Below are 129196 nucleotides of genomic sequence, written 5' to 3'. Positions count from 1 at the left end.
AACCAACAACGGATCTCTCGCTTTACTCCGAATTTAAGCGTTTTACCGTCGTTTATTTCATTTTATATTACTTCGACTTGAGCACTGTTAACGGATCTCTCGCTTTACTCCGAATTTAAGCGTTTTACCGTCGTTTATTTCATTTTATATTACTTCGACTTGAGCACTGTTACTTGTGTTTGGATCTTAGTTATAATGCTGGTAATAGGTTTGGCAGCATGTAGTGTATTGCAAATGGGCCGGACGGTCCGGACCGGGTAAAGCCCATGGCGGGTAATGGGCGGGCACGGGCACGGACGACATGGATCACAGTCGACACGGGTAGGGTAGCATGGGTTTTTTCTTTTAAAAACCCTACCCGGCCCGGCTCAACCTCCGGGTAGGCGGATTGTACGGTCTGGTCTGGTCCGAACCGATTTTTTATTTGTTGTTGTTGTTTTTTTTTTCTTTTTATGTTTTTTTTTTTTTTAAATCAATAAAATATAAATCAAAATTCATTTGACATGATTGCATATTTGAACTTAATAATTTTTGTTATAATAAAATATAAATAAAAAATACGAATTATTTTAAAACAATGTTGCTTAAATCAATTACTTATACATAACACCTAATAGATGTACAAAAACACATATGAAAAAATTTCAGAAAAAATAGTTCTATTTTTTTTTACATCTTATATAGTCAAATAATACTTTTACATATCATTTTTATAGACTTTCATTATTATATGCCCCTTCAAATATATAAAATATTTTCGGACCGTTCATTTTCATGCGGGAAATCAATGGTCGATCTGCAATAAAATCTTTCCAAATCTGTTTTAAAATGATTAAGGAAGAATATTGAACGTAACCAACATAAAAGTTCGGAAGTTGTATATATTATGTATGGGCTTCGATCCAACACGAAGTGTTTATGACCATACGATACTTCAATTTTCAATCAACTAGATGGATAGATAAATAAAAATAAAATTTGATCAAACTTGGATACAAAGACAGTAAATATAGTGTTTTTTAATTTAAACGGTTCCAATCGACCAACAGATGATATATTCTTGTGCTTCTTCATTAACTCACCAAACAAGAATTTATGTTTCATGTTCATGTATAGAAGATGTGAGTAATGTAAGCAACATACATGTAATACTATTTAATTTAATGTGTCAAAATTATTTAATTAAGCAATAAATACGTTATAACATTAATTATTGCATAAATTTAATTAATATATGTATAATATAATATATGTATATGTATTATATAATATAATTACATAATTATATATAATTTAGGTTCTTTTACAATTATATAATATAATATAATTATACAAAAAACTAAATTACTCTGTATGCAAACTAAAAAATTCTACAATTAATAATTACACTACAAAAACCTAAATTATACTAAACAAAATACCAAAGATTTAAATAGCGTTTATCGTGTCATAGCGGCATGGTTAAAAAAATGGCGCTATGGCCATATAGCGTCGCTATAGCGCTGATAGCGCCATAGCTTTTATGGTCTGAAATCTCTATAGCGGCGCTATAGCGCCACTATTTAGAACCTTGCAAAATACCGATTGTTGCACGTCTACCGTTGAACGAAAACTTAAAATGAATTTTTGAGGCACTAAACGACGTCTTTTTTATTTTTGATGCTTCGGATTCTTAGGGGCGACCTTGGAAAAGATATTCGGATCCGTCTCGTCTCCCCCTTTCAGAAAAGTGGTCATACGTGCAAATCCGACTTTCTAGCCAAAGTTATGGTTGTTTAAAGTTTTTTCGAAAGCTGAACTTTGAAAACTCATAACTAACTGTAGAAAAATTCAAATAAATTGAAATTTGTGTCAATTCTTTGTATTTTTGAATGCTCTACATGTTGGTGTAATCATTTTTACAGTTTGGTTCTTAGCCACAAGTTGAGACATAATCAAATATTTCTAAGTTGGACTTTGTTCGGACAAAGATTTTGTTTATTGTTAGCACATGAAATAGAGGCTGTTGAGTTCAAAATTATTTCTAATGACATGTATTTAGCATCGAACATGAGATCTCTTAAATGAAAAATAATGTCATAGCAAATGTGATATAGCGGCCATTTTTATTAATATCCCTAAAAAAAATAAAATTTTTAAAAATGCCCCTCTGTAAAATTTTTTTTTATAGATGCCCTGACCGCCTGGGCCTGGGGCGGCCCAAAACAGCCAGTGAGGCGCCCCAGAGCCCGGCGGCCCATACCCCAAGTGAGGCGCCACCCCCTGGGGCGCCCCACTAGTAATTTTTTTTTTTTTTTTTTTTTTTTTTTTTTTTGAGAAATCTTAGTATTTTGATTTGAATAATTTTGTTGAAAAAAAGTGTTGAGTTTATGTATATGTGTATGTAAAAAATTAAAATATTATGTATATGTGTATGTGTATGCCAAAAAATATAATATTTGATATATTTACGAAGTGATGTCGTAAATTTGTATAACTCACATACACACATGCACATACACATATACACATATACACATATACACATACATATATACACATATACATACAAAAAAACTCACATATACATATACACATACATATACACATACACATACACATACACATACACATACACATACACATACATACACATACATATACATACACACATACACATACACATATACCAAATAAATCAATTCGCATAAGCAAAATAGCAAGTTTATCTGCCACCACGTCTGAATAAACCTAACAAACGACTAGTTCTTCTGGTACTAGTGGCAGGTGCGGCATTACTTGTAGAGGCTTGGCTACTAGATGATTGGCTTACAGGAGGAGGGGGTTGTGTTCCACCGGTAGCTTCAGCAACAACTCTGGCATTTTCTCTTTCGTTGTGTTCGTTTATTGCATCTAAATGTAACAATGCAATTCAGTTAGTAATATAATTAAAGCGTAAATAAATTTTGTACAATTCTACGTACCTGCCCTGCGCCTGTCGGAAACAGAACGGCGAGCCCGATTTCCCGACGGTCGCCTACCACCCATCTCGTCCATGGTCATTACAATACGCTTGTGTCTCCTCCTTCCCTTTCTTATCCATCCTTCCGAAGGTAATATTCTATCTCCGACATATCCAGGCCACTCATGCTGATCAGGATAAGAATGGAAAGATCCAGCCCAAGTGGAAGCAAGGTAATCGGTACGGTACATGTCAGCAACATAGTGATCCTCACAGTAGTTCCTCACTCGGCATACCGCCATCACGTGACTGCAGGGTATGTGACTTAGCTGGGGTCCTTGGCATGTACAGGTTACCGCCCTGGCATCTCCGAATTTAACCACGTACTTGCAAGCCCTCTTGACAAACGCCATAGTGCCGTCTGGTTTACGGGTGGTAGGAACGTACTCATTTGGATTTTGCACTTCGAATTCTGTTCCATCGTTACCCATCGGGATCACGGTCATGGTTGCACCTTTGTCTCTGTGTCGTCTTAGTTTCTCCTCCACCCATGCTATGCCCTTGAATTGTTTAGCTCCCTCTATTAGTACACCGTCTTTATCAAAAAAAGGGCCATGCCATCGCTCATATACGGTGCCGACATTTGTACTTGCCATGGCCTGGAGCAATGGTGCCAGATAGCCATATGAGTCCTTCCAACTACCAAATATCCTGCAAATCGCAAGTTCACGACCTCTCCACAGCCTGTTGTATTTTGGGATTACATATTTGTATTTGTGTCTGACGGTCATAGCCACCGCCTTGATGCTTATCGATGGATCCAACTTAATGTCCTCCTCAATTGCATCGGCAATTAGTGATGCTGTCAGATTTGAATGGTCTGTCCTTGTGGACGCAGACTTGCATGTATGAGGTGGTTCGCACTTCTTAATCATCCATGCTTCCCCTGAACCCGCAGGGGTTGCAAAAAGGCGGAACTCGCAGTGCAGGTGAGTTGAACAAAGCACAACTAACCTTGTTCGGTCCCTTTTGTGTATTATACATTCCCAGTTGCCGTGAACATGAGTCTCATATATTTTCTTTACAAGCTCGTCTACGCTGGTATAAACTTGCCCTGCGGCAAGTTCTTTGTTGTATACAACACGAGGACCAAAGAAACTAATGTCTGCCTCTTCGAAAGCTGTGGTGTCGTTGAATGTGGCAACCGGATGCTTATTCCCCCGACCTCTAATCGGGAATTTTTCTGCCCTGGACAACCCTGCTACATTTGCATCACCATCTGATAAGTCATCATCTTCCCAAACCCCTTGGTATTCATCCCCCGTTTCCATTTCTCTTTCTGGTACGGCATCAATAGCATCAACATCAACATCAACATCATTTCGATTAACGGGTACCGGTCCTGACTCTGGCATAGTTGGAAATCTAGGGATAATGGGTGTCTGTCTGGGTGGTAGTGGTAACTCTTCAGTATTTTCTGGGGAGTTGTGGTACCCTTATGACAACCAGGGATATCACCAGCACTCCCCTTATGACAGCCAGAGGTATCACAGCCCCGGTAATGACAACCAGGGGTACCACAACTCCCCAGAAAATACTGAAGAGTTACCACTACCACCCAGACAGACACCCATAATCCCTAGATTTCCAACTATGTTGCTGTGAGGATCCCTAGAAAATACTGTGAGGATCACTATGTTGCTGACATGTACCGTACCGATTACCTTGCTTCCACTTGGGCTGGATCTTTCCATTCTTATCCTGATCAGCATGAGTGGCCTGGATATGTCGGAGATAGAATATTACCTTCGGAAGGATGGATAAGAAAGGGAAGGAGGAGACACAAGCGTATTGTAATGACCATGGACGAGATGGGTGGTAGGCGACCGTCGGGAAATCGGGCTCGCCGTTCTGTTTCCGACAGGCGCAGGGCAGGTACGTAGAATTGTACAAAATTTATTTACGCTTTAATTATATTACTAACTGAATTGCATTGTTACATTTAGATGCAATAAACGAACACAACGAAAGAGAAAATGCCAGAGTTGTTGCTGAAGCTACCGGTGGAACACAACCCCCTCCTCCTGTAAGCCAATCATCTAGTAGCCAAGCCTCTACAAGTAATGCCGCACCTGCCACTAGTACCAGAAGAACTAGTCGTTTGTTAGGTTTATTCAGACGTGGTGGCAGATAAACTTGCTATTTTGCTTATGCGAATTGATTTATTTGGTATATGTGTATGTGTATGTGTGTATGTATATGTATGTGTATGTATGTGTATGTGTATGTGTATGTGTATGTGTATGTGTATGTGTATGTGTATGTGTATGTGTATATGTATGTGTATATGTATATGTGAGTTTTTTTGTATGTATATGTGTATATATGTATGTGTATATGTGTATATGTGTATATGTGTATATGTGTATGTGCATGTGTGTATGTGAGTTATACAAATTTACGACATCACTTCGTAAATATATCAAATATTATATTTTTTGGCATACACATACACATATACATAATATTTTAATTTTTTACATACACATATACATAAACTCAACACTTTTTTTCAACAAAATTATTCAAATCAAAATACTAAGATTTCTCAAAAAAAAAAAAAAAAAAAAAAAAAAAAACAAATTACTAGTGGGGCGCCCCAGGGGGTGGCGCCTCACTTGGGGTATGGGCCGCCGGGCTCTGGGGCGCCTCACTGGCTGTTTTGGGCCGCCCAGGCCCAGGCGGTCAGGGCATCTATAAAAAAAAATTTTACAGAGGGGCATTTTTAAAAAATTTTTTTTTTTTAGGGATATTAATAAAAATGGCCGGTGATATAGTGTTGAAATCTAAATAAATAAATAAAAAAAAAAAACTTGTCTATACCATCCGTAAAATTGTACTACAATTGAAACAATTATGTTTGAGGACCTCTATTATGTATGAGAGAAGTGATTATTGCAATTCATTCATTTGCATCCAGCATCCCTAACATGAAATTCAGATATTTTTATATTTTTTTTCAAAAAGTATTTAATTTGATGATAAAAAATTTATGGGTTATATTATTAGAATTAAAAACTCTGAAAATTATAAGTTCACTTGTTTTATATAGTGTATAACTTGAGCATATTTTTACTATTGAAAAAAATGATGAACACTTTACATTATATTATGGTCCTTTAATTTATTTAATTGATTATATTATAATTAAGATTGAGAGACGCACTGTGAGAGGATGTGCTGAAATTGGTACTATAAATTAATAATTTAATATTACCAACATTTTTTTTTCTTAAATATTACCAACCATTTAAAAAAATGATGAAAATAATATTTCACCAAAAAAAATTAAAATCACCAACCATTTAAAAAGAAAATCCCCGAAAAAATTCATCTGTCTATGAGTGAAGTGGTCCTGAAAAAATGGGTTGTGCTGTTCATGTTTTATATGGTGATATGGATAATGGAAATATGTTGAGATAATCAATAAATGATTATTTCAGATTTTCAGCAAGCTTGCAACTATCATAAATGTACTTTTTCTAGCGCGCTGGGAACAATTTTTTTTGATAAACCATAATTAACGAACCAATTCTTAGGAAACCAGCATTATTGATTTTGTTTTTTGAAAAACCATAAGGACCGAGTGGAGATTTCGGTCTCCACTTTTCCCTTTCCTCCAGACTGAATGCTCAACTCGGTCTCAATCCATTTTTCACCTTTTCCCTGTAGACAGCACAGAAGATCCAGAAATGGCCAGACCGAGTAGGCCATTTGGTCTTATGAGATTTATTAACCTGGCGCATCTGTCTCTGCGTTCTCCCATTCTCCCAATTTCTTGTTCCTCTATTCCTTCTCTGTCTCTGCGTGGTTCTGCCATTTTTTTTTAACTCTCTCATTGTTAGTTTAATTTTAATTCTAATTACATAGGTTTGTGTATTTTTGAAAGAAGAACAAGAAAAGCTTCAGATCTACAAGTATTGTTAGGTATGTGTTTAATTCTCTTATTTTTGATAAATAATTCGAAATTATGAATAAATAGTTAGAATAAATGGTTTAGTAGCATAAATGGTTTATGTAGTAATTGTAGTATAAATAAATAGTTTTTGTGTAATTTTTTATTTTTGTAGTATAAATGTGCAGGTTGGTGCGTCTGAAACAGGAAATGTGCAGGTCGGTGCGTCTGAAATTTTGCGTCTATGATAAACATTTATTACCACTTTAGACATTATCTGAAAAAAAAAATTCACAATCAATCGTCGATATCATTTTTAATTTTACAACCTAAATTATTTATATTAAAAAAAATAATACATGGATAATGAGGTATGATTTATATGTTATATTTATATATGAATAATGAGGTTTGATGTATATTTCATTATTTATTGAATCACGGTATTTTTTTTTGTTAAAAATTGCCTAATTTTTTATGGTAAACATTAAAGGATATTTGATTAAATAGTGAAATTATGCAAAAATTGGAGTCTGCATCGGCTGCCAGTTTGGCAGGAATGCTCGATGAAGAGCAGCATAATTATAGGTGGATCAAACAATTTCAATCACAATCAATCGTCGACATCATTTTTAATTTTACAACCTAAAATATGACCGTAATTGAAAAAAAAAACTTACTATAATCTTTAGATGAAAGCTATCAACACAATGAAGAGGCCGATCTGTAGAAACACAATATTTCCTTGGAGCTTGATTCTCAGCTAAAAATGGAAGAAGAAATGTCTGAGTTTCTGTTGGACATCGGGAGAGAAGAATATTTATATTTTTTAAAAAAAATATTCCAGACCGAATTGCAATTTCGGTCTGGAGGAAAAAAATCCCCAGAGCGAATGGTCATTTCGGTCTGGAGGTAAAATTTATTACACAATCGGCCACATGCCAAATAAAATAAAAAAGCTGAAAAAACATTGAGACCGAGAGCTCTATTCGGTCTGGAGAAAAGCAAAATGGGGAGACCGAATGAAGCATTCGGTCTTTGTGGTTTTTCAAAAAAAAAAGACAATCATGCTGGTTCCTAAGAATTGGTTTGTTAATAATGGTTTATCAAAAAAATTCGCCGGGGACACCTGCTGTCAGCAGGGATATTATATGGAGCATTTACTTCAGGATGTTTATCATTTCTCTTCCATGTGTCAACCCATCAAAATAATCCTGCACTCCCCAAAGTTTATCAACTCCAATAAGAAAATCGGATGAAATATAACAAATCAGCAAAAAGTTAGCACGTCTTTAGGGGACTAAACAAATAATTGGCAATTCTTAATTACGTAATGAAATTAAATTTTAATTATTGAGACGACAATTGGAAGGAGCAATGATATATATATTTGACAAGAAATAAGGCCGATTCTATATGCTTTGTACTTTACAAATTTTATAAAATGCCCTCTTTTAAAAAACCATCAAACAAAATACCACTCTTATAAAATTATTAACAAATTGTTTCTGTGAGTCTCAATTTCCCCTCCCTCCCCTTTTTCTTCTCCTCCCTTCTAATTACTCACTCCTCTAGCTTTCTTAATTTTATGAACTAACAGAACTGCTAATTCAATACCTCACCGACGTCCCCAAACCATTTTTACCCTATTTAGTAAATTACATGATGAAAATATTCTAAAAGCAGAAAGTAAGATGGTCGAACGCTATTAATAGGACTGGCAAAAAAGCTCGTGGCTCATGGCCTGCTTGGTATTCGCCCGTGACTCGATCGATAACAGCTCATTCGTTAGTGGATCGAGTTAAAATTAGCTCGCTCGCTACATACTCGAGCCAGAATTAATGAGTTTGAGTTTGGCCTGGCTTGGCACGAGCCAGCTCGGTCGTTAACGAGCTATTTAATATACATAGTTTAATAGTTTAATTGGATCCGTTCACTTCAGATTGGGGATATTATGGTGTATGGATGTTATAGTCAATGTTATGTCAATTGCACTTTGGACTGTGTTTAAGTTGATTAGTAATATTGTATGGAATATGTGTGAATTAATTATAAGCAATTAAATTAATTTGTATGAATTTGTTTGATTTGGTATGCATTAATTTATTCTGTGAATATGTTTGTATGAATTTAGGATTTTGATATATTTGTATGTATGAATTTAGCTGTAAAGTTAATTTATAGTAGTTGATTTGCTTAATTATAATTGAATTAAGAGTATTCCTCAGTAATTAGTTATATAAATATTATTTTGTTTTAGCCATAATTGATAATATGTGTTCTGAAAATTTAAAATATAGCAGGAAAGAAAATATACAAAATTATAAATATGCCAAGCTAGTAACGAGCTAGCTTGGCTTGCTCGAACAAGCCACGAGTCGGTCTTGAGCAATAATTTTAGCTCGGAACCTAAAATTCAAACTCGCTCGCTCAGCTTGATACCCCAACAAGCCGAATACGAGTGTGACCTAGCTCGCTCTTTAACAGCTCGTTGCCACCCCTAGCTATTAAGCATGACTTGCGCCTATGAAGGAGAAGATTTGAGTTTGACTGGGTATATATCAAACAACTATGTAAACAAGGCATTAAGAATCACTCCAGAAATGTTGTTTCAATTTTATTCAACTGAAGAAAAATGATTTGAAGAAAATGACTTGGCAGAGGTCTTTGCAACAGTCAACAGTATACGCAATTTTTATCAAAAAGAAAATTTGGCCCAAATACAAGAAATGATAGTTGGCTACATTAAAAAACTGATTTTTATTTTCAGAAATAACATATTATTTTAGTGCATTGTGGTGATTAGGATGCTAGTTTGAATATAACAAAGGCAATAAATTGTTTCCTATTTTCAAAGATTAGAGTGATATATTAAATATATATTGTCCATTGCATATTGTTGATTCCAGTGCAACAACAATTTTATTCATATATATGCTTTCTTCTTTTCTTATTTGATTTGTTACTAAATTATTTGTACGATGAAGAATGATACATAAGTTACTTTCTTTTACTTAATTTTTTAAAGCCATAGGTGATGTTTCTAAATAAGTTACTAAATTTTTAAGGCCATAGTTAATTTGAGAAAAGGAATTCCAATCCATAGATATATACAACAATTTTTTTAGCAAGTTTTGTAATTAGAGAAGGCGGCAACAAAAAAGAATCTGTGATCACCCATTTGATGCGCTCATCAGTGCATAACTCTGGACATACATATCCCTGTTAGTGCGTTATTAACTGATACTCTATAACATAATGGACATACATATATATGCAGCTAAAACATCCCATATCAACTGATACATACTGATATACCTCCAGCGTACAACAAATCCAACAAAAAAAAAAAAAATTTAGCCACTTTCAGCATATGTTATTATTTATACCAAATGAAGTGCCTTAAAAAAAGAGATTCAACAAATTTAATTTTATTGAGACAACTACTTGTGTTATCTTTGATTTGCATACCTGACATTTAAAAATTGCTGTGTCACCAAAATTTTACAATCTGTAGCTATTTCGTTCGTACGCTAACGTAGATGGTATTGGCATGACCATAATTTTGAAATCGTAATTTCTATTGAATCATTTCTTTGGTAATTTTTTGTTATGTCTTGAGCATCTAAAAGTTATCAAAACACAACTGAGAGAGGAGAAAGGATAAAAAGTTACCGGGAGTGAGGAGGTGGGAGAGGGAAGAATGGAGAAAATTTGAGCTTACAAGGTCATTTTGTTAATAATTTTAGAAGAATGATATTTTGATTGATGTTTTTGGAGATGAGGGCATTTTATAAAATTTTCCCTTTGAAAACCAATGCATCAACTTAATTGGACGGAGAAATTTCGATAGATTTGCCAAAAATGCAATATTGATCATCCATTTGAGAAGTGAATATCGACATCATGTTAACGTAATTAATGACTAAATATTACTGGACTTTATTTTGTTTTTATTTTCTTTCATTGCTTGCTTCTTCAACGAAGAATATGGAATATTGCTCTAAAGCTTCAAAGTTTGACAATCAGCCCAAAATAAAGATATATTAGGTGGCCTAAGGTAATATTTTACTTTATAAAGATGAGACATTGACATTAAGAAAATTAAAATATAGCCTCTTATAATTTATTGTTAGAAATACTTTTCTACAAAATCGTTAAAGATTACATATATATATTTTAGAGTAGAACTAGGGTGCTCTTAAGCTCACCAAAGTTTTGGTAAGCTTAACTCTAAAACTCATCAAATCGATTTCAAATGACGAATCTGAACCGTTGAAACCCGCCTACCTTACATGTGATGCATCTATATGTGAAATTTTTAAACATTCGAATTAATTTAGTATAAAGTCAAGTGGTCAAAATTAGAAGGTTAATAAATTAATTTTAGTGCATTCATTTTTGAACGTTTTTTGACCGCTTGACTTTATACTAAATTAATTCGAATGTTTAAAAATTTCACATGTAGATGCATCACACGTAAGGTAGGCGGATTTCAAAGGTTCGGATTCGTCATTTGAAATCGATTTAATGAGTTTTAGAGTTAAGCTCACCAAAACTTTGGTGAGCTTAAGAGCACCCTAGTTCTACTCTATATTTTAAATCAGATCATTAAATATACATTGCTGTTTCTTATAAGAGAAAGGGCAAAGCTAAATATATATACAAAATCCCAATCGCAAATGAAAATGTCCTCAAATTAAAAAAAGAAAACACAAAACAAACCTTATCTTGTACTATTTCGTAAAGATATGAACAAACCATTTTCTTTTTAGTTGACTTATGTCATTTAACCAATACACCACACCACATATATATAAACTAACAATCGAAAATCAAATTAAAACCCCATTATCATTGGAACTTATCAGCAATGTTGAATTCCATGTTCCAATTCTCCCAACGGCGTGCCGGGAGGTCTTCATGCCTAAATGGAGGCATTTGTGTCACCATTTGCTTTTTTACAATTTCAATTCTTTCCTGTTTTTTCCTTTTGCTTTTCTTTGCTGGTATTGGTTGGGCCCTCATATATCTCTGCGCTACTGCTTTTCTATCTTTTTTGTACATTTACTGGTTAAGGCGATCGAGGCAAATATCAAACATGATACCAGTTAGTGCCTTCTTTTTAGCTGTCGAGGCAGATACAGGGCTTGATGCATCAGCCATTGCAGCGCTGCCATCGTTTCAGTACCAGAGGTTTTCCAAGGATAGCAGCAATGGAATTGATGGCAATGGATGGTTGCAATGTGCGATTTGTATTGGGAATGTGCAGATAGGGGAGATGGTGAGAAACTTACCGGCTTGTAAACACTTGTTTCATGTTGATTGTGTAGACATGTGGCTAAGCTCGCACTCGACCTGTCCGATGTGCCGCACAATGGTCGTGTCGGATATTGAGGCGCAACCTCCAGTCTAGATTGAAGAACTTTGAATAGCTTTTGATTTTTATTCATTAAATTAAGTCTTCATGTTATAATGTTGTATAGAGATTGAAATTTGATGTTTTGTACATAGTACATACAACGTATTGTCACTTCTTTAGATTTCATTTTCATTTGTTTCCCTACTGACAATTGCAAATATATCCGTTGTTGAGGAACAAAAGCAATCGTTGGTCATTGGGCAATCAGATATGCATTTTTTTTTTTAAGTTGAAAAGATTTTTTTTTTCTTTTTATTTACTAAGGGCCGGCTATGTCAGTTTCCGTTAGTACAAGACAGAAACTGATGATGTTGGTATTTACAAATTTAACTAATATTTAAAAAGATGTTATGATTTTAGTGTTGTCTTGCCAATAGGTTTTTCTTTGTCCCTCCAATTTAATTTTGAGCTGTTCAAAGGTCACATCCATTATAGGCATCAGTCAAGTTTTTTTGGCAAAAAGAAAATGAGAGACAAAAGAGAATTAGGAGAAGTAACAGAGAAAAATACGGAATTTCAAAAGATCGAGAGATTCACTCAAATACAGAGGTTGAAGAAGAGAATATCGGCCAGTTCAAGTTAAAGAAATGTAAAAATAATTATCCATTAAATTGATGAAATTCAGTTAGATAATCTGGTAGATATATTTGTCAGATAGATATTCTGATCCTACGATGATCTCCATGAGATTAGATACCTTTCTTTCATGGATGCAGACTGATTGCTGTCAGTACTCAAGAGCAACCGTTCCTTTGGTTTTTGGATACTGGTAAATACTAATACACGCTCAATTTAGTTTCTATGTAGGTCAACCCCTGGTTCGGTGGAAACCGTGGAATGCTTGAATGACCTCCACGTTATCACTCCCCGTGGGGTCTATAGAAAAGGATATCAACTATTCATATCAGCTTCTTTTCTCCACCCTGTTTGTCTCTAATTATCCGAAACCTTATAAACAGCTCACTTATTTATTTATATTTTAAAATTTAAATTTATATGTGAAATTCAAACTATTGATCTTGTTTATTTTTATAAGAGATAGATACAGAAGAAATTTATGAATGATTTTTAGAATTCATTTAAAACTAAATCAAGTAATAAAAAATAAATGCATTATAATAACTGATGAATCATAGTACGTTTACTAGATTTGTTCATTTTCTACCACTTGATACATTATTAATAAATAAACTTAAAAATTTTAAATTTGTGTACATATATCTCTCATGGATATTAAACATGATTACAAGTTTGAAATCGACATTTAAAATTTTTGAATTAAAAAAAATTAAAAAATAAGTTTATAATATTTTGTAACAACAATTATTTATTTACAGATAACAAACTGCAACAGCCAATCTTTTTTTTTTAAAGAAAAAAAATACAAACAGCTAGCTTCCGTTCCGTATAGGGATGGCAACGAACCGAACCGAACCGAACTTACCTTAGGTTTGAGTTTGGTTTGAATTAATTTCGAACTGGACCTAGTTTGATTCATTTCGAACCAAACCGAATTAATTGCGAACTACACATTTTTCGAATCGAACCTGAATCGAATCACGAACTAAATTATTTTTTCTCACGGGACAAAATTCACATGGCTTCCTTTTACCTGTATGAACTATGAAATAAGTGTTTTTAAGTTGAAAAATTGTTCATGAAAAAATACATCAAAGACAGCTTTCCTGGTATGAACTATGAGAGACGACCGAAGAGAGAGGAGAGACAGTCATCTAGGCCGGAGAGAGGAGTGACAACCAGAGAGACAGTCAGTCGCCGAGAGCGTCGGCTAGATTTTAGAGCTAGAAGGAGAGTGAGTTAGGGAGAGGTGGAGAGAGAACTAAGTTATTGAGATTTGAGAGCGATGGAGTGTCGGCTAAGTTAAATTATGACTCTCTATCTTGGATTTTAATTTCATCAGGTAAATGGATGGCCGGTGATTTTATGAGATTCGAACCACAAAAAAATCACGAACCTTTTTCGATCGAACCAGGCTAGGTTTGAGTTTGGTTTGAATTAATTCTGAACCGAACCTGATTTGGTTTGTTTCAATTCGAACCCATTTCGAATCGAATTAAACTCGAATCAAACCCGAATCGAATCACGAACATCGAATTTTTTTGCCAGCCCTAGTTCCGTAGCTTGCTAAGCTTTTAACGATAGAGGAATTAGAGTAAAACTAGGGTGCTCTTAAGCTCACCAAAGTTTTGGTGAGCTTAAATCTAAAACTCATCAAATCGATTTCAAATGACGAATCCGGACCGTTGAAACCCGCCTACCTTACGTGTGATGCATCTACATGTGAAATTTTTAAACATTCCAATTAATTTAGTATAAAGTCAAGCGGTCAAAAAAGGTTCAAAAAATGAATGCACTAAAATTAATTTATTAACTTTCTAATTTTGACCGCTTGACTTTATACTAAATTAATTTGAATATTTAAAAATTTCACATGTAGATGCATCACACGTAAGGTAGGCGGGTTTCAACGGTTCGGATTCGTCATTTGAAATCGATTTGATGAATTTTAGAGTTAAGCTTACCAAAATTTTGGTGAGCTTAAGAGCACCCTAGTTCTACTCGAGGAATTATATATGCCGAAATTTTTAATGATATGAAATCATAAAAACTAATAATTAGAAATGAGAACAGTATAAAAAAATTTCCTTAAAAATCGGAAAACAGCCGTAAGCGTCCCTAAGGGACGTCATATGAATACTCATTCACGGAGAAAAGGAAAAAGTAAATTAAATATCCGTTGTTGTTGATCAGAAACTTTTAGTGAATTAAGTAATGAATGTTTTTAATAATAATATGCTTGATTTTAGCAAATAAATATTTAGCTTTTAGTTAATTAAATTAAATTAGTACTCATTTTTATTTTTAATTGCTTGTTAATCGTGTAGAAATTTTAATGTGTTAGCACAGTACGGCATGACACGTGTTTCAGACACATCAAAACACGTGTGTCGTGTTTCGGACATGTTGTGTCATGTTTTGAACATGTGAAAACACGACACATGTTTGAAGCACGACATGTGTTCCCAACACACATGACGTGTATCTTGTTTTGAATGTGTCGTGTGTCGTGTTTTGAATGTTAACAGACAATTTTTTTTTTCTTTTTCTCCATGGATAGGTATTTGCTATGACGTGACGTCATGGTCTAGAACTGTTTTCTTATTTTTAAAATAATATTTTTACTAATATTATTTTTAATTTTTTTTTTTTATGATTTCTTATTAATAAAAAAATCGAGAAATTATGTATATGTACCTAGGGGTGAAAACGGATCGGATACATGTTAGATAGTGGTAAAATTATTTTTGTATCTGTGCTCTTTTTGGGGGGGTACGAATCAGATATTAGATGAATAAGGATTGGATATTGGATATCTACATAAATATTTTTATAATATATATTAAATTATATGATATATATCTATTATTTGAATACGGATAATTAAAATTCAAAATCTTATCCGTACTACTATCTGCATGGATATCAATATCTAATTTTCAAGTATAAATTCAGATTCAGTCGGATAATATCTGACTCATATTCACCCTATTGTACCCCCATATCGATCTGTGATGCGAATCAAAAGTTGGACGATGCTTAAAGCCAAACGATCTTGGTTACTGAAAAACCCGAGCCAACAACAGTTGTTCGATTCATCTAGCGCCTCTTTGTTTTTCTGTACATTTTTCTGAAATTACTTGTTGCGTGACATACATGGCCTACAACATAGCGCTGCATCAATATTCGTACAAATCAAGTGTGTACGGATTATTTGGACTGTTCCAAAATAACATCGAACCGATTTAGAGCATCTATATCCCTGAAACTCTTTGAGTTTCTAATCTGATGTGGCAGTTTCTAAACCAGTTTCAGGGATGCAGATGAGTTTCTTATTTAGCAACTTTGCTCCAAAGTTTCTTAATAAGAAACCGTTTATAAACTCTGACGTGGCCAAATAATTCGCTGAAATTCTTTTCTCTTGTAATTTATTTGCTGATGTGGCAATTAAAAAACTCTAATTTTGAGTTTCAGGGATGTGAGGGTTTATAAACTTTCAGAGATAAAGTTTCTAAAAATTAGTTAACAGTTATTTAGAAACTCCAAGAGTTTCAGGGATGTAGATGCTCTTAGATTCGATATTTATCGGGTGCGTCCCGTTTTCAATTATTGTTGCTAGGATTAGCTACGTGCAGTGCAGTGACTTGTTCCAATCATAATTACAAAATTCCTAAATAATTTGTTTTTTGGTGATGGCTGACCAAACTTTCACGGAATATTTGCAAATTTTATAAAAAATTTTCCGAATTTTATGAATTATTTGATAACTTTTTCCGAACTTTTTTTTTTCTTTGGACTTTCTTATGAAACTAAGATTTCCGGTCTGTATAATTTCAAATTATTTTTGAATTATTTTCAAATTACAAACTTTTAATCTAGCTGAACCAAATTCTAATAATTTATTTACCTCCCATTTGTACTGACCAATAATTATTCATAAAAAATCAATAGGCTCAAAATTTGAGGCAGATCTCAAGACAGAGATCTTCATTTGAAATTCTGAATAATCCACAAAAGTCATGTGAGACGGGAATTTGGGTCTCCTGAAGTAACTAAAATTTTGAATTTGTATCCGGACTATTAAAATTTATAATTTTTTTATGCATTAATATTTTTTTTACTTTTTATAAAATAAAATTACACTGCTCAATTGAGCTTCTTAATTTCAAATTTTCAACTTTGCTCCTGCTGCTCCTCTCGACCGGATTCACCTACTAGTCTCATGGTCCTACTCATTTTTTGTTTGTCAACTTGCCACTAGTTTCACCGAAAAAAAAAAAAAATTGCCACCAGGCACCAGCAACGTGAAAATAAATTTGTTGCGATTTCAAAATCCCTGCAATTTCTGCGATTTCAAATCCCTTTATTTGTTTAGAGATTTGTACATAAAAAATAACTCCTTGGGTCGTTCGGCAACAAAGGATTAAGAGTGAAGGATTAAGAGCTTAAGGAGCGCCAAGAAACCGATGTTCGATTAAGATCTGTGAATTTGGTAAAGAAGCTAAAGGAAGGGATGCGAGTGCCTTAAAGTCCGGGCAGAGGATTAAGATCCGGACAAAAGGAAGCTAAATGAGGTGTTCTTAATCCGCGCTAAAGAACCGGTGTTCGGTAGGATTAAGCGGCTAAGAAAGTTAAAATAAGCGGATTAAGTTTTAAGGAGGTTTAGTCCTTTGTTACCGAACGGTCCCCTTGAGATCCGTACATTTTAAAATGTAAAAGAAAGAATTTGAAATCGCAGGAATTGCAGAAAATTTGAAATCGCAGCAGATTTATTACCTCACCATCTAGCATACAGTACGAGTATGACTCACACAATGGAATCAGTGGGACACGATCCTTATTTCCTATGTCTGAAATATCAGAAAGGTGAAAAATCGTAGAATCTTCATGTCAGCTTAATTATAAATCAGCTAGCTCGGTGGCACAGTTGTTTTTTGTTTTCTTCTTTTTCATCTAAATTTAATCCTTGTAAATACTATTATTTTCTTTTTTTTTGTAAATAAAATTATTAAAGAGATATAGCCTTCTTTTTAGTCAAGAAAAAAAAATCTGGCTGAACAACATATAACGTCGAATGTGCTGTACCTTTCGATGAAAATATCGGTACAATTAATTTTCTATTTATATTATACGTATAATGCATTTTAAAAATACTCATATATTGACGTATCTAGGCTTACTGCGCACCAGATTTATTTTAACAAATTATGTTTAATAATTCTACTTGTAATGTACTGAAAGCGTCAGCATTTCATTTCGAGCAAGTTATATATAGTTGATTTTTCTTTGTTATATATGTTGACTACGTTACGTGCAATTCTTTATTTGTGTTCTACAATAATTTGTTTACAGTCATTTTCTCTTTACTTTGTAGACAACAACTTATTAACTTCTGCATAAATGAGTTAGTTGAGGTCTTTGACGGGAGATCGAATCACCTGCACTTCTGGGACAGGAAATTTCTATCCCTAAAGTTACTGTTGGTGAATCCGAACTGGATCTCAGATCAAATATTTAAATGTTAAAAGTAATTCCGGTCCCATCTGGCAGTGGCTCTAGAAGCAGGCGGAACAAAATTTCTTGAATTTTGTGCCTCGTTGGTTTTATCATTCTGTGTTCAAACAAAATCCCAATCACCAAATTACAACAAAATCGAAAAGGACACGTGAATCTGGCTTCCAGAAACCACCCCGAAATCAAATAAATTGCCATGAATTTAATGGGGTTATTTATTTATTTCACACGGTACCCTGCTATTAATTTTTTTGTAAATATTTAAAGCAAAATGATTAGTCTCTATCTTTTATTTTAAAACAAAAATATGTAGAGTATTATACGTACGAACATTCTTGAGACGTTGACAGAACACTAGAAGTACTTTAGAAATAATAACTAATTAATTTAAGGATATAATTATAATTAATTGTACCTTAAGCATTAGACACTTCTAAAAATTACATTAAAAATGGTGACTAACTTGCGTCCATCTATTAAAATAACAAAGCATCAAATCAGCAAGTCTCACCAAAATCGTAGTTTGGATAGGTCAAAGCATTTATCAATTGAATCTAGAACAAATTGAAGTTCCTCATCACTTGATACATTTTATAGAGAGCGTACTCCGTTGATATAACATAGTACCATCTTACTCCAAGAAACCTCACCTCAATCTAGCTTATATCAATGCTACCACCTGGGATCTGTTACAGGTCTGTGACAGCCACCTGTTGTGGCAACAGAAAGTGCAGCATGATTTTCCTAATTTTAGCCCCACTTGTCTCCTTCATCATCCTGTTGTACTTGTACGCCGGCACCATTTGGGTCGTCTTTTTCCTCGTCGGCTCAGCAATCGTTTTTCTGGTGTTCTATATTCACAACCTAATGGAACAGTCAAGGAGGTTGAGCACGATTTCAAGCGCAACTTATAACAATAATATTGACATAGATACGGGATTAGATGCGCGTGAAATAGCAACTTTGCCGACATTTATGTACGAAAGGCAAAACAACAACAACAACAACAATAACAGTTGTGATAGTAGTGAGAGCAACAGCAACCGATGGGCGCAGTGTGCTATCTGCCTGAGCATTTTACAAACTGGGGAGACGGTGAAACGAATACCAATTTGTAAGCATTTTTTCCATACCGAGTGCATCACTAAATGGTTGAGATTACATTCGACTTGTCCGATGTGTCGCTCGTCGGCGACATCAACCACTAGAAGACCTCCTGTTTGACTTCTGGTTAATTGATGTTTTTTGTTTGAGATTTTATATGCCGTGGTGATTTCAAGCTTATCAATTATATATGAAGATATCTTGTACATAGATTTTGAGTATTTTTCGAGATGCTCTTCATATTATGTTTTGCTTTTTTTTTTACTTAATTTCTCTTTCCAGGGTATATTTGGATAGAAGTTAGAATAGTTTGAATAGTGAAATTTAAGAATAGTAAATGAAAATAGAAAATAAATAGTGATTTTCATATTAGTATAAAAAGGAAGCAGCTAATAGTCTCCGGCCTTCAGTCTCCTGAAAATTTCCGGACTTTTTACACTAATTCTATAAACAAGTTAATTAGATCTTGTAATATTATGAAAATAATCATATAAACAAGCTCAATGGATGTTCTGCAGATGAAACCGCGTGGTCCCAGATGAAAACGCGTGGTCAATGAACAAAGTACAATTGAAGTACAATCGCCAGTTAAACTGGGGACCACCTTCTAGAAGATATTTAACGACCACCTTCTAGAATGTATATATCGAACTGGGACCAAATTTAAATTCTACAAATATACCCATAAATTCTTTTTTTTTAAAATTTATCTTTTTATTTTAATTATTCTATAATTTTTTTTGGCACCTTCTAGAAGGTCTCTGTTCAACAGTTTGTACGTTTATCCACTTTCTAATTTTTTTTTTGCGTGATACTTCTGTTAATAATAGTGAACAATTCTGTGAATTAAAAAAAAATTAAATTCTTTCAACAAATACTTTAAACATATAGGAATGATTCTATTAACAAGTAAAATTCTTTCAACAATTTTGTCAACATATACAACGTAACACAAATACAACAATTTTACATCAGGCAAATCACTACTTGCATACTCTCTAAAAATTATTATCCTGTGAACACACACATATTATCATGTGAACATACATATTGTACTTGAAATCTACATTTTTTGTATTTGGTTCATCCTTGTTGAAATGTACTCATTTTATAAAATTTTTGTTTACATACAAATATACTTCAGACAATCATAGATATTTGACGTTGTAAAAAAAGGGAAAGCGGTAAAAAAAAGGAAAGAAGGTTCAAAAAATGATTCAATTTTCAAAAAAAGAAAAGAAAAATGGCGGCTGTAGTAGTGGGGACCGCATCGTTGCCGGTTATGGCAGTTGAAAGCGCGTGGACGAAAAAACGCGTCGGAACTAAGCTAAAAATAGAAGGTTTTTATACGCGGGGATTTTCAGGGGACTATAGCCCGGGGGACGTTATATTTTCTCGTATAAAAATGGTGCTATTCGGATTAGTAAAAATATTGTTTGAATTGTAAATTTGGAATAGTGAATAGCTGTAATCGATAAAGAATATATAGTGTTAACAAGGTGCTAATTAAGAGGAAAAAAAGGCAAGTGGGGTCTCAAATGAATTGTCATGACGTGAAGATAACAAAAATAATGTCAATTTTATAATTTCGGGACTGTGTTAGCGGAAATCCGAGAAGAAAACATTTTTTTTCTCTCTTCACACTTTCGAATAATAGTTATTACAACATTTACAAGGAATAAAGAATAACAGTTATATTCTAATTATTCCGAATAACAAAAATATTGTTTGAATGCACATTGCTATTCTGAATAGCCTTTATTCTAGAAGAATCTTCTATTCTAACTATTCTCATTCCATCCAAACATACTCCTAGAGATATTTAGATGGACATATTTAACTTCCTTAGTTCTGAAGATAATTATATATGAATTAAATAATGTACAGAAGTTGTCAAGTACGTTTTGTTTATATTTTTCGTACAATTAATTAACTTAGTCTTTGTGGAATTGGCTGAATGAAATGCAAAGTGAACTTTTTCGTCAATGCAGAGAAATGGAGATGATTCATGGAACATTGTCGGAATTGTTCAAAAATATGCAGTTTGAAGTCTTCTTAATTTGTGAAACAAAAACAGAGAATTGTTTAATTAAAACTAAGATCTAGCTTGAAACAGAAAAATGATGTCACCTGCTATTTCTGAAAATAATCAACTGGCCTGAAGTTTCAGATTTTGAATCGAATAAACCAAAATATGATGTGAAAAACTCACCAATTTGGGAATAATAAATAAAGTTATTTACTGTTTATCTAAAATAAATCCCAACTTCTCTCTCCACCATAGTTTCCACCCTTGTTTCTGAGTAAAAATTGGAGGTCAAGCCACATCTTTGTAATACAACAAATGATTTTTTTCATCTAAGTTTCGAATTCATGACCTCTTATATAGAGACCATATATCTTTGCCATTAAATCAAAGACTAGTTCTTAGTTTTCACACTTGTTGAATCACAAATTCACAAGCTAACAGTACGTTGTTCAAGCACAAGTGTTAGTGAGATGTCTACGGGCTTTTAGCCCAAAATAATTAAAAAAAAAAATTTGAGGCACAAGTGAAGTCCAGTGATTTGCAATTCAAATCATCCAAATAGATGGTTTCCGATAAAAATAAATAAAACTATCCACCAAACATGTGATCAACTTAGACACTTAATTAGCAGAATACTTAACAAAATATACAATTCACAAACGAAGTATATATGCTAGTGAACAGCTGATGCAGAATTACTTTTTGTCCAAGTGGAGATATATTTTAATTTATATTTTGTAAGCACCATCAAGCTAAATTAATTGCTCAGTAGGGGGACCAGGAATTCGTATCCTCTGTAATAACTCACAGTGCGTTAATAAACCCGGACCGTCCAATTGAGATCCATACTAATATTGAAAGAGCCCGTACGTCATAGACGGGAACTGAATTAATTAGCTCTGATCATAATTAGACGGCCGACATGCGTTAAACCCAAAAAAATTTCTTTTGAGTTAATGCAATTAAAGGATAGAGGTTTTCAAAAAAAAAAACAAAAAAAATTAATGCAAAGGATACGCGTTCGGGGGACAGGGAGAGTTTCTTGAACAGGAAGCTGTCCAACAAAAGGGTAGACTAGATTTGTGATTTGCTTGCCACGTACTCATCAATTAGAAATGAATTGATCGAGAAACCATATTTAATTATTTTGTAAGAATTCAACAAAATAAATATATATATACTAGTAATCGTGCCCGTGCACAGCAACAGGAGCAAATCATGTAGTAGAAAACATTAAGTTCCTTAAAAAGGAGGAGAAATAATTTAAATCAAATTTGTAGAAAAAAATAGTTAAATACTATATTTATCTATAAGATAACATATGTGAACTCTAGTGTAGTGGTAAGAATTTTGGCACCAACAGACCCCAATTGGGTTCGAATCCCGCCTTCAGCAGACAAAAAGAGAAAGGGTGCGCGGTGCACAGGCTCGGTCCGCAGGTGCCGTGCGTGGTTCAGAGACGCGGTCCACGGGTGCGGCGCGCGATCTATGGGCACTGGGATCATATGCGGTATATATATATATATATATATATATATATATATATATATATATAGATATATAGAGAGAGAGAGAGAGAGAGAGAGAGAGAGATGGGCTATGGTGCATTGCAATGCATGGAGGGGTTTGTGCATTGGACCATAAATCTAAAATTCAAAATCCAAATGGCCGATCCAAACCATTTATCTTGTTCTCCATATTAATATGTGCTTGGAGACCAAATTTTACATTTTTCTGAATTTTTTTATTATTTATTAAGTATTTTACAAAATTGTTGATCCAACGGTGGCTTAACAAAACAGTAAAATCAGCAGCCACCGTTGGATCAACAATTTTGTAAAATACTTAATAAATAGTAAAAAAATTCATAAAAATGTAAAATTTTGTCTCCAAGCACATATTAATATGGAGAACAAGATGAACGGTTTGGATCGGTCATTTGGATTTTGAATTTTAGATTTATGGTCCAATGCACAAACCCCTCCATGCATTGCAATGCACCATAGCCCATCTCTCTCTCTCTCTATATATATATGAATATATAGGAATATACTAGCATGCTATGCATAGCATAGAGCCCCTCCATGCAACGCCTTGGATTTTGACTTTTCAAAATCCTAACGGTCGATCCGAACCGTTCATTTTGTTATACATATTAATATGTATTTAGAGACCAAATTTTACATTTTTTTGGATTTTTTTTACTATTTCTTTAGATTTATTGAAAATCGCTGTTTTCAACAAATCTGGACCATAAAAAAACAGCGATTTTAAAAAAAACCTTGAGGTATTGTGATCAAACAAGCATTCCAAGGCAGTGAAGTCAATTTAGAGTTTGTATGTCATTAGTAAGTTAATTATTGAGTTATGTTTGGTCAACCTAGGGACCATAACAATAACTAGTGTTTTGATGTTTTGAGTTGTCTTTTGATTGACTCTAGGAAGTTATATCTATTTTTATATTAAGTACGTAGTGTCTTGATTCGTCAACGGTTGTGAAAAAAGATTAAAATTTGGATTAAATGTCAGTCCTTCAATTTTAGTCTGTCTTCTTTTGATTATATGCATCTGTTTTATGTTTTTCTATGTGTAGAAGTCTAAATTTATTTAGATACGTACTCGTTATATGTAAATTGTATCATCTTTTGTATTAGTTATGATTTTTTTCCCATTTTTAAATGTTATTTAAGAAATTTTAGATTGATTGATAATTGATTGGTTATGTATTCATTTCTTTTTCTTTTCTTATATCATTAAATATCATTTTGTGTGAGTTTTTCTATGAAAATATTTCAAAAAGGTAAAAGAAAAATAGACATGTATATTGTCTAATGAAATATATTATTTAAAGAATGTTATTTACGTATTGAAGTGAAAGCGCCAGGTATTATTGAGCGTAAATTCATACACGAACCTATGTAAACTGGGTTAAAAGCATTAGAGCATCTACATCCCTGAAACTCTTGGAGTTTCTAATCTGATGTGGCAGTTTCTAAACCAGTTTCAGGGATGCAGATGAGTTTCTTATTTAGCAACTTTGCTCCAAAGTTTCTTAATAAGAAACTGTTTATAAACTCTGACGTGGCCAAATAATTGGTTGAAATTCTTTTCTCTTGTAATTTATTTGATGATGTGGCAATTAAGAAACTCTAATCTTAGTTTCAGGGATGTGGGAGTTTAGAAACTTTTAGAAACAAAATTTCTAAAAATTAGTTAACAGTTATTTAGAAACTCCAAGAGTTTCACGGATGTAGATGCTCTTAGATAGCTTGGTCTCTATTGGTCGTGGTCAACGTGAATTAATCATTGGGGACACAAACATAAAATGTTATTTATCATTGTGTCCAAATTTTTTTTATGATATATTTTCTCTCTTATTCTATCCCTATCTATTTACTTTACATTGTTGATTAATTATGATCGTGGTCATTTTGTATGAGATTTTTTTTTTCTCTCTTATAATTGTTGTCCCTAACGGCACCTAGAGATGGTGGAATATAATATCTTAAAAAACCTTAGACGTTTTTCATTATAGTAGATAAAACAAACAAACAACCATAATCAATCAACAATGTAAAGTAAATAAATAGAGATAAAGTAAGAGAGATTGACATGTGGGATGTTAACGGAGTCCAGTTTAAAATGCCTATATATCAGGGGCAATGCAACCTTGTCGGTGAACCTGTCTTATTACTCAAATAAAAAGAAATGATATAACTCGTGACACGTGAGCCTAACTCGTATACAAGGTTGAGCCCAGAAGCTCGAGTTGGAGAGTTCTACAAAGAGGATTGTCACACAACTATGGTTATATGTGAACACAAACACTCGAGTCGGTGAGCCCTTAATGCTCTACAAGCACGAAGTCTCACACCTATTCGTAGAAAGCACTAAAGTAGATATCCACACTATAAAACAAACGAACCAACACTCTAACTAAATGTACTCTTGCACGTGGGGAAATGTATAGGTTCCTTTAATAATTGTGTGGGTTCCGATCAGACGGTCTGGATCTTTAAAAAAAAAAAAAACCATTTATGTTCCCTCAGGTGATATCAATTCTTAGAATTTCTTGTCTAAATATCCACACTCGAGAGATCGAATCCTCTACCCCCGTGGGGGTAAGAAATTCATGCTCCCAAAGTTACTGTCGATAGACCCAGAGACCGGCCTCATTTAACAGTAACCAACCCCATCTGGTAGTGATTTTGAGGCAACAAATTCCTGCAACCGACTGATCTCATTCCAGGTCACGAGCGAGGATCCCACCATCGAACATCTACCAAATCCCCAATAAATCAGTGTTCTCCGTTTCTAGGAAATAAATTTGCTGGTATTCTAAAGGAATCGCAGGACTCTGAGCCTTTCACTTTTTAGAATGCACAAATTTCAACGATACTTATATTTTATGCACGAATCTTCAGACCACTTTTTAGAATGCACAAATTTCAACAGCACTTATTTTTTTATGCACGAATCTTTTAGAATCACAGCAGATTTATTTCCCCGTTTCTATTCCCCACAAAATGCCTTCTCCATCCCCTGCTGTGCGCACCGTCAACACCTACGCAGTAATTCCAAGGCCCAATCCCCAAGCGCCACGTCAGATTGACCTGAGCGCATGGGACACGGCCATGCTCTCTTTCAAGTTTCAACTATATCCAAAAGGGATCAATTCCTTGAAACGTTGATCCATCTTCTTCTCAAACCTGTCAATAGCCTGAGTGACGTCGCTTGTGGCTTGAGAAGAGGCCTCCACTGCTCCACGCCAATCGGTTGCCATTGTTGATTTTCCCCCGTCTTGATCGGTCTTGATTGGTCGTCTAGTCTGTCAGTTAGGTGCCACTTAATTCTCCCAGATGCAATCTTATTGCTCTGATACCACGTGTGACGACCTCGAGCTCAGACAGGATCAGTGAATACCAATTGGAAGAAAGAATACGAATTGGAATTAAGAAAAGATTTGATTCAATTGAACTGGTAAATTGGATACAACAGAAACTAGTAAAATAAGAACGATAAACAGAAAACGATTGGTAGAAACTAATACAATTCTTATTCAATTCTCAAAAACCCATCGGACCTCTTGCTGGAGCAAATCATCGAACAGCTGAGGAGTTCTCTAGAAGACGCGCTTTTCCACTTTTACCCCTTGTCAGGCCGAATTAGGGCGACCACTTGCGAGGGGGGCGGTGTTACGTGCCACGTGGAGGTGGGATGTGAGGGGGAGGGGGCGGAGTTTGTGCATGCTGTGACGGAGGGCATTGAGATCGCTGATGTGGTGGCAGCGGACGGTCAGGATTTACCCGAGGTTTTGAAAGAGTTTTTCCCTCTTGATCTGGCGGTCAATTTTGACGGGTGTTGCAATCCACTGCTTGCTATTCAGGTTAGTTGAGAAAATTTATAATCGGTAAAGGTAAAATGTTGAGTTCTTGTGGACATGACTTTTACTGCTCAATAGCTAAATTAAACACCAAAATGAAAAGAAAAAACATTTTATGGGTTGCATTTCTGTAAAAAAAAAAAAAAAAAAATCAAAATGCAACAATGGGTTGCAAGCATATTATTTAAGGTTCTGACTGCGGACTGGAATCTCAAGGGGCACAATTCTAGATCTCTAGTTATGCTTTTATAAATTTTCTTTTTTGAAGTTCAACAGGAAAAAGTTTCCGGCCAGGAGTGCATACTTTGTTTGATTTATAATTTGTAATGATGAAAATATATAGAGTGAAAATAACAATCATATAGCAATATTGCTGTGCCCCCATAAAAGAAGACACACTCTTTAAGTGAGAAACTTTTCTAAAAGCAGACATAATAATATGTCCAAAAAAATTGTGAACTTGCAGATAAATTTTTGCTGCATCTCTAATTTTTTACAAAATTGTGTAATTTTTATAAAATAATTTAGCCCTACCATGTGATGGCCTATTTTGAGTCTTAGAATCATTTAAACAAGTAGTACAGGTTACTGAGTTAATAGACGGAATTTTCATCGGTTGTGATTTCAACCACGCGATTGGCGATGGCACCTCTTTCTGGATGTTCTTCAATGCATGGGCAGAGATAGCACGTTGCAAAGCAACAGGGACGGAGGTCATGCTCTCCTGGCTTCCAGTTCATGCAAGGTGGTTCATAGGAGGCTATGGAGAACCCCCAATCAAGCTCTCTTACTCTTCTCCTACAGATTTTGTTGTACGGTTTGCTCCACCGCCTCTGAGAGAGCGGATGTTTCACTTCTCCAGTGAAACCCTTACAAAGCTGAAGGCTAGTGCGAACCAAGAATGTGGAAAAGGTACATCCTTAATTATTTGAGAAGATATATGGATATTATTCTTTGATTGAATCAATGCAATGATGGATTCTTTTATACATTTCCTAATTTTGGGGAAATTGACTTTCCAGTTGCTTTGATGTTTCTATATTTAAGAATATCATATGACCTAATGAGAAATTACGAAAGTGATAATATATATTTGATATAATTGTATTATTGGTTTCATTTAGACACAATATCTACTTTTCAAGCTTTGAGTGCGCTGATGTGGCGTTGCATCACACGTGCTCGACGATATCTTCCTGAACAGAAAACTAGTTGTCGTTTGGCAATCGAAAATCGATTGAGGTTACAACCCCTGCTCCCAGCAAACTATTTTGGCAACTCGATCTATGCTATTAGCACAACTACAACAGCGGGAGAGCTTCTAGAAAACAACCTCGGCTGGGCTGGGTGGCTGATACACCAAGCTGTTGCAAATTATACCGACTCTACCATCAAAGACGTGATGCACAAGTATATGGCAAATCCATTTGTGTACAATACACATATGTTTGACATACAAAGCATAATGATGGACAGTTCACCGCGATTCAACATGTATGGTTGTGATTTTGGTTGGGGCAAGGCAGTAGCGGTGCGTAGTGGCAGTGCGAATAAATATGATGGTAAGATTTCAGCATACCCAGGATGGGAAGGGGGTGGGAGCATTGATTTACAGGTGTGCTTGTTACCAGAATATATGTATGTGCTGGAGAGAGATGAAGAATTCTTGGCAGTAGTGTCTTCACCTGTTGAGTTGGGAGAATTATTAGGGACTTCTGGCCAATAAGTTCAGCTAATGGTGGCGGATTTCGTCTTTCTTGTTGAGTCGTTTCTTTGCCAGCCCTTCTGTTAAGAGAAATAAAAATAATTTACAATGTTCATTAACACGAGAAAATTTGGATTGCTAAGAATAAGGAGTGACATATATATTTTTTTTCATGTGTACTATTTATAATTATATACGTGATCAATGCAGCAGGGCGAAGTTGATTATCTAACTCTACAAAAAAGAAAATTCTGATGCTCTATAAATTCTGAAGCCACTTTGAACTGTTTGCCAGAAAACGGCTCTGATAGTTCCAATAAAAAAATATATATATAATAAAAAATAAAAGCTAACCAAGCATGATGTGCCGGGTGGTATTAACAATAGATATGCCAATTTTTTTTATTAATATCCAAAATTAAATAGAAAAATACAGAAATGTCCATGATTTTTTAGAATTTTTAAAAATGTCCAAACTACCGAGAATCTCAGCAGTTTACTTTCTTACGAACCATCAGGATTCTTGACAGTTCAGAAAGGAAGTGGACCGCCGAGAATCTCGACTGTTTGGACAATAATATTTTTTTATTTTTTAAGAGTTCTCAATAGCTAGCTATAACTACCCAATAACTGCGCTATAGCTTTTCCGGACCTCAAAACCTATAACACTATTAACCGCTTTTCTTTTATAATAATTCTAAATAGCTAGATATGGTTACGCTATAGCTTTTTCGGATCTTAAAAGCTATAATGCTATAATCACTATTTAGAACCTTAATTTTTTTTATATTGAGATTTGGTTCTTACTCTCTCGGTTGATGAGTACCTAAAAAATTGTCTATTAATCAAATACAATTTAGATTTTTTATGCAACGACATTTTTTTACAAGTACAACTCCTATGAAAACATTTTTATCTATCAAGTACAAGTTTCTGCTTATTGCCATTCTATTGAAATCAATTTTATAACTTATCGTGGGAGAACTTCCATCGGATCCGTATCTACCCATTGATACTCCTAAGGGTCTGTTCGGCAGCCCAATAGAGAATAAGAATGGGTATAAGAATCAAAAATTTTGAATTAGATTTTACTATTTATGTGGGAAAAATAAATTCAGTATCAGTAAATTTTTTTTTTCTCACGTGAACAATAACTTTCGGTATTACTGCCGAATAGGACCTAAGAGTGTGCTCTAGAGGAGAGGAGGGGTGACCGGATTGATCAAGTAAGTTTACGTGCTCCGGTAACTTAAATTTTGGAGGGTAGCTAAAGAAAAAAAAAAAAGTCGAAGAGAACCAAGACATAAAAATAAATATCATTCCCCTCTAATCTATACTCTGCAATTTAAAGGATAGTTCTCATTCTTATCCCTTCAATCTCCTTCTCTTCCATTCCTCTAAATCTAATTTTATAGTGCACACTCAAAGTATGTGGACTACATGCCTTCTCTTCCTTTCCTCTAAATCTAATTTTATAGAGCACACTCAAAGTATGTGGACTACATGAATTGACTATTCAAAATTTGAAAATCAAGATTGAATTAAAAGCATCCGCTGATCAGTACTTCAGAAACCCGCATGCAGGAAATAAATCTACTGTTGGAATAACAGGTTCATGTTATTATAATCCTAATTATTCAAAAAAAATTATGTGCGAGTTTTAATAAAGAAACTTTTTCATGCACAGATCTCAATGAAATTGAATAGTTGGAAACTTGAAATCGGAATAACAGAAACCAGATATTCCGTTGGAATAACAGCAGATTTATTTCCCCGGCCGCCCGCATTGGAGCTCAATTTCGTTGCACTTACCTCGATATTTGTGTGGTCAATCAAAGTTTCTCGTTGAACTTTTTTTTGTACAAATTATGGATGCCATTTTTAACAACATTCAAGTATTCCAGGAGTCCACGAGTTTAGAAAGTTTAATAGTATATATATTTCCTACTTGTTCAGTGACCAGCCACAATTCCAGGAAACCGTGGGTCTTTCTTAATTTACAATAAAACCGAGGTCCGAGGTTGCTTTATGCATATAGTAATCTCCTATGTTGTATGGATACATGCACGGATATCGTATCGGATACAATACGAATGCAGTGATACGGTAATTTTTAAAAATCAAAGATATAATATGTCTATTATATATTTTATTTTTTTATTATATTAATTATATTATTAATTCAAAACATGTATTATCTGAGAATTTTGTGCAAATATGAAAACAACTGATTTATCTGGTAATTTCCCCGGCCGCCAGCGATACGGTAGCATGAGAATTTTTAATATGGAAATGAGAATTTCAATTTGTCAAAATCAAAGTTATTTAATCCATAGAAAATTTGTAAATATAGGTGTTCGGCAATAGCATGAGAAATTTGTTAGGATGTTTGTTTGTTTTTCTTTTTATAGAAGATATAATAATAATATTAAACTATATTAAGTGTATTAATACTAATCACTGATTATGATCAATATAATTGTATATATCAGATTCTAAAAAAGTTTAAATGAGTGTATTGACTATACAATGCAAAGTGATATCAGAGTGAACTGACCACACACTGCAAAGTGATAAATGAGTGAATTGACCACACACTGAAAAGTGATATCAGAGCGAACTGACCACACACTGTAAAATGATAAATGAGTGAACTGACCACACACTGTAAAATGATAAATGAGTGAACTGACCACACACTGAAAAGTCATATCATGATTGACCATACACTATAGAGTGACAAAAGAGTGATCATGACCATTTTTTTTTTTAAAATCTAAATTGTTTAGTACTTTGATAGATTGAAGCTGCTTAATATTACGTGCAAATTAAAACGTCATAATTTTTTTTAACATTTCAGATCATTTTCATTATTTTTTTTGATTGGGAGTAAATTGTTGTTTTTAAATATTTGAATATCTAAAAAAAATTTAGTATATGGACTACAAGAATTGACTTTTCAAAATTTGAAAAATCAAGATTGGATTAGAAGCATTCACATGTCGGTACTTTACAAACACACGTGCGGTTAATTTAAGTTTCTCCTGCGTTGAACTTTCCTTTGTCCAAATTATGCATGTCAATGTTAACAACAACATTCAACCAACTAGATGAGGAGCAAAAGAGGACTACCCGAGTAATAGTTATGAAAGTTCAACAGAATATTTATTTCCTACGTATGTAATGGCTAGCCAACCGCAATTCCAAGAAACCTAGTCGAAATAGACGGAAGAGTGACGCTATGGTACTTCGCAATGCACGATCATTTTATATATTGAATTTATATCTCTGTTTTTAAATCTCAAATAATAAATTCAAACTGCTTAATATTATTATCATATAAAAATATACTTAAAATCAAATTTTATATATTTTTTAAAATTTTTCTACTATCCTCTTTGGTAGATAGAAAATCACTACTTTTAAATGGTCCACAACTTTTAAATCAAGTGATTTTTTAATTATATCAAAAATAACAAAAAGTTTCCAAAAAAAATAAATATAAAATTTGATCTCCAAGTATACTCTTATATGATAATAATATTGAGTAATTTGGATCAATTATTTGAACTTTAAAGACAAAAATATAAATCTAATTCACAAAACTATCAGTGCATTGCAAAGTACCATAGCCTCACTCTAGTGTATTGAAATTGATTGGCCAGTTCAGAACCTAACTAGACCACCCGTGGTTCGGACCCGAACTACTCCGGACCATGCTTCAAATCTGGACCGGACTAGACCGTGGCTAGAAATGGGTCTAGCAAGAGTTTGGGTCGAATTTTTTCCTTAGAACCGTGTAGAACAGGATCAGACTAACCCATGGAACTGTGTAGAACCGGACCGAATCAAATCCGAACCGCACCGTGTAGAACCGGACCAAAATCGCTATACCCGGATCGCACCTCACTGGAATTTTAGCTTTTCTGACCTCTGTTAATTAATTAATCGTTAAAATTATACCAATTTGTAATATTTTGTATAGATAAATTATCTTATTTGTAAACTAGACTTCCATACCTTTATTTTGATATAAAAACACAAAAGTCTATGTAGTCATTTTTTCTAAATTGAATTTTGAATCTGGTCAAAATTGAGACTGCTCATTGAAATTTCAGCTTTCCTAATTTCTGACTTTTGTCAATTAATCATTAAAAATGTAACAATCTGTAATATTTTTGTAGAGAGAAATTATATTATCTGAAAGCTAGACTTACATACCTTTATTTTGATATAAATAATACAAAAATCCATGTAGTCATTCTTTTTAAATTGAATTTTGAATGAGGTCAAAAACTCAGATTGCTCACTGGAATTTTAGCTTTTCTAATTTCTTATTTCTGTCAATTAATTGTTAAAACAGTACTAATTTGTAATATTTTTGTATGGAGAAATTATATTATCTAGAAACTAGACTTTCATACCTTAATTTTAATCTAAAGAACAAAAACAAAAATTCATATAGCCATTTTCTCCAAATTAAATTTTAAATATGATAAAAAACTGAGACTGCTCATTGAAATTTTAACTTTGTTCCAGTTAGATTTATTTTTATGTTAGATTTCTAGAGTAATTTAAATTGAATTTTTATGTTAGATTTACTTTTATGGTAAAATTTATGTTAATTTTATGTTACTTTTAATATGTAGAAGTTAGAAATTACATCTTTCATCGTGAACAAACATTGGATGAATTTGTTATAATCCTCCACAATGATTTATTCGATTTTTAACAATTTAACCTTTTTTATTTAAAAAAGACAGATCCATGGATCTGTAGAACCGAATTAGAATCAAACTGGATCTTGGACCGGATCGGACTGTGTGAATCTGGATCATAGTCTTAGTACGGGTTTGGACCAACCATTTTTAGTAGGACCCGCTGAATTAGAACCGTATAGATCTTCGAACCCGTAAGAACCGTGAACTGTACGAAACCGTAGACCGGTCGAGTCCGGACCAGATCGTTTGCACTACACTGCCTCACTCTAGACGGAAATAGAAAATTAAGCAGTGGGGCCCGTGGGCCTTTCATAATTTACAATGAAACGGAGGTCCGAGGTTGCTTTATGCAAAAAGTAATCTCTGATTTATAAGTTTCTAACCATTTCAATGAGATAACCAATTGGAATTTCTCTCCTCTTGGCACTATAAATACAGATCCCCACCATCGCACCAGCTTACCAGTTCCCAATAAACCAGTGTTCTCCGCTTTCATTCACATACAAAATGCCTTCTCCATCCCCCGCTGTGCGCACCGTCAGAACCTACGCAGTAACTCCAAGGCCCAATATCCAAGCGCCACGTCAGCTACACCTCAGTGCATGGGACACAACCATGCTTTCTGCCCACTACATCCAAAAGGGCCTCCTGTTCAAAAACCCATCCGACCTCTCGGTGGAGCAAATCATTGAACGGCTCAGGAGTTCTCTAGAGGAAGTACTTTTCCATTTCTACCCCTTGTCAGGCCGAATCAGGGCGGCCACGTGCGAGGGTGGTGGTGTCACTTGCCACGTGGAGGTGGGATGCGAGGGGGAGGGGGCGGAGTTTGTGCACGCCGTGGCGGATGGCATTGGCATCACTGATGTGCTGGCAGCGGACGGTCAGGATTTACCCGTGTTTTTGAAAGAGTTTTTTCCACTTGACCTGGCGGTCAATTTTGACGGGTCTACCAATCCACTCCTCGCTGTTCAGGTCAGTTGAGACATGATAGTACATTTAATCGGAAAGGGTAAAATGTTGTGTCATTGTTTACATTACTTTTACTGCTACTAAATTGGTAAAAGCCTATAAGTAAACACTAAAATGAAAAGAAAAAACATTTTATTGGTTGCATTTTTGGAGATGTGCAAGTTAGTCCAAGTGGCTTGCTTGCACATACTATATAACGGGCTCATTGGCAATTCTAGATCCCAAATAAATTTTCTTTTTTGATGTTTAACCGAGTAAATTTAATTCACACAGAAGAACATATACACTTTGTCTAATTTGGATTTTTCATTTATAAATTTGATACTGAAAAATAATATATACTTGTAATATAACAATGTAATTTACTGCCCAGAAAACAAGTTTTACACACTCAATTGAAAGGAGAATTTTTTGCAAAGAAGATATAATATGTTAAAAAACAAAATGTACATGCATCTCTCTTCCTTCAGAAAGTTTTCCATCCAAGACTTGATAATTTTGTATAATTTTTTGTCTGTGTATGTATGTTATGGTCAATTTTGAGATTGATAGTTCAAATCATTTAAACATGTACAGGTTACAGAGCTAATAGATGGAATCTTCATTGGTTGTGCTTTCAACCACACGATTGGTGATGGTACCTCTTTTTGGATGTTCTTCAATGGATGGGCAGAGATAGCCCGATGCAAAGCTGGTGGAAAAAAGGTTGTGCTTTCCCAACTTCCAGTTCATGACAAGTGGTTCGTAGGAGGCTATGGAGAACCCCCTATCAAGCTCCCCAATTCTTCTCCAGCTGAATTTGTGGTACGATTTTCTCCGCCACCTCTTAGAGAGCGGATGTTTCACTTCTCGAGTGAAACCCTTTCAAAGCTAAAGGCGAGAGCAAACCAAGAATGTGGAAAAGGTACGTCCTTAATTTGAAAGATTTATGGATGGTATTTTTTAGTTAAATCAATGTATATATCATATATGTATTCTTTGTTACATTTTCTAATTTTGAAGAAATAGACTTCCAAAATTAGCTTTACTGTTTAAAAACTACATACTCTCTATATCTTAGATAAATCCTTATAACTTGGGTTGAGTGTAACCTTCATAGGCTCAAGGCTGGGATTGGTCTTTAGTTCTAATCCAATGTGATCATGCACCTTCTGCCACTCTAACACAGTAACAGATCATATGGCCATGCTGATGAACAATTACATAAGCGTTAATTGTATATTATATGTTTTATTTAGGTACAATATCCACTTTTCAAGCTTTGAGTGCACTGATGTGGCGTTGCATCATACGTGCTCGACGCTTCCTTCCTGACCAGAAAACAAGTTGTAGTTTGGCAATCCAAAATCGAGCAAGGTTACAACCCCCACTCCCAGCAAACTATTTTGGCAACTCAGTCTATGCTGTTAGAACAACTACAACAGCAGGAGAACTTTTAGAAAACAACCTTGGCTGGGCTGCATGGCTGGCACACCAAGCTGTTGCTAATTATACCGACTCTACCATCAGAGACGTAATGCATAAATATCTGGAAAATCCATTTGTGGTAAACTTGCACATGGTTGATATACATGGCATAATGATGGGCAGTTCACCGCGGTTTGACATGTATGGTTGTGATTTTGGTTGGGGCAAGGCAGTGGCAGTACGTAGCGGTAGTGCAAATAAGTTTGATGGGAAGGTTTCGGCATTTCCAGGATGGGAAGGGGGTGGGAGCATTGATTTGGAGGTGTGCTTATTACCAGAGTACATGTCTGCGCTGGAGAGAGATGAAGAATTCTTGGCGGTGGTGTCTCCGCCAGTTGAGTTGGAAGTATTATTAGGATTTAGGGCCGTCTAGTGTACAAGTTCATCAGCTAATGGTGGCTATACTTCGTTTTGTTTTGTAGTATCTTTATTGTAAAAGATTTTTTGTGTGGAGCAATAAAAATAGTTTAAAATGTTCTTATTTATTAATATGAGGGAAATTTGGATCGTGAGGAAGTGTCAACTGCTCTTCCTTTGTACTATTTAGACAGTATATTATACACGGGAACAATGTACGTATATAGACAGCAAAATGGTGACCATTGAACTAAACAGTAAAAAAAATAAAAAATCAGATGTAGACTAGATAGTTTAATAGGACAAGGGAGGTGCTATTAATTAAATTGATCATATCATTTGACAACCAAATTATTTGAGCATTAATAATATTTCTAAAATCAATTCAAAAGTCTTAAAATTTTGGTTAAAATGAAGGGACCGATCTGTAAAATGTTCCTTCACTGGCTGTCAGACGGAGATTTTTTTTTTTATTTATTTAGCACTTGCTGTCTTGATTTTGTTTTCTTCTTTCTTTCTTTATAAACGAGTTCACCATCATGAGCTACATTGTATCTCACTTTACTTGTTACAAACTTTTGTAACCTTTTCTTAATATCAATCAAATGAGAGCGAGACTCTTATTTTTTCTCAAAAAAAAAAAAGTCTTAAAAATTCATGGAATTAATTTACAAGTGCGTTGTTGGATATATAACACGGTAATGTTGAGCGCTGAGAGAATGGTGCCATGGTAGTCCTGCCGGTAGGTCCCCTTTGTCAAACATATACCGCACGAGCTCTGCAATGAACAACGCCACTTGATATTTGAGCTTTACTTTTTGTTATATTAACGGGCTTTATTTTTGGGCTTGAAGTCTAATACGAGATGAGCACGGCTTTTGAATGAGTGGATTTCAAGTGTCTTTAGGTTTGATTTCAATTCTAAATACTGAGCTCAAAACTGTCCAACTTGGGCTCCAAATGACATGGGAAAAGGAGTTTGGCAAGATGATTGTGAAGATCAATTCTGCATAAATTTTTCAACTTTTACAGAGTGAAAGAGAAAAAACTGAAAACAACACTTTGGAGCAAATACGAGTTCTGCTGGCCAAAGATTGAGAGGTGAAGATCATGTGAACCGAGAGAAAATGGAATAGTTGTGCTGATCTATAAGAAAACAATGCACGTTCAAGTGACATTATTTTTAAATCCTTGAATTTTATTTCTCATTTTATAAATAATTTGTATTGTGCGGATGTATTAGGTGCAAATTGTAAGAATTTGTTTAATTATGTAAAATGAGAGGTATGTTTCTCTGATGGCTATGCCGAAGGAGGGGTGTGCTTTATTCCTTTGTTTGAAATTAAAAAGAAAAAAAAAACTGTCTATAGGTTGGATATTTTATTTACCGTTTCATTTCATTTTATTTTAGAAATCTGTGTTTAGATTGGATATCAGAAGCTTTTTTGGGTGTTTTTGGTTTGTATTGATGATATTTAAATTTCAGTATACCAGATAACAACTCTTGTACAACCCTGCCTTTTTTTATACGCTTTTGGTGCAAGCATTTTCCCTGTGCAATTTGATGTGATTTGATGTAACATTGAGAGCTGCAGAATTTAACGAGACATACAAATCGAGTACTGCAGATAGTTTCATTTCACTGGCTTTGAAGATTTTGTATGGTTGTGCTTTTCAGCTTTTCAGTTTTTCAGTTTCCTTGAATTGTTATTGTTACTGTTACATGTATTTAGTGGTTTAATGGGCGGGCGGGTACGGATACGTCTCGCGTACGGGTATGACGGGTACTAGGGTATACGGGTACGGGTATGTCGGGTATTTTTTTCAAAAACCATACCCTACCCGTCCTATACCCGTACCCGTTGTACCCTTGACGGGTAGGGCGGTCCGGGTACGGGTATTTTTTTTTTTTTTTTGCTGTTTTTTTCTGGTTTTTTTGTTTCAGTTTTTTTGTTGGTTTTTTTTTTGCTGTTTTTTTTCTGGTTTTTTTGTTTCTGTTTTTTTGTTGGTTTGTTTTTTTTTTGCTGTTTTTCTTTTCTGGTTTTTTTGTTTCTGTTTTTTGTTGGTTTTTTTTGCTGTTTTTTTCGGTTTTTTTTTGCTGTTTTTTTTCTTTTTTTTTCTGTTTTTTTGTTGCTTTATTTTTTTTTTTTTTTTTTTTAACAGTGTCGTATAAATGTTATTACGTGTTTATAATTCGACTTTTAAAATATGAATAATTCAATATCAAATAGTGTGTATATATATACATAAAATTATCAAGTCACATCTCTATAATTCCTAAATAAATAAAATTTATAACTTATTATATATATAAATTATTCTTGCCAAAATTTGTATGTTTATTCGGCTAAGTACAAATGTATTTATTTATTTCTTTACACGAGTCATGTTATTTTATTTTCAAATTCTCATTCTATTTATATAGTTTCATAATTTATTTATATCTCGAAATTTTTAGTTTATATTTTAAATTGATAATATATTTTCTAAACGTTCATTTATTTTCAATATGTTAAATAAAATATAAATTAAGCCAATATATTGATATGCATATATCAACATTATTACTTAGGTGATCTATCATTAAATTTTACAAAGGAATGCACCTTCTATTAGTTGTACTTGTACCCAATATATTGATATGCATCTATGCAAGCTTGTTAGTTGAATACCATTTTTTAAGCAAAGTTCACTTGAAGTGCTCAACACTTGATATGGTTTAAATTTATAATTTATTGAAAAAAAAAAACACATTGTTTCATTTCACACTTCCTAGTTAAGGAAGTGATATATTGTAAATAACCAAATCTATTTGGCAAATGATAACAATGTAATAGAGATTAAGAAATATTATTGAAAACAATGTAAAATTAAAAGCAAATTGTTGCTGTCAAGATTCTCTGTTAAACAATTTAATATGTTGCAATAATAATAATATATAGTTAGCATTTTGAATACAAGGTCGAATAATTTAATGGACCTTGATTACTCAAAGAATCTTAATTAATTGCAATAAGAATTCTGTCAGAGACCAGAGACTTCACTTGATCAGAACAATCTAATTCTTAATTCTTCTAACAGGCTGCCAGAGACCAGAGACTTAACTAGAAATGATTAACAAATAATTAAAATTTGGGGGGAATGAAATTTGAACTTAAAAAAAAAAAAAAATTGTCAACTCAAATCTGTTACGGGTGGGGCACGGGCACAACAGGTGGGGGGGGGGGGGGGAAACCGGATTCAATTTTTTTCAAAAAAATTTGAAATTACTGTAGCATCACAGGCACAACGGGCACGGGTACACGTGTTCAGTAAAAAAGTTGCTACTTTAGAGCATCTACATCCCTGAAACTGTTAGAGTTTCTAATCTGACGTGGCAGTTTCTAATCCAGTTTCAGGGATGTGGGAGAGTTTCTTATTTAGAAACTATGTAGGAAAGTTTCTTATTAAGAAACTGTTTATAAACTCTATGTTAGCCAAATGATTGGCTCAAATTGTTTCTCATTTTTTAATTTGTTGCTGACGTGGCTTAATAGAAACTCTAAAATGAGTTTCAGAGATGTGAGAGTTAGAAACTTTAAAGACCATAATTTCTAAAAAGTAGTTAACAGTTATTTAGAAATCATTTTAAGTTTTAGGGGTGTAGATGCTCTTAGTGCTATATAGCATGTTTGCCGTGTCAAATGGGATTACTGTTTTCTCAAAATTTTCAATTCCACAGTATCTAAAAAAATTAATTGTTCGTACCCCCGAATGGACTATTTACTGATAAATTTTACATAGCTCAAGTAATTTGGGTGCATGGTCAAAAAACGAGGTTCATCAAGTAATACTTTTCTTTGATATGAACCCTCCAATTTATGGAGGCAGGAAGTTTACCAATTGATATTTGGATAGGTTCATCAAATAATACTTTTCTTTGATTTTTTTCAGAAAACAAATTAATAAGAGCTAATAACCGTTGCCTAGGCATTTTTTTTTCCACCTCAGCAAGTGAAGTTGTGCCCTTTATAAATAAATAAAGTGTGAGCTTTCTAATTTGTAATTAACATCCATATATCAAATAATTGAGATCCATATCTTAATTTGTGAATAAAAGAAGAGTACATAGAATTAGACAAAATATAATGAATTGGAATTCAATGACAATGTATGAATTTATCAAATTTGAGAACCATAAAAATTAATTTACAGTTTCAATCTGACTTTACAACGTGATTTGCAATATATATTTATATCGTGCAAAATAGAAAATGGTAAAATTAAAAGAAAATTTTGTTATTCATCAAATAATGTGAAATCTACGACGTTCTACGCTTCCGCTATTCAATTTTATGTTCAACATAGATGGTCTTGTGATAGTTAATGATGGTTTTCCTCGGTTCTAACAAACCTATCTATTTTTTTTATTCAAAATAACTTAAACATCATGACATAAATTATAAATTTTATTCTATTAAAAAGAAATCTCATATCATGGAATAAACTATTTATCATTTTCTATTTAAAAACCAGATCAATTTGGACCTTGAAAAAGTTTATCTTTAGAATTAATTTTCAATCAGACATTTAGTATAAAAACCTATGTAGCATATTGTGTGCTATAGCGCGTAGCGTGTAATGCAGATAGCGAACCGCTATTACTGTTATAGCGGTCGTAACTGAAATAACACACTTTTATTCCATAGCTTACTGTTCAAGATCTAAAACGCTATAACACCGCTATTACATCACTATAGCGTGCTATTTACAGCACTGTTCTTTTTTTTTTTAAAGATTTTTCTAGCTCGGTTTTGAAAGAGACTATTGAAATTGTTAAGACAGTCATTGTCTCTGCATAGACACCTTTGTAGAAAAAAAAATATATTGTCTCTACATAGACACCTTTGTAGAAAAAAAAATATATTAGGTTAAACATTGAATACATCAAAACCTAACACATGCACTGGAGCTCAATTTCGTCGAACTTTCCTTTGTATTGTCAATCAAATCATTACATCGGCACAAAAGTAATTTTTAAAAGATGTAATGGTTTGAATGACAATACAGAGTAATGTTTAAACAATAACATCTGAGTTTCTCGTTGAACTTTCTTTCGTACCAATTATGCATGTGAATCTTATCAACATTCAACCAAATATTAGACAATTTGATAGCTTCTACAGTTCTATTCGATTTACCCTCAAATAAACAAAAAAGGAGTACAACAGTAAAAATTTTGCTTTCTAAAAAAAATAAGGATCTAAATAGCGTTTATAGCGGTATAGCGGGGAAACAAAAAAAAAAGCTTTAGCGAATAGCGGAGCTATAGCAAAAGCTATTATAAATAGCGTTTTTTTTATTTCAAAAATTATATTTTATATTTCTACTAATAGTAAAAATATCTCATCAAGAAAAAAAATACCAAATTAATTAAGAAGTTCTAATATTCATATTGAACCAATACAAAGTTCAAATTGTCATTCAAAATATCTCTAATTCAAAAACTATCGATATATTTTATATTAAAAATATACCACTGCCATATATTAATGCATGATACAAAATTTAATTGATATAGCGGTATAGCCCGCACATGTTCCATTGTATTGATATAGCTTGATAAAGTAAAAAAAAAGCCTATCTGGACATTAAGGCCCATTAAAATTGCAAAATCATAACCCCGTGTAGCATAGCGGACCACTATTACCGCTATAGCGGCCGTAGCTTGATTAGCGCAGTTTTACCCCGTAGCTTAGCTTTCTAGGTCCAAAACCGCTATAGCTAGCTATTTAGAAGCTTGAAAAAAAGTAAAAATTTAATTTTTTTTTCTTAACATATACATCTAGAGTGGAAAAAATAGTACAGCAGAGTCGGCTCCGTTACGAAACAGTACGGTTGCATTACGTCATGGTACAGTACGCGTGTCAGTTACGTGTCGTGGCTCGCATGTTCCGTACTGTGACTATTCGCGTACTATGACTATCTTTTGAAATTTTGGTATGATACGGCACGTCACGTGAAAAATCTAGTCACGACACGTAGTCATGCGAGTCACATGTAATTAGGACCATTAAATATTGATTAAATGGTAAATTTTAAATAAACTAACTTAAAATTATGATTAAATAGTCATGCGTAACACGTTTGGTCACGACACGTTTGGGTACAATTCACGTGCCGTGACACTCCTTAATATTTTAGTCACGGCACGTAAAAATTAACTTAATCAGAGCACAACATAATACTAAAATCAAAACATGTTAATTACAGCAGGGGACCACTTTTTTCCAATCTATTGTATACCTACTTATTTAGTGACCGGAAATAAATCTTCTACGATCCTAAAGGGATTGTAGGGTTCTATGATTCTACATCCAATCTTTTATTTGTTTTGAGATTCGTGCATAAAAACAACTTTTATAAAGATTTGTGTAACTCAAAAAATGAAAGGTTGAATTTCGAATCATAGTACCCTACAATCCCATAGGATCGTAGCAGATTTATTTCCGTAGTGGCCACTGTCCAACCACAATTCCAAAAAACCTGGCCTGTTTGACCAGAAGTAAAAAAGAAATAAGCAGTGGGGCCTGCGGGCCTTTAGTAATTTATTATAAAAAAAACGAGGTTGGTTTATGCAGAAAGATGTTGACCATTTCAATCAAGAGACCGAATCGTCTGCCTCGGGGGCAGGAAATTCCTACCCCCAGAGTCTCTGCGGATGGGATTCATTTAAAAACAATAACAATAATTAAACTCTTAAACAGTAACCGGTCTCACTCCGTAGAGATTCTGGGGGCAGGAATTTCCTGACCCCCGGAGGCAGACGATTTGGTTTTTTCAATCAAACCATTTCAAAATGTTGACCAATTAGAAATTTGGAATTTCTCTCCTCTTGGCACTCTATAAATATAGATCCACACTTGTGAGTTGAGAGGGACACGAGCTGAGTACCACACCATCGCACCAGCTACCAATTCCCAGAAATTCTTCTCCGTTTCCATTCCGCACAAAATGCCTTCTCCATCCCCTGCTGTGCGCACCGTCAAAACCTACGCAGTAACTCCAAGGCCCAATCCCCAAGCACCACGTCAGCTACACCTCAGCGCATGGGACACGGCCATGCTTTCTGTCCACTACATCCAAAAGGGCCTCCTGTTCAAAAACCCATCCGACCTCTCGGTCGAGCAAATCATCGAACGGCTGAGGAGTTCTCTAGAGGAGGCACTTTTCCACTACTACCCGTTGTCAGGCCGGATTAGGGCGGTCACGTGCGCGGAGGGTGGTGTCACTAGCCACGTGGAGGTGGGATGTGAAGGGGAGGGAGCGGAGTTTGTGCACGCCGTGGCAGATGGCATTGCGATCGCTGATGTGGTGGGAGCGGACGGTCAGGATCTACCTGAGTTTTTGAAAAAGTTTTTCCCACTTGACCTGGCGGTCAATTTTGACGGGTCTACCAATCCACTTGTCGCTGTTCAGGTCAGTTGATAATAATTTTAATCGGAAAAGGTAAAGTGTTGCGTCATTGCCTCCGTTCTTAACCTGACTCATTGTCTATTTAACTTCTATTACTCAAAAGCTAAAGTAAACACTAAACACCAAAATGAAGAGAACTAGAGAAGAAACATTTATTGGTTGCATTTCTGGAGACTGGAATCAGTCCTCCACTCTAGGGAAAAAAATTAAAATGCAACAACTGGCTTGCACGCATATTATATAAGTTGCTAATTTTAATGTTAAGAGGCAGAACGCACAATTCTTTTTTCCCTAATTATTCTTTTAAATTTTCTTTTGAAGTTTACCGAGTTTCACACACGCATGCATACTTTGTTCGATTTGTAATTTGGTTTTGACAAAAAATTATATACTGTAATACAAGTATACAACAATGATATAACACCATTGCTGCCCCGGAAAAGAAGTATTACACACACTTAAAAGGAAAAACACTTTACAAAGCGGATAAATATGTCCCAAAAAATGTTGAATATCGTCTAAGTCGAGACTCGAGACAGCTTTCCCTCTTAGGCTTGGTCATTTTTATATTTTTTTTCTAGCACATGCATGCCATGGTCAATTTTGATGGTTAGAATTATTTAAAAAGTACAGGCTACAGTGCTAATAGATGGAATCTTCATCGGTTGCAATTTCAACCACGTGATCGGCGACGGCACCTCTTACTGGATGTTCTTCAATGCATGGGCCGAGGTAGCCCGATGCAAAGCAGCAGGAAAGGAGGTCGTGCTATCCCAGCCTCCGGTCCATGACAAGTGGTTCATAGGAGGCTATGGAGAACCTCCTATCAAGCTCCCCTACTCTTCTCCTGCCGAATTTGTTGTACGATTTACTCCACCGCCTCTTAGGGAGCGGATATTTCACTTCTCGAGTGAAAGTCTTGCAAAGTTGAAGGCGAGAGCGAACCGAGAATGTGATAAAGGTACGTCCTGACTATTTAATTGGGAGAACTTGTGCATGTTATTCTTTGGGCAAATCAGTGTGTGTTCTTTCTTACATTTCCTAATTTGTGGAAATTGACTTCCAAGATACTTTAATGTGCTTAAGAACATATATTTAAGAGGATCAAATAACCGTGCTAATGAAGAATTACAAAAACATTCATAAATATTTGATTTAATTAATTATACACTATGTCTTTCATTTAGGTGTTATATCTACTTTTCAAGCTTTGAGTGCACTGATGTGGCGATGCATCATACGTGCTCGACGCTACCCTCCTGACCAGAAAACAAATTGTCGCTTAGCAATCCAAAACCGAGCAAGGTTACAACCGCCGCTCTCGGCAAACTATTTTGGGAACTCTATTTATGCTGCTAGTACAACTACAACTGCAGGAGAGCTTCTTAACAACAACCTTGGCTGGGCTGCATGGCTGGCACACCAAGTCGTTGCTAATCATAGTGACTCTGCCATCAGAGACATGGTGCATAAGTACATGGCAAATCCAATTGTGTACAACTTGCATATGTTTGACATACATAGCATAATGATGGGCAGTTCACCGCGGTTTGACATGTATGGTTGTGATTTTGGTTGGGGCAAGGCTGTAGCGGCACGTAGCGGCAGTGCAAATAAGTTTGATGGTAAGGTTTCGGCTTACCCGGGATGGGAAGGTGGCGGGAGCGTTGATTTGGAGGTGTGCTTGTTACCAGAATACATGTCTGCGCTGGAGAAAGATGAAGAATTTTTGGCTGTGGTGTCTCCGCCAGTTGAATTGGGGGTATTGTTGGAGACGTCTAGCAAATAAGTTCAGCTAATGCCTAATGGTGATTGGATTCCTTTTTATTTTGTTGTTTTTTTTTCTTAACTTATTTTCTTGTGAGGAGAAATAAAAGTAGTTTAAAATATTCGTATTGATTAACATGTGGATTGATGAAGAAATGACATTAGTTCTTTCTTTATTCTGTATTATTTTGGCAGTATTATATGCGTGATGGAAGCAGGACGAAATTATGATCAGTTGACTATACAACATAACATAAAAGTTATTTTCAGACGTAGACGAATGAATAAAATAATAATTAAACTAATCTAATATTTGAATAAAAATTATATTACATTTAATATTTAAACTAATATTATATTGCATTTAAATTAATATTTTTAATACTAATATAATATTTAATTTAATACTCATCTAATCTAATATAATCTTATATTATATTATTTAATATAATATTTTATTTAATAGTTAATACCAATCTATTATATTTATTTAATACCAATTAATATTTAAACTAATATTATATTATATTTAATCTAATATTTTATTTAATATTAATCTAATTTGATGTTATATTTATTTAATACTAATTTAATATTTAAATTAATATATATTACATTTAATATTTAAAATAATATTATATTGCATTTAACATTTAAACTAATATTATATTGCATTTAACATTTAAACTAATATTATATTATATTTAATCTAATATTTTATTTAATATTAATCTAATTTGATGTTATATTTATTTAATACTAATTTAATATTTAAATTAATATATATTACATTTAATATTTAAAATAATATTATATTGCATTTAACATTTAAACTAATATTATATTACATTTAATATTTAAACTACTACTTTATTTAATACTAATCTAATCTAATAATATTATATTTATTTAGTACTAATCATATATTTTATTTAGTACTAATTTAATATTTAAACTAATTTTATGTGAAACAAATCAAATATTTTATTAATATCACTAAATTCACTAGTTTTATTCTTGCTAACCCACTATTTCTATGGATTAGTACAACAATGTTATTCTTGAGCTAACCTAATTTGTATTTGGATCACCAAGATTTGAAAATAGTGGAGCTAACTCAAGATTAACTCTATTCTTGAGTCGAAATTTTTAATTGTACCATTTTTTTCAAAACAATAATATATAAAACTCTTATTTCTAAGGAATTCAAAATCTACCATAACCGTAGAACACCGGTGCGGACCCAAAGACTGTGGTCCACACTATGCCGTTGCTGCCCTATAAAAAAGTCCGCACCGATGTTCTGTAGCCCCAACTTTTTACTATTTGGGGATAGTGCAGAGGATATCTCAACTTGGAGATCAACTTGAGTTAAAATATTGAGATATCTCAACTTTGAAGAGAATATTTTAACCGTTTTGATTTCTAAAAGTTTGAGATGTCTGAGAATTTCAAATAAAAAAACATTAGACAAAAAAAAAGGAGGGGCCGTACTATGCCGATGCGGATCTATATCTGGGTCACATCGGCATAGTTTGGACCCAACTATTTGAGACTGCATCGGTATTTTGCGGCCGTGGTATAAATTAAATTCTTCAAAAAAAAAGAGATAGTTGAACAAGGATAGTTGACAACAATAATATTTGAACAAGTTGATCTCCAAACGCACCCTAAAATAATATTTGAACAAGGATAGTTGACAAGGATAACAGTTGAATAGCAGAAAAGAGGTGCAATGAATTAAACAATTTATTTTAACAAGAACCTATTCCAACATTAACAATATTACTGAGATCAATTAAAAAAAGCTGAAAATTAATAAAATTAATTTACATGTGGATTGTTGGATGTATATACATACAACTGCTGATCCCGCTATATTTGGTTTTATGCTTGTGGAAATGTTGAGCGTTGACAGGATGGTCCTTTTGAGTTTTGAGCTTTATTTTTGTTTTCTTAACGGGGTTTAGATTTGGGTTTCAACAGATAACTGCAGCCTATTTATATTGGGCTGGAAGTCTATCTATAAATTTGATATTTTATTTACTGTTTCATTTTATTTTCCATACGGCTGGATGAAGAAATTCAATGTGAGAAAGAGCTCAACTATAGTTACTGATTGGTTAGGAGTAGAGGTATAGACAAATTTATTTGTACATCCTATTAGGCAATTTTGAATCAGTTGCGGTTTAGTTAGTGTGATACATGTTATACATTTTGAATGCTCTGAAAGAATGCCAGTAAGATCTCTGTTAATTTTGGTCAACTATGATTTCGATTTTGTATTAAAATAAAAAACAGAAAAGTAGCCAACAGCTTTGGCAAATTGCTTCCGTGCCTTGCATGGTTAAATGTGAGAATTTGTATAATTAGTATATTGTAATGGTATATGTCAGATTTCGCCAACATAAACTAGAGTATTATATACATTGTAATCTATTCCGTGAGCCTTCAAAATTTAACTCAAGGATGGATTCCAAATGAAACCACACTCAAGTGCCCTTCTGGAAGTAAAAGATTCTACTCCAGATTGCTTCCTAAAAGAAACCACCTTTGCTTATATTGTTGATCCAAAGTTCTGCATCAAGTATTTCCTCAAAAAAAAGCTCTGCATCAAGTAAGCATTCTGAATCAGACCAATGTTTCGTCCCCTCACCGAGTACTCAAACCGCCATCCCAGACATCCATGCCTAAATGAAATCGTTTGTGGCACAATTCTGTTTTTTGTATCATCAGTTGTGTCATTTCTTGTCTTGCTTTTCTTCATCAGCATTCTTTGGGCATGTATCTTCCTTGTTTTTTGTACCGTTTTATGTGCCTTCTACATCAATTGGTTGAGACGGGCACCAGAGGGACCCCTCCTGGTACAAACTCTGCCTCATGATTTTGTGCCAGTAGAGGCAGGGTTGGGTGCTTCAACCATTGCAGCATTGCCTTCTTATCGGTATCAAAGATATTGTGACTGTAACAACAACGATGTGTCTGATGGCAATGGAGGGTTGCAATGTGCTATTTGTATTGGAATGCTGCAGATAGGGGAAATGGTGAGAAGTATTCCAGCTTGTAAGCATTTGTTCCATGTTGGATGCGTAGACATGTGGTTGAAATCACATTCGACGTGCCCGTTATGTCGAGGATCAGTCGCACCAACTGGCACAACCTCCAATCTAGTGGCAGAGGTGTAATGTAAGGTTGTCTGATGCTATGTTTTCTCGAGGTGATGAAATGATATCATGTATATGCATGTGTAAATGTCGATAAATATTTTACTCAAGATTGTGTCACTATTGTTTATTTAAAAAAGATAGCTTGATAAGATGAATACTGTAAAATGATAAGATGAATATTGTAAAATTAATAGATCAATATTCCATATCGCCTCTCTATCATCTATTTCCTCCAGATTTCCACAAGATGAATACTGTAAAATGTCAAAATGAATACTGTAAAATTAACGGGGCAATACAGTAAAATTAACAGATCAATACTCCATATCGCATCTCTATTATCTCTTTCCTCCAGATTTTCACAAGATGAATACTGTAAAATTAACAGGATGAATACTGTAAAATAACAAGATCATTACTCCATATTGCCTCTCTATCATCTCTTTTCTCCAGATTTCATTTGAAATGCTAGATCTGTTACTACACACAACGAAAACAATAAATTCAACAGAAATAACTTACTAGATTTGAATTTTACCGTTCTCTTCAACAAAACAACTTCTATTCGATCGCGCTCCACGATTGAAGATTCCATTGCGATCATGTATAAAAAACGAGATCGAGTCAGTAATCTCAATTAAAATCGACATTGCAAAAGAAAAATAAATCAGAAAAGGTAAATACAAAAAAACAACAATTACGATTTCGTTTGAATCAATTTCAGTTGCTATGATATCGCGACTAGCTCCGTAGAAATCGAGACGAATTAGAGAAGAGTTATCAAAAAGAGAAAATGAATCAGGAAAGAAATCGCGACATAATCCTAAAGAGAATGAAATCACCTCAGTTGTGGGAAAATCTAATCGGGAAGATGGTTTGAGAAATGAGATTCAAAAAAAGGTAACCCATGATCTGATCGGAAAGGTTTAAATAGGCAAAATATTTGAATATCCGTTGAAAGGTGGGGACCATCGTTAATATCTGTTAAAGGCAAGTGAATAAGGGTTGTGGACAGTTCATGAACAAAAGCCAGTGAACAAAGACCTTTTCTCTTAATTAATTTGTGTAGAAACATTTTGATAAGTTAAACAAGACATTTGACTCCAATAAAATTCTGATCAGTAAAGTACATGCGCGCACAATGAAAAATTAACGTCAACGATAAGTCATTTTGGTGGAAAAACAATCATTAAATTGCCATATATAAGCTTACTATTTTAATTATTATTAATAATGAGATCAATTTTTACTATCTCTCTGCACAATGCATATATTTTACCATCTCTCTAGAGCAAAACTAGAGTGCGAGGTGCTCACCTAGAAGAGTTGGTGAACACAACTTCAAAAATATATCGGATTATTTTTAAATAACGAATTCAAACTGTTGAAATTTATTTATTTTGATGTATGTACATTAATTTTTTTTAGAAATTTTAAATTCAATTAGTACAAAGTTGAGTGATAAAAAAAAATGAGCCTTTTATGAGTTATTTTATAAGCTATAGAAATAAACTATAACATGGTCTAAACCATAATTTATTGAAAAGAGGAGGATTTAAAAACTGTACAAATAAACTATAATAGTTTAATTAAAACAGGTATATAAGTACCAGATGCTTTTAAAATATTACAATATAATCAACAAAGCCAGGCAAATTAAATAAATTCGATAAATACAATGCAAATTAAAGATCTAGAATTAATTCTTAATGATTGCTTCTTTTACTGTATTATTACTCCATCGATATATATCAGGTGCCTTAACTGCAACCCCAAGCTAAACTAACCTCAAATCAATAATTTAAAAAAATGCAACAACCCGGATTCAATTACCACGCTGTGATCCCCAGAAGACGAGAAATCAATAATGGCATGATGTGCTTAATCATCACCCCTATTCTTTCCTTCTTCATCCTGATGTTCTTCTACCGCGGCCTCAGCTGGTTTCTCAGCTTTGTCTTCTTCTTAGTTATCACCTTCCTCATTGGTTGTATCATCAGTGTGCTAAGGCGGCCACGGAGGGCTTCAATCACCGCTAATTTCGGTAATTTCAGTGGTTTTGGTATCATAGATGCAGGGTTAGACAACTCAGCAATTGAAGCTCTGCCGACATTTGAGTATGAAAGAGAAAACAACAATGCCGGCATTGAGTTTGGCGAAGCTAGCAGCGATTGCAGTAGCTGTACAAGCAACAGATGGGCACAATGCGCCATTTGTCTCGGCGTATTGAAAATTGGGGACATTGTGAAGCAATTACCGGCTTGTAAACATATCTTTCATATTGAATGTATCGACAAGTGGCTGAGGTTGCACTCTACTTGCCCCATGTGCCGGTCGATGGTCTTGACAACAGCATCGGAATCTCCTGTGTGACTTCTGATTAAACTTTTAAATTCATTCTGCTAGCTAGCATTGTGTTTTAGGTGCTTCAGAAGATCTCTGTGTTATTTATACATGTTTGATTTTCTATTCCTTGATGCTTTTTTCTTTTTCTTTTTTTCTAGTTTCACTCCTTAATTTGAGCCAGCACTTCTAAAAAAGTTGACCCATTAAGTGGTAATCTTTTCTGACATAACAAATTAACCCAACTAAATTAATTAAAATAATTAGTAATACAAATCTATCATGCTTTTTTTTTTCTTGTAAAATTATTGAATTTTCATCACGGAAGCATTTATGAAATTTCAAATCAGGTGAAATATTTTATTTCATCTGGCGCCGCGCCCAGTGATCATCCTCGGATGCTGGAGATCGATTGTTTTTTTTTTTTTGAAGGTCAGGTAGCAATTATTACCGACAGATTCATTGAAATAAAAGGTTCTATACAAGATTATGTACAAAGCCGCCCCCCAATTAGTTACATAAGCTCAAATTGCATAAATAATAAATAGATCTGACGCATTATAAGGTGAAGTACAGTAATAAATTAGTTGAGAACACAGAAGCACAATTACTATCTCGCGGACTATATTTTTCAGATGACCGTGAGCCACTATTGAACCTGCGTGATAGTGTCATTCTTAAGTTGGTCCGCACTATTTGCGTGTCCGCCGAACGTCCTCCTATTTCTCTCCCGCCATAAGGCCCACACACCCGCTGCCCACGTTGCATCCCATATACCGGCTACCACCACACTAGCCGGTGCTCTATTAGTTAGCCATAATTCCACCACCGTAGAGTCCAGTCCCGTGGTCCTTGTAATTTCGAAATGGTGAAGCAATCCTCTCCAAAATGCTTCTGCGTAGGCGCAAGCGCAGATAATGTGATCTCTCGTCTCTTGGCCCTGGTCTCCACATAATACGCAGCCATAAGCAATGTGGCATCCTCTAGATTCCAAAACCTGTTGGGTTAGAATTTTATTTTGACTCATGAGCCACGGGAACACCCGCACCTTGTATGGAGCTTTAATTTTCCAAATCTTTTTATGGTACATGCACACCAATCCCGTGTTATGCATTAGTCGGTAGGCGGAACCCGTGGAGAAGAACCCACTCTTTGTCCGGTACCATAGCAATTCATTTCCTTGTGCCCTTCTTGTGGATACCACAAATATTGGCGCGAGTTCCTGAAGGGATCGCATGAAGAAGGAATCAATGCTTACCTCCGATAGCTGCGTGACTGTTTGGATGCCATACAAGAGATTTACTATCTTAGCCCAGTGCCCTTGCGGTTCCTTTTTCAACTTCCACAGCCATTTAGTCAGTAATGCATCGTTCTGAGTGGCTAGATTAAGTATTCCCATGCCACCGTTAATTCTGAGGGCACATACTCGTTCCCAATTAACCAAATAGTTAATTCCTTTGCACTCGTCGTTTCCCTTCCAGAGGAAATTTCTTCTAACTCTGTCAATCTGGTTGATTACCCCTTCGGCATTTTAAACACCTGCATGTAGTGTAACGGTATAGCTGATAGAACAGATTTAATGAGGGTTTACCCTTCCTCCCAAGGATAGCAATTTCGCCTTCCAACCTGCTAATCTTTTCTGAAGCACTCTAATGATAAGCTGGAGATCGATTGTTTCTTTGGACAATTTATTTTTACAATTCTTAGGATGAAAATATTAATTAGAATTAGATTTTCAACTTGGATGTTATGTAGTTGTAGTCCATACAAATAAGCGTCATCAATTGTTCATTTTACACAAAATGCTTCCACAGTAATTAAGTAAAAATATAGAACTGCTTGCTTTCCTTGAAACTATTAGATATCAATATACCAATGAAAAATTAGCTGTAAACTTGAAGGGTATGAAGTTGTATATTATTTCATTGTGCAGGAACATTGCAAAATTTTAGCAGAATATGAGAGTCAATATTGTCAATTGATCCTAATCGTACTATATATCCTAATTGTCACAACATGATCACTTGCAATTTACCATCCACAGAGGATCCGCAAAAGGCCCTAACCAAGTTCAGACTGAATTCGCATCCTCTGAGATATCTCAAATTTTACGTGACTTTTTGGAAAATCTCAACTGTTCAAATCTTCTGCACGAATCTCAAAGCTCAAATAATACTGCCTCTTCCCTATCCCCTAATAGGCACCGGACACGTCGGCCACGCAAAATATGAGATATCTCAAAGGATATGCACTCGTTCAGACTTCACTCTGCATTCTAACTATTCACCTGCATCAAGATTATTCTAGTACGGATCTTTTAATTTGTTGAGTCTGTTGACTATATGACACGATACGATACAAACTCAAGTGCTCCTGTGCTACTATATCTCTTTGTTCATTTCATTTTTATTTCTCTGCTTTTGGAACTTGTATTGAGAAGTTCGAAATGAATAACTAATTTGTGCTATCTGAGTTTTTGGGATGTAGTTCGGTTGAAGATTAATAACAAAACAACACATCAAGACGTAATATTTTAGTGGAGTTGGTTAAAAACTAAAAATATTTAACAACTCTAATCATCCACAAAAAACGACTACACTGCTTTTAAAAATTAATACAGTCATTAATGGTAAATTCGAAAAAAAAAAAAAAAATCTGTAATGGTTACCGGGTTGGAATCCCATTAAGAAGAAGAGAGAGAAACAAAAATTAGAGAAAAGAGAAATAAAAAAAAAAAAGAAAAAAGAGTGTTCAAATGACTATGGGCCGATTGAAGGTGGACCATGCCCAAAGAAGAAAAAAGATGTTGAAGAAAGTTCTGAGCTCTGTCCAAATTAAAAAAAAAAAAAAAAAAAAAAACCAGCCCAAGCAACTAAGTGATCAGAATAAAGATTAAAAAAAAGGAAGAACAGAAATCCGGGTAAATGAATTATTAGTCCTCACACAAGTATATAAATGAATTATTAGTCCGCACACACAGGCTAATTAGAAATTAGAAGACTAAACATTTCTTAAAGGAGAATACATTTTTTTTCATTATTTAATAAAGGATAAAATGGAATGTTTATAAATTTATAATGAGTTTTAACAAAAGAAATACTATAAATTGAGTAAATTTGTGATTTTTTGCAATTTAAAAGGGCAAATATGATATTATAAATTTTAGTAGGGAAAATATGTAATTTCTATGCTTATGAGAGGCATACATGAAATTTCTCCTTAGGAGGTAAAGATACGACAGATTAATTGAAGTTATCTATTTCAATTGCATCTCAAATTATATATTAGTTTTTTATTTAATATTAAGGTAGCTGATAAGCCTCAATTATATATATTTTGATTAGGATTTGTCCTGAAAAATTAAGTCAATTTCCTTGTATTTAGTGTAATTTTGTATTAAAATGTGCTAAGAATCAAGTTACTACCAAAGTCTATTTAAATTATAGGAAATAGAGCAAATTGTAGATTTTCTCGTAAGCTTTCTGAAAAGTGGTATAACACTGAAAATGGAGTTACAGATAATTAGTTATGCCCATTTGAAGTTCGGTTCACCGAAATTCCAGAATCAAAGCTGGTGCGCGCACAGAATTTATGAAGGCCGCATAGATTTTTTGTGAAGGCCGCATAGATTTTTTGTGAAGGCCGCATGAAATAAAATCAAAGCTGAAAAAGAATTCCCGAATTAAAATCAAGATGTCTCCAGTTTTTCAGAGGGTTTTGCGGGTTGTCGTGCGGGTTCCGCAGACCGCACAGCTAGCTGCACAAATCCTTATTCCTTAGAAAAATTCAATCAGTTTTCATAGGCCGTAGGAATTTTACACAGGCCGCAAGAGATTTTACACAGGCCGCACGGTTGGCCGCACCAATGTCAATCTTGCCTTATTTTGCGATATCTTCTCAGATTTGTTACCAGATTTTGGAGGATTGCTGCCCAAGACACGAAAATTACTATATATTGGCGTGGAGGCAGCAGGAGAAGACATCTTTCAACTTAGATTTTATTTTACACATCTTTTATATCTTCTCCAAGTAATTCAAGGCGATTGGAGCGAAGGATTGAAGGTTGCTCGAGTGAACAAAGTGAAGACAAGGGGCAGCAAGCAAGGAGAAGGGTGTATTCTATTCTCTTTCTTGTTTTTCTTAGTTTTTATCATGTTTACTTTTGTATTTCTCTTGGATGTTAGCGCACCCATGAAAGACTAGATTTCCTCTCTAGGGGCTTAGGCTTTAAGCATGAACTTGTGTTAAAATCTACCTTAGTTTAATATTTTTCTTTATGATGATTGTTTGCTTATATGTTTGTTCTTGTTGATTTTATAATTCATGTACATGTATGATTTGTGTGCCTGTTAATTAGCGTTCCGCTTAGGTTTAACAAACTTAAGGGGCTAGGATCAAAGAATTGATGGTACCAAATTATATACATGAATAACCTTAGGATTAATATTAGAAATGACCAAATCTATTTCTTAGTCCGGAATCACAAGAAACAAATGTTGAATTGGGGTGAAGAACTTAATCGTGAAGCCTCATGTTTGATTGGAACCCCTAGAATTGAACCAAATATTGGTATGAAAAACTTAATCGTGAAGTATTGATATTTAGGGATAAACTAGGCTAACATGGGTTTATGGTCAAGATAGCTAGGGTGAAGGACTTAATCGTGAAATCTGAATTATCTAGGTACGTCATTAATTCACGAAAGTGACCCTTTCTGATATTTAAGACTTAGAAACCCCATAATTGCAAAAATGAATTTAGAAATCAATTAAGTGTTAATTTAACCAAGTGATTGGATGTTGAAAGCCCCTAGACTTCTCTCTTATTGAATCACAAAACTCCGTTTTATTTGTTTGTTTAAATTGATTTGTTTACTTTTAGACTCTCAATCGGATACTAGACCCACAAAACCAATTTTCAAACACCTCCCCCCCCCCCCCCCAATTTACTTTTATTGTACCTTTTAGAATTAATTAATTTAGTAGAAAATAATATTTTCTGTTATCTTTGGATCGATACCTATTTTACTACAATAATAGGCTGTATGCTTGCAACCAATCTATCATTGTGTACTAAGGTTTTTATAAATTTAAAAGTGAAAAAGTGTATCAAATTGATTTATAATTTCTATACCCGAAATACACAACAATAGCGACTGCAAGGTGAAATTATATATTAGCTATGTTACCCTGACACTCCTAGGAAGCCATCATACCTGTGTCCGACACGTATCTGACACCGACACGCACACAATACGTATCAGACACGCCAGCTGGCGTGTCCCTACCCGTCTGATATGGTCTCCGACACCTGGTTGACCCCTGCCGATACGGCTCGAAATGTCCGATATGGACGGGACACGGCTGGATACGCGCCTGTGGACCGAGCCCGTGGACACCTGCCTGCGCTCAAATGGGAGTCAAAACCTTTAACCACTACACCAAACTATCATATGTGTTATGTTCTAGCAAGTATAATATTTAATATACTTATATCATGAAGTCTTTATTTTCTGAACAAATTTAATTTAAGTTATAATTATCTAAATACAATATATAAATTAATAAAAAATAATATATATAATAAACGTGTCGTATCCTATATTTTTTTTAAATTGCCGTATCGCCGTACTCGTGTCGTGTCCAACACGATACCCGTACCCGTATCCATGCAACATAGTATATTAGTTATCACTTTAAATCTGTCACCTGGTTGTTTTTGAAAAAAGAAATCATATAAAAAAGACAACTAAATTATAAACCTAATGCAAAAACAATGCCTCATTTGACATATATACTCATTACCCGGAATTTTTATTTCTATCATATTAAAAAAAAAAAATCAAAACATTCTTGTTTGATTAAAATTTGAAATTCATCCAGGGTGTCAAACCGTTTAACGGCCTCAAAGACTAGGGGTCACCAATTAACCCTGCGGCCTCTGTCTAAAGGTCTTCCAATAAAATAGCGACCCCATTTTTTTTTTTAAAGGCACATAGAACGATAAAATGGTTGTTTTGTTTTGAACAACGTAGAGAGCAATAAACATTTATGAACGGCACAGTGAACAAAGTTTTTTTTTTGTTTTTAGTTAATAAATTTATGTTAATAAGAAAAAATGGGGCCGCTATTTCATTTGGGGAGGCCTAGACAGGGGCCGCAGGTCCAATTCGCGACTGCCAATTTTTACGGCCGTAGAGATGTTTGACGGCATATGTATTTTTAAAATTCCGACCAAATCGAGGTATTTGTTTTTTTTATTATTATTATTATTATGGTATAAATAAAAATTTCGGTACTTATTACAGAACATTCTTATTCGTCGATTTTAAATTTTGTGTATAATATTATTGGACTTTCCCAAAATAGTATTGTATTTTTGTACTAACCATTTTTAATTTGTTTTCATACCACATTATTTTATTCATGATCAAATTCCATGCATCTAGCAGCTATTTTATCGATTGATAATTTGCTATTAAGCTTCAAATAAAAGTGCACAACATTGCTCGCGATATAGTTGGAAGCTTTATTACTATCCACAGAATATCCCGAGTAACATGCGGAACTCCTAGCCGACTTACTATTTCAATAGCGAAGAGTATGTCCAACTGAACCAGATATAGCTATTCCGTTTTTTAGTAAGCCTCACTAATAGAATAATTGAACCAGATATAGCTGTTCTATCTTATAGTAAGCCCCACTAATAGAATAACTGAACGAGATATATCTGTTCCGTACGTACGCCAGGTGCAATTAAACAAAAATTCTATATCTGCTGTCGTCTTAGAGTTCGGTCTCTCCTTATAAATACCCCTCTCCCTTGTTCTCTTTCTGTCTTTCACTTTGAGTTTTAGAATTTAAGGTATGCTATTGCTATCTTCTTCAGATATATTTGTTTTAGACTTTCAATTATAGCTCCTAATCCATATTTTTCTCAGATTAAACATTTTTTTTTTTGAATAAAACTTGGGATAGCAGGGGCCGCTAGTTAATTTGTGGACTGGAAAAAATGGAATATTTGTCTCTCTTTAGTCATTACCAAATTACATAGCCTCTGCATTTAAATAGGACCTGATAATTTGGTTTGTGACCATCACTTTTATTTTTAATCTTTTGTAGTTTGTGTTGAAATAAAAACCAGAAGATGGGAAGACGCAAACTTCCGATTGAAAAGCTAGAGTCAGCTACTCAGAGAAAGCAAACTTACCGTACCAGGTACAAGGGGATATGCAAGAAAGTGAGGGAGTTGTCTATTATGTCTGATGTGTCAGTTCTTCTTGTTGCAAAGACGACTGACACTGGACATTATAATGCATGCTTTGAAGGGAACAGGTAGTTTTCTTAATTAATTACTTGCCTTGAGTCGTTGAATTATATATATTTTAATTGTCATTTGTTAGTAGCCTTTGTTTGAAGAATTTTGTTATTGAAGAGGTGGGGGACTAAAAAATAATGATACAGAAGAACTATTTAATTTACGTCTGTTTTGGTCTTAATGTTACTGCATGCTGTCGTCTTAACTCTTAATTATGTATGGTAATTAACTATTCATAAAAATGTGATTTGTTTCTTTCTTTCATATTTTTTTTCAGAAGCTCCCGTGATTTGATTCTGCAATATTTGAACGAGAGTAAAGAAATCAAAGAAAAATCGTATGTCCAATCTCCCAATAATTAATTATCTTCTTCGTTTTCATATATATATAGCCTCACATTTCTTTTTGTCACAATAGTGTTTTTTTTTTAATTACTCTGGTCAAGTGACTTAATGTTAATATACCCATAATTATTGATCCACTATATTGAATTATCTTTTATTGTCTTAAATATTATTGTTCGCTTTCACTTTTAGGAACTAATTAACCAAGGTTTATACAAACAACAAACTTAATTAATTGATCTGCAAGGTTGAACTCTGATCAATTTTTAACCAAAAAAATAAAATCTGATGCAAAATGTTGTTATTAATTCGTGGAAATTTACCTGAGTTTGTACATCATTTCTACTACAATGCTATCTAACTAGTTCTATTTAAAACCTAATTAATTCACCTATATTCCCTTCACACAGCAAGCATGGAATGAACCCTCAGAGTGAACATGGTAGTGTCATATTTTACCAAATTTAGAGTATGACATATATAGATGTGATCTGATGTAAATATATATGTTACTGACAGCCACAGTCAGTATTATCAAAAAAGACATATATAGATGTGTCCTCAAGTATAATACTTCCATTGTAGAAATAATTACACTTTCAGTACTGCCAGGTTTGGCACATAAATTTTATTATTTAAATATAGCTTTAATATTTTTTGTAGCATGCATTCAACCGGAGAAGAAAATTATGAGGTAAGTTGTTGAATTTTATTGCCAAAAGAGATTACATATTTTAATTTCATTTTACTTTTGGGCTCAAAATAATGATTGTTTATTGAAAACAAAAAAAGCAACTGGAGAAGTTAAAACGACAAGTGGCAGAAATTGAAGATCGTCTACGCCCTCTCCAGTAAGATATTTTATAAATAGTTTACCTTATTTAAATATTTTCTACTTTCTCGATTTACATTTTTGTTCAAATGTATTATAAAATTTGACCACTACAAAAAGGAGTATATATGATATGGAGTAAAATTTGTCCAAACACTAGATGATGAGCTTTATTTATTATGTTAACATAAAGATTTATGTATGTCAGCACCCGCGTAAATTATTTTTTTATGTGAAATTATACCAGAACCTGTGTACATTAGAGCATACCATGATTTGGAATGCAAGTCTTTAAGTTGCTTTATATATTTATTGTTTCATCCAAACATTAGATAACGAGTTTGTTATGTAATTCCAGAAAAATTAACCAGATAGAAAAAATTGAGAGCTTGGAAGAACTATATGAGATGGAAAACTCCATCAGGAATTTAAACACTACAAGTGAAGACAAAAAGGTAATTTTTTTTTTTTTTTGTACAATAAACCAACATTGCGTACCAAGAGGAATTAAAAGTTGGAAAAAGGGAAAAATTACAAGCATTTGCAAAGTAAGAGGTTTAAATTTTGGGAAACGAATTTGGCTATAAGCAATGTCAATTAACTGTGGATCGACCATGATATGTCAATATGTCACAGGTAAAGGACGTTTCAGGTTTGACTCTCATTAACCTTTTTATGTTTAACTTTTGTTGCCTTATTCTGTAATTCCCGAATTTTTTATTGATGACAACATATAAAAAAAATAAAAAATTTAAATACCTCCAGTATGGGGGTATTTTCAGATCAACTTGGATAATCCAGCGGGAGTGTTTGCTATAAAAGGAATCCCAGTTCCACAGAATTTGTCATTCTACTTCAAAATTTTCACTTTTTATCCGAGATAGGTATTAACTACATTAAGAACTATAATTCAGATAAATTATGTTTATCTTTTCAATTAATTATGATTTGTAATAATTAAATAATTTCAGATGGCCTGGGAGCTTCCCCTTGTATCAGATCCCTCACAACATCGGTGGCAGATGTCAATGGATCGTCAAGACTGGGAAGCAGCCAAGTATCAGGCAACTGAGAATCAGGCCGCAGAGTATCAGGCAGCTGAGTATCAGGCCGCAGAGTATCAGGCCGCAGAGTATCAGGCAGCTGAGTATCAGGCCGCAGAGTATCAGGCAGCTGAGTATCAGGCAGCTGAGTATCAGGCCGCAGAGTATCAGGCAGCTCAGTATCAGGCAGCTCAGTATCAGGCCGCAGAGTATCAGGCAGCCATATATCAGGCAGCACAGTGGCCACCTCCTAGGGCGCATGACCATGAGGCTGGACCTTCGCACCAGCAGGAGTTCGGGATGCAGACACCTTAGCCCGATATCACGCATAGTATCAGGCGACGATTATGATACTCCTCCTGCCATGCATCAGCGTGTAGCTATGAGCAGATTCACACCAGCAGTGGCCCAAGTGACATTTTAGCATCAGTGCCTCTCGAGTCTTCTTATTTTCTTCTTGTTACATTGTTTCTTTTCTTTTTTGTTTTTTTGAAGGTCAGTGAGCCATTGCTCACCAACGATTTGTATTAATAAAAAAAAAAAATTACAAAGTCTTTTACAATTTACATACGCCACCATACACTACAATGCACTATACTATAATGCCATAATTCATCTATCAAATAAAACAGCAATTAAAACACAGTAGGCGCTTGAATGGTCCCTGCTTCGCTGGTTCATACCCATATTGCTACCTCACTATAATAAGGAAGACCACAATTTGATCTGTATTCGAGTCTCATTGATTAATGTGGAAATCTCCCTACGCTCCTGTGAAAAGATTCGTCTGTTTCTCTCACGCCATAATGTCAATACCACCGCTGCCCATAGCGTGTCCCAGAGCCCCTTTTGAGCGTCTTGAACTGTTGTTCGCCTCTGCCACCATGCCCTTGTAATCGTACGTGGGTGATGTTGTTAGAGTGCCCAACTGTGGTGAAAGTGCTCTCCAGAACTGTCGTGCAAACGGACATATCCAAAAAATGTGGTTCCTGTCTTCAAGGATGTCTTTGATTGATTAGTACACAGTGAGGTACAGCATGTATTCCTCTCTTGGCCAAGACCTATTGAGTTAGTATTTTGTTCCTGACGAGTAACCAAATAAAAATTTCTTACCTTGGAGGGAGCTTTAATTTTCCACAAGATGTGGTAGAAATGGCAAACTACCCCTTTGTCATGCATCATGTGATATGCCAAAGAACTAGTGAATTCACCACTCACCGTCCAGTGCCAAGTTGTTATTCCCGCAGGATGTTTCACCGAGGCAGAGTAGAAGTTAGAAATTGTGGAAAGGTGAATCAGGAAAAAAAATTTGGATTGTGATGAGAGAAGATCCGCCCAGTGACTATCTCTGTTTTTGTCCAATTTCCAAATCCATTTTGTTAGAAGTGCGTTATTTTGGTTAGTCAGGTCCTTGTTACATCGTTACCTGGAGGATTTTATTTGTTAGAAAAATTTAGACTTTGTTTTGGTGTTATGCGTTGTAGTTGGCTGAAGGAAACTGAAAATGTCTTCTATTTTGTATAAGCAATCAATGCATAATTAAAATTTATTCATGATGTTCCTATTCTCAAATTTGTGGATAAATTTGTGACTTCTTTTTTTGAGGAAAAATAAGGGTAGCCATCATTTAATTATAAGATTGTTGCAGTTATAAAGATGTTGTAACTTTCATAATTAAATACAATAATGCTCAAAACAGTTGAGCATACAAATACTAACTAACAACAAAATGAAACGAAGTAACAAAAAAAAGACGAAAAGATAAAACAAAAAATTTGAACGAAAGTTATATTTAGAAGAGGCCATCAGGAAGTAACATCACTTCATCTATCTCAGCTTGATTAGTAGCCATCGAGCTGTATTTCAATAGCATTTGCACTTTTGCACCAATTCTTACAAACAATGTGAAGTCTCAGTAAACCTTCTACAACATCTTTCCCTCCACAACACAAATTGTGTTATGAGAATAATTGATCTTTCAACTTTACTAAACTTTAGGTTTAGTAAAGCTGAAATTGATCTTCTTTAATATGCAGCTGTCCTCCTGGTAATTAAATTGACTTGCTGCGTTGTTTCAATCAACATGTACATCCTCTTACTGTTTGAACACTAATTAAACAGGTGGTTGATCAAGTCAGCTTCTTACTGGTAAATTTGTTATTATTATTTGTCAAACTCTCATTTAGAGTTTGAATATGTACTATAATACAAATCCAGCATGCTCTTATTGCTACATTTCTTACTCTCTTGCGCTAATGCTCGCTCGATGTAAAGATCCTACAAGTAGGCCATTAATATGAGCTAGTACATACCTTTGCCACTCTTTGTTTGCTCTAGCCTTCAGTTTTGCAACTCACGAGAGAAGTGGAATTCTCCCTTATTGGAGGCACAAACCGCTCAATAAATTGGGTTGGAGAAGAAATAGGAAGCTTGGTCAGAGGATCTCCATGTCCATCAGTGAAGAACTTTTCATGAACTGGTTGTCGAGAGAGCACATAATCTATCCTGGCAGCTTTGGCATGAGCAATCTCTGGCCATGAATTGCATAAATGCCAGATGGAAGTTCCATCAGCAACCATTACATTCAGAGCACAAACAGACCATCACTGAGCTCTGTGACCTATATTGTCAAAGGACAAATAAACACATATCAGGCACAAATACAGATGCAAACTATACAATAAGAGCAAAAGGTAGAATTGTGTATATGACTTTTGTTCTTGTAAAAAGTTGGTTTGTGATTGCATCTATAATTTAAGATGTAATTACTGAAAATTTAAGATGTCATTTCTCCCATCAAAAATTGAAATAATTGGTTTCAGCTCCCACTACCACTGACCCAGGTGTCACTACATCTTCTGCTATGCGATATATAATTACTGAAAATATAAGAATTACAGTATCTCTGATTCTAATTTTTCAGATAAGAAGTTAACAACCTAACAAACCAGAATTAATTCCAGACCAGACCAACCCAACCAAAACCAAGATGAACCAATACCTCTCAGTGGAGCATCTGCATTCAGGCTAGCATTAAGTGGAAGGTGTTAGAAATGACAGGAGTCATGCCATGGACAGACAGATAGGATTAGAAGTACTGAGCATATGTAGTAGTTCACATGATAAATAACTATCATTCGTAAATGACTTACTGTGTTAAGAGAAGATATTTGGATGATAATCCATGATTTAAAGTTGAAACCCCTACAGGCACAAATTATAGAGGTGGGATCGGACACTTCTCCAGTTCTCCATTTTATCAAACAAAAATGGTCCTAAAAATTGAGACTTCTATTTGACCTTCGCTCAGACCTTCGCTCAAAGTAAATATCTTCATGTCAAGAATTTTAATGTCCTCTAGCCCCTCATTTAGTTTAACAGAACCCAACAAATTCTAGATGGGCATATGTTATCCCAGCTAGCAACCAAGGAAACAATTAAAACAATCAACTTTTGATAACATATGTGTGCCCACTTTTTATTAATTTGTACGATAAGTTCTGCTGACCATCTTTACATTAACTGTGATTTTTGCTTAGAATGGTGGACAATGGATGGACAGTGCTTTGACAACAACTGTGATAAATATGAGTTGTAATAAATATGCTGATGTTGTAGCCATTCGCTTGTTTATTGTGATGCTGCTCGTTTGCTACCAGTGTGCAAAACAGTTTAAAATATAATATAAAACAAAACATGATCTTTATTTGTGCTAACCAGTGAAACAAACAGGAAGCAACCCATATAACATTATCATAAATGAATATAGAGCATCTAAGTACGTGCAACCCCAGAATACAGTTGGCATGCCATTGCGCATACCTTCCTATTTTTAGTTCTTGACATAATAACCATATGAAATGAGAAATCTACTTTGTCAAACAAGCATCCAAACGCATCATTAAATCAACCGGCTCAGAAACTGCGCTCATAAACTCATGATCCTTCAATAACTCGGCCATAGCATCGGGAAACAAGCATACCTCCAAATCCATGCTTCCCCTACCCTCCCACCCAGGATACAGTGACAGCTTCCCGTCTTGCTTATTTGCATACCACTGCCTGTTGACACTGGCTTCCCCCACCCAAAATCACACTCATACATTTCAAATTGGGGTCCGCTGCCAATGTGCACAGCATTTTGGTTGTAAGAGCTTAGCTTGAGAATTGTCGGATCGGCCATCCATGCACATACCTTGTTTCTTATTGAGGAGTCATCATGTGCTGCAATGGCACGGTTCACATGCCATGCTGCCCAACCAAGATCGTGGTCTAGAATCTCTCGCACACTTGCAACAGCTTTTGTCACATAAATGCTGCTACCAAAGTAGTATGGTGAGAGAGGCGGTTGCAGTCTCGGGCGGTTCTGAATTGCCAGCTGACAGGTCGTCTGAGCATCTGGCGGCAGATGACGGGCCCGAGTAATAGATCGCCACACTAATGAGGCTAGAGCTTGAAAAGAAGAAATAGTGCCTACAGAACCATAAAGAGTTGAAGATAGATCTAATTAATTTAAATAAAATAATTGTTCTAGAGCAGTAGTTTCATATAAAATTGCTCTATTATTTATTTTATTTTTATTTTTTGAAAGATTTGACAGTGGCTAAAATTGCTCTATTATTAATAAATTAAATTTGATCATTCTAGCTATGATTCAACTGGTATTAGCCATGAAAAATCAGAGGGTTCTCAGGTGAAATTATATCAGACATTCAGATTTCACCAAAAGGTAGCCGAAGTCAAGGGTAATTTCAGTATTATTTCAGATTCAATTGGTAACAAGGATCCGCCAAAATAACAAAACAGAACTCTTCATTTCATTTCCCTCAACTAAACTAATTGCCAGTGGAGAAAGACTACTATGCAAAATTCCTATAACTAGGCCTTTAATTTGAGCTAATACCTTCTCGACACTCTAGGTTTGCTCTAGCCTTGAGTTTGGCGATCGACTCAGGAGAAAAGTGGAACAACTTCTCCCGCATTGGAGGAGACACAAACCTCTCAATAAATTGGGTTGGAGACGAAAAAGGAAGCTTGATAGGAGGATTTCCAAATCCATCCATGAAGAACTTCTCATGAACTGGCGGTCGTGAAAGCACATACTCTATTGCGGCAGCTTTGGCGCGTGCAATCTCTGCCCATGAATTCCAGAAATGCCAGATGGAAGTTCCATCAGCAACCATTACGTTCAGAGCACAGCCCAAAAACACACCATCACTGAGCTCTGTCACCTATGCTCTCAAACGACAGATAAACACACATCAGGTACAAATACAGATGCAACTACACTACTGCAGTTATAGCAAAAGATAGAATTATGTAGAGAAATTTATATATACACCCATCAAAACATTGTGATTTAGATATTTCCCCATCAATACTTTAAATTTAGTTATTTCCCCATCTAAACTTACTCATTTTATTAATATCCCCATTCCTTCATTTAATCACTTAAAAATACAACTTAATATTATTAAAATTTTAAATTGACGGTTTTACCCTTACTCCCTCCTGTGCGATAAGTGCTTGCCCCTGTTCATCCAAAATCTGGTTAGTTGCTCTGACTTCGTTTTTCTTCCTAGCCCTGTTTGCTAAAATGTGCAGTCCTTGTACTGCCTCTCTTCTCATGTACCGGATGGCGACCCTGTTTTCCAAGTTCCTAAACAAGTTGATACACCTCGCAATGGGTTCTGCTGCACACCAGGAGCTGAGATCCTCTAAACTTTTACCAGTAACATGGTTTACCAGAATCTTGCAATTTGAGACTATTAGGAACTTATCACTGCACTCAAACCGGTACGGTGCCTGACATACCATTAGTGTGCTGTGGAGTGCCATAGCCTCTGCCATGAGGGGGTCTTGTGCTACCATGGGTTCCATTATCATGTACAATAGCTTTCTTTGAGAATTGCAAGCTGTCATACCCCATCCAGTCCTCTTGTTAACATCCCACGATGAGTCAGTTAGTAAGACCGTGTGATGGGGTGGAATGCTTTGGGGCTCTATGGTTGGTGTGCATAAGCCATCAAGGTCATGAGCTGAGAGTCAGGGGCCTGAGTGAGAACACATATTGTGCACAAAAGTCAACAAAAGTGCACAAAAGTGAACTTAAAATATGCAAAAAATGTTGCCCTAGGTGAGAGAGAGGCTCGAGCTGTCGAGTATCTCAAGCTCTAGAACACAAGTGCACAATATGAATTTTCCTTTACATTACTCAAGTGAGGTATTCGGCAATGGTCTCCAGGCTTGACTACTTCAAATTGCTTTGTAACCACATCATATGGATTTTGCATAAAACAAAGGAAAAGGGAGGGTAGCGAAGGAGAGGAAGAATTAGATGGGGGTAAAGCTGTAAATTTAAAGTTTTAATAATATTAAGTTGTATTTTTAAGTGATTAAATGAAGGAATGGGGATATTAATAAAATGAGTAAGTTTAGATGGGGAAATAACTAAATTTAAAGTATTGATGGGGAAATATCTAAATCCCAAAGTTTTGATGGGTGTATATATAAATTTCTCAATTATGTATATGACCTTTGTTCTTCTAAAATATTGGGGGAATTTCATGTATCCCCCTCAAAAACTTCAATATTACGTATCCCTCCTCAAAAGTTTCTAATTTCATATTTGTCCATCAAATTAAAAAAAAAATCACATATATACCCAATCCATCAACCTTCTAAATTCATTATTCCCATTTTACACTTATAAGAACTAAAATAAATTAAAGCAAGCTTCTTCTACTGATTGCATTTATAGTTCATGGTTTCTCCCATCAAAATTGAAATAATTGCCTTCAGCTCCCACTACCACTGACGAAAGTATCCCTATATCTTCTTAGATGGGACAGATTAATTTACTGAAATTTAAGAATTGTTGTATCTCTGTTTCGGATTTTTCTGATTATAGTTCCCATTAGGGCTGCACAAAAAATTCGTAGTTTGTGATTGGATTCGAGTTTGATTCGAAAAAGTTCGTAAAAAATTTGATTCGAGATAGTTCGAAATTAATTCAACCCAAATTCAAACTGGACCTGATTCGTTCGAAATAGGTTCGCGGAGTATTCTACTTTGAATGTCAAAGTAACGTGAACTGTTAATTTCCGCTGATGACTTATGTTCGCTGATGACTTAAAAGTTAAAACATAAGGCCACCCAGCCATAAGTCATAACTCGTAAGTCGTAACTCCCACTCTCAGTTCTAAAACCCTAGACGACTTTCACCTCCTGCTTTCGGCGACGACGATCACTCTTTCTTAAAAAATTGAGTTCGTAAGCTAAGTGCTGGACTGACTTAAATTTTTGGATCATGATAACAATCCCCGCGTCTATCTCCGCAAAAAATCCCGCATAAACTGTCAAAAAAGTCATGGGGGACCGCTCAAATCATTAATACTCCGCAGATACTATTAGTATTTAACTTGAAGCATCAAAGTATTTATCGTGGATTTGCAAAGTATTAATCTATATGCAATGATCTCTATTTATGACTGAATAAATCAATCCATTAATTGTCCCCGCAAAAAATTTCTTTTTTTTTGAATTGTCCCCGCACAACTGGGGACCATTAAATAAACAATCCCCTCATAAATACTTGTCAGTTATCCCCGCACAAAATTTCTTTTTTTTTGGATTGTCCCCGCACAACTGGGGACCATTAAATAAACAATCTTCTCATCCAATGATAAATACTTCTCACACATAATGATAAATATTTTATGTTACATAGATAAATATTTTATGTTACATAGATAAAAACTTCTCAGACATAATTGCAATTTTCAGTAAAACATCAATGATAAATACTCTAAGACATAATGATAAATACTCTATGTTATATGGATAAATACTCTATGTTACAAAGATAAATATTTTATGTTACATAGATAAATATTTCTCAAACATAATTGCACTTACAGTAAAACATCAATGATAAATACTCTCATGTATAATGATAAATACTTTATATTACATGGATAAATACTTTATGTTACATAGATCAATAATTCTCAAACATAATTGCAACTTACAGTAAACATCAATGATAAATACTCTCAGACATAATGATAAATACTTTATGTTATATGGATAAATACTTTATGTTACATGGATAAATACTTCTCAGAAATAACAAATAAACATTTATTAACGGGGATTGTTATTAGATAACAGTATAATTAATGCGGAAATTGTTTTTAAAGGAATAATTAATGCGGGAATTGTTATTAGAGGAAAACATAATTAATGCGGGGATTGGTATTAAATGACAGTCTAATTTAATTCGGGGATAAATGGAAATTTTTAGTGAAATAAGTGAGGGGATATATAGCAGTTAAGGAAGAGAGAGAGTGTGGGGATAAATGGGGGGACAGGGGTGGGGGGATTAGTATAATTATTCTAAATTTTTATTTATAACATAAAGAATTTCAAAAATTCACACAAAAGATCATTTTTCAGTTTTCAATAATCTCGGATCATAATTCATAACCTAATAATCTAGGGTGTCAATGACACCTGTTTATCCTACCCATATCGTATTCGATAAAACAGATATGGATAAGACTTTTTTTTCATTAACTTATTGAGTTTGTGTATGGGTAAGGATTTTATTTCGTTTATCAAACAGATGTGAATATGGATAAATGTTATTTCGTACTCGTTGGATAATGGATAATTATATAAAATAAATAATATTATAAGAAGAATATTATGCTAAATATTTTATTTTTTTATTTGAATTTTTTATTATTTAGTTAAGGAATTGAATTTGTTAGAATAAATATTTGTGATTTTGATTTTTTTTAATTTTGCTTAATAAAAAACTATTACTTAGAATTAATTGTACATTGATATTTTTAATTTTATATTAGTAATTGTGATTCCATATGTATGACATGATAAGTTTTGATGATTTATTTGTAAAAATAATAAAACTATTATATCTGTATTATTCATTATTCGCTCACTACCTTTTTATTATCTACTAAACTTAACGGGTATGGATAGAGTAGGATAAGACAAATTCTTAACGGGTATGGATAAGATCAATTCTTAGTGGGTATGGGTATGAAAATGGTTTCACCCTACTCATATCGTACCCATTGACACCCCTAAGGTCCTAACCTAACCACTAAATGCATCGTTGTTCAAATACTAACCTCAAAATTATTATTTTGCTCCAACTTAATATATAAAATTTCAAATCTATCCAAAATTCAAAGTTATTTTTAAATCTACCAAATTGCAAAATAATTTGACAGTTTGGAAAAAAATTTTACCAATTAGATAAATTCAATGTTTTAGATATATATTATTTAATTTTATTGTTATTTTTCAGATCTTAGAAGTTTAATCGTCGATAGCTCTAAATTAATTTTTATTACAAAGAAATTCAATTTAATTAGATATATATTATTTTATTTATAGTTATTTTTCACCGAAGACCCTGAAAGTTTAATCACCAATAGTCCTAAATTAATTTTTGTTACAAAGAAGTCCAATTTAGTTAGGTCAATCGAATTTTATTTTGCAATGGTATTAATTCAAACTTTTAGATATATATTATTTTATTTTATAGTTATTTTCACTGAAAACCCTAGAAATTTAATCGCCGATAATCCTAAATTATTTTTTATTACAAAGTTATTAAGAAAATAAAATAAATAGCACACTTGTTAGTTTAGCGTAATTTAGTGTATTTAGCGTAATTAGCATAATTTAGTGTACTAGTGTATTTTAGTATAATTAGCTTAATTTAGCGTAATTAGTGTAATTTAGTATAGTTAGTGTAATTTAGCGTAATTCAGCATAATTTAATATAATTAGTGTAATTTAACAAAGTTAAGAGTAAATTAGTATAATTAGCATAATTTAACATAATTAGTGTAATTTAACATAATTAGTGTAATTTAACATAATTGGCGTAACTTAGCATAGTTAGCATAATTTAGTGAAGGTAACGTATTTTAGCGAATTCAGCATAATTTAGCGTAGTTAAGCATAATTTAGTATAATTAGCATAATTTAACATAATTAGCATAATTAGTGTAATTTAGCGTAATTTAGTGTAATTAGCATAATTCAGTGTATTCGTATTTTAGTATAATTAGTATAATTTAGTATAATTAGCGTAATTTAGCGTAGTTAAGTGTAATTAGCGTTATCTAGTATATTTGAGTGTAATTATTGTCATTTAGCGTAATTAGCATAATTTAGTGTAGCTATCATAATTTAACGTAGTTAGCGTATTTTAGCGTAATTCAGTGTAATTTAGTATAATTAGCATAGTTAAGCATAAATTAGTATAATTAGCGTAATTTAACGTAATTAGCATAACTTATCATAGTTAGCATAATTTAGTTTAGTTAGCGTACTTTAGCATAATTTAGAGTAATTTAGTATAATTAGCATAATTTAACGTAATTAGCGTAATTAGTGTAATTTGGCATAATTTAGTGTAAGTAAAAGTGTGTAAAACAGCTTCATTTAATGAAACCAGTTGCATATATGCTACTTCAAAAATAATATAAAACAAAACAGGTCTTCATTTGTACCAACCAGTGAAATAAACAGGAAACGGGCAAGGCTTATAACATTTTCATAAATGAACATAGATAGAGCATATAAGTACGTGCAAGTGCAACCGAGAATACAGTTGGCATGCCATTGCATACCTTCCTATCTTTAGTTCTCGACGTAATTATCATATGAAATCTACTTTGTCAAACAAGCATCCAACCGCACCTTTAAATCAACAGGCTCAGAAACTGCGCTCATAAATTCATGATCCTTCAACAACTCGGCCATGGCATCGGGAAACAAGCACACCTCCAAATCCATGCTTCCCCTACCCTCCCACCCAGGATACAGTGAGAACTTCCCGTCTACCTTATTTGCAGTACCACTGCCTGTCGACACCGGTTTCCCCCACCCAAAATCACACTCGTACATTTCAAATCGGGGTCCGCTGCCAATGTACACAGCATTTTGGTTGAAAGAGCTTAGCCTGAGAATTATTGGATCGGTCATCCATTCACGTACCTTGTTTCTTATTGAGGAGTCATCATGTGCAGAAATGGCACGGTTCACAAGCCATGCAGACCACCCGAGATCATGGTCTAGAATCTCTCGCACACTTTCAACAGCCTTTGTCACAAAAATGCTGCTACCAAAGTAGTAAGGTGAGAGAGGTGGTTGCAGTCTCGAGCGGTTCTGAATTGCCAGCTGAAAGGTTGTCTGTGCATCTAGTGGCATATGACGGGCCCGAGTGATAGATCGCCACACCAATGAGGCTAGGGCTTGAAAAGAAGAAATAGTGCCTACAGAGACACAAAGAGTTAAAAGATAGATCTAACTAACTTAAATCCAATTAATAATTGTTTTATAGCAGTAACTTCATTTAATTTTGCTTTATTTTTTGACAGCAATTGTACTGATTGAAGGAATTGATCATTCTAGCTATGATTCAACAGGTATATATATAAACATACAAAATCAGAGGTTTCTCAGGTAAAATTGCATTCGACATTCAGATTTCACCAAAAGTGAACCGAAGTGAAGGGGAATTTTAGTATTATGTCAGTTCTATGGTACCAAACATGGACCAAAATTAGATAACCGAACTCTTGATATTGTTTCCCTCAACTTAATTATATATTTAGAAAGAGTCCTATGCAAAGTTTCAAAAATAGGCCTTTGATTTGAGCTAGTACCTACCTTCTCCGCACTCTTGGTTTGCTCTAGCCTTGAGTCTGGCAATCGACTCAGGAGAGAAGTGGAACAACCTCTCCCGTATTGGAGGAGACACAAGTCGCTCGATAAATTGGGTTGGCGAAGAAATAGGAAGCTTGATAGGAGGATCTCCAAATCCATCAAAGAAGAACTTTTCATGAACCACCGGTCGTGAAAGCACATAGTCTATCCCAGCAGCTTTGGCGCGAGCGATCTCTGCCCATGAATTCCAGAAATGCCAGATAGAAGTACCATCAGCAACCATTACGTTCAGAGCACAGCCCACAAACACACCATCATGGAGTTGTGTGACCTGTATTTCTCAAAGGACAATAAACACAGATCAGGTACAAATACAGATGCAATCATCATGCAACTACACTACTGCAGTAATAGTAAAAGGTAAAATTATGCATATGAACTTTGTTCTTGTAAAATTTTAATTAGTGATAGCATTTATAACCAATGACAGGACATAGTTTCTCCCATCAAAATTGAAATAATTGCCTGCAACTCCCACTACCGCTACGGAAGTGTCACCAGGGGCAGAGGTAGGTAAAAAAATAATTAGAAGAGTACATACCTGGCTGTAGCGGAAAAAGGGAAAAAATGCCAAATTAAGTGATAGTATTTTATCTGGCTGTAGCATTTCAACCACCGTAAAAGAACATATTAAGTGTAACCATTTTTAAAACCATAACATATAAATGTCAAATGTGAATAAAATCATATTGTTTGATCATTTTTAATTGCAGCTTTTTGCCAAGCTAAATCATCCTTTCCACGTTCCTCTTATATCCCTTTTATTTTCATATTTTTTTCATTTTAAGAAAACTTCTTGAATTGTAAAGAGTGTGCAAACAAAATATTTCCCTTCTCTTTAATTTAAAAAAAAATTAGTATTACAAAATAGAAAAAATATGCATTTGTTTTATAGGACAAACTGGACTAGTAATCAGTCAACTTTGGTCAAATTGGAGATATGAAGCCATAATATGTTCAGTTTTGTATCAAAATGAGCCAAGTGTCTTAGTTTGGACAAAGAAACGAAAGTTCAGTGGTTAAAAATTTAAAAAGTTGCTGAATGAAAAAGTTGAACGCTGTTTAGGGTGTGCTCCAGAACCTGTCGCGCAGAGGAAGGGGACGGGAGACGAAGGGAGGGTAACACGGCTCGTGTTACTCTGTCTACACCCCGAATCAGGGGGTACGAATTTTGGAAGCTTTCAACTTAGAGTTGACCCTGCAACAGTAGCGTTTCCCCTTCCTCTCCTCTCCGATTTCTTCGTTCTGGAGCGAGTAACCATGGCGGGCAGCTCCGGTCTGCCTTCGTCTCTCCTTCCTTACCTTTAATGAGGGGTTTGTGGAGCACGCCCTTAAAAGACAAAAAGGTTTTTCCCGAAAATGTACCTGTACAACGAGAAGCGGTTTACAGCAACCGTCAAAGCTAACAGCTCCATCAAGTGGGAAAAGCTCTTTTAGCACCTCTGGCGAATCCCTGTCATAGTATGATGCCACGTCAGCAATCGTGACTCGTTCCGCAACAGCTCGAATGATCTCCGCCCCATTCGATCCTGGTACTAGCTCTAATTCCACAAACGTGGCCTGACCATCGCAAGTGACTTTCAGGCGGCCTGAGAAAGGGTAGAAGTGATGTAGGGCTTCTTCTAAGGAATCTTTCAACAACTCAAAGATTTCTTTGAAAGAGAGGTGAGGAGGTTTAGCAAATAGGAGGCCTTTTTGTATGTATTGTGCATTGAGCAAGGCCAGCTCCCATGGGGTGAACTGAATCAGACGTGGTGCAAGGGGATTTGCTGTGTATTTGATTTGGTATGTATCAGTGATTCTAACGGGAGGATTTGTAGACGTCATTGGATTTTTTAAGCAGGAGAGTATAGGCGACACCGAAAGTTGGGCCTTGGTTCGTGCGTTTGATTGACATATGAGAGCAAGCGAGAGAGGAGAGAGGTGTATACGGTATACCTTATCTACAAAGTAGATTTGATTTGATTTGGAGGAGAGTTGAAATGACTCCATATTTGGTGTCTTCATTATATTTTTATTTTTAAAAATTAAAAAATTAAAATAAAATCGTTGAATATGATTAATGTTATTTTCTTAATATGCTCATAAACATTTTAACTTTGTTTTCATGTGAACTAATAAGGTGAAAAACCAACGTCTAGAAATTATATACATATAGTACATTTTTTACAATCTCTTGATAACAATCAAAACAAAGTTGAAATGTCGTAATATTTTACATGTGCATAGATAAAATGATATAGATCATATCCAACGGTTTCATTTTGACTTTTAAGTTTCAAATTTTTAGTTATTAAAGTTTTTAAAAATGGAGGCACGATGGAGGTACAAAAAACGAAGGCATTTGAACCCTCCTCTTTGATTTGATGATACATATACGGGAAACTAGTGTTTACCAAACGGATCGGGTCGGATCTCAGAACCCGTTCGGGCAACGGTTTCCACAATTTTTGGGTCCAATGGGTTTACGGGTTAGCTTGGATCAGGTCCGATGGGTTCCATTTAGGAGAGTTGGACCAAATCCGTACTAAATCATTGGTCCAAAATTAGCATAGATCTGTTCGGATCTAGTCCGAGTCTAGTTTATGTTTTTTTTTTTTAAACAGTGGACTGTTTTTGACCGAAACTGGTCTATTTCTAGTTACTGTTTAATCCAATCTGTTTGGTTCGGTCCGGATTTAGACGGGTCTTGGGTTGGTCTGGGTCAGGGATTTGGGCGGATTGGGTTTTTGATAATCTAGTTCAAAAAACCGGTTCAAATTCTTGCTAAATCCGACCCTAAGGTTAGTCCGGATCAGTTCGGAAATCTAGCTAGAATCGGACTGGTTCATAAGCAGTCTACAATTCGGCCGAGTCGGATCTGACCCGCTCGAATTTTTTCAATTCACTACGCGAAACAAATATAGACTGAAAGCACATGCTTGACATTGTTTTCACTAACGAATTATGACTGAGGGGGACCGGGTCCAGTGAGGATCCGAATTATGACTGAGGGAGACCGCGAAATCAAGAACAACCTACCTTTCTTGGAAGTTCACATGGGTGGGGGACGAGTCCCTATCCTCTGAGATATCTCATATTTTGCGTGACCAACGTGTCCGGTGCCTATTCGGGGGTGACGTAGGGCCAGTATTATTTGAGCTTTGAGATTTGCGCAGAACGTATTACAACGGTTGAGATTTTCCAAAAAGTCACGCAAAATATGAGATATCTCAGAGGATGCGAATTCGTTGGGGACTGGGGGTGGATATTCATTGTTCAACCAGTTTCTGGGATTACTATAAATTGATCTTTTTGTCACGACTTTCAAAAGCTATTTCGTATCCTAACTATTTGCGTACCAGTCCAGCTAGAAAAAATCAAAATGATTAACATCAACTTGATCCGAACAGTCGACCTGGAATTTTTTTTATAAACCATAATTAGAATACGTTTTTTATAAAAATTATAAGAACCGAAATGTCATTTCGGTCCTTTTATTTTTAGGATCGAATTATGATTTCGGTTCTAACTGTTTTCACATATTTCGAAAAAAATACATTGAAAAATTGTCAAAAAAAAAAAAAAGATTCTGAACCGAAATGTCATTTCGGTTCTTATGATTTTCGTAAAAAAAATAATCATGTTGATTTCATAAAAAAAAATTATAATTATGGTTTATAAAAAAATTGGTCAGAACTGACCTTATTAATTAAAACATTTTCTTTCTGGAAAAATTAGACATAAGCCCTTTCATTAGAATATAAAATGCTGAATACAAAAGTTCAAATGTAAAGTAGACAGAAAATAAAGCTACCCAAAAAAACAATACCATGAAAGATCCCAGTAGCACACATGGCATCCTCAGCTAGGTATTGAACTTCATAAAAAAGCAGTATCAAAATTTTAGCCATGAATTCAATCGCATCATTGACCATATGCAAAACACACCTTATTAAGACATTTAATTTGAGAAAAAAAATTAATAGTTTTAATGGATTTGGAATCCCACATGAAGTCGGCCTATATTATATTTAAGAAAGAAGAATAAATTAATGGATATGACTAATTATTTGTATTAATATTTGCCAATGAAAATTTATTTTTATAAAATGATTTACTTGTATTAATTATGTTGGATCTTTAATTAATCTAATGTTGAAGAGACTACATTACTTTGAATGTGCCTGTTAGTCCGTACTATAGATTCATATCTTCGTTTTTTAATTGTTCAAATATTCTATCTGAACTATTTCAACATGATTATTGTATGAAAATATACTTTGAGATTATATTTTTATATTTCTTAAAAAAATTTATATTTTTTAAATAGATAGAAAATCACTTGATCTAAAGATTAAAGATTATCCTCTTTAGTAATTTTTTATCTATCTTAAAAATATAAGAAAATTAAAAAAGAATGATCTGTAATTACATTTTTCATAGGATGAACTAAACTACAATTTTATTCTTAATTTCTCCCAAGAATGCGTCGAAAATGTCCAACAAATTAATGTCAGATCTCGATCAGATATACATTATGATATTTAAAATACCATGCAACTTTACTACCTCCTTAAAATATAAATCAGCCACATTTCTTATTTTCGGTCGGCGTCAACAAATTCTAATTATAAATCATTTTTGCGCAAATATATATGTAAAGCTAAAATTCTTTTACAGCACATTATATGCATCTGTCATGCTTCTATTTAATTTGTGCTTCATGTCAAATCATATATAACATAATCAAAATTGATAATTATTTGCAAAAGAACATAAGATTCCTGAGGCATATATAGTTGGCGCGGGAAACACTGACATTAAGAAAATGATATTTCAATTCTATGATCAATTAAAAAATTTAACAAGTTTGAAAAAACTTTAAAAAAAAAAAACAAAATTCACTCGTGGTACTCGTTGTACTCGAGCTAGTGCTTTCAATTAAAGGTCCACAAGCAATTAAAGGTCTTAGTGCGTTTGATGGAGATGTGAAAGAGAGGACAAATAAAGGTGTATACCTTGGGGGACCTTTGCTCTCTCCCTCTCTCTCAGATCTCAATCAAACACACGCAAAGTCAAACTTTGCGAGTCGCCTACGCTCCAGCTTCAAAAATCCAATGGGCAATGGCATCTACATTTCCTACCGTTAGCATCACTGATACTTACCAAATCAAATGCACAGCAAATCCCCTTGCGCCTCGTCTGATCCAGTTGACAACATGGGAGCTGGCCTTGCTCAATGCACAATACATACAGAAAGGCCTCCTCTTTGTTAAGCCTCCTCACCTCTATTTCAAAGAAATCTTTCGGTTGTTGAAAGATTCCTTAGAAGAAGCCCTACATCACTTCTACCATTTCTCAGGCCGCCTGAAGGTCACTTGCGATGGTCAGGCCACGTTTGTCGAGCTAGAGCTAGTCCCTGGATCAGATGGGGCGGAGATCATACAAGCTGTTGCGGAGCAAATCACGGTTGCTGACGTGGCATCATACTATGACCGGGATTCGCCAGAGGTGCTAAAAGAGCTTTTCCCACTTGATGGGGCTGTTAGCTTTGACGGCTGCTGTAAACCGCTTCTCGTTGTACAGGTGTATATTTGGGAAAATTACCTTTTTTTTTTAAAAAAAAAATATCGTTCAACTTTTATGCAACTTTTAACCATAGTAGGAATTATCGGTATTGGGATCGGATCGGATCGAGATCAGCTCAGGATTAGTTTTTTTTTTTTTTAATAATTTGCTACGTGAGAATCAGCTCAGGATCGGATCGGAACCGGCCAATACGGATCCGGATCGGTATCGACCGATTTTTGCAACTATGCTTTTAACCACTGAACTTCCGTTCTTTTTCCTAACTAAAACACTTGGCTCATTTTGATTCAATACTGAACAAATTACGGCTTCATTTCTCAAATTTCCTGATTACTTGTCCAGTTTGTCCTATAAATAGAGAATAATTATTTCAATCCCCACACTCCAGTACTCCCATTGTACCCCCATCTCTTAAACAGATTTTAACTTCCCATAAACTAACTTAACTAACTAATTTATTCAAAACACTAGTATAAATACTTGGAAGATAATAAATTAATACTTGCAAATTAAGATATTAATACTTGCAAATTAAGATATTAATACTTGCATGTCTAACTTGATATAACTATATGGAGGGACCACTCAAACTACATGGGGGAGAAGAATCATACACATTTTTAGAGGTGGGTTTTTTTTTTCTTTTTTTCAATATCTTCCACATTTCTCACATTCTATGAGGAATTTTGCGAATCTCAAACCACGAATGTATTCTACGCAATTTTATCTTTCAAATGAGATCCATGATGACGTACTTTTGGATTCATCGTCACACAAGTATTTATACCTCATTGTGCAAGTAATTATACCGCATCATACAAGTATTTATACCTATACTTGTAAGTATTTATCCCCAATCGTGGACCCCGCATCTCCGCATCACATTTCCCTAATCGTCCATGCGTCAACTTTTCTCTAACAAAAATAGTTGACCACATAGGTATAAATACTTCAGTGCATAGATATAAATACTTGTAATACTTGATATTAATACTTTTAAATGTCAGCAGTGTCATATGTGAAAAATACTAGGTATAAATACTTAAATGACGAGTTATAAATACTTGTATTATGACGAGGTATAAATACTTGTATTATGACGAACCCGAAAGTATGTCATCATGGATCTCATTTGAAAGATAAAATTGTGTAGAAGACGTTCGTGGTTTTAGATTCGCAAAATTTCTTATAGATCATGAGAAATGTGGACAAGATTGAACAAATAAAATTGGGGGTATAATGGGGGGATGAGAGTGCGGGTACTCGTATCATCTCCCATAAATAAATGCAATTTTTTTCTATTTTTATAATACTAATTTTATTGTGAAGTAAAGAGAAGGAAAATATTTTGTTTGCACACTCTTTAATATTCAGTAAGTTTTCTTAAAATGAAAAAAATAATTATCTTGGCAAAAAGGTGCAAAAATGACCAAACAATATGATTTTATTCACATTTGGCATTTATATGCTATGGATTTAAAATTGTTACACTTAATAAGTTCTTTAAGGGTCGTTGAAATGTTACAGCCAGATAAAAGTCTAAATTCTTAGAACCATTAAATAATGGATTATTTGTTGGAACTTTATTTGAAAACTCAAAATTCCAACTCAATATTTTATATTTGATTAAAATATTCATTTGTGATATATGAAAATTAAAGGGTTAAATCAAATAAGTATTTCTTTAATGGTGAGTTATTTTGCTAATTATCACCATTATTGTGTTAATGACTTTTACTGTTACACCTCTTCATAGCATCTTTATGATGCGTTTCTTTTCATTTTATAATTATCATTAATTAACATTAAGTCTCTTGACTGGATCTATATAATTACAGATGTTCCCCTCTGTTTGATACGGAGAAGAGAAATAAAAATAAATAGTCTCCTTTTGATACAATCCTGGAGATATCTCTCTCCTTTGTTCGTTTGTATCCGAAAAAAATAAAACCAAATATGTTTCTTTGATTAGCTCCCACAGAAAGTCTCATTTGATTGATTCTCCATTTGTATTTTATCCCAATTAATCAAATTCTGATCTATGCTGGATATTGTGAAGTTATCGTCAGTTGCTTCCATGGCGTGCCTAAGGAGCAACAACCCCGGATTATCTTGGTTGCGATTCCATCTTGCACGATGAGACGGAATACGCTTAAGGAAAGTGTTTCGTACACGATCCGGGTAACTCTATTTCAATTTGATTTATTTTAATTAATTTCTAACTATCCGAATATTCTGAAAATTTATACCAACAATCTTAAGTGTAATCCATGATTCGGATAGTTAAATAGTATAGATTAATTATATTATTTGTAGTTCTAATAAACTGAGTCGAATTTTGATTATATAGATTATCTGTTTACTCCATTAATCAGCTGGTAGTGATTAGAATATATGAAGCATAAAGTATCTGTACCAACGAATTTAACCATGAAATAATGAAATAAATAACAGGCTACAATACCTTTAATAAAATTACAATAGTTCATGTTGTACTATGAAATTTCTTAATATATTCAAAAATCTGAAATTAAATTCGGTCATTTTTAATTAAGTAGCATTTAGATTAGTTTAAGTTTTATATGTGCACCAAATTATAATTATATGATCCCAATTATTCTGATAGGATTTCTATCAATTTGATTTTGTAATATATTTAGTCGTTAATTTGATTAAATTCTAATTGGAAAATTAGATTATTATTGTAATTAAGTTATTATTCAATTTCTAACTGGAAAAGAAAATAATTTTTATCTAATGAGACTGCAAAAATTTATAAGGAGAGAGACATGTAAGATCTCTCTGTTTTTGGTATGAGAGTAGTAAAATGAATTATAGAGTAATTAAGAAACTATGTTATATATGTTATGTAGAATAAAGAACAACAATTAATTATATTCAACATTGAAAGTTATAAATCATAGATCTCTGAATTTAGTCAAAAAAAAAAAATCATAAGATTATGATGATATGATAAATAATTATCTGTAAGTTTGATTTTATATATACCTTATAATTTAGATAATAACGATGCTTAAGTAATTAATCGTTGATCTATAAATCCAGAATTTGATAAATATAATTTGGAACATTTATTATATTTCTATATATTCTCTTTCTTCAATCTTTACCGTTGAAGAAAATTAATTGAAGAGACTTTATTTGGCATCTTTTCTTATTTGGTATTCCAAGAAAGAAAATAAAAACTTTCCTTTAATTGATCTTATTATTTTACCTCAATAATAACTGAAATAAAATCTTATTTCTTACTAGACATTATAAATTTCTTACTGTCTAAATATGATTCTAATAAATTGAAATATGATTTTATTAAGATTAAATCAATCAATTAGATTTTCAGTTTATTTATCTAGAAAAGAAGAAATGAAAAATTATTTGGTCAATATTAATAATTGGACTGGTAAATATTAATAACTGAATTTATTTGTAAAAAAAAATAAAAAAATTTAGAGTTATTGGAAAATAATTTTTTCAGGGTCTTTGGTTTACAATAACCATAGAATAAAATAATAGAAATGAATAACGTAAGCATTGATATTGACTCTTGTCATAATCATTAATTCTTATATTTTATAACCAACGAAATAATTATTTATTATAGTAAAAAAAAAACTGAAAGACTAAAAATTATAAATGCCCTTATAATTATTACCATTGTAATTATGAATCAATTACAACCACCTTGGTTATTCCCTTAATGCTCCCGAAAAAAAAAATAGATAGTAATAAGTAATGAGGATTCAAATCATCTTTATGATTAATTAAACAAATAATTAATGAATGAATACATCTCATTATTATTCATCGGTTTTTGGTTATATAAATATTCATGTTATTATGACCCGAATGTTTATTTATATGGTTTATCCAAAGAAGAAAGTAAACTCATTAAGAAGGCTTCACCGTTAAATAATATTCAAAATATGCTATGATTAATTAATTAGTAAAATTTATAAATATTACAAAATGTTATCAAATTGTACAAGTGAATGTTTTAGTGTTCGTTCATGTGCATGACAATGACCATATGTTACGGTTTAGTAAGATATGGAAAATAATATAAAAATATATTAATTAAGCAATAAAATAATTAAAAGAATACAATCATATATATTGATGATTAACTTATAAGAGATCATATTGAACTCATTGCTTATGAATGATATATATTATTGTCGATAAGACAATATATTGTATTAGTAACATGATTTTTACTTATAGTGTAAGTAACTAATGAAATGAATTATATAATGTTCAGACGTTGAACAGTAGATCTTGCATACAGCTATTCTTGCCTATTTCTAGAGGTCCGAAATAAGTAAATAAATGATATTATTTCACATATATAACAGAAGATATCGTGTGAAACTTTAATAATCAATGAAATATTAAATCAATATTACACAATATATATATATCATTACTGAGATGATAAAATCATTTGATTGACTTCTGTCATAGTATATTTTTTATGACAATCAATATTAATTTGAATGCATTAAATATGCACAATATTTGAGCATTTATTATAAGAAATAATTAGAAAAATAATATTCTTATTTTTCTCATGTATAGCAGAAAATGTGGGGGTTTATATACTTATTGAAATATTTAATGCACCTTGAAAATGTGGGGGTTTATATACGAATAATGATATATGTAATTAATTTTATGTAGCATGATGCTATGATGTTATAAATAATTAATTCATGAAATTATTAATATGATTCATGAAGATTATTATTCATCACAGATAAATGAAGTAAAGGAAAAAAAATGATAATTTATTGATATGAAAATATTGATGATGGACTAAAATTAAAGTCCTCGTATAAATTTTATCGAGGGGGATGGGTGCTAGCCCTAATGGGTTTTCTTACGGTGGCAACCCAATCTCTGATAGGCGATCCCTTGATAGAGATTTAATGGGTAATAACAAACCGATAAGTTGATCAAAAGAGCGCACACTTTTAAGGAGCATTGACTCCAACCCCATCCCTATGGTGAGTGTGCTCTATGTAGATGGTAGATTGAGCAATTTAGCTCTTAATGAGAACCGAGGCGGTAATTTCCATAGGATATGAATCTACACATATCCTTGGTAGGAACTCACCTATATGAGAGTGTCTGTAACGGCCGCGGTGCGAGGCATGGGTAAGCCTTTAAGACTCTCATGAAAATTCAAGACTTGCGTAAGGCCATTAATGCGCATACCGCGACGAGAAGCTCCATGTTGTGTGTGTGGTGATTGAATTTTTGGATAAAAGGAACGAGTTCAAGACATAGTTCACTCTGTTTCCTCCAAATTAAAGCTATTAATACTAGATGAAGTTCAAAGTTTCTAAACTACTTCATCGATGCACAATATTAATATCCAGCAATTTGTTTCTGTATAATCTTTCATTTGATATTCTTAAATTTTGAGTTTTGTGGGGGATTGTTGGAACTTTATTTGAAAACTCAAAATTCCAACTCAATATTTTATATTTGATTAAAATATTCATTTGTGATATATGAAAATTAAAGGGTTAAATCAAATAAGTATTTCTTTAATGGTGAGTTATTTTGCTAATTATCACCATTATTGTGTTAATGACTTTTACTGTTACACCTCTTCATAGCATCTTTATGATGCGTTTCTTTTCATTTTATAATTATCATTAATCAACATTAAGTCTCTTGACTGGATCTATATAATTACAGATGTTCCCTTCTGTTTGATACGGAGAAGAGAAATAAAAATAAATAGTCTCCTTTTGATACAATCCTGGAGATATCTCTCCTTTGTTCGTTTGTATCCGAAAAAAATAAAACCAAATATGTTTCTTTGATTAGCTCCCACAGAAAGTCTCCTTTGATTGATTCTCCATTTGTATTTTATCCCAATTAATTAAATTCTGATCTATGCTGGATATTGTGGAGTTATCGTCAGTTGCTTTCATGGCGTGTCTAAGGAGCAACAACCCCGGATTATCTTGGTTGTGGTTCCATCTTGCACGATGAGACGGAATACGCTTAAGGAAAGTGTTTCGTACACGATCCGGGTAACTCTATTTCAATTTGATTTATTTTAATTAATTTCTAACTATCCGAATATTCTGAAAATTTATACCAACATTATCATCCTAATGCCTAGCTTAATTGTCTTTTAATTTGAAACAATAAGTCATTTGGCAATATTAGTTATTAATCATTTGCAAGTTATCCTTCTATCGAGTGAATCTTATCAATATTAGTTATTAATTTACTGTTAGGCTGAATGTGGATGCTCCAATGAGAGATAGGCTCATGCTCATCTGGGTTTTGGCTTGGTTCGTTCAAGTTCAAGTTCAAGTTTAGGATTAATTCTGTGTATGGGGTTATTTATCTGAAAAATCCGACTCAGAGATACAAGTATACAACAATTCTTAAATTTCAGTAAATTATTGTCCCATAGAATATGTAGTGACATTCTAGGGGCAGGCCATAGGGTACTCATTTTTTTTCCAGGCGCCAACCGACTTGTTATTTTTTTTCCCGCACAGCCCAGTTTTTTTTTTCCTTTTTTGCTATAGCTAGGGGTGTTCAAATGGTTCGGTTTATTTGGTTTTGAACCGAACCGGTAAGATTCGGTTTAAATGGTTCGGTTGAATTGGTTCGGTTCGGTTGATTTTGTGACTTAGTTCGGTTTAAATGGTTCGGTTCGGTTTTGATTTCTCAAAACCGATTAAACCGAACCGACCGATTTTATTGATAGGGTCAAGACTTCTAGTATTATTTTGGTTCATTAATCAAAACCGAAGTTTAAATTGGTTCATTAATCAAAACCAAAGTTTAAATTGAGTATTATAGATGTATTGAGTTTTGATTTTTGAGAAAGTTCGGTTCAACCGAACAAACCGAAATTTAAATCGGTTTAAATGGTTCGGTTTTAATTCGGTTTGCTATTTTAGTTCGGTCGGTTTGGTTGGATTTTCAAACTTCGGTTTTAAGTTCGGTTTGATTATTTTAGTTCGGTTTAAACCGAACCGACCGTTTGAACACCCCTAGCTATAGCCCAGGTCTGTGGGAGCTGTGACACTTTTGCCCCCCCCCCCCCCCCCGTGAGGCTGTGACACTTTCGTCAGTGGTAGTAAGAGCTGAAGGCAATATTTTAATTTGATGGGCGAAACCATGTCACGTAATTGGTTATAAATGCAATCACAAATTTTACATGACCAAAGATCATATGCATAATTTTACCTTTTGCTATTATTGCAATAGTGTAGTTGCATGATGATTGCATCTGTATTAGTACCTGATCTGTGTTTATTTGTCCTTTGAGAAATACAGGTCACAGAGCTCAGTGATGGTGTGTTTGTGGGCTGTGCTCTGAACGTAATGGTTGCTGATGGTACTTCTATCTGGCATTTCTGGAATTCATGGGCAGAGATCGCTCGCGCCAAAGCTGCTGGGATAGACTATGTGCTTTCACGACCGCCGGTTCATTAAAAGTTCTTCGTGGATGGATTTGGAGATCCTCCTATCAAGCTTCCATTTTCTTCTCCAACCGAATTTATCGAGAGGCGTGTGTCTCCTCCAATACGGGAGAGGTTATTCCACTTTTCTCCTGAGTCAATCGCCAGACTCAAGGCTAGAGCAAACCAAGAGTGTGAAGAAGGTACTACCGTACTAGCTCAAATTAAAGACCGATTTGTTGGAATTTGCATAGAAGTCCTAATTTTCAAATAGGTAATTAATATATTGAGAGAACCACATCGAGAGTTTTGTTATCTTATTTTGGTGGATGTTTGTTACCTATTGAAACTGAAATTCCCCTTAACCTTGGTGAACCTTTGGTGAAAAATCTGAATGTCTGATACAATTTTATCTAAGAAAACTCTGATTTTGTATGACTATATACCTGTAGAATCATAAGCTCTTGAACTCTTTTTGGAATTGCTATCAGAAGTAGAGCAAAATTATATGAACTACTACTCTAAACTATTATTGTATTTAAGTTAATTAGATCTAATTTTGAACTCTTTTTGGTTTTGCAGGCAATATTTCTTCTTTTCAAGCTCTTGCCTCGTTGATGTGGCGATCTATCACTCGGGCCCGTCATCTACCAGAAGATGCTCAGACAACCTTTCTGCTGGCAATTCAAAACCGCCCGAGACTGCAACCACCTCTCTCACCAGACTACTTTGGTAACAGCATTAATGTGATAAAAACTGCTGCATCTGTGCAAGAGATTCTCGATCATGATCTCGGGTGGGCAGCATGGCTTGTGAACCGTACCATCGCTGCACATGATGACTCCTCGATAAAAAGCAACGTACGTGCATGGATGGCAGACCCGGCAATTTTCAAACAAATTGCTTTCATCCAACATCCTGTGTACATTGCCAATGGACCCCGATTTGAAATGTATGAGTGTGATTTTGGGTGGGGGAAGCCGGTGTCAGTAGGCAGTGGCACTGCAAATAAGTTTAATGGCAAGTTATCGTTGTATCCTGGGTGGGAGGGTAGGGGAAGCATGGACTTGGAGGTGTGCTTGTTGCCCGACACCATGGTCGAGTTATTGAAGGATGATGAGTTTATGAGCGCAATTTCTGAGCCTGTTGATTTGAAGGTGCGATTGGATGCTTGTTTGACAAGGGATATTTCATATGGTAATTATTTCGTCAAGAACTAAAGATAGGAATGTATGCAATGGCATGCCAAGTTGCCAACTGTGTTCTCAGGTTGCACATACTTAATTAATGCTCTACGTTCATTTATGAGAATGTTATATGCTTTGCCTGTTAATTTCCTGCTTGTTTCATTAGTTGGCACAAATGGAACAATGTTTTACTTTTATATATATTATTGTTTTGTTTGGGCGAACACGAACCAAATGAAGTAGTCGGAACGATACCGAACACGGCCCAATTATTGATCTGGAAGGTAAGTGGATCGGTTTGGGCCACATCCAAGCTCGATTCGGTACGGCCTGTCGTTATTTTGTTTTGTTGTTTTATTCTTTTTTGTTTCAAAGAAACATGTGGTGTTTTCAACCCTTAATTAACTTTTGAAATGTACATTACCGTTTGTCATGCACTGTGGCTAAATTGTTGGAATAATGTGAGGTTCTTGTTCTGGACTTCTCGTGACACACATCTTTGGATTTTTCTCAAAGCATAAATGCTGGCTTGGTTTATTGATGCATTTTGCTGCCTATTATATATGTAAGGGAGCAGTGTAGGTCCGATGGTCACAATTCAATTTTCGTGGTGGAATGGGGTGGGCCGGGTGGCTCTTGATAAAGGGTCAATTGTGCTTAGGAGTCGTAATGAGAGGTGGGAAAGAAAAACAAAGAGCGGGTTTAATTGATGAATCGGTTATAGAATTGATTTAATATGGATTTGGCTTGACCGCTTCATTAATCAAGTGATTGATCTAAAATCGAGGATCCAACGGTATCGCTGCACATCGAACCCAAATTAGATTCGATGGACATCGAACCTACACTGCTCCCATTACGTAATGCTATCTGTGAACTTCGTCATTCATTCGTCGCACAATTAAGTTGACTTGATCCCAATATTACACTCAAAACAAAACAAAAAATTCATGCGAAGAGAGAACTACACATAATATTTTTCTTTTCTTTTTTAATAAAGCGGAGATACCACCAGTTTCATTGCAAAACTCAAATATTTATACAAAAGCAGAGAAATACAATATCTAAAATAGTATACTATACAAAATATATAAACAGCGATTAAGAACCGTAAAGACTCATAATAATCATGCAAAATGGTAATAATAGATGAAACAAATAGTCCACTAAAGCAATTAAGAAGTGTCACTCATAACTACAGCACTAATACTAGCATAGAAACTAGAAACTTCATTAGAAGAATCAACATTAAGCCAGCAACAGCATCAATTGCATCGAACTCAACCCTATCACGTAGATGGTCAGAGAGGTCCAACACCTCTAAACCAAGAAAAGGGCCCTCTTCGAAATCCAACAGAGAGCTTTTCCTTTCCTGGGTGTATGTATCTGAGAAGATTATCAAAGAGTATGCATGATTCAAAGAAGTAATATCCGTAGGTAGAATTAAAGTTAATTAAGTATGAATTATCAAGTCTTGCCTTACACTAATAAGAAGTTTAAATTATAATAACAGAACTTACAAAGCTAATGGGAGGGACTAGTATTTGTTGAAAACAAATCTTATTTCTAAAAAGTCAAATCAATCATAAAGTTGCAGCCCTAATTTAGTTCACAACTAATGAATATTTTAAAGAAATCCAATAATCAAAAAGTCATAAGTCTGAAACAATAGTACAATTATAATCAAAGTTATTGTGGTTCTCTATCCATAACCCAAGAGTAGAAATATAAAAGCAAGTCACAAAAAGTTAATTTACTATCTCAGGTGCACCACAGAATGGACAATCTACGTTATCTTGCCAACCTTGTTTAACTAAGTTACATTTAGTAAGAATCTTATTTTGTCGAAGTAATCAAATAAAAATTTTGATCTTTAATAGAATTTTAGCTTGCCATAAAGTAGAATATGATTTATTTGAAATATCCATATTGGACAACCACAAATAGAGAGTGAATAGTAAATAAATCCGGAGTCCAAAAAAAACAATTATCTGAGGTTAGATCAGTAAATATAGAGCTATAGGTTAAAGAGTTAAGGTGTTGCCATTCAGTAAATAGAATGCATGTAAGTTGTCTAGTAAACCGAATATCAAGAAGAGAATGAGAGAAAGCATTAGAAACTAGAAGTTATTGATTAGAAGCAATTTTAAAGATATTAGAGTAAACACAGTACAAGGCACACACCTAACCATCTATCGAACCAAAAAAAATGTATCCCTCCGTTATCAACAATGATACCCATCTCAAGAACTACACATAATATGAAAAACAAAAGTATATGCATCTTGAAAAGTGAACCATTAGAGAAACTCATGACAAACTATCAGAACAAATTTTACTACTATACTGCAAGTTAAAGCTATGCTACCACTGCCATTACATTTCTTCAACATATCCATTTCATTTACAATTCCCTATTTCAAACCTTTTTTTTTATCGTTTTACATTACTTTCTTCAATGAAACAACTAGATAGACCCTAAGATGACTCCAACCAATGTTGGACAGTACTCCCTACCGCCAAACAGAGATGCAGAGATACCAAAATATTCCTCCTTTCCCCAACTCTTTTTTTTTCCCATATCCTATACAACCCTATATAATTTAAGCAATACCATAATCCACAACTATATCCTACAATAAACGCAATTTGAATCCCCCCCCAAACCCCCGCAACACACACACGCACACACAAAAAAAAATCACACACATGGACGCACGTGCACTGAATAGAAAATTTAAAGAAAGGAATATCAATCAAAAGAAAAGCTTCCGCATCAGCCCGAAACCCTAGCCCTGGCCCGCGCTTCAGCCAGAGAAACTGCCAAAGCCAGTCTCATCTGCTCCTCAAAACCCTCTGGTATATTCCAGTTCATCATACCAGCATCACTGTAACTGCTACTGGCACTGGCCCCCCTCTCTGCAGTTATTGACCAATGGTCAAACTGCCGATCCTCTCTTGCCACAAGCCCTCTTATTGGGGAATTTGCCTCGCTAGTCATGGGGCGAGAACTGTTAGAAGTTTCTAGATGGCTTGGATTGGCATGGGAATAAGGCGAAGCTTCTGGAAGCCGGTGCTGATGCTCTGCCAGGTCAGCAACTGCACAAACAAGTCCAGTAGAGGAATTGGGGGATGGCGTCATCTCGGAGGTCGGAGTGGCATTGTTGTCATTTGCTCGAGATTCTTGCTCCTGTTTTGAAGTAAGAGGAATTTATTTATATGTAATACATATAAATAATAACTTGTATCAACAGTTCAACACCTCTCAAGATTAGCTTACAAAAGTTACAGTTTAAATGTTACCTATACCACTTCATTTTCCCATTTATTTTCAAAAGCAGCTCAAACTACCCCTACCGGACCTACCCCACAAGTTATATTTCTCTTCTTTTCTGTTGCTTCGGTACATAAGTCAAATCTCATTATTAACTGGCATACAACTATAAATTATGTTTGAGGTTTTGCAATGCGAATGCGGAATTTCTTCTTAACAAGCATTTTATACTAATGTTTTGTTATTCACCTGAAGAGAGAGCCACATTGCCTCCATAAGCATCACTTCCTCCAAATCCAGATTATAGTCTCCATTCCTTCAATTAAAGAATGATCAAAACTTAACTCATGTTCTCACCAGAAAATTAAAAAAAAAGTTAAAAAATTAAAATTAAAAGCAAGTGAATGGTAACACAATTGAAAATGTTTGTCAGGCTTCCTTCACTGTACCTAGCCTGTGTAATAGGAGAAGGCCTAGTGTTTGAGGAAGAGAGGCTCACAGAACGAGAAGAAAGATATCCATCGCTGCTTTCAGCTCTTTGCGGCACTTTCAAGACCAAAATAAAAAAGAATCAATTAAATATAGCATGCACTGAAACAGATTTCTGACATTAAATTTCAACCAGGTGATGTACTTGGGCAGGTAGGTCAGCATATTTCCAACTAAACTAGAAAATCATGTTGGAGATAACCTGATCTACTGGACCCCACCGAGTAACCCATCAGGTTGTCTAATGTTTAGGTCAATGTCAGATCAGGTTGGCACAGGGTCTAAATTGTCAAAAAAGTATCCTTTTGGACAGGTGGTCTTCAACTGGGCCTAATTGGGTGCTTGGGTTTTTGGTTAGAGTAGAAGTTTTAGAACTACTATTAATTGGGTCAGGTCATAAGGGCTGGCTAACCTGGATCCACAACCTCCTGGTCATATAATTCCGGGAAGGATCAAGTGGACCTGTTGGGTTCAGATAGGAACAACATTACGTGCTTCAGTGTTCTACTAAACAGGTCGGGCAGGTCAGATTATTTCATTACCATGCTGTTCTGAACCTGACCTGATCCACCAGAGTGTTGACAGAACAGCAACTAATTACTTTACTGGTAGCCCTAATCTGACCAGACTGGGACCAAGCTGTCAAGTCCAGATATATAGTCTACAACTGTAACCTCAAACCACAAAGAAAACATAAATAACCTGAAAATATTCCAAAAAAAAAAATATTAATTCATACATGAACTCGGTACACCACATAAATCACGGAATTGTTCTTCAGTAGGAACGGCAATGGTACTTGAAGTTGAAGTGGCAGCATTCTTTCTCTTTTGCAATCTCTCATTTTCATCCAGGATTTCTTGTTGTCTTAGCCTTATCTGGGCCTCTATGACCTTTTGCTCCTCCTACATCCAAAAAAAAGTAAGAAAAGAAAAAGGAAAGACTGGAACAACTAAAGAGCACTGTCTTGAAACTAACTAAAGAAACTTACCCTAAAAAATCAAAGCACTAGCTTTTGTAAAATTGGGCATAAAAAATAATGCTACAGTAGGTTGTTGGATAAATTTCTATTTTTTTTCTTCTTATGAACAGTTTCAAGGGCCAAATGATGCTTCAGCACAATAGGATCATTGAGCATGAATTGAGTTTTGCTGAGGCATAATTGCACAAAAGTGAGTTGAAATGGAAAATTAATTCTATTACCTGCAATAACTTGCACTGTTGAATACCAGAAGAGGCTAAATAACATAAGTGAATGTGTTAATTTGGTACTAAGTGGGACCAACTAAAAACCAACTTCTAAAATTTGGGCTCAGACCAGGCACAGATCTACCAAGGGTCCAAGAACTGCATTGGATGAAATGCTGAACTTAAAAGATAGAAAAAATTCTGAGGGCCTATGTGCACAAAAAAGTCCAAATAAAATGAAAACTGAGGAACTTACAATCTGGTCCTTGCGCTTCTCATCCCTTGTCTTGAACCCCCGGTATTCCACAGTATAACTTGTAGTTTTACAGAAAGGGCATCTTTATAATAAGGTTAAGTAATTAAACATTTTTTCAGATATATTAAAATAAGACCCATAGTTTCAAGTTCCATGCACACTTTCAGATAATTAATAACAAAGGATACAGCACATGCCGAGTTGTTTGGTGCGGCTTGACCTGAAGAAAGCACTCTGAAAAACACCAAATACAAAATTCTTACAACATAGAAAGCATTATTGGAATTATAAACAACAAACATCCATATTCCTCCCCCCACCCCCCCCCCCCCCCTCCCCCCGCCCAAAACCCAAATTCACTCATGAATCTGCTCCCCTCTTGAACTGCCTCTCTCTTATTATGTGGTAGGTATGAGGGGTAGTTTTGGTATGTGCATGGTTGTTGTGGTACTTTATGAAAAAAATTGGAAGAAGGGTACAAGTGACATTCCCATAATTCAAAAGAGTATGCTAACCATCACAAACAGGTGAAAAAGATAAGCACCATATATGTCTAGGAAAGTAGACAAATACAGTGCTGCCCTGGAAGGGACTAAATTAAATTAATTCCTACACTATCTACTGAAAAGATGCTTGGAGCGAATTGCAGAAGTTCTTTACAGTTTATAATATAGAAAATAATTTCAGACATATCTTTACAATTTATACTAAGGCCATGTTTTGTAGAGGGATAAAGTGGAGGAAAATGGGATAATGAGTCTCATGATATGTTAAACATAGGTAAAGATCGTACCTGTACATATGCTCTGCGCGCAACATTTAGAGCGGTTCAGACTTGGATAATACTACGAAAGGAAAAAAAAATTATAAGTACCATGCATGCAAGAAATCAATCCATTAAACTTCATTTCAATATAATATATGAAATTGAACAGATTGCAATAACTACACAATCATGAACCAAAAGGCACATATATGGTGAGAGTTAAAGTCAGAAGGCACATATTGTTTTTGTATCCTTTTCACTTATACCAAAAGGTACTCCTCGATCAGATGCAAACTTGTCTTAACACGGAAACATTATGTGAGAGCTAAAGTCAAAGTTTGGGAAATTGTGGGGAATCTTGTGAAAATACCATTGGGCATACTCCTTAACACATGCATTAATATTAGGCAAAGCAATCAACTTATTCCTCCATAACAGTATTTGCCAGAAAAAAAAAAAAAGATGTTGCATGTGATCAGAACACTAACACAAGTTATATTTAATTAAAAAAACATATTATGTAAAATTAAAAAAGTTGAAGTACCAAAAAACAAATGGGGCACTCTTCCAGATCCATTGCTAATTCATCTTCGCCAGGATAACACGGTGCAAGCTTGAAATCGAGGATTAATTTTCTGAGCTTCTTTTCATCTATGCTTCCATGTGGATATAAACCTTGCGGCCTTGTGTACCTCTCATCCACTTGCCTCCTGCTACCACACGCTGTATTCCCCATTTTACTGTTGGGGAATGCCAAAAAACTGAGTTTTGTTGTATGTGCTTCAAATAGAGGCTGGGGTATAACTGAAAATTTTGGAGATCCATTAACAATACTGACGATTTGAAAAAAAAAAAAAAAAAATTGAGGATTGAAAAAATTCACATGCAAGACCAAAACAAAATCGAAGATCTACAATTATTAAGCACCGATTGATAAAGCAATGAATAATTTGATTAGAAACTTCAATAAATCTATTAAAATCTTAACATATAAACGGGAGAAAGAATAATAACAGATCTACCTACATAACTAAAACATGAAGAACATGCTTAACCTAGTTGAATCAAAATTTTGAAAAGTACTTTAGTAGAATTTCAATATATTCGGAGGACATTCGCTTCACTAGAGACGATTGCACATATATATAGAAAGGAAGCTTAATAAGCACGCGAACCTTGCATTTTCCTAAAATAAGTCCAAAACTTTTTTTAAATTACATTTTAATCCCTCCAGAAAGATTCACTAAATTTCTGGTTAAAAATCCAGAAGACCTGTAACTATTTTGTACATACTTGAAAAAATGACCTTGTATTCTTGTCTAGTACTGCAAAGTCATTGAAAAGTAAAACCATACTGCCATAAGCTGACCAGTACAGCAATCCTATTTCACAAAACCATTTTTTTTTTTAATGCTATTTCTGTTTCCATCAAAGCCGTACAACTAATTCTCCTTAAATCAATTACATAAAGCTAAGAATAAATTTCGCATTGAATCTTGCCCTTCCATACTTTTGACAATCAGACAATCACTTGCATTATGGAAACTTCACGTTACAACTAAGTTTTGCTAAAGGAGTTAGTTCATTTTTTTTCATATGTGCATTTCCAGCCAAGTTTTTTTTTTTTTTTTTTATAACGTGGTAAATTTACAATTTCTCATGTCTTTAACAGCCTTAATCAATAACATTAACAATTAAATTGTTCTTTCATGTAACCAACATTTCTGCTTGCATTCTATATATATTGGCAATAAATTCTCACTGTACACATCGTGACTCCCGAGGGAACATTTAATAGCAAAAAAACAATAAGGATAAAAAAACGGTCTATGTTGGTGACGGAAGCACATTCCACTTTCATAAGCTTTAAATCCGCATTATAAGTGCTGACGACCTTTGATACCAAATACTTACTGTACAGTACTGATTATAAGGCCGCATTGGTACATAATGTTACCAGGTAGGACAGGTTCATGCTTCTCAAGAACTGAATACAAGATTGTTTGTGTATCCTTTTCATATTTACAGTTAAGTATTGGTAATTATCACATGGACCCTATTATTAGTTCTCTAACACTGGTACCACCCTCAGGCCATGAAAGAGAAGTTTAAAACTCTTTAAGCCTTTTTTTTCTGATTGTCTCTTATCTAGTTCTCTTCTTACTTGTGTAATTTACTGATATTTACAGAGGCACTCATTGCTTACTTAAAAATAAATTAATAAACACAGCAACCAAAAGTCATTCAAATTTCAAATAACTATTCCAAATACCAGAAATGAGATGAATTGCATGTAAACGATATGCATGCCTACCCCAATTCTACTAATCGTCTCTTTCTCAGGGCCTAAGGGAGTACTTCTGGGCCGATCCTCTCCATTAGAAAATTCAACCAGAGATCCCTTAAGATACTGACACGTCAGCTCAGGCATGACCCAGCAGCCGAGTAACTGAAATACCGATATAACGCACCAGTACGCCCGTTGAGTTGACGTGGCAGCGCCTGACCGGTGAAGGGACATATCCTGGTTCGTTCCAACTGGAGAAGAATCGCAGTATCGAACTAACGATATACCGTATTTGCGCCTAGACGGATAATAACTAGAGAAAGGTGAAGGCAAGTAAAAGAGAGAGTATACCTAGAGTAGAAGAGACGCCATGGCTGTACTGGGTCTTGTAAGCACGAGGATGATTGAGAAATGATGAAAGTAAGAAAGGTTAGAGAGAGAGAGAGATTTTAGGAGGAGAAGTTTCTTCTAACCAGAAAAAGCTTTGTCTTCTCTCTGCTTGAAAAGTACACAGCAGTTCTTTTCTTTCTTTTATCTATCCATCCCTTCTTCTCTTTTTTGTTTCCTTTCTGTAAGCAACGAATTTGGGTTTGTGGATATCTGTATAATTTGACGTCTTCGCACTTCCCCGTTCTCATCGCATTATTTCGATTTATGTCTTTTCCATTTCAAACAACTGGAGGCCTCCATTTATTCAAAGATGGTGATTGGTGATTGACTCATTGATGATAGTTGATACTGTCAGCATTTGGTAAAATACATTTGTAAAATTAGGGTGATTTTAAATTTATTTCTATTTTTTTATGTACTTAATTTTAAAATTTATAAAATTAGTTTCAAACGATAAATTCAAACTATTGAAATCGAATTCCTTCCCGGATAATGTGTTTACATGTAAAATTTGTAAATTAATTTAATATAAAGTCAAGCGATTGAAATATGATGAAAAATAACTGTATTAAAATTAATTCATAATTTTTTTTTTAGACCGCTTGACTTTATACTAAATTATATCAAAAAACTTCTAAATTTCAATAATTTTAGTTTAGCCTCAAAAATCAATTTGTTATGTTTTGAAGTTAAATTCACTAAAGAGCTCGGTGAACTTAAAAATACCCTAGTTCTACTCAAAATACAAACCTAGTTATGGTTTACAAGTTCTTTTAAAGATGTTAATTTTTCGATTAGAGTTAACGTATCTTGTTTTTCATGTTTGCATTGTGCCTTCAATTTTGAATTAACATTAATTCAATTATTTATTGTAAAAAAACTTATATGATGTGGTATTTTTAGGTAAATTATCAATTTAACAAAATTTTAATAAATACTTAGTCTACATGTATATAATTGAAATTGCAATTCACGTCAACATATATAATTAGGATGGAAATGATAACTTAAAATTTTTGAAATAGATCACAAATCTAAAGGTTTTTTTTTTCTATTTGAGTTTTATATTTTTGGTAAAAAAAAAATAAGAACTTGAAAATTTGAAGTATAAAAAATAGATATTTAAATACTATTTTTACTAAAGGTTATTATTATGACTTCTGTTGCGATATTGTCATGGGGAATTTGTTTTGAGATCTATATGCGGCTCTAATCAATAATAAAAAATAAAAAATTGTAATAGAAGGTGACAAGTGTGGTAGATACCATTACGCGTCTAAAATATGACACTGGCATCCACGGAATTACTTATTTTATGAAAAAAAATTGTCAATTTGTAATATGTCATTCTAATTTTAAATAGGAGTTTATGTTTTATTAATTTGAAGCATGAGAAACTTATGAACAAAGTATTTGCATGATGATGCCATTTAATATATTTAGCATGAATACAAGTTGTTCAAAATTAATATTTGCTGTATAATATGTTAAAGACAGCTAAAAATATTTCAGCTCCGTTTTTTTTTGTTTTCTCCTCCAAATAGTTTGTTATCATGTATCTCAAAAAATGTGATTTTACTGCTCCCAAAACAAAAAATAGAGGCCAATGCATGTTTTGGTGTTTATATTTGTAATGTCAGTGTTTAAATTTGTAGGTTTAATTATCATGACCAATACAAATATGATTAGACTTATAACTTGAGTTTATATTTGTAAAATCAGTTTTTATACTTGATCAAATTTATGTTAGAAAGTTATACTGAAATATAAATAGTAATTTTTTCTTTGCCATAAACCAAAAGAACGAAAGGGACGTTAACAAAAACATTGAAAAAAAGAAAAGTACATGTTAGATTTTTTTTTTCTCAGGCCTTACCATATAGAATACTTTACTTAAATAATTAACTTTTCTAGAAAGGGATCTGATAATTAATATAATAATACATACTTAACTATTACATGATTTCGAATTCAAGCTCACATTTTGAAGATTTAGACCAATCAGGTCCGAAATGGAATGCGCAGAATTAATTCCTTTATTATTTGTATCAAAACAGATCAATAAGGGATATGAATTCCTATTACATAATACATACCTATACGCAAACGCAAGTCTATAAAATAAAACAAAATTTCTTATAATTTGAAAAATACAAATATTATTCTAATAAACTCATTATGATATGCCCAATTACGATGTGATCATTAATTTCTTTAATTATATGGCTTAGACTGAAAAAAGATTAAAATTACAGGTAAATTTTTATTTTCCGAACAGAATGTAAAGTTTGATTTTGACTAATTATGTTCTTTTCTATATGCTTCTCTTGTTATCAATGTTCTTGTGGCATGCGGCTGACGATTTATTCACATTCGCTGATTCACAACATTAAAAAGTTTAAATCGTAGGACTAAAACATAAAATGTATAATATGTAGAATATTTTATGAGAGAGAATGAACATTATAAAAAGTTATAAAAAAAATTCAATTAAAATTCAATATACTTAACTAAAAAATTAACACCATCATTCTAACTAAGCATCTCTCATAGGAACAGAATAAAAAAATTGAGATTAGCAGGATTGAATGAATAAGCATCATTTAATTTCATTTTAGGAGGAGAGCTACTAGTAATAATTTTTGCAAAATTTAAAAAATTTACAGGATTAAATTGTGAACATTTAATTTATAAGGAGTGCTTAGCACTCTTTTTTCTAGATGAGTATGTTGTTCTTCTCTCAGAATTCTCTCATAAAAGTAAGTTTCTGTTTTTTCTCATCCCAACTATTCAAATACTTTCAGTAATCTAGATTTGTAATGTGCGGATCTCGAAAGAGTAGCATATTTGGATCCGAAAAAGAAGTACCAGATTTAAAATGTTGAAAATATTTAAACGGTTGAAAAAAAAAAGCAAAACTAGTTAATTTGATTTCCCTTTTGCGATAAAGTGGAGTAGGTCCAATGGACATCAAAATCTACTTCGGATTCAATGGATTCCAAGACTGTATGCTCCGCTTCAATATTCATGCACGCGGATCTTAAAGTGGATCAGATGATTTTTGAGTCCATCAAACTCAAAATTGTAAATCTAATGTCCATAAGACCTACTCCACTGTACTTCTTTTATACCTTCTTTTGCTCCTAATCTCTTGGTTTGAGAGTAGACCCACTCATGTCTATGCACAAGAGAATTGTTTATTAACTGAGAGCCAGTTTGTCCTAAATATTTCTTTTTTTGGAGAAATTAATTAAAGTAATCAATCTAGATACAAACGAATCAGGCTTTATTAGGTAAGTGATAGTGGAAATTTGAGGAACCCTCACGTCAGGAATTATGAAAGCAACTTATATATTCTAATAAAATATGGCATTCCTCCTTGTTCCAACGGAGCTCCTCCCTTTAGGAAGGCCATTAGAAAATAAGCTTAATTAGTTAACTTGGATCCGAATCTGCTGAAATCCAAGGTTGGTACTGTTCACCCTGAAATCTCTACAATCCGAATCCAGCCATCGAACTGTTCCGAGAGACGTGCAAGGAAAAACCAGCTGTTTCGAGATGCGTTCTCAAAAAAAATTCGATGGCTGAATTTCGGATTGCAAGAATTTCAGGGTGAACAGTACCCGATCTCAGAATTTCAGCTGATTTATTTCCAATTAACTTAGGTAGTGTAAGGTTCTGGTGAGTGGACACATCTATTTTTGGAATGATGTAAACTTTATGATTTTAATTTTTAATAGAAGCTGTGATCTAGAGATCACGTATATTTTTTTAAATTATTGAACATTTAATTTGTTATATGCCTTATTAGATAGTACAAAAATACATTTATAATTTCATTTTTTTTTAAATTTAAATAGTACACCGATAACAATATTAATAAGAAAACTATGATATGATATACAAAATATTGAATGAAGAAAATTTACACTTCACAAAAGGAAAACCGAGATCCTTTTAGCCTTTTAAAAGGTCCAGAGACGGAAATTGATTGATAGAGACCAATAACAAGAACAAAAAAAGAAAGAAAGAAAGCAAGCACCACATGCTGCTGTACATTTTTTTATTTTTAATAAAGAATAAAATGAAATTTATAAATTTAAAATAAATTTTAATAAAAAGATAATAAATTGGATAAACTTGTAAGTATTTAAAATTTAAAAAGATAAAAATATGATTTATGAATTTTAGAACAAAATATGTACTTTCGAGATTTTTTAGGGATAAACATAAAAGTTCCCAAAAAATTATTGTTCCAATTAAATTCGTCATGGCTTTAACTTTACGGAATGTTGTTCAACTATTTTTGTGTACTTAGTTCCTGTTTAGTTGGTAGCGTTAGTTTTTTTTTTTTACTCCAAACTTAGCCTCTATCTAGTGAGAGGCTGACAGTTGCATTCCTTTGTTCCTTCCAAATTAAAATGTACATCAATAATTCAGGTTTTAAATTGATTTCTTAAATCATTGGGTGGCACTGCTAAAATCCAAGATTAATTTTATATTTAATTGTGCGAAAATAAAAATATTGAGTATATAAGAACCGCATGCTTAATGTAGTAGCACGAGCCTTTGCCTCTTTTAGTAGAGACGCATATTTGTTTCTCGAAAATAGCATATAAAAGATGCTGGAATATACCAAAGCCGTTTAGTAAAAAAAAATATTAAGTATGAAGGTAGAATAAAAAAAATTAAAATTATAGAGTTGAATAGCTAATTTAATACAATTTTAATTTAATACGAAGGACCAGTGTTTTAAAATACGGTTTTGTTCATGCATGCGGTATGCAGACACATATGCGGATTTTAAAATAAAAATTCACGTATATATATATATATATATATATAGAGAGAGAGAGAGAGAGAGAGAGAGAGAGGCTAATATGCATTCGGTTGCATATGGACCGAAGTGCTTACGGTCCAAATTTGATTTTTCAAAATTCAAACGGTCGATCTGAACCGTTCATCTTGTTCTCCATATTAATATGTGCTTGGAGACCAAATTTTATATTTTTCTTAATTTTTTTACTATTTATTAAGTATTTTACCAAATTGTTGATCCAACGGTAGCTGCTGATTTTACTGTTTTGTTAAGCTACCGTTGGATCAACAATTTTGTAAAATACTTAATAAATAGTAAAAAAATTCATAAAAATATAAAATTTGGTCTCCAAGCACATATTAATATGGAGAACAAGATGAACGGTTCAGATCGACCGTTTGGATTTTGAAAAATCAAATTTGGACCGTAAGCACTTCGGTCCATATGCAACCGAATGCATATTAGCCACTCTATATATATATATATAGAGAGAGAGAGAGAGAGATGGGCTATGGTGCATTGCAATGCATAGGCCATGGTGTGCATTGGACCATAAATCACCGATTCAAAGTCCAAATGACCGATCCAAACCGTTCATCTTGTTCTCCATATTAATATGTGCTTGGAGATCAAATTTTACATTTTTTGGAATTTTTTTACTATTTATTAAGCCACTTTGAAAATCGCTGATCCAACGGTGACTGTTTGGAACAGTAAAATCAGAAGCCACCGTTGGATCAGCGATTTTCAAAGTGGCTTAATAAATAGTAAAAAAATTCCAAAAAATGTAAAATTTGATCTCCGAGCACATATTAATATGGAGAACAAGATGAACGGTTTGGATCGGTCATTTGGATTTTGAATAGGTGATTTATGGTCCAATGCACACCATGGCCTATGCATTGCAATGCACCATAGCCCATCTCTATATATATATATATATCTAGGCTGTGGCTAATTTGCTGCCGGCAGCATTTCTGCCGGCAGTGCTGCCACCGTTTTTTCTATTTTTTGATGTTCAAACGACAAATCTAAACCGTTAGATGTTTAATCTATATTATAATATACTTGGAGACCAAATTTTACATTTTTTTTAATTTTTTTACTATATATTAAGCTGGTTTGAAAACTGCTGATTTCAATGCTGCAGAAATTTACTGAAATCAGCGGTTTTCAAACCAGCTTAATATATAGTAAAAAAATTCCAAAAAATGTAAAATTTGGTCTCCAAGTAGATTATAATATAGATTAAACATCTAACGGTTTGGATTTGTTGTTTGGACATCACACGGCTAAATATAGCCCCGGCAGCACCTCTGCCGAAATGCTGCCAGCAGCAATTTAGACAGACCCTATATATATATATATATATATATATATATATATATATATATATATTCATATTCATATATTTGAATTTATTTTTACATAATAACATAACCAACAATAATTTTTTTATTTTTTTTAATATAAATTTTAATTAAAATACAATCAAATTATCAAAACCGCATGGAAGACTGCATGGCCGCATATTTCAGTCCGCATGGCCGCATATTCAGACCGCATGGCCGCATATTCGGACCACATGGAAAAACCGCATGGACATTCTGAATACAGCTGCCGACCGCATACGCATATGCGGCCGTATTTTAAAACACTGCGAAGGACTAACAAGTATTTGTAATTGCAGATATCAACTTTTGATCTAGTAACAAAAACAATATCTTGTATGTAAAAGATCGCATGTTCAAAACTTAAATGCTTTGTGGATATTAAAAAAGGTGGGTGGTTTGACCTCCAACCATTACTAAAATAAGTACAACGATTGCAAATTTTTTAATATCTAACAGAAAAATAGAAATTTCTAATTCATAGGGAACTATATATAATTTAGCATTTGCATTGATCTTTAAAGTTTTGTCTTATTAAAAGATAATTTGTCATTATAAGTAAGATTTTAATTTGAAATGAACAAACAAAAAATGTTCAAGTAATAAATATTGAGTAGCCACATTGAAACGTGAAGTAAATAATAACAAGTAGTGTTATCCTGTGAAATTTGCCTATTTTCAGCCTAAAAAGATATTATTGTAATGATTAAATTAAGTATCCGTTATGGCTTATGTCAGCAAATATCTTTCAGGAAATTGAATATATATGATATACATATTTATTTAGAAGGAAGTGATGAGGTGTAAAGCGACTAACGAGACTTAATTAACTAGAAGTCAAGAAACATTACCTTTGTGTTTAACAAACTAATTCAAACCAATTTAGGCAGGTGGTTACTTGTACCTTCCTCTACTGTCACCTCCCAATTCCCATGAGATGAGCCTTTTTCTAATTTTAAATGTATTTGCTTTGCGTACTTCATTGCACACCACTAATTTTCTCATATTTTTTTTTTAAATAAGAGATTCCGTTAAATTTTCGCATCCATTTCTTTTTGGATGTCTGTTGTGAGAATTGAACATGTGAGGGGTGTATAAAACATTTTTTTTGTTTTTTTTTTGTGAAAATTATGTTGCATAAAGAGACACTTCAACAGAAACGGAGAGATATGAAGTAAATGATGATTAATTGACCTTCATATTTTATTTCAAAAATCTAATGATTATTGTATGATTTTGTTATATATTTTATAGTAAAATGTTATAGATATCATAAATTAACTTTCATATTATATGATTGATCCTCATTCTTTTTCAAAGAAAAATTAAAGTACTATACAATATATACAACTTGACTTTTTGTAGTATTTCTCTTGTGTGTTTTTGACCCTTATTACTTCAATATCTTCCTCTGACTCTGTACTTCGACATCATCAAAATTAGAAACTAAAAAGATCTTTATATATGGATTTATATCTCTATCTTCAAAATTCAAATAATCAATCCAAATTATTAAACAAGATCTTCATATATGGAGATCAAATTTTATAATTTTTAAAATTATTTTACTATTTTTTTATAGATAGTAAGTCACTATCGAATAATCCAGTATTGAAAAAGACGAGCTATATCAGAAAAAGATGCAGCTACATAAGAAAAGATATACTGCAGTGCCTTATAATTTTTATTTTTTGCCTACATATTTTGTAAATTACATTCTAGTTTTAAGTTTAACATCACAGGATTACTAAATTTGAAGGAAGTTTAAGAAATTTATCTTTAAGCTTGTAAGATTAGGTTGTACAAACAATTACCTAAACATCATTAAAACTAGAAATTATAACTTTAGAACTCAAGATAATATTCCGCATATTTAAAAAAGGCTTAATTCCTTATGTACCCATAAAAGGTTCAGATTTTTAAATTTTATCATCAAAATATGAAATGTCCTATCTATATATTTTTTTTCATTACCTTTTTCATTTTATCTATTACTAATCTTCTATAGAATCATTCAGTTAAGAAAAGGGTATATTAAGGATAATTGATTGAAGCCTCAAATTGTTCACACAGAAGTTCGTTGTCCCTTTGTGAACAATCAGGTTAATTCGTATCCTCTGCATTAACTCAAAAGGAATCTTTTGAGCTAATGAATATCAATCGTCCAATCTATTATAAGATTTATGTGAACTAGATCTGCACTAATATTGAAAGGTTAAGTTATAAGCAAGTGCCAGATTGACTTCATTTAAAATCAGACGGTTGAAATTCTTTAACTCAAAAGAATCACTTTTGAATTAATGCAGAGGATACGCATTCGTATATGTCACACCCCGCGGCCACGGGTCGTAACAGTCCCCCGCCGTAAGCATACAACGCCGTGTATGCTTACAAGGCAATTAACAATTCAAACCAAACAACACGCAATTCAAAACAAGTTTCTAATATAAAAATCAGAGTACACAGTCTGGACAGTAAATAATACAATATAAGTATCTCATCCGGATACCAACCATAAGGCCTACCCTAAAAATATACACCAAAATATCTAGGGTCCTGAGATGGTAAGCTACTATGGCCTACTACTCGCGTGCCTCTCCGGAATCAGTCGCACCAGTACCTGTAAAATAACCGGGAGGGTGGGGGTGAGAATAAATTCTCAGTGCGAATTTGCCACAGTTTAGACTATTGGACTTGCAATCAAACTCTATATTCAACAATGAAACCCAAACCATAACAATGCAAACAGATATATATAATCATAAATAACAGAATGCCAATACTCGACAACAATTAATCAACCTGAAACACAGTTTACGGAATTTCCAATATGAGTTTCAAAACACAACAGATATTTGGCTTAACTTAATTCATTATGACTGGTAGCAACCACAGATGTTCTTTCGAGCTGAACCGTTATCAAACCCACATCCGTAGGGTTACAGACACCTACAGATGGCCAACCAAGCTGGACCCTTTATCAGACACCCATCTGCAATTGCTGTTTGGCTTAACCATTTCCTAAGGTCCGGTTACAAGTCACCTATACAGGTCAACTTGACACAAATGTAAACACACGGAATCAAAGTCAGCCATACTGCTCAACCTTGCAATTTCATTCAAATAGAATCACAAACAACTATCAGCCTCGCACAATCATCACAAAACAGGTCAACGAATAGGTCACCGTCACCTTATCCAGCCACCTCAACAGGTCGGTCTGGCAAATCCATAACAGGTCAAACGCATAAGTCAGCAGCGTCACCCTATCCAGCCACCTAAACAGGTCGGTCTGGCAAATTCTAACAGGTCAAACGCATAAGTCAGCAGCGTCACCCTATCCAGCCACCTAAACAGGTCGGCCTGGCAAATTCATAAACACAGGTCAACGGGTAGGTCACCGTTACCTTATCCAGCCACCTAAACAGGTCGGCTTGGTAGATTCATTCACATCAAGAACAATTAATAGAACTAATCAAATGATAACCATACCAACATGCCAATTAACCTTAACCGAACAATTCAATCATTCTCATTTATGCAAGAATCAATCTACAGCATGAATTCCAAAATATGCAACAATCAATCATTCAACATGACAAACGAATAAACAGTTTAATTCCTGAAAATAAAGTATCAAACAAGTCCAAGAATCCCGCACCTTATTATGATGAGCGTACCGCTTAAACTATGGATCAGGCGTCTCGAATTGCCTCGTTACGTCTTGCTCGACCGAGCCTACACCTATATCACACGTATTCTAGGTTTAACCTTGGTTCATGATCGAGGAGTTTAATCGAGTGGTACTAGGGCTTTTACATTCCTTAACCAATTCCTATGCTTTGGTACCGATTCTTTTGATTCCTCTTTTCTTATCAAAATCTCACATAACGGTGCACAATTTCATCTAGGCCCTCTAGCCATATACTATTTCACTCTGGTAACCATCAATCACCGTTTCACTACTTTGGTTCTCGGTTCAATTCAATTCACCGTTTGGTTAACCCTAATTTGGTCAAAACCTCAAATTAACCGTTATACGTTCTAAAAATTCCATATCAGGAAGCAACCCTACCGATTACAAGTCAAATTGGTCGGGTTAAACAAATCAAATCACGATTATGCCAACTTTAAATTTTGGCACGAAACCCTAGAAATCAGATTTCACAAATCGGAAGAAATCGGGAAAAAGATTGACAAACAAACTAGTAAGCAGTGTAGAGGAACTAGTCCTCGAGCAATTCGAACACAAATCTCGAGTTTAAAACGAGAATCCGAGAAATCGAGAAAATTCGAGTTTTCGAAAGAAAGAAGGAGAGAAAGAAATACCAAATAGGAGGGTTCGGAGAGATCCTCGGCTGCTTTCTCGGTTCCAAACTCGATTTCTCGCAACAATCGGGAGTCTGAAAGAAACGGAAACTCACGAGCTCTTTTTCTTCTCTCTTGGACGAAAATCACTTAAAAATGGGGAATGGTGGAAGAGAGAGAGAGAGAGAAGCTTTGATTTGGATTTTAGGGTTAAAATTACCCTGAATGCGGATGCACCCATCCGCACTGCGGGTGGCTTGACCCGCACTCGGGACTTAGAAAGTTTTCAGACCAAATTCAAGAAAATCCGAGCCTAGTGCGGATGAATCCCACCCGCACTGCGGGTCAACTTCATCCGCACTCACTACTTAGCCGATTTCAGGAAAATTAAGTGCAATATAGAAATTCATGAGTGCGGCTGGACCCATCCGCACTGCGGGTCACTCACCCGCACTCAGTACTTAGTCAATTTTGGACCAACACAGAATTGCATGAGTGCGGATGCACCCACCCGCACTGCGAGTCAATCCCATCCGCACTGAGCCTATAAAATTCCAAAATCTCGAAATTTCGACGCGGTTTCGATTCACACTTAACCTACTTATTTAGGGGAACCTTAATTAAGGTTTAAACTTCCATTTTATTAGCACAATTAACTTGATTCTTGTTTCTAATTCATTTGAATTTAATTGTAAAATGTTCGTAACGTAACAGTATAGCACCGAATACCCCATGTGCAATGCATTACACAAGCACTACTAGTCGAAGGTTTGCCGATTTTTTATCAGTAGCATTAAAAAAAAAAAAATTATGACATCGTTTCTGAAAAAGATCAGTACAGAGGATGACTGTGAACTGTGGTTCATGACAGTAGAAACAGTTTGGTGAAGTTACATTCCGTATTCTACCTCTTTGTTTCGAACTATAACATTTCACTAAGCCGCTGTGATAATTTTTTTAATCAAATTTAGAAAGAAGGTGAAAGAAAAGATATTTATTTTAATTGAATGAAAATATGATATTTTGTGTTTCGAGGGAGAAACTAAAAATTATAAATTTTTGATGGATACATGAGTAATAATTCTTTTAAAAATATGGGTAGAATTTTTTTATTATAAAATCAGTCTTTGATCTAATAATTAAATACAATATCTTTTATATAGAAAGTTGCTAGGGGCGGACTCAAAGTAGATCAGGGGTAGTCGTCCCCCCTGGATTTTGAGTTTTAGTGGTGATTTATCAGTACCGATCGACTTTGCTCCCCTCTGGAAAAATTTTTGCTCCCATCTGAATGTTTGATTTGTAATTTGGGTTAAATTTAGTGTTAAAATCAAAATAAATTTCTTGAATTATAATTGGTAATTAGAATTATAAGTTAAAATATCATAAATTATAAGTCAGAGCATTGAAATATATAAGTCAAAGCATTGTTTTTTGATCGAGTACTCAATTAGTTAATGGTTTTAAATCCGATAAGTTATTTAAATCCGATTCGATATTTTTTTGCCCCCCTGACGAAAATCCTGAGTCTGCACCTGAAAGTAGCACATACAAAAATTCAGGTAAGAATATTTTTTTATTAATATTTAAAGAGACTTGTCTTTTATTTTATCTTAAAAATTAGTTAGATGTCAACGTAGGAATCTATAGGACCTCCAACTCTTTTAAAAAAATAATGATCCTTTTATTCTGTATTATTGCGATTTCTTCTTAAATTAGGGGTACAGCGAAAAATGTCCGCAGAGAAGTAGATTCAGTGGCTGGGCCCCGCAGTTTTTGTTTGTTCTCTATTCATCCAAGAACAGTTGGGATTTAGAAGAGATGCAGATGCAGATGCTAGATGCTGATGCTGATGCTGATGCTCGGTCTTTCGGTGATTTTTGGCCCCTGAGCTAACCGAGAGGAGTATTCTGTGCGCGGAGCTTTTAATCTGGTTCATTCGTTTTGATCCGACGGACCAGATCAGAGAGACTTAAATTTTGAAATCTGATCTGATCTGTCGATTAAAACAAACAAATCAGATTAAAAACTCCGTACAGCTCCGCAGAAAATAGCTCGCAGAGGATAGCGTTCCGAGCTAACCGCCACCATCTCTACAAATCTACGAGCACCTATCCAGAAATGAAATATTATTATTTTTTATTTGCTGTTGTCACCGGAATTTGAGAGCCCAAGACTCACTCTGTATCTGGATATAATGTGGTTTTAATTTGTAGAATACCGTGTTGCTTGCCGGTTAAATAAAGGATTGGTTGTACTATCTCCATCAAAGTAATAATCAAACAAAATAAATTGACTTTGCATTTTATAGTAGTATTCATATTATTTGCCAAGTATACATTGGCTTGAGTGTATTTTACTTCACAAATGTTTAATGATTTTAAAATAACCTGCAAACCCAATGACTGTGTTATATATTATACCTTCTTTAGGAAATACTTTCAATAAAATATCTTTATGAGCAGAGTAAATATTTAATTTTGTTTATAGTGCACTAGTGCAATAATCAACTCTGATTGGCAAATACAATCAGAAAATTGAAATTGAGGAATTGAATAACAAATATAATGTAATTCAATATTATAAGTACGGGTGTTTATTGGATTGGTTCGGTTAAACTGAATTTTAATAGTCAAATCAAAATTTTATTTGGTTTTCAAAAATATGATCAAATCAACGGAATTAAACTTGTTAATTAACTGAATAACAACCTAACCAAAATAATCAAAGTAAATTTTTTAGTTTGTTTGACCGAACCGAAATAAAACTCAATACATACACAAATATCATTTTATAATCATGGAAATAAATGTAAATATATTAGTAGTTGACATTACACATATTTTTTAATTCCATACAAAACATGTAGATGTTCTAAAATATTCAAATAGATTTTTTTTTTCCTCATTTTAAGTCTAAAATTCGAAGCATGAATTTGAATCATATAGAGTTCGGTCGGTTCGATCTTTTCAATTTAAAAAAATCTAAACCAAATCATACAAACTTGAAACAATTAAAAAATTCAACAAAACTAGTCCATTTAAACTGAAAAACTAAACCATTTAATTCAAGCTTTTTTCATTCGGATGAAAACCAAATAAACCGAACCCAATGAACACCCTAATTATGAGGGGACATAAGAGTACTTACATTTAAAAAAAAGTCAATTTAATTAATTTTGTCCAGAACACAAAGCCTGACATATTGGTTGGGGACAAAATATCAGATGCAACATTTGGTAGTAATAATTACTTCATTAATGCACTAAACTATCTTAATTGTGTACATTGACGTGTCATATTTGGTAATCCGATGATTAGTTCCAAACACTTTAGTTTTGTCAAGCTAAGAATGGTTTTCCGTGCAAGTTTTGTTAAAAATGTATTTGATGGTGATTATTTGGTTGACCAAACTAATAACATCTCCTTTTCAGACAATCACATGGTAATTCAATTTTACACACGTAACCGTAGATATGGTACTATTTGCACACAAGTCCCTGTCAAATGTCATGTATACTAGTAGTTTCTATATCATTACCTTGTACCATAACCATTTAATTTGATTCAAATGGCAATTGATAATATTATTGCTTGGTTCTTTGGTGGTGATAAATGGAACATTAATTGACTTCCATTAATTAGTCATAGACTTCGTTTCTTCTGATGTTCCTTCTTCTGAGTAGATAGAGACACTACATATTTAAAGAAATTAGAAAGGGTGTACAAGGATGAACTTGTAAGCAATTTGTTAGAACCCCCCCAACCAAACCAAATTTCAAAAAGGTTAATTCATGAATGTGAGTCTCATAAAATTTTTGGATGTAGGATCCATTCCAAGGCCCAATAAATTCCAAACAAGGCCTTAATAGGCCGTCTCTTACAATCATGATAAAGAATATAATTAAATTCGTCGGAAACAACTAATGATTAATTTATCACAAACAACAAACCTAACATAATGCCCTATTTTTTTTTGTTACATCGACCTTTTCTACGTCATGACTTCATTAATATCTAACCCTTAATTTTCCATTATATTCAGACTTTCTGCCCCTACAATGAGACTATGTCACGCTATTTGTGTGAAAAGAAAACAATATCGCATGACAATATTGCAGTGATTATCATGAGATGCGCTTTTAAAAATAAACAATTTATGGAATTTTGTATATGCTTAATTTTGATAGACACCAATATAGTTTTATGTACATTAATTATCTTTTTAACGCATATCTTTCTTTTGGAGATTTCAAAGCATTAACTATTTATTTCGGTGTTGTTAGTTTATGTCATAATTATTTATATTTTGAAGCGTTGGCGAAAACTAATATACATACAATATTATATTATTAGTATAATATCAACATTCCATATGATATATAAATTCATAATTTGTAAAATATAATAGTTTTAATTTGTTGAACCATGTCACATAATTAAATGAGTTATTTCTGTTTATTTAAAAAAAAACAATTTATATTTTTTTGTTGGATTATAAATTTAATATATTTAATTCTTACATTTTCTAGTTTATTATTGTACGAGTTCAATCTGATTTAATACATAAATTAACTTATCATATCGTGTGATTCTTTATCGATTTTTTTGTTGTTGCATAATTTGATATTATATTGAATTTAATAGTTTTTGTATCAGTTTAAACCAACCATAATTATAATAAAAACTATATCAATAACCAAAATTAATTTATGTTTGCAAATGAGGTTATCTCAGTGAGAATAGACATAAAATGAAGAGTGAGTCTATGGTACTATGCATATTACGATTTGTTACCGTGCTACAGCTCTATATTCGAGTTTTGAAATCCTAACGGTCAATCCGAACCGTTCATCTTGTTCTCCATATTAATATGTGTTTGGAGACCAAATTTTACATTTTTTGAAATTTTTTTACTATTTTTTTAGATTTATTGAAAATCACTGTTTTTGGATGGTCCAGAATTTTCAGATCAAGTGATTTTCTAAATATCTAAAAAAATAGTAAAAAATTTTCAAAAAATGAAAAATTTGGTCTCCAAACACATATTAATATGGAGAACAAGATGAACGGTTCGGATCGACCGTTAGGATTTGAAAACTCGAATATAGAGCCGTAGCACGGTAACAACCCGTGATATGCATAGTACCATAGACTCACTCTAAAATGAATATCTTTCATCTAGTATAATGGAACAAGCTGATCTCACATACTTCTCTATTTTTAAAAAGCTGAGTTTACTCGTCATATAAAAAACCTTTTATATTTTTCTATCAAGTGAATTTGTTTTTTTATAATTCTCGATCAAATAAAAGACCTTTTCTATTTCTTTAAACATGAAGACTACTAAGCAATTGAATATTATTGACTGCACATTAATTAACAGACTTCATTATCGTCATATTAAAACAAATTTATGTTTCCCGTCAAAATAGGATCCATGTAATACGAAACACACAAGTCATATATTTTGTAGAATTTTTTTATAATATTCCCATCATAATTAACTTCATAATTTAAATATTTTCATCAAAAAAAATATTTAAAATTAGCTATTTCTCCATCTAAACTCACTTATTTAATTAATATTTTAATTTCTCAATTCATCACTTAAAATAACAATTTTACACTAGCAAGACAATTAAATTGACAATTTTATCCTAACTTTAAAATACTGCGTAGCTAATTTACTTCAAAAAAAAAAAAAAAGGAAAACAATGTAGCAAACAAATACCCCAAAACAACAGTACTGTTAAGGTTGTCTTTTAATTTCTGGTATAGGGGCCTATAAAAATTAAATATAATTGGATAAAAAAGAAAAGTAGATGTTAGAGTGACTTTAGATAAAGCAATCAAGTTAGTCAAGGAAGAATATAAACTTAAAGCTAGTTTACTATATACAATTTGATTTATCTTATTTGTGACTATATATTGGCAGCATATTAAGTTTAAGACGTCATAGAAGCTACAATCTATACATGAGCTACAGCAGGGTGCAAAATTGCAAACATAAACATGGAGTGAAAAAATGGCTTCAGGATCTAGCTTAAGTTTAAAAGTGAAGCTCTTCTCAACTAATATGCCGGTACAAAAAGTGAAATGAAATAGGCAGAATGAAGGTTCGTTATGAGAAAACATGGAAAGTTAAAAAGAGGAAGAGAAAAATGCAAAGTTCAAGCTGTGGGATCCGAGTAGAACTAGGGTGTTCTTAAGCTCACCAAGTTGTTTGGTGAGCTTAATTCCAAAACCTTTTAGATTAGTTTCAAAAAACAAATTGAAACCGTTGAAACCAATTTACTTCACGAGTGATGAATTTATATGTAAAGTTTTTAGAATTCCGAATTAATTTTGTATAAAATCAAGTGGTCAAAAAGTGTTAAAAAAAATGAATGCACTAAAATTAATATATAAACCTTCTAATTTTGACCGCTTGATTTTATACTAAAATAATTCGAAAACTTAAAATATTTGCATGTAAATTCATCACTTGTGAAGTAGATGTATTTCAATGGCATAGATTTGTCGTTTCATGAGCTTCAGAACACCCTAGTTTTACTCGTGGAATCTAGTGTCTGAAATAAGTTGGCGAGGCAAGATTTTGAACGCTATAAAATTGTCTATTTAAATTAAGAATTGAGGATATAAATATAATAAATTAGTTTAGATGGGAAAATAGTTAATTTAAAATTTTAATGAAAAAATTATCTAAATCATGAACTTTTGTTTTGTCAAAAAGATCCGTAGGTTATTCCATTCATTTAACCCAGAAGATTATATTGTAGTAGAAAAAAGTGTGATATTTTACCTACGACCGCTATAACGGTAATTGCAATCCTCTATAGTGTGCAACGCGAATAGCGCATGCTACACTGCATAGACTTTTATTTTAAGGCCCAAATTTATTTATTTTTAAGGATCAATTTTTTTAAGATGCATATTGCTTTTGCTTCTAAAAAGAAAAATATAGATAGTTTATAAAATAATGCTTACGTTATTTTGAATAGAAAAAAAATAATTAGTTTATGTCATGATACTTAGGTTATTTTGAATAAAAAAAAAAAGATAAATAGTTTATGATATTATTAGAGATTTTGAATAAAAATTTGAATTTTACACTAGTGCAATATAAATATATTATAATTGTTTAATCAATTTGGTGTTACTTATTGCTTTATAAGACTTTAAATAATGTTGATAATTAGTAGAATTATATAATATAATTTTTGAAAAAATATATGCTATGTAGGATTGCTTTCGCTATAACTACGCTATTTTAGATCGCTTTTTTATAACCTTCCCGTGATGACAAGATAATTGCTATTTAGAACCTTGTATGGTACTATATTTCCTTTCCATTCAATCTGACAATACTAAAAATACCAGTAGATTCCAGAATACCTTTAAAATCCCTTTTACCCTGGTATACTGGTTTTACATTGAAACATCAAAGTATTACATAGATTGATATAGTTCATTAAATTATAGAAAAGCGAAAAACAAAATAGCTTCATTTCCATATCCTTCTCAGATTTGCTAGATGGTCAGCTGAAAATTCTCTTCCCTTCTAATATCGCTGCACCTGAACCTTGAGTATATAAAAAGTGAACATCCCAAGCTTGCATTTGGACTACCAACCTCTAATCCTTGCTTGATTTGCCAGTAAGTGAGCACTGTGAATACCAGCATCTTCTCTGCTCCGATATATATGCACAGGACCTCAAGTCATTAATTACAGGTTGAGAAAGTTGTAAGAAGTCCACCATTTCCTTAGAGTCTGACAATACCAGACCACAGCCATTAGCAATTTACATATATTATATATACATATATATACATATATTATATTATATTATATATAGATATACCCTAAACCCTAAACCCGCAATGTACCGTAGCCCATCTCGTATATATAATATAATATATGTAGAGATAGGCTACGGTGAGTTGCGAAGTAAAACGCGTTTCTACTTCACGCCGTATTTTTATTTTGAAAGCCCAAACGACCGATCTGAACCGTTAGATGTTTAATCCATATTGAAATGTGCTTGGAGACCAAATTTTACATTTTTTGGAATTTTTTTACTATTTATTAAGCATTTTTGAAAACTGCTGTTTTGCTGTGAACAGTAAAAAATAGTAAAATTTTGTGAACCCTCAGATCAGCGGCATTCAAAATTGCTTAATAAATAGTAAAAAAATTCCAAAAAATGTAAAATTTGGTCTCCAAGCACATTTCAATATGGAGAACAAGATGAACGGTTCGAATCTACGTTTTGAACTTTAAAATCACAAAATATGAGCGTGAAGTAAAATAGTCGCTTTACTTCGCAACTCACCGTAGCCCAGCTCATATATGTATATAATATAATAGAGATGGACTACGGTGAGCCATGAAGTAAAATGAGTTGGTGCTTCATGGCACTATATTTTTATTTTGAAAATCCAAACGACCGATTCGAACCGCTCAACATAATCTCCATATTGAAATGTGCTTGGAGACCAAATTTTTCAATTTTTGGAATTTTTTTACTATTTATTAAGCAATTTTGAAAATCGCTGATCCGATGGTCTATAAACTTTTACTGTTTTTAATGTTCACAGCAAAACAGCAGTTTTCAAAATTTCTTAATAAATAGTAAAAAAATTCAAAAAAATATAAACTTTGGTCTCCAAGCACATTTCAATATGGAGATCACATCTAACGGTTCAGATCGGTCGTTTGGACTTTCAAAATGAAAATACAGCGTGGAGTACAAACGCGTTTTACGTTTTACTCCATGGCTCACCGTAGCTCATCTCTAATATAATATATGTATATATATATGTATAATACAATATATGTATATGTATATATTTTATGTATATATAATATAATTACATATAATTATATATAATTTAGGTTTTTGTACAATTATATAATATAATATAATTATATAAAAAGCTAAATTACTCTGTATGTAAACCAAAAAATTTTACATTTAATAATTACACTACAAAAATCTAAATTATACTAAATAAAATACCGATCGTTGTACGTCTACCGTTGAACGAAAACTTAAACTGAATTTTTGAGGCACTAAACAATATTTTTCTTAAATTCTGATGCTTAGGATTTTCGGGGGTGACTCCTGGGTGATATTCGGATCCGTCTCGTTCCCCCCTTTCCGAAAAGTGGTCATACGCGCAAATCCGACTTTCCTAGCCAAAGTTATGTTTGTTTAAAGTTTTTTCGAAAACTGAACTTTGGAAATTCATAACTAGCTGTAGAAAAATCTAAATAAATTAAAATTTGTGTCAATTCTGTGTGTTTTTAAATGCTCTATATGCTGGTGTAGCCAGTTTTGCAGTTTGAGCCATGTATCAGTCCAGACTTACTGATTTACCAGTAAAGATCAAATTTGATATACATATACATATATATACATATATTATATTATATACACACATATATACATATGTTATATTATATATACATATACATATATTATAAAAAAAATTCGGACCGTGAAAAATATCTACAGTTTGAATATTTTTAAAATTTTAGTTCAAACTTAGTTATTTTTATTAAAATATTTTATAAAATGAGTATTTTTTAAAAAAAACTCGGCCTTTTAAACCCCCATACTGTTTTATTTTTAAATTTGTCTGACAAGTCAAGTCAGCATACAGTATCTTTTTAATTTTATATTATATTTCATGCCATGATAACGATCTATTCTCTTGTTAACGCTTGACCCGAATTTTGCTTTAATATCCATCGAAAAATAAAAAGTTACAGAAATATCCAGCAATTTTGATTATTTTAAAAACTCTCCAAACCACCCATCCAGACTTTGAGCAGTTCAATTTTTTTTTCTGACGGTCCAATGTTTGGCCAGTTCTACTGTTAATTTTTTTTTTTTTTTTTTTTTTTTTTTTTACAAACAAACTATATATAGTGGTAAATCCTTTCGACAATCTATTTAGGTACATAATTTTATGTCTCACTTGTCTGGGTCACAACCAGTGTGACCATAAAGCAGAGATTTCAAATCGTAAATTGTAATTTCATCAACCATAAATCAGAGATTTCAAATCGTAGATTGTGATTTTATAAGTAACCTCGAATGAATATTGTGGTTTTTTGGTGTAATATTGGTCATCCGTATTTTTGTTAAACTTCCCATTACAATGCAATGCAATGAACATTTCTAGACAATAAATTACATTTGGTAAATGGTAAACATTCAGAAGTAATCTACTAATTATAAAAATAAATTACTAATTTAAATAATTAAATAAATAAAAAATTATCCGAAATTCACCTGTGAAATCGCTTAAAATCGCTTTTGAAATCGCTTTTGAAATCGCATCTTCTCTTTCTCTTCCTCTTTATGTTTGGATGCAGGAGAATAGGGTTGTTCTTAGAATAGTAACACTATTCTGAATAGTAGTGCATCCAAACATGTTGAGTGCTATTCAATGCTATTCTTCTAACCCACCAAAAGGTGGAATAGCGATTAAGCCAGAAAAAAAAGGTGGATGCAGGAGAATAGGGTTGTTCTTAGAAAAGTAACACTATTCTGAATAGTAGTGCATCCAAACATGTTGAGTGCTATTCAATGCTATTCTTCTAACCCACCAAAAGGTGGAATAGCGATTAAGCCAGAAAAAAAAGGTGCAACGTGAGGAGAGAGAAAGAGTCCTCTTCAATTTTTTATTACTTTCATTTAACTGTCTTGAAACGAGAGAGGAAAAAAAAAGGAAAGATGAAGGCGATATTGAAACCTAGATCTCTGTTGATCTAGCCGATGATTGAGAATAAGGTTGCCGGTTTTGACCTCCCCACGTCTATTTTCCTGCCCGCATTGACGGCTCAGATCTAAATTTAAGGATGATATGCTTTACGATTATCTAAAAATGTATCGCCGATTGAAGATTGAAATAAGAACAGCTTAGTCAAACTGGATTTCACTGTTTGATTTGGTCAGTCTCGTATCTTAGGAAATTATGGTTGGGTTATTTTGTGTTTGGTCGCATCGTTTGTCAGGTCAATATGGTTCATAATTAGTAATTAGTAATTACTGATGTTATGGGGATTTCTAAAGTATATTAAATGGTATTACAAAAAGAAAAAAAAAATAGAAATCCACTGATATTATCTTTCTAGCCTCTTAACAATTTTTACCAACATTGTATCATGATTGGTTCTCTTTTATTCTGGTATTTTGTTTATAATGATTTATAAAAATAAAGAGTGAGGCTACGCTACTTTGCAAAGCTTGTCTGTGCTGTAGCCTGTGGATCCATATCTCTATTTACAAAGTTCAAATACTTAATCCAAACCACACAACATTATCTTTATATAAAAATAAACTTAAAAACTACACTTTATCTTTTTCATAAACTTTTTATTATTTTTCTATTTAGGTAGAAAACACACATGATCTAAAGATTCTCAAACCACACAACATTATCTTTATATAAAAATAAACTTAAAAACTACACACTATCTTTTTCAGAAACTTTTTATTATTTTTCTATTTAGGTAGAAAACACACATGATCTAAAGATTCTGAACCATTCGAAAGTAATGATTTTCTATCTAATTAAAAAATAGTAAAAAATTCTAAAAAAATGTAAAATTTGATCTCCAAGTACATTTTTCATATGAAGATCGTGTTGAACAGTTCAAATTGGTTGTTTGCATAGTACAGAGAAATAATATATTAGTGATCCGAAAGTGGTCATGTTGAACAGTTCCTTTAAATTTAGAAAATCACATGATCATTTTTTTATCAACATTCCTAATATTTTAAATACAGAAATGGATCCATATTACAAACGGATCTACACTTTGCATAGTACCCAAGACTCATTTAAAAATAAAATAAAGGAATATCGCTAATCAACGGAAGCTAAAACATAATGTACTTATTTAGGTACAAAGACCACTTTTGTGAGATCTAAAAACATCCGATAATATTAAAAAATTATATATTGGTGAACTATGCTTGGTAAAACACATCAAAGTTACTGGTCCAGAAATGCTTGGGGTCATATCTCAAGTGCTTGTAGGCCTCAGAGAGTTAATGCAAACTGGCACCTCAATTTGAATACTACTAAGAATTAATTAAATGGAGAGATTTCACATAAGCAATGCTTCAGGGGTACAATCCTTCAGACAAATCCACCAAGAAAGACCAGAATAATTGAAATGATAAATTGATACCAATATCCGACTCCCCTTCGGGAAAATCACACAGTTAACCGATCTACATTAAATAAATATCCAAATTGAAAAGGTAAAAAAGCAATTATGTACACCACATAAGTAGGGTTACAGAGAAGTCCAGTAAGTGGCTAATGAAAATGCTTCAATACCTGTCATTTATTTGTCCGTGTTATCTCATAGGTACTCAGGGTTAAATGCCAAGGCCTCCTGATGGATGAGGTCCTTCATTTGATCTTCGGAAAGGTTGTGCTGTTCAAAATCAAACCTGAACGGGTTCATGGCCACTGGTTCATCGCTGACGTCATGCAGTGATGACAGGTACGGGTGTTCAAGCGCCTCCTCCACTGTACCAAATTCAATCGGTGATAACGAAAAATGCTGATACTTTATGCTATTTTAGGCCTTGAAACTGGTGACGAGTCATATTTGATGCAAAAGCATGTGGTTCTATATTTGAGTTAAAAAGGCTTTTAGGAGTGCTAGTGGGTTGCATTAGCCAGATTCATTTGCATTTAGTTAAAAATGTTTTGTATAACAAAATGTTTGTGCTTCGTATTACCCTAATATTTATCATTAAGTATGAAATGAAGTCTAAATTGTTTTCAAAAGAAAGAAATCTGATAACTTGTAGAACTAAATCAATGGTTGAGCTGAACAAGCGAATGGATAGGGTTGGACCTGATTTAATTAGTTCCTAAAAATATGGCTACCCAATATGTGTTGTGCTAGACCCATTACTTGGGACTACCAAGTTAGCATATAGGCGTATAAACTAAATAAGCTAATCATAGCACACCATTCTCAGTTAATAATTACCAAAAAAAAGTAGGCCAAGTTACCAACAATAAAGACTAAAATGGCAAAGACCCACACAAAAATTAATACTTGAAGAAAGAAAAATCAATAGCAGACCTGTGATTCTCCTTCTAGGGTCAAAGGTGAGCATCTTCTCAACAAGATCAATGGCTGAGGGATGAACATGAGGAAATTTCTCAATTAATGACTGGCGCGCATATCTAGGAAGCTGACGTATGTACCTCCTTGCATTTTCATTCACAAAATCCAGATCCGCCTCATTTGGTGTGCCAATCAGCTGTCATACTCAAAAATCAAGAGCAAACAAGTTAGAATGCACGCGTTGATCAATAAACAAGCTCTCTCAGAAACTTTAGGGCTCGATTTTATAATGTACTGATAACATACCAGTTAGTACATAAAGGTAATATTATCATTATGAGCCTCGAATCTAGATAAATACTTGTAATTATTTTTTTTTAGTCAGGGATGACCAGCACATATTTCGGTGTTGTACAGCAAGTGTCTTGAGCCTATAGATACCAGATTGTACAAAACCAATACTTGCTGGTTATCTACTGGATCTCAAGCTTTTCTTTTCTGAAGTGGAAAGCAAGGATGCAACTAAATTTCAAGTTCAACATTATTACTAAAGTTGAGTCTCTGGTTAAGGCTGGTGTTATTTGGTATACTTTGCTTCTGGATCCTCAGGAATTCTTAACAAAACAAGTAAACAAAAAATTGAACAAAGAAGACCTGATAAATATACCAAACAAACAGAACCCCATACTATCGAACAGGTGTATTATAAAAAAATCAAAATAGTACATCAGATCAAAAAATTCTATTGTACTAAAAACAAAAAGGTGGCTGTGATTTCCACATTTCACATGGGCACAGATAAAAACAAAAAGAAGAAAAAAGAATTCGTACTGACCTCCATGAGCAATCTTAGCTGGTGTACATGGTCCCGGCCAGGGAAAAGTGGTTTTCTATCCATAAGCTCCATAAAAATGCACCCCACAGACCACACATCAATAGCAGCTGTATACTCTGACGAATTGAGCAACAACTCAGGAGCTCTGTACCACCTAGTGACCACGTACTCAGTCATGAAATCGGTCTCTGATGTCGTACGTGCAAGTCCAAAATCGCAGATTTTAAGGTCACAGTTAGCATTCAACAAGAGGTTGCTGGGCTTTAGATCCCGGTGGAGCACACTTGCTGAGTGGATGTACTTTAAGCCTCTAAGGATTTGGTAAAGAAAATACTGCATAGCATAATCAACACCAAAAATTTTTGTCAGATTTTGTACTACAATTCCCCATGTTTTAAATAATTTTGAAAGAATATCCATTGAAAGTACAGAAACTCAAACAAAACATGACTAAACCCCCCGACGACTTCATATTAACTCTGATAAGGTCTATTGATAGTAATTTCCCTTAACAAAACCAAGAATATAAAATTTGTGTTGCATGGTAGTAGTTGAGTTTATAATGAAAAAAAATATACATGTAAAAAAGTTAACATAGTTAAAGTATATAGATATCATCAGGCTATGTTAACAGTTCAGAATGAGCCATGAATATCTTAACAATTCTGGGTGCTCAATGCAAATAGAACATGATGAATCTACGAGTAAATGGAGCCTTCTCAAGAAAGCTATTTCAACTTAATTAGAACAACTAATTTGGTTTCCTAATTTAACTGGCTAAACGACTGAATAGTAGAAACAGTTATTGTAAAAGGACAAAGAAATTTAATTATCAATAAAAAAAATAGGAGTCAAAAGTGACACCTGACAGTGCTCTTCTGATAAAGCTTGATTAGAGCGAATGATTTGATGGAGATCAGTATCCATTAACTCGTATGCAATGTACACATCATTAAATGTTTCTCGCACAGGTGGTGGTATTATATCTCTTATTGCAACAATCTGCATAAAAAATCACCACAATATTAGGAAAATATTAAAACAACCAAATATTATATAAAAAAAAGTGTTTTGATCAAGCTTGCATGAAAAATTCTTGGTTTTGAACTCACAGCTACCAAGCTTCACATGTGCATGCCTTTTATTAGACTTCTATATGTCTAATTTTAGGAGGATAAATGATTCCACTGTTTTGACAAATCAGAAATCAAGAAATAAACTGTCCAAGGAGAGGCTCGTCCTTTACTAAGAAACTGCTTAGGATTCAAAAAGAAAGAAAGAAACTATTGTTGAATGGGATTTAAAAAAAAAAGGTGTATACTGATTTATTTAATTTAACACCACCAGTATTATCAATTAACAAATGAATAACTATTAGATAAGGAAAATGTAAGTCTTTATAAAATAACAACGTACAATTATTAGTATAAATAACTACTAGATAATGACAAATAATCCTTCAAAAGTAACAATGTGCTATTTAGTGTCTCATTTGATGCAACATTCAAAGTAAAGAGTAAAAACAAAAGATAAATTGCATCTATATTCTTTTCACAACATCATTCTTAATCCATTTATCATTAATAGGGCTGTGATATTAGGCTAACTAACAAAATTGACCATTGTTTCAGTTCTCCAACAAAGCTACGGGCTCTTTACAAATGCCACATACGAATTTTGAAGCTTTTGGCATTTTATGGATAAAAAATAGGATCTCCTAGCAATTACATAACACAGTAACCAAGCAGTGGTACTACACAATATGAAAGTTTGGCAAGTATGAAGGGTAAGAGGGGGGAGGGGGAGAGAGAGACAGAGAGATAGAGAGCTAACATTTTCATGGTCCATATGGCGGAGGAGCTTGATTTCGCGAAGAGTTCTCTTGGCATCAATCTTGTTGTCAAATGCATTTGCTATTTTTTTAATGGCAACTTGCTCTCCCGTCTCTGAGTTTAAAGCCGAGCTGATCACAATTTAATTTGTACCAGTTCCACGAAATAAAGAAGTGTTAAGGCAGAAGCAGAATGCAGGTAATAATTCAAAGCATCCATAAAGGGTACATAAAAAATAAGTAAAAATAGTTCAAAATGATCAATCATCTGAAAGGAATGGCTTGTAATTATGATAGCAAAGGTTATAATTAAATTCCAGAGATGAGGTCATTATAAGAAGCAGTCAAATAAACACTACTATAGTTTAACCTCGGACAAAGAATAAATTAACAGACTTGAAATTAATGCAGCAGTTAAGAGTCAGTCTGATGTGACCTTAAAATAACAAGTAAATGCATAGTTCTAGCCTAAGTTGAAAGTCAAGAATGAGTCAAACATATAGAATCAGAGATTTATAATAGTCTACAAATAACAGAGAATCATAAGCAATATAAAGTTGTTATTTTCATTATTCAATTCACTTTAAGATTCAGATGGTATAGAAACAATATTAAATGTGGAGTAGAATTGCTAAAGAACTGAATTTGAGATTTCAGTAACTACTTTTCCATTTTTAACCTTAGCGAGTAGTCAAGAACCACAACAAACAAATACCAGACCATCATAAAGAGCTTGTAATTAGTAGAGAAAAATACTAAAAATTACACATTTTATAAACAGCTTATTTTAGTCAAATCTTAATCAAAGATGCAGATACGGCATAATATCTAAGATAACTAACTTTGTCTCTAGCTTTTAAGGAAACAGTAGATCCATTTCCCCTCTGGAGATGAACTGAATCAAACCTAAATTCGTTGCAGAGAAAAAGGAAATCACAAAGGATCTAATGAGGGATAACATATAAAATACGATAATTACGCCAAAATGGAAGCAAACCAACAAAATATATCTCCTCCCCATTAATAACTAATCTAATTCTTAAAAAAAAAAAGATACAAACGACCACTGATCCAAAATATTCAGAGGGAAAAAGGGACGGAGAAGAGAGAAATAGTACCAGACAATTCCATAAGCGCCTTTCCCGATGGGGAGAATAGGAGGTCGATACTTGGCGGAAACCTCAAAAATGTTGCCAAAGATGTTGTATTGAATAAATTTCCCGCCATGGCTGAGTGTCGCCTGAATGTTGCTCTCTATTCCCGGCACCGCCGCAGCAGGTTGCTGCGGGGGCTGAGCTGGAAGCGCCCCCGCCTCCGCCATCTCCGAATCAGGCAGTCCACCTCCGGCATCCATACAGAAAAAAATAGAGGTTGAAACCCTAGAGAGAGAAGATCGCGGAGAGGGATTGCAGTTGTGCGCTTTCTCTTTCCACAGTTCTTTGTTTTTTTTCTCTTATTATTATGATCTCCCCTTTTTCTCTTTTTCTCTTTTTTTAATCTGCTATCCTGTTTTGTTTGTAGGAGACTAGGAGGTGAAGCTGGGAAATCATATCACCTGAGGTAACAGAACTTTTGAGATTAGATATAGACCGTCAGATCTAATTTGGCACGAATATTAAAGCTTGGAATTCATTCCATCTCGGTCCGGGTAGGCCCGGATTCTGATCGGACGGTCCATATCTTAACAGAAATATTATGTTACCCCAGTGGATATGGACTCGATGGACGGGTGCGCTGGATTTCCTGCAAATGGAGATGCAAGAAAATCTCCTAAGTTATTGTAGTCAGAGACTCAGAAGGTCAATATTTGGATAAAGGGTGCCATTCGGCGAATCTTTTCTTCCTTGTCAGATACGTTGCAAAATTTTAAATGTGCCTTTTTTCTTTCTTTTCTAAATTTAAATTGAGTATTTGTTGATCTAGTCACGATGTACTTGCTGCCAGTGACAAGATATCCGAATTATATCCGTTTAATTCTTTTTTGGGGTGATGTCGAACTGAACACCGAATTATTCGGTTGACCGAACTTTGATCGAATTAAACTCGAATAATTCCGAATTTTACGAACTTTTTCCAAATTTTACGAATTATTCATGAATTATTCACGAATTTTTCCTGAATTTTTCCAAGAACAATTATTTTTTTGCTCCCTTGCAGGACTGAGATTTCTGATCCGGATAATTCCGAATCATTTCCGAATTATACTCAAATTATACCTGAATCACGAATTTTTGATCTCGCCGAACCGAACCCAAATAATTCATTTGTCACTATGCTTACTGCCACTGCAGTTAATTAAAACACTATGATGTAACTATATGCATGCAAAAATGTATCAACGCCAGACTATTGTATAAATAAATTCCCAAATGCTTAGACGAAATTTATTATTTGGAGGGAAAACAAAAGATTCTTTTCATCTGGGTTGTGAAAAATATTACAATCAGAGGTTGAAAGAAAATGTCATTTCTTGTCTCTTGGATTTTAAGTTTTAGTGGAAATTTATCGATCTCAATCGACTCTGTCTTCTTTTAGAAATTTTTCTGTCTCCCTCTGAATGTTTAATTTTTAATTTAGGGTTAATTTTAAAATAGATTTCTTGAATTATGATTGGTAATTAGAATTATAAACTAGAGCATCATAAATTACAAGTCAGAGCATTGGAAAGTATAAGTTAAAGCATTGTTTTTATCGAGTACCCAATTAGTTAACGGGTATAAACTCGATTCGATATTTTTTTGTCTTCTTCTAATAAAAATTATGAATCCGTCCCTGTGCTTTAGCTAATTTGAAAGTTATTTTGTAATCATTTTTTTTTATAATCTATAAACATGTACACGACTACATTGTTTATTTTATGTCGTTGTCAATATTAAAATGCAACCAACATCACTTTTATTATTTTTCCGTATCATATGTTCTGAAGCAACATATATACCTTCTCTACTCAATCTGAACCCAATTATACATATTTATTTTTTCTTGTCTTTTTCGCAAAATAAAGCGTACGGCTATTAAAATGGCTGTAAATATGTTCAAAATATATTCAGTATTGAACTTATTTTGTTCACGGTGATGAGACAGCTATTTTGAGAAAATAATATACCCAAAGAGATGTAAATGTTTAAAACATAAAGATACTAATCCGCATGAAACTTGGCAATTAATATGATTTAGAAGGGTTCACACGTAATTCTACCAGACGATTAATTTTTCGTCGACTGTTACGCTGGTAGTGTGCCTAATGAATTCTTAACTGTGTGCCGGGTTTGTTATATTCTAATTCACAACTTTAACATTAAAATTTACACGGAACATTTCACAAACGATTAGAAAGGAGAAAGTACGTGATATCCCTTGCGGCCTGATCAATAAAAAAAATTTATCCAATAAAAAAAATAAAAAAAATTAATATCCTCGGAGTTACCTCAAATTTTAAGTTTATATTTATACCGTACGATTTGCATCCGCACAAATATTAAGGGCCAGGTGATAAATAAGTGGTCTAGATTAGGCTCTATTCTGATCGGACGGACTGTATCTAAATTCAAATAGTGCGTTAATGCAGAGGACGTGGACTCATTCGGCCTTGCGCAGCTTGCGCTTGACTGAGGCACAAGGTCGGTACGGGCCCCACAGGAGAGTGTGGACCACCGACCACCCACGATTTCTCTCTCTTATTGCACTACCGATCTATGTGGAAATTACGGGAATTTAGCGCGACGCGGAATTTCGTCTACCCGTTCCTTCTTAAAAATCATTACTCACCACACAAAAATATTCATGTTCGTCGACACAAAAAATCCTAGACCAAGTTTGTAGAAAATCGGAGAATAAAGAGAGACGATCGAGAAGATTCCACCGACTTTATTAAGCAGAATAAATAGCAGGCTAGCGTTAATCATTTGCTTTAAATATCTTCCTCGTTCGTACGGAACTTTGGCATCATGACTGGCCCCGAATTCGTATTCTCTGCGTTGCTCAAAAGAGAATCTTTTTTAATTAATCCATCTTGAACATATCTGTTTTAAAATTCCTACGAATTATATCTACAAATATATTAAAGGGCTTTCTATGTTACAGATAATAGTCCGATTTTTTTAAAAATACCCAAAAAAATAATTATTTTATTAAAAATAACCAAGTTTTGGATGGAATTTTAAAAATACCCAGGCCGCAGATTTTTTCTGCACTCCGGAATTTTTATTCCGGGCCGCAGAAAAAATTTGCGCCCCGAAATTTTTTTTTTTTTAGAATTTTTTATTCCGAGCGCAGATTTTTTCTGCGCTTCGGATTTTTTTTTTTTTTTTTTTTAGAGTTTGGAGAAAAAAAAATCCATTATGTATATGTATGTATATGTATATGCGGCTATTTTTATTAATATCCCTAAAACAAATCAAAATTTTAAAAATGCCCCTGCTCCCAATTTTTTTTTAAAAATGCCCTGAGCGCCTGGGCTTCGGGCGGCCCAAAAAAGCCCATGAAGCGCCGGCCCAACTGGCGGCCCACAACACCAGTAAGGCGCCCCCCCATCTGGTGCCCCATAAGCCAAGTGAGGCGCCCCCCCATCTGGCGCCCCACTGCCCATCAGATAACCACACCCGTGAGCCGCCCCTCCTCTCTGCCTCTTATCCCCCATTGCCTCTGCCGAAAAAAAGAGGGAAAAAAGAGAAAAAAAAGAGAAAAAAGAAGAAGAAAGAAGCCGTTCCGAGCCGACCCCTCTCTGCCTCGCACCACGCTCGTCACTGCCTCGCGCCTCGATTCGCTTCTCTCTCGATAGAACAAGTGAGTTTTCTTTTTTTCGATTCGATTAGGGTTTAGGGTTTCGGTTAAATGTGATTAAATGATGTAATGTGATTCAGTTTTGTTTGATTCGATGTTTATGGTGAAATGTTAGTAATTAGTTGAATTGATTGAATTGGTTGAATTGGTTCGATTGGATGCTTGAATTAGATGATTGAATTGCTTGATTGCTTGAATTAGATGGTTGAATTGCTTGATTGCTTGAATTGGATGCTTGAATTGCTTGAATTGGTTCAATTGCTCGAATTTAGGATTATGATTTATGGTAAAATTGCTTGAATGACATATGGTTGAATTTAGGGTTTGTAGTTGTGAATTGTGATTTTTTTTAAAAATTTAGGGTTTATAGTTAAATTTAGGGTTTATGTTTGTCAATTGTGAATTACTTACAAATTTAGGGTTTACACTTCAATTTAGGGTTGGAATTTATGGTTCAAATGGTTGAACGGCTTAAGCACTTGTTTTTTGGGTTTATGATTTAAAAATATGCATATTTATTTTTTGAAAATTATTTTTGTGATAGTTTATAAAAAACATGTATATATGAATATAAAAGATTTGAAGTAAAACTAATTATTTTGAAGTATATCAATATTTGTTTAAAAATGATATATATTTTTTTTTATTGTAAGTAAATTGCATGTATATCTCATTTTTTTTATTGTAAGTAAATTGCATGCATTTGTTTACAAAAAAAAATGCATGTACATGCAAAATTAATTTTGTAAACAAATTGCATATACACCCAAAAAATAAACCCAGAATTGTATATGCATTTTTTTTTATAAAGTTTATTTATTTTCAACAAAATTAATTTTTGTAAAAAAAAAAATGCGTATGCATGCAATTTACTTACATGCAAAGTGTAAATTAATTGTATATACATGCAAATGCATATGCATGCAACAAAATTAATTGTATATGCATGAACATCATATAAATGCAATTTATTTACATACAATTATTTTTGGATTATATACATGCAATTCTTATTAAAAAAAAATTATATAAATTGTATGTTTGCATGTATATGATTTTCAATAAATCTAAAAAAAAGTAAATCCAGAATTGTATGTAAATTGCATGTATATGCATTTTTTTTGTTTAAAAATTAATTTTGTTTTTTTTGTAAAGTTTATTTCTTTACAAAAAAAATGCATGTACATGCAAAATTAATTTTGTAAACAAATTGCATATACACCCAAAAAGTAAACCCAGAATTGTATATGCTTCTTATTAAAAAAAATTTATATAAATTGTATGTTTTGATTAATATTTTTTGGCAAATGTAGTATGCCTAGAGTTAGACGGTGGGGAGTACGAGCTGAGCCTGCAGAGGGTGCAGATCCTGTGGATCCGAGTGGAGCTGGCACGTCCTCGGTGGATCCGACTGGAGAGGGCCCGTCGTCGTATGATGATACGACTGGCAGGGGTTTTGAGGATCCGACTGGAGCGGATCCGTCGTCTCAGGCCGATTTTCCAGATGGTGTGCATGATCCTGACACATTTAGTCATCTTCTATGGACCCATCATGTTAAGCACCGCGTCTCATTGGCATCTCTTGAGGTACGTGAATTTTATACTTTAAAAAATGACATTCTGTTGAGTTATTAAAAAAAATGCACGATTTGAGTCTGACAAATTGATAATAAATACAGGACGATGTCATGCTTACGGTGAGGCACCGCAGGTCTGAGATTCCGTACGTCCCCCATAAAGAAATGCAGCGATACATCTTGAACCTCGGCTTGTATCAGCTTGCCACCATGCCGCAGAGTAGGATCGATGTGTCTCTGATGCAGGGTCTAGCGGAGAGATGGCGACCTGAGACTCATACATTTCATCTCCTGGTCAGGGAGATGACAGTCACCCTTGGTGATGTGAGCGCTTTATGGGGTTTACGTATCGATGGCGACCCCATAGGTGGCATCTCAGACCATCCAGAGCTGCAGAGGATGATACCGGAGTTGTAAATTGCAAATTTTAATTACTTACTGTAGGCATAATCATGTTGTGTGCAGCTGTTGACCGCTATGAGAGGAGTTGAACACAGCTTGGCGTGCATGGCGAAGGATGCTTGGCGATATATAGGATGCCAGATGCTCGAGCACACTGCACCAATCGTGGAGACAGGCGGTTTTGAAGGCCGCCTCGTTGGCATGCTGCGCGATGCTGGGGAGAACATCAATTGGCGGGAGATACAGTCTGCACCGCGAAATCCAGATTATCAACGAGTCCCTGTCTACGGCGATGAGATGCCGCAAGCTCCTGCAGGTAATTACAAGTTAATATTAAAAGTACGACACACACAATATTCTTATTTGGCGCACCGCCTCCTTCCACGTATTCTGCAAGCTGGGAGCAAGATCCATGGGAGCTGCGTACACAGCCCGCCAATGCAGAGTCAGCTGCTGGATTTGATCCATGGGCAGCCAGGACAGGTACGCAGCACATGTATACGGGGGACGAGGATGAGGATATGGGGGACGATGAGGAGGATTTGGGAGAGGATGCATTACGAGATGTGAGTCCGCAGAGGCGCGTGCAGCCGCACAGGCATGGCAAGGGCGTAGCGGCTCCTAGGTTGTCTCTATACGGAAGGAGACGAAGATGATGATTGTAGAGTTTTTGTTTATTGTGATATATTTCTGACTGTAGTATTTTGACTATGGGACTGCTGTATTATGTTGACATTACGTTTTTTTTATTTTATGTTCATGTTGGTATTATGTTGTTTGCACTTTACATTTCATTATTATAACACAGTTCAACAATACAATTAAAGTTCAACAATACAATTAAAGTTCAACAATACAATTAAAGTTCAACAATATAATTAAAAGCTTAACAGTATACTTCAAGTAATTACATTCAAACTAAGAAATTATATTCAAGTAATTACAATTTCTTCACTATTTGCTAGGGTCCTGACCGCCTGGGCCACGGGCGGTCCACTAGGGATGCCTATTTATTCGTTTTTTCTCTCTCTCTTCTCACTCCAACATCAGTCTACCTTCCACCTCAAAGGCAGAAAGAAGGGAGAAAGCG

At 33.8% G+C, this 129196-nt stretch overlaps 8 protein-coding genes and 1 long non-coding RNA gene across 14 annotated transcripts; 6 read left to right on the top strand and 3 right to left on the bottom strand.

Moving 5' to 3' along the window:
- Nucleotides 1-26606: 26606 nt before the first annotated feature.
- Nucleotides 26607-28859, top strand: LOC144564366 (putative acetyltransferase At3g50280; the record flags this gene model as incomplete). The annotated part of the gene is made up of 3 exons (XM_078313972.1): nt 26607-26930; nt 27512-27839; nt 28052-28859. Coding segments are annotated over 3 exons (1254 nt in total), but the record flags the coding sequence as incomplete, so codon positions are not given.
- Nucleotides 28860-33734: 4875 nt separating this feature from the next.
- LOC144564163 (putative acetyltransferase At3g50280) lies at nt 33735-36185 on the top strand. Its single transcript, XM_078313702.1, has 3 exons — nt 33735-34325; nt 34899-35226; nt 35561-36185. Exons 1-3 carry the CDS (start codon nt 33861-33863, stop codon nt 36160-36162), a joined length of 1395 nt encoding a protein of 464 aa, XP_078169828.1. The 5' UTR covers nt 33735-33860; the 3' UTR covers nt 36163-36185.
- Nucleotides 36186-42968: 6783 nt separating this feature from the next.
- Nucleotides 42969-45585, top strand: LOC144564162 (putative acetyltransferase At3g50280). The gene is made up of 3 exons (XM_078313700.1): nt 42969-43604; nt 44235-44562; nt 44789-45585. Exons 1-3 carry the CDS (start codon nt 43140-43142, stop codon nt 45388-45390), a joined length of 1395 nt encoding a protein of 464 aa, XP_078169826.1. The 5' UTR covers nt 42969-43139; the 3' UTR covers nt 45391-45585.
- Nucleotides 45586-58024: 12439 nt separating this feature from the next.
- Nucleotides 58025-59259, top strand: LOC144563970 (uncharacterized). Its single transcript, XR_013514518.1, has 3 exons — nt 58025-58212; nt 58473-58532; nt 59203-59259. It is a non-coding gene; the product is annotated as an uncharacterized LOC144563970 (long non-coding RNA).
- A 4840-nt stretch (nt 59260-64099) lies between these two features.
- On the bottom strand, nt 64100-74083 carry LOC144564535 (putative acetyltransferase At3g50280). Of its 3 annotated transcripts, none has more exons than XM_078314131.1 (3): nt 73552-74083; nt 65318-65645; nt 64100-64887 (listed from the first exon to the last, which is right to left on the bottom strand). In XM_078314131.1, exons 1-3 carry the CDS (start codon nt 74011-74013, stop codon nt 64361-64363), a joined length of 1317 nt encoding a protein of 438 aa, XP_078170257.1. In that variant the 5' UTR covers nt 74014-74083; the 3' UTR covers nt 64100-64360. The 3 variants fall into 3 exon arrangements, with proteins under 3 accessions (XP_078170257.1, XP_078170258.1, XP_078170256.1); XM_078314132.1 differs by lacking the exon at nt 73552-74083 and adding an exon at nt 65914-66589; XM_078314130.1 differs by lacking the exons at nt 64100-64887; nt 65318-65645 and adding exons at nt 70975-71732; nt 72130-72457 and having other exon boundaries at nt 73552-74079.
- A 3167-nt stretch (nt 74084-77250) lies between these two features.
- LOC144564355 (putative acetyltransferase At3g50280) lies at nt 77251-86547 on the top strand. Its single transcript, XM_078313962.1, has 3 exons — nt 77251-77754; nt 85090-85417; nt 85797-86547. The coding sequence occupies exons 1-2, from the start codon at nt 77293-77295 to the stop codon at nt 85246-85248; spliced, it is 621 nt and encodes a 206-aa protein (XP_078170088.1). The 5' UTR covers nt 77251-77292; the 3' UTR covers nt 85249-85417; nt 85797-86547.
- On the top strand, nt 85262-86434 carry LOC144563903 (BAHD acyltransferase DCR-like). Its single transcript, XM_078313368.1, has 2 exons — nt 85262-85349; nt 85797-86434. Exons 1-2 carry the CDS (start codon nt 85262-85264, stop codon nt 86432-86434), a joined length of 726 nt encoding a protein of 241 aa, XP_078169494.1.
- Nucleotides 86548-88678: 2131 nt separating the features above from the next.
- LOC144563829 (E3 ubiquitin-protein ligase GW2-like) lies at nt 88679-95238 on the bottom strand. 3 transcript variants are annotated; one of them, XM_078313300.1, is made up of 9 exons: nt 95013-95238; nt 92919-93178; nt 92402-92453; nt 91797-91842; nt 91609-91690; nt 90904-91069; nt 90125-90221; nt 89925-89991; nt 88679-89591 (listed from the first exon to the last, which is right to left on the bottom strand). In XM_078313300.1, the coding sequence occupies exons 2-9, from the start codon at nt 93108-93110 to the stop codon at nt 89178-89180; spliced, it is 1116 nt and encodes a 371-aa protein (XP_078169426.1). In that variant the 5' UTR covers nt 93111-93178; nt 95013-95238; the 3' UTR covers nt 88679-89177. The 3 variants fall into 3 exon arrangements, with proteins under 3 accessions (XP_078169426.1, XP_078169428.1, XP_078169427.1); XM_078313302.1 differs by having other exon boundaries at nt 92919-93114; nt 95013-95162; XM_078313301.1 differs by having other exon boundaries at nt 94689-95014.
- A 22439-nt stretch (nt 95239-117677) lies between these two features.
- On the bottom strand, nt 117678-122831 carry LOC144563828 (mitogen-activated protein kinase 1). 2 transcript variants are annotated; one of them, XM_078313299.1, is made up of 7 exons: nt 122464-122831; nt 121348-121477; nt 120379-120516; nt 119515-119847; nt 118695-118875; nt 117932-118126; nt 117678-117822 (listed from the first exon to the last, which is right to left on the bottom strand). In XM_078313299.1, the coding sequence occupies exons 1-6, from the start codon at nt 122697-122699 to the stop codon at nt 117957-117959; spliced, it is 1188 nt and encodes a 395-aa protein (XP_078169425.1). In that variant the 5' UTR covers nt 122700-122831; the 3' UTR covers nt 117678-117822; nt 117932-117956. The 2 variants fall into 2 exon arrangements, with proteins under 2 accessions (XP_078169425.1, XP_078169424.1); XM_078313298.1 differs by having other exon boundaries at nt 117678-118126.
- Between the last annotated feature and the right edge of the window lie 6365 nt (nt 122832-129196).

This window comes from Carex rostrata, chromosome 13, assembly GCF_964058835.1.
Source record: "Carex rostrata chromosome 13, lpCarRost1.2, whole genome shotgun sequence".
Classification (NCBI taxonomy): Eukaryota; Viridiplantae; Streptophyta; class Magnoliopsida; order Poales; family Cyperaceae; genus Carex; species Carex rostrata.
Note: the sequence above shows the minus strand (reverse complement) of the source record. Positions and strands in the feature narration are given on the sequence as shown.

Bases quoted from the DNA above. Each gene is read 5' to 3' on its own strand.
- LOC144564535 (XM_078314130.1), bottom strand. From the start codon at position 74,013: ATGACGTCTACAAATCCTCCCGTTAGAATCACTGATACATACCAAATC. The intron at 72,458-73,551 runs GTACATTTTCGG...TGAGAAATACAG, and splicing joins AACCGCTTCTCGTTGTACAG to GTCACACAACTCCATGATGG. The intron at 71,733-72,129 runs GTAGGTACTAGC...GTGTCTCTGTAG, and splicing joins AAACCAAGAGTGCGGAGAAG to GCACTATTTCTTCTTTTCAA.
- LOC144564163 (XM_078313702.1), top strand. From the start codon at position 33,861: ATGCCTTCTCCATCCCCCGCTGTGCGCACCGTCAGAACCTACGCAGTA. The intron at 34,326-34,898 runs GTCAGTTGAGAC...AAACATGTACAG, and splicing joins ATCCACTCCTCGCTGTTCAG to GTTACAGAGCTAATAGATGG. The intron at 35,227-35,560 runs GTACGTCCTTAA...TGTTTTATTTAG, and splicing joins AAACCAAGAATGTGGAAAAG to GTACAATATCCACTTTTCAA.
- LOC144563828 (XM_078313298.1), bottom strand. From the start codon at position 122,699: ATGGATGCCGGAGGTGGACTGCCTGATTCGGAGATGGCGGAGGCGGGG. The intron at 118,876-119,514 runs GTCAGTACGAAT...TGAGTATGACAG, and splicing joins AGCTAAGATTGCTCATGGAG to CTGATTGGCACACCAAATGA. The intron at 118,127-118,694 runs GTCTGCTATTGA...AATTTGGTACAG, and splicing joins CCCTAGAAGGAGAATCACAG to TGGAGGAGGCGCTTGAACAC.
- LOC144563829 (XM_078313300.1), bottom strand. From the start codon at position 93,110: ATGGGGAATACAGCGTGTGGTAGCAGGAGGCAAGTGGATGAGAGGTAC. The intron at 92,454-92,918 runs GTACTTCAACTT...TTCCTTTCGTAG, and splicing joins AGTGCCCCATTTGTTTTTTG to TATTATCCAAGTCTGAACCG. The intron at 91,843-92,401 runs GTACGATCTTTA...GGTGTTTTTCAG, and splicing joins CGCGCAGAGCATATGTACAG to AGTGCTTTCTTCAGGTCAAG.
- LOC144564355 (XM_078313962.1), top strand. From the start codon at position 77,293: ATGGCATCTACATTTCCTACCGTTAGCATCACTGATACTTACCAAATC. The intron at 77,755-85,089 runs GTGTATATTTGG...TGAGAAATACAG, and splicing joins AACCGCTTCTCGTTGTACAG to GTCACAGAGCTCAGTGATGG.
- LOC144563903 (XM_078313368.1), top strand. From the start codon at position 85,262: ATGGATTTGGAGATCCTCCTATCAAGCTTCCATTTTCTTCTCCAACCG. The intron at 85,350-85,796 runs GTTATTCCACTT...TTGGTTTTGCAG, and splicing joins TCTCCTCCAATACGGGAGAG to GCAATATTTCTTCTTTTCAA.
- LOC144564162 (XM_078313700.1), top strand. From the start codon at position 43,140: ATGCCTTCTCCATCCCCTGCTGTGCGCACCGTCAAAACCTACGCAGTA. The intron at 43,605-44,234 runs GTCAGTTGATAA...TAAAAAGTACAG, and splicing joins ATCCACTTGTCGCTGTTCAG to GCTACAGTGCTAATAGATGG. The intron at 44,563-44,788 runs GTACGTCCTGAC...TCTTTCATTTAG, and splicing joins GAACCGAGAATGTGATAAAG to GTGTTATATCTACTTTTCAA.